Here is a 144179-nt window from a genome sequence, read left to right on the forward strand (position 1 = left end):
GGCGCGGAGAGCGCGTACTGGACAGAGCAGTGCAAGGCTGGGTCTGCCTCCTCCAGGGGCAGCGCTTGCAGGTTCACCACCTGGTCCCGGAAGGGAGTGGTAGGAACCTTGGGCACGTATCCAGGCCGGGGTCTCAGGATCACGTGAGAGTAAGCCGGCCCGGACTCCAGGCACGCTTCGTCAACGGAGAATGCGTGCAGGTCCCCTACCCTCTTGATGGAGGCCAGTGCAACCAGGAGCGCTGTCTTCATAGACAGGAATTTAAGCTCGACTGATTGCAGGGGCTCAGATGGAGCACTCTACAGGGCAGTTAGAACCACTGAGAGGTCCGAAGAGGGAACGAGAGGAGGGGGGCGGATTTAGTCTCCTCGCTCCTCTCAGGAACCTGATAACCAGGTCGTGCTTCCCCACCGACTTACCTTCGATGAGGTCATGGTGTGCGGCAATAGCGGCAACGTAGACCTTCAGGGTGGAGGGAGACAGCCTTCGCTCCAGCCCCTGTTGAAGGAAGGAAGGCACAACGCTGATCGAGCATCTCCGGGGGTCTTCTCGGTGAGAAGAGCACCAGCTGACGAAGAGGTTCCACTTCAACGCATAGACGTGTCACGTGGACGACGCCCTAGCGGAAGTGATGGTAGCCACCACCGCTGGTGGTAGGGTACTCAAACCTGCCTCGTCCCATCGAGGAGCCACACGTGGAGGTTCCAAAGATCGGGACGAGGGTGCCATAGGTGGCCCCGTCCCTGAGGAAGAAGGTTCTTCCTCAGAGGGATCGGCCAGGGAGGTGCTGTCGCGAGGAGTACTAGTTCGGAGAACCAGGTCTGGGCGGGCCAGTATGGCGCGACCAGAATGACCTGCTCCGCGTCCTCCCTTACCTTGCGCAAGGTCTGCGCAAGAAGGCTCACTGGGGAAAACGCATACTTGCGGCCCTGCGGCCAGCTGTGCGCCAGAGCATCCGTGCCGAGCGTGCCCTCGGTCAGGGAATAAAACTGGGCGCAATGGGTCGAGTCGTGGGAGGCAAACAGATCTATCTGTGCGTCCCCGAACTGGTCCCAAATCAGCTGAACCGACTGGGGATGGAGTCGCCAATCTCCCGGGAGGGGCTGAAGCCGTGAGAGCTCGTCGGCTGCACAGTTCAGGGCTCCGGGGAATAAATGGCATGAAGCGACCTCAGATGCTTCTGACTCCATATGAGGAGGTGGCGGGCGAGTTGCGACATACGGCGGGAGCGTAGACCACCTTGATGGTTGATGTACGCTACAGAGGCGGTATAGTCTGAACGGACTAGTACGTGTTGGTTCTTGAGCACGGCCCGGAAGCGGCGCAAAGCAAGACGTACGGCCAGCAACTCGAGGCAATTGACGTGCCAGAGGCGTCGGGGTCCTGTCCAGGAGCCCGCGGCAGCACGTCCATTGCACATGGCACCCCAGCCCGTGGAGGAGGCATCTGTCGTTACAACAACATGCCGCGAAGCTTGTTCCAGGGGCACTCGGCCCGTAGAAAGCTGAGGTTCGACCACGGGGTGAAGGTCTGACGGCAGGTCGGAGTAACTGGTACTCGGAGGGTGCCGTGTTGCCATGCCCACCTCGGGACTCGGTCGCGGAGCCAAACTGAAGCGGTCTCATATGAAGCAATCTGAGCGGCGAACCACGGCTGCAGATGCCATATGCCCCAGGAGCCTCTGAAGAAACTTCAGTGGAACCGCACTCTTGCGCTTGATAGTCTCAGGCAAGTCAGCAATGGCTGAGTGGAGAAGGCGACCAAGTCCATACCGAGAAAGGAGCTCCTCTGCACGGGGCAAAGTGTACTCCTTCCCCGGTTGACCCGAAGGCCCAGACGAGCTAGGTGCCGGAGCACTGGGTCCCTGTATTCGCAAACCTGGTCTCAGGAGTGAGCTTAAGACAGCCAGTCACCGAGATAGTTCAGGATGCGAACCCCGTGTTCCCATGGAGGAACGAAGGCAGCCTCAACAACCTTGTGAAGGCGCGAAGAGACAGGGCTAGCCCGAATGGGAAAACAGCGTACTGATATGCGCGCGCCCTGACAGCAAACTGTAGGTATGGTCTGAGTCGAGGGAGAACGGAGACATAAAAGTAGGCGTCCTTCAGGTCGATCGCTGCAAACCAATCCTGTGGCCGCACACATCCAGAAATGCGTTTGGCCAGGAGCATCTTGAACGGCAGCCTGTGAAGGGAGCGGTTCGGACCAGGATTGGCCGTAACCCACCAGACTTCTCCGGGACAATGAGGTAGGGGCTGTACCCCTGGACCTCCTTTCGGCTGGAGGGACAGTCTCAATCGCACCCTTCGCCAGTAGGGTAGCAACCTCCGCTCTCATGATAGGGCATAGCCATCGACCAAAGTGGAGCGGACTCCCCTGAAGTGGGGAGGAGACCGTGCGAACTGAATCGCATAGCCGAGCCGATGGTTCGCCCGGAACAGAAGGGAAGCTCTAGGCAGGCTCCCAACTGTGCCAGCGGCATCGAGAACCACAGACGTCCCTCCGGTGGTGCAGCGAAGCGGAATGACCGGCCCAGACGTGGACGGCATAGCGGCCCGGTGTGGGGGCAAGGTCAAAACCGCACCCTGACAGAGGAGGCCAGGGAAGGACCAGCGTTCCACAGGGGCCTGCTCTGTCAAGGGTCTGGCGACAGAGGGGGACAGGGGCGAAGCAGTCGTGGACGGCACGCCGTGTCAACCACCTCCGGGACAGAGGGGGACGAGGAGAGCACGGCATGTGGGCGGCGCTCTGTGTCGTCCGAACTCTCTGTGCTCAGAGACGGGAGAGTCAGTTCTTTGGAGAATAAGGATTCTTCCCCGGCCCTCACCCGGGGAAAGGAGTGGTCCTGCTACCAGCTCCTGGAAAGAACTGAGTCCCATCTCTGAGGAGCCCATCCCAAGAGCGCCGCTTAACCCAGCGTGTAGCGGAGGGCGGGGCTGGAGAGGACTGTTTTGCCGTCCGACCGCGGCCTCCAGAGCCGGCCCGGCTGAGCGGGCGGGGTGGGAGCCGCGGGGGAGCGCCCACGGCGGTGGGCAGACCGAGGGACCTGAGCGGACGGCGGGGCCGTCGGGACAGAGTCAACCTCAGTCTGCTCCATCCCCGAGGAGCCCGTCTCAGGAGCACCGCTTAACCCGGCGTGTAGCGGGGGGCGGGGCTGGAGAGGGGCTGTGGCGTCCGCCCGCGGCCCCCAGAGCCGGCCCGGGTGAACGGGCGGGGTGGGAGCCGCGGGGGGGCGCCTTCGGCGGTGGGCAGACCGAGGGACCCGGGCGGACGGCGGGGCCGTCGGGACAGAATCAACGTCAGTCTGCTCATGAGCGGCTGAGAGCTGTTGGTCAAGCCCTCAACCGCACCGCCGGAGAGGCCGACCTGGGATATGGGAATGTCGGACAGACGGGTCCGTGCGACATTCAGCACATCAGACAGGTTCAGCCACAGAATGGTGAGCATCACCTGACCCAGGGAGCGTACGGCCACTTTCGTCGCTCGGAGAGCAAGGTCAGTGACGGCGCGCAGCTCAGTGAAGAGCCCTGGGTCAGTCCCGCCCTCGTGCAGGTCCATGAGCATCTGGGTCAGCCATGGCATGCAGAGAGGCGGCTGCCAGTCCCGTGGCACTATAGGATCTCGCCACAAGCGTAGACGAAAAACTACAGGCCACGGGCGGGTGCTTAGGATTGCGCCAAGAAGAAGCACTCTGAGGACACATAGCATCGCAACAGAGCGTTCAGCCGGGGGAACCCCAGTGTACCCAAGGGCAGCGGCCCCATCGAGGGGAGGAAAGGCGGATGAGATCAGCGAGCGGTCCTGAGAAGACAAGGGGGTCTTCTAGGACTTCGAGATCTCATCATGCACGTCCGGGAAGAGAGGTATTGGGGTTTGCCACGGACGAGGGTCGGCGGCCTTACCCAAAACCAATCGTCCCAGGAAAGCATGGCCATCATCTCCGGATCAGACTCAGGCACAGCCGTATGCACACCGGAAGGTGGCAGCTGTGACGAGCCCTCACTTCCAGAAGACTCAAGCCCACCTAGTGATGCTGCAACAGACATGGCATCTTCCTCTGTAGCTTCAACTGAAACACGCGGGCCACCAGAGGGTAGACTCGCGGAAATCAGCAGTTCACTAGCGGGCACCGTCATTGAAGAGGGGGGCTGGGGTCACGGACACGTAGTCGGCGCCTTGTTCCAGACCGTAACCCTCAGGTCACCCTGGCCACCAGCCGAAGATCGGGGGGTGGATGAGGGGACTCTCACTCTTGCGAGTTCACCGAGTCTCTATATAGATATCTATATATAGATATGACGCGATGATCACGTTCCCTTGCGAGAACATGAGTCACCCACGAGCGCTGTTCAAGCATGATCAAACACACTAGACAGCGCTCGTGCCCATCAGAGTCCGATACCAGTCCGCTGCAACCAGAAATGCACGGGCGAGCCGTCTTTAAAAAGACGTGCCGCGTGCGAGCTCTTTTATGAGAGGAGAGAAAAAAACTCTGCGATGTTGAAGCGCACAGGGAGACACACACACACTGGCAGATTACTGCACAGATCAGCAGGCACTGTGAGCTCGCTGCAGATCGCCGTCACACCAACACCGGAGAGAGAAGCTCGTCTCGTAGAGCGAAGTCAGAGATGACTGTGGAGTGAAGAAATACTCTTGGCTCCGAAGCGAAAACATATCTGCCTGTTGCCGGCGTCCTCCTTTTATACCCACGAGGTAAGGCGGAGATACGCTATGCAAATTCCGCAGACCCATGGCATTTCTTTGCCATTGGCTCGTTTTGTAATACTCGAAGTCGATAGGTGTTCTAAGCGAAACCCCATTCGTCGTCATCCGACGTAACTCGGAGTGACAACGAAAGGGAACTAAGCGCGCTCTTTGGCCACGGTGAGTAGCCAATAGCAGCGTTGCTGATCAATGTTTCTACTATCGATACATATCCCCTTTTAAACCAACGCATGAACGCGCAATTATCTCAGATAACTCAATCCAGCGATACTAATCATAAACAACAAGTGTGTTCAAAGAACCCAATTAGCCGGATCATGATTAGCACGATGATATCATCTTGGATGTCTCATTTGATCTCGGATGTTTTAAGCAACGTACGAAGAATGGGCTCCAGGTCTGATATGCAACAACAGACCCCGAGGCGCATTTCTACGACCTCCGAGGTCATCACCGGACCAAGTCTTGGACTTGGATGACAATTATCTTGATTAATGTCGACTTACCCTCCTATCTATCCATAAGTGTAGAATTGTTTAGACTTTGTTTTCTTAGCCAATCAGAAGTAGCCAACATGTATGTCCTGATGTCATTCATGCCCTTAGAAATGGTTTAACTGGTGAGATTTTGTGTACGGTAGAGTCTCTGGCCGGCAACCTCCTCGATGAAACTGCAAACTATTCTTCAGTAAATTTTGATTTATTTGATTGAACCTCACGACTCTTGGTCTTCTTTCATCATATCTGGTCCTTGGTCTTTAAGCTGTTATCCCCTAACACAAGAAACATGGTAAATCTTGTTAAACCATTGGTAGACCATTCTTGTTAATGAATCATTTGTAAATCCACTAACCAGGAAAAAGGTGGATATATTTAATTATTTAACAAACATGTATACTCCTACATAAGTTGCATTTATACATGTACAAATTCATAATTTCAAGTGTAGCTTTTTGTTTGTTGTTTTATTATGTCTATGATCTTCGTAACTTGATTTTAATCAAATAATATAAAATAATTACTCATAGAAGTATTTTATGTAAATAAGTACTAAAATTATATATAATAATATAATATATAATAAATTAATATTAATAATAATAAAATAATATATAATTGTAATGATATAATAATTTATTTGCCTGGCTAAAAGCGGCATACACCTCCAACTTCCGGTAATTAGCGGCAGCTGACGTCCGGTTTTATTGGCAGGTAGGCTACTGTCAGCCATAGACATCATATAGACTCTTTTACTGTCTATGCATATAGATAGACGACCTATCGACCGCTACTGCCTATTGGCGTGGACGAGCCGTGGGACCGCCATCTTAAACCGGTCACCCGCTCCACTCAGTGTAATCTGTTTGGCAGGTGCAAGAGCTGTCAGCGCATTTAATTAATCATATCTCACTGAATACCGAACTGATTTTCATGCAAGGTTTTTTTGCTGCAAAGGTCATACACGTAGCTACGTTACAGGACACATTGAATATTTTGTTCACAAAATACAACCAATAGTATGGTAATGTTAAATCTTACTTGTGAAAAGTAATCCCCGAGGGATGGTCCGCCGATTTGAGCAGGAATATGCTGCACAGTGCTCTGGCATCTACTGCTGCTATGCAACGCAAATAGGAGTATGACCGGTTTAAGATGGCGGCCGCATTTCTTGCGCCACAGCGGCCAATAGGGCGTCTAGCTCTATATGATGTCTATGCTGTCAGCTGCCAGTGGCAACTATTTCCTGCTGCCAGCTGCCGATTTTTTCGCTGAACACCCCTCTCCCCACAGATACATTTATGAGGGTTTATTTAATTTATTGCAATCAACAAATGATAACAATTAGTAAAAGAAACAGTTTTAGGTGCTTCGCAAGGTGCAATTTATAGGCTACGAGTTGAAGTTTGCTGTACTTTATATAGGCCTACACAAAGTGAATGCCTGCAGTCATTGACGAATGCACAAAACCTGCAAATTAATAAAAACATTATGAACTTTACGAAACGATACACAATTGTAGTTCAAGTTCGCGCTGAAACTATATTTACCTTTTTTGAAATAACCCCATGAAACCTGCTGAGAAACAAGGAGTGAAGTGTACCTCTGAGTGAACTAAAATGAGCAGTTCCACGCGCATGCTCCGGAAACTCATGAATATTCATGTAGGCTCCGCCCACTGCCTCTACAGATGCGCAAGTCACTTTTGCTCCACATTTCAGGAGATATATGGTGCAAAAGGGAGAGCATGCGAAACTTGTCACTTGAAAGCGAAAAACAGTGTTTGAGATTCGTCGCAGCAGATTCAAGCAGCTGTAGTTATGTACTTGTGTTTGTGCTAGAAAAATATAGGCCTACATATTTGTGAGAAAATATTCTACAAGTGTGCAACTGTCATTGGATGAATTCACATACTAATTTGCGGATGAGCAAAATTTCTCCGTGACTTCACATTTTTTGATGCGGGTGTTTAAATGCGTTTTGCACCATATCAAATATTCACTACAGCAACTGTAGCAAAAATGCGAGCGCACAAGTTTATTAATTTGATTTGTAGAATAGGATTTGTGCACCTGCAATGAATAATTTGAGAAGGTGTAACTGTTGTGTTGTGTTTGTGGGAGAGAAACAATAGTGTACAATTTTGCAACTCTTAAAACATTTCTCTCTGTGACTTCAAATTTACTGATACACATGTGTGGCTATTCTTTACAACTACAAATGTCACTGTCACAGGCATTCAGTTGTTTTGCACCAAAAATTCCTTCATACACACCAGTCACTTCCCCCCAAATGATCCTGTACTGTATGTGGAGTCTGCCCATATAGAAATGTAATATATGTCAATAGGCTATATGTAAATTACATATATAATTTCAGTGCTCATGTATGTCTGCTGCCTATATGAGAATATATGCAAAATCCATATATATAAAACACATAGACATATATGAAACATATATTTCAAAATATAGCAAAAATGGCCGTTTTCATGCAAGAGCCATATATTTTCCCGTATATGTACATAAATGTTAAATATATGTAAGACGTATATATGTATATATGCATATATGTAGCCTACTTATTTCAATGCATCAGTATCACATGCATGTATGTTTACATACATTTATTAATAATGTGGGAAACAAATATTTGCCACATATTTATACCTGTGTTGTTGTCCATATGCGAGAAACCAATACTATACTTTAATATATGCAGATATGTGGTATCATATATGGATGAACTCAAATATTTTCTTCACATGTTTGGACACATAAAATGTTCATATATGTTGCAGGCATATATTGTGTTCTCAGATTAGTCAAATATATGTATAGATTATATGTCATGCTATTTAAAATGTAAGTAGGCTACATATGGCCCTATATTACATTTTTGTATGGGTGAAACTGGTCGTCCTCCATGTGGTGGTAGTCAGATACTACTGGCCTGTCCCTCACATGCTCAAATGCGTAACCCATACCATTAAATTACTAATTTTCGTGTGTGTAATATATAGGACCTGCAGCTGTTACCTTTGCGGGTCCTACCATGACAGTAACGTCACCGAAATTGCCATCGAAACGCAATTTTTGTGCTGCTTAAAAAAAGCTATATTGATATTTTTAGTTAAAATATTTAATGTAATTTACTTTTAATTGTCATAAACAACACGTTATCAACGTTGATTTCTTTTCAGTTCAGTTCATCTTTAATGCATTTAATTATGAAACTCTACGGTAAGTTGTATTTTTGTGGAAGGGGTAGGTTTAGGTTTGGGGGCTAGGTTTATTTGTAAAAATGTTTTTACCAGTATTAATTTAATTTGATAGTATCATTATGTTATGTTTTTACTAATAGCTGTTATTTCACACTTAATAAGAATCGAAACCAATAAGCTAGTCTTACAAACATTTAATTTATTAAATATATAAATTGACTTCAAAATATAGTTTTAGTCAATGACATCCACGCTCGTTTCTTCGCGGGAGGCGTAATTTGCAGGGGCGTTGTTTGTAGTGCATATCTGGGAAAACTCATCATGAATATTCATATATGCTCCGTCCAATGAAAACGAAAATCTCCCAGAAATCTCAAAACTCGGACAACTGTCTATGGGACAACCGGTGCAGGCTTCCATTAAATACTAGATTTCCGTGTCACGATGGAGGCGGAGGGCATCGCTGGCATTGAACAGTTCGCCAGCCCGGGTAAGGGCAGAGGACTGCGGGTGAGCAGAGCTTATGGAGTCGGTGAACTGCTGTTCTCCTGTCCTGCTTATTCATACGTGCTGGCAGTCAAAGAGAGAGGACTCATCTGTGAACAGTGCTTTACAAGGTCTGAAACGGAGTTTTAGTTGTCATGTCATGTTGGTGCTTTATTTTATTTTATTTTATTTTATTTACTTATTTATTCACATTGTTGACTAATTTGTTACTTTTATGATAGCCTACGGTTGTGATAATTGTTTTCTAATAAATTCCTTAACTAATGTCTGACAGCCAAAAAACTTTAATTGGCATGTAGCTATCCTTTGTTACAACATGAACATTCTGGTAAAGCTGAATGAATGACAGGATTTAACAGCATGAGTATATAACAATATAACAACATAACTCTGAGAGAGAGAGAGAGAGAGAGAGAGAGAGAGAGAGAGAGAGAGAGAGAGAGAGAGAGAGAGAGAGAGAGAGAGAGAGATCTTTGAATTCAATCTTGTCTGCCTCTTTTTTCTTTAGATTTTGGTGTGAAATAGGCTAGGCATGCCTGGGGCATGGTCTTTACAAGTTTTTGAGATATAAAATACATTACTATAGTCACGATAAATTAGCCATTTTGATTCACGAACAGTATAGATAAGCTCCAAAAGGACACATCTAAAAATACAACCCAACATCTAAAAGCAGCTGGTCAAACCTTAGGACGTTTGCTCTGGCCAGGATCAGTGGGTGTAAGTGACAGTGCCTGTTAAAAGTAGCACACTCATTCTGACAGCTGCTTCAGTCTAATGACTGTTATACTGTGTTCTGTTACAGTTTCTCTCAGTTCTAAATGAATCGTAGTTACAGAGGGGACTTTGAAGACAGAGTGAATTAATGTGTGTAAATAAACAATTTACATGTTCATATAGTAATAATGACAGTGCTTTCACATGAAACACTCATTGCTATATGAAACTATGACTAGTTCTTATTTACACACACACACTCATTTTTTATCATTAAGAGTTTTAGTGATCATTGGTGGTTGTTTGTGTTTTTATTTATCATGTACAGGAAAAAAGCTCTGGCAAAATGTGGAAAGTGCAAAAAAGCATTCTACTGCAATGTGAACTGTCAGGTAAAACACACACAAAATACACACACGAACACAGCCATACACACACTATACAAAGAAACAAATTAGGCAGAGGAACAAATAAAAATAATGGACGAAACGCATGAAGTAAACCGGTATCGGAAAGCAGTATCACATTCAGAAATTGAGAAAAAAATACTTGAAAAAAAGTAATATAAACACACTTAAATTATGTATTATGGTATAATAAATATATTCTTTTGAGATCCGAAGTCCTTACATGGCAAGAATGGAATACAGGTATGATGACTTTATTTCAGTGAAACAGTGGATCATATTTACATCAGTGAGTACACTGAGCTAGTGGGGGCCTTGTCTGTTTCTTTAAATAAATAATCTAAAGAGTTTTACATCAAAGAATTAATGTAGCTAGCACATAAACTCTGTTGTAACGATGAATCTTAAGTAGTGGTCGACCGATATGGGTTTTTTGATGGCCGATGCCGATATCTTATATAGCAGGGTGGCCGATATAAAGCCGATATTTATATTTATATATCAAACATATATATATATATATATATATATATATACACACACACACATATATCAGGGCTCGACATTAAGCCTTTCCATGTGCTTCTGTGTAAATCTGTCATTCACTTGTCCGAGTAAAAAAGTTGCTTGTCCGGATTTTTTTTCCCCCCGTGTGTTAATTTATTCTGAAGCAATATTCTCATCAGTGTTCAATCAGCTTTGATATTTAAATCGGCATATTGTAATATCTGCACCTTTAAAGGGCATCTCCTCCCCCAATCTTATTAAATGTATGCTTCATCTTTCATTTTAAATTCCTAAATTTGATCAATAAATTCAATTATTTAGAATAATAAGACACTATAGGGCTGTTGCCCTAGGTAGGGCTGATCAAATTAAATCATTTACACTGAAAAATTACTATTGCATAAAATAATGTTATGAAATTGATTTAAATATACAAATAAGAAATGTTGGAAAGAATGATCCTACTTTTAAACATAACACTAAACCGCCAGTAGGTGGTGGCAGGCGACCGTCTTAATGAGTGAGTCATTGATTCATTCAATCAAACGATTCGTTCAAACGGCTGATTCATTAAAGAATGAGACAGATGTTTTGGGTCATTGAATCTTTGACTCAACCAATTCGTTCAAAATGCTGAATCATTCAGTAATGAAAACAGGTTGAGTGTTCCTGTGAAATGCGCCGTGGTTCTGCTGTGATTTTTGTTTGGAACTATTTTCGCTACTGAAACAGAACAAAAACAGGCAATATTGCATCTAAAATGTAAGTGACTTAATTTAACTGTTTATTGAACTGTTGTAGGAAATCAATGTCACATTTTCAGTCGTGATGGTATTCAGGAAAAATTGAGGTTGCTTTAATAGCCTGTGTTAAAAATATAAAAACTCCACATTTAGATTTTTTATAGGCAGTATGTTGTTAACTGAGTGTGTGTGTGCTGCGCTCATTTGTGTTGATTTCTCCTGGAGAGGCTGCGCGAGCGTCAACAGCGCAACCTTACCATCAGTAGCCTAATTAATTATCCACAATCGATCGCAACTTACAATAAATGTAATAAAATCAGAATCATTCTCTCGGTTTAGTGATTCCCTAGTTATTTGTTTATTTTGTTATTGATGTTCTAATCAGGCTTCTTGTCCGGTCGGGCAAGTAAAATTCTCTTTTACTTTTCCCTTCGAAAAATCCACTTGTCCCGGACAAGCGTTAATGTCGAGCCCTGTATATATATATACAGGGCTCGATATATATATACAGGATATATATATCCTCCTCTTGTTTGCAGTCTTTGTCGGATCGTTTGTCTAATGTCTCCTGTTCCCCGTGATTCCCCGTTCCCCGCTTCATGTTAAGGTTCAGTTGTTTCATTCTTATTTATTGTGTTTTTCCCCCTGGTGGGTTTTTGCTTTGTGTTTGTTTATTTTTTTAATAAAAAACTATTCTCTGCATTTGAGTCCTCACACCTTTTTTTACCTTGCACGTTCCGTGACATAACGATCCGACCAAATGAGGACTCAGCGGAGAAGAGGGGCCATGCCAGAGACTGTTCACGTCACTTCTGCCCAGCGAGAGACTGTTCACGTCATGTCTGCCCAGCGAGAGACTGTTCACGTCACGTCTGCCCAGCGAGAGACTGTTCACGTCCCGTCTGCCCAGCGAGAGACTGTTCACGTCCCGTCTGCCCAGTGAGAGACTGTTCACGTCCCGTCTGCCCAGCGAGAGACTGTTCACGTCCCGTCTGCCCAGCGAGAGACTTTTCACGTCACGTCTGCCCAGCGAGAGACTGTTCACGTCACGTCTGCCCAGCGAGAGACAGTAAACGCTCTGTCTGCCCAGTCAGAGACAGTACACGCTCTGTCTGCCCAGTCAGAGACTGAGCACGTCCAGTCTGCCCAGTCTGAGACAGATCCGGAAATGCCCATTTGTGTGGCCGCCAAGGCACTTACGGACTATCTGGAGCGTCTGGCTCGGATCCTGGACATGCCCGTGTCTGCTGTTCCAGAGCCAGAGCTAGTGTCTGCTGTTCCAGAGCCGGAGGCAGAGCCAGTGCCCGTTCCAGAGCCGGAGGCAGAGCCAGTGCCCGTTCCAGAGCCGGAGGCAGAGCCAGTGCCCGTTCCGGAGCCGGAGGCAGAGCCAGTGCCCTTTCCGGAGCCGGAGGCAGAGCCAGTGCCCGTTCCGGAGCCGGAGGCAGAGCCAGTGCCCGTTCCGGAGCCGGAGGCAGAGCCAGTGCCCGTTCCGGAGCCGGAGGCAGAGCCAGTGCCCGTTCCGGAGCCGGAGGCAGAGCCAGTGCCCGTTCCAGAGCCGGAGGCAGAGCCAGTGTCCGTTCCAGAGCCGGAGCCAGTGTCGGCTGTTCCAGAGCCGGAGGCAGAGCCAGTGTCGGCTGTTCCAGAGCCGGAGGCAGAGCCAGTGCCTGTTCCAGAGCCGGAGGCAGAGCCAAGGCCTGTTCCAGAGCTGGAGCCAATGTCTGTTCCAGAGCCAGCGCCTGTTCCAGCGCCAGAGCCAGTGTTTGTTTCTGTGTTTGTGTTTGTTCTTGTGACTGTTACAGTTCTTGTATCTGTCCCTGAGCCGGTGTCTGTTGTTCCTGAGCCGGTGTCTGTTGTTCCTGAGCCGGTGTCTGTTGTTCCTGAGCCGGTGTCTGTTGTTCCTGAGCCAGTGTCTGTTGTTGCTGAGGCGGTGTCTGTTGTTCCTGAGCCGGTGTCTGCTGTACCTGAGCCTGAGCCACTGTCGTGGACGCCCGAGAGGTCTTCACCGCCCTGGCCGCCCGAGGGGTCTTCACCGCCCTGGCCGCCCGAGGGGTCTTCACCGCCCTGGCCGCCCGAGGGGTCTTCACCGCCCTGGCCGCCCGAGGGCCTTCACCGCCCTGGCCGCCCGAGGGGTCTTCACCGCCCTGGCCGCCCGAGGGGTCTTCACCGCCCTGGCCGCCCGAGGGGTCTTCACCGGCCTGGCCGCCCGAGGGGTCTTCACCGCCCTGGCCGCCCGAGGGGTCTTCACCGCCCTGGCCTCCCGATGGGTCGTCTGTTTCGCCCTGGCCGCCCGATGGGTCGTCTGCTTCGCCCTGGCCGCCCGATGGGTCTTCTGCTTCGCCCTGGCCGCCCGATGGACTGTCCTGCTTCGCCCTGGCCGCCCGATGGACTGTCTGCTTCGCCCTGGCCGCCCAATGGACTGTCTGCTTCGCCCTCCCGTCCCGCCCTAGTCTGTCCCTCCCGTCCGCCCTGGTCTGGTCTGTCCCTCCCGTCCCGCCCTGGTCTGTCCCTCCCGTCCCGCCCTGGTCTGTCCCTCCCGTCCCGCCCTGGTGTTTCCTTCCCGTCCCGCCCTGGTCTTATGGAGCGTCTGGTAGCCGCTCCGTAGGGAGGAGGTAATGTCACATGCCTGTCCTGTCTTGTGTTGCACATGGGTGTTTTGTTATTTTGGGCCATGTGCTCTGGTCGTTGTCTGATGCCTCCCCCTCGTTACCTGATTATTGTTTGAGTTCTTCCAACTGTCCCCTCTTGATTTGTTCCCTTCTTTAGCCTCCTCTTGTTTGCAGTCTTTGTCGGATCGTTTGTCTAATGTCTCCTGTTCCCCGTGATTCCCCGTTCCCCGCTTCATGTTAAGGTTCAGTTGTTTCATTCTTATTTATTGTGTTTTTCCCCCTCGTGGGTTTTTGCTTTGTGTTTGTTTATTTTTGTAATAAAAAACTATTCTCTGCATTTGAATATGTGAATAAAAAGGAAGTATACACTGTAACAGGGCACTCAGTAATCTGGTAATTTCATGCGCACTGATAATCATATTTTTTCACTTTGACTTTTGACAAGGTAATGCTAATTTTACATACAGTACACAGTGAAAACGACATGAATATGACACAGTGGGCAACTGGATATAGCACAGCATATTTTAAAATGAAGGATTTAAAGTTTTTCTATTCACTTCACACGGACCGACCGTCACTCGCAGGAACACATTATGCAGGCTACAAATGCACACTTTACAATATATCAGCTGGATTCTAATTTAAATCTGCAAGGTTTGTGAAATTAAATGTTAAATAGATATTCAGAGATTTGTTTAAATTATGTAGATGTGCATTTGCTGAATGTTGACGGTAAATGAGAAAGTATTTTAGCCTGATTGTTTGCCTTTTCGGTTACAAATAATATAAAAGCAAACGCATTACTTTTTCACATACCATTTACTTTCTTTGATAACCAGTTCTGTAGCCACCGGTTCTGTCAAACAAACTATTAGATATGACTGACATAGAGACGGAGAATGTGAGTGCGCGCTGTGTGATCAGATTCAGCGCTGTTCTCTTCTCAGTGCTGGTGTTCTCAGCGCCGCCCGTCAAAATAAAAGTCTGCAGCGCCGTCAAAATAAAAGTCCAGCTTCCAAAACATCGGCCAATCAGAAAATCTTATCGGCCGATGCCGATATTTAAAAAAAGCCAAATATCGGCCGATCTGTATGTCATCCATTTTTAGTACAACGTTGTAGGTAAGCGTAAACTTAAATCGTACTCACACACTCATGTTAACTGTATTTTTTGAGGAATCTATATAGAAAAGACAATTCATACGAGTGGGGCTTAAGATTAGTGGTCGACTGATATATATCGCCACGGCCGATATATCGGCCGATGCCGATTAAAAAAAAAGCCAAATATCGGCCGATATATCGGCCGTGGCGATATATATCAGTCGACCACTAATTTTAAGCCCCACTCATATGAATTGTCTTTTCTATATAGATTCCTCAAAAAAATACAGTTAACATGAGTGTGTGAGTACGATTTAAGTTTACGCTTACACAACAACGTTGTACTAAAAATGGATGACATACAGATGACAACGTTGTCAAAACTACCCCGTTCACACCGAACCGCAAATTAATAGGACTAAAAACGCTGTATTATTAATGCCAGGCCAGTAGTTGACGATTTCACTTTGTAAAGAAATAATACATATTGCTTATACACTGAACACGTAATACGCATGCGCATGACATCCCCATTAACACAAATTCACATTATTGTAGTGTACATGGAGACGATATAGTTTTCAAAAGGGCCATTCACACGAAAAACGTGTTTTGTTTTTTGGCCATTCATTTACACAGCAACAGTGTTTTGGGGCGCCTGAAAACACAAACTTTTGAAAACGAGATTCAAAGTGTTTGAAAACTATATCGTCTCCGTGTAAACCACAAAAACACAAATTTGTGAAAACGGTGACGTGCACGTGCATTTTATGTTCAGTCTATAGGCGCATAGGCCCAGTCCCAATGTGCATACTATCCACCCTATCCTCCCTAAATAGTATTGACAATTACTAATGTCACATACTATTTAGGACGGATAGTATTCGAATTGGGACTGGGCCATAGTGTTTCTTTACTAAGTGACATCGCTAACTAATGGCCTGGCATGAATACTACAGAATTTTTTATCATTTTCGCATGTGAATTTGGGATAGTTTTGACAATGTTGTCATCTGTATGCGAAAAAAGCAAAGTAAAAGCTTTTCAGTTTTTAGTACATTGTTGTCGTGTAAATGACCCAAAAACTTGCACTTTGAAACCCGTTTTCAAAAGTTTGCATTTTCAGGTCCCAAAATGACACTGTCGCGTAAAAGAACGGCCAAAACGCGTAAAAAGTTATCCATTTTTAACTAAAAACGGTGTGGTGCTACTTCAAAGTGACTGTCTGTTCATGAAGTGCAGAAACATCAATGACTCCTCATTGCATTCATGCGCAACAGCAAGTGATTGACATGTTTGCCCTGTTTTAGGTTTAGATTTTAAATATAGCATCTCCACTCCCTCTGAATTTTATTTAGACAGTTGTTTGCCACAATCACACCATGAACACCAAACCACACTATGTGATTGTTCACACAAATCACTTTAATTAGTTAATTCATGTTATTTATATTATTTCGTTAATGCATTGATTTAATATTACTTTAATTATAGATTTAAATACAATTAAACAGAATATTAATGAACACATCCTAATATTCAGGACAGTGACCCTCCAGGATCAAGTCTGGACATCCCAGCACTATAGAAATTCATGCAATGTTTTGAGTGTATGTGTGATAGAGTGTTTCATGTATCAGTTTTGTGTATATTTAACAGAAGAAGAACTGGCCCATGCACAAGCTGGAGTGTCATGCCATGTGTACATTTGGAGAGAGCTGGTGCCCCTCAGAGACAGTGCGACTGGTGGCCAGAATCATCGCCAGGCTGGTTAGACACAAGAACGATTTTCTAACTCATTTTTGTAGATACAGAATCAATGAGTATTTGACTTGTATTTTGTTGATGCAGAGAGACCAGAAAGAGAGAAGCCCATCAGAAAAACTACTCTTACTGAAGGATATGGAAGCCCGTAAGTACCAGAAAAACATTAGACACATCTGACAGAGAGGCTAGGTTCGAAATGGATTTCTAACTCACTGAATGCTGTGCATACTAGGCATAATGAATGTTATGCTATATTATATAGCAGTGGTGTAGTCTAGTTTTTTGTAGTGAGTATACTGTGATTTCAAATTGCGTGACATTCCATTTTACAGTAGGCTATACATTTGTTGCTGGATTCTGCGATTCGATCCGTGTCGCTGCGTAAACACAGACGTCACTGCGGGGTGAATTTATGAATGAAAGTTCTTTCACAAAACGATGTTGTTACGAATCCTCACGCTTTTTAAAGTGGCTATGATCTTTGACATTTCCTAGTGGGCATACGGAAATCCTTGACATTTTCTAGTGGGTATACGGCGTATACCTGCGTATCACGTAGACTACACCACTGTTGTATAGTAGTATGCTATATTGTTGTCACACAATGAGTGGCATCCAGTTGTGGTGTTGGAAGTGAAAATTTGTATTTTGTGCTTTTACTTTTTAATTTAATTTATTATTTATTTATATAATTTTAAATGCACATTGTGTAGGAATTTTTCCCATCTAGCGGTGATATTGTATTTTGCATTCAAACGAATTGTGCTCTCCAGCGCCTCGCTTTTTCAAATGCGTGTTGCATCTACGGTAGCTGTTATGTACCAAAAAGCTATGACAGGATGTCTTCTAATAGCAATTCGTCGAGTTTTCCTTCGGGTGAACAGGTTTGTTATTTCAAACAAACTGCAACTTGACAGAACGAACAAATGAATGTTACAGTATGAACAATAACAGTGCAATGCAGCCTTTTAAACTTGCCGGGGCAGTGACAAGCGCCTCTCACTGCTCTGCTCCTCCGTTTGTGCTGCTTTCAGTTACGTGACGCTGGCTCTGAACGAAAACGCGTTATGGAAACGCGTTGGCCTAGTACTTTTTGACCCTCTCTGCTATTATAGTTTTACAAGATGGCGGAACGACATGGAAGCCTCCGTGGACCTACCCATCACATGTATATAAAGATAATAAATTCTTCGTTTACGAGCATAAGTCAGATAATTGGCAGAGGTATTTGTACACCATTGATGACATATTTATGAATAAAAATATTGATTTTAGATAATAAAATACCTAAAAAACTACACATAGTCCCTTTAAGATGACGATTGAAAAAATATATATATTTTATCATTTTATTTTATATTCCATCTTTAAATATAAAGACTTCTGACTTTTGATTGTCTATTATAGTCAATTTTAGTACTCAGATTTGTTTGTAAATTTCATTTCGCTTTAAATTTCGCACTGCATGAAAAGTGGGATTTTCGTCCCCGTAAACGGCCGGAAATCTCCATAATTTTCGTCAGTTATCGACAATTTACAGCATTTGAACGACGTTCGTCTGTGCCACATATTGACGGAAACGAACCATGACGTATGTGGAGAGCTTGCGGGAGGTGCGAATGGCTCTAATTAGCATATGAATAGCAGCGCCACGCGCCTTGCCAGAGAATGGCTTGAATTTCCTCACTCAGTATTGGTTGAACCACTACATTTAAACAAGAAAAATCACTCGTGATTGGTTGGCAGCTCTGTTAGTATTGGTCACCCTGCCTCATTATAAATTTAAACCCCAAAATTATAATAATAATTATATATATATATAAATTATTTATATACAAATATATATATATATATATATATATATATATATATATATATATATATATATATATATATATATATATATATATATATAAATTACTTATATTGAATTATAATTATTTATATATAAATAAATATATTCATATCATATGCTATTATGTTGTATATTCATATTGTTATACTATGGACAACATTATTATTACCATCAAGGACATGAATGAATTTGAGGAAAATAAATTGCCAGGGACATGCTGTTTATTCAAAGAAAGAGCTTTATTTGAACAAACACACAAACTATACAAACATATGAGATCTGCCCATACAACAAATTGGAAGTTCACGAGAAGCCCAAAATCCCACAGCATCATGAAGTGCTGTTCCCTTTGAAGCCTCCGTGGACCTACCCATCACATGTATATAAAGATAATAAATTCTTCGTTTACGAGCATAAGTCAGATAATTGGCAGAGGTATTTGTACATCATTGATGACATATTTATGAATAAAAATATTGATTTTAGATAATAAAATACCTAAAAAACTACACATAGTCCCTTTAAGATGACGATTGAAAAAATATATATATTTTATCATTTTATTTTATATTCCATCTTTAAATATAAAGACTTCTGACTTTTGATTGTCTATTATAGTCAATTTTAGTACTCAGATTTGTTTGTAAATTTCATTTCGCTTTAAATTTCTATTTTTGGTTTCCATTGTATTAAACATTATTTTCTATGAGCACTTAAGAAAGCTGTGGGCTGAAACATTTGCTCTCTGGTCAGTTTTTAATACAATTTTGTTCTGATAACATTTTTTCAGTATGCGGGCAACTGGTTAAACAATATTTATACATATATATAGTCAACAAAAACTGAGTCTGTTTATTGTAGTGTTTCAGAGTAAATAATGTGAATATTTATGCTGTTTTGATCTTTGTGTTTTAGGTTAGACAGTTTTCATTAAGCAGTTTTTACACACTATACTGTATACCATATATGATTTTGTCAATTTTTCGTTTTGCCATTTATTTCTTTTCTTCAAATATATAATTATGTATTTCACAGCTACAGCTCTAGTGTCTCCAAATGTACAATATGAATGTGTGTGGAATGAGAAATGTTGACATGCCTTTTTTGTGTTGATTTTAAGCATGTGTACAGCTGCTAGATAATGTTATGATATCTTGATCTTCTCACAGACATGGAGGATTTGGATAATGAGAAAAGGGAGATGACTGAAGCACATATAGCTGGCCTTCATCACTTCTACTCCAAACACATGGACTTCCCTGATCATCAGGCCCTGCTCACACTTTTCTCACAGGTAAACACGCTGTAAAAGAAGTGTGACAGTTGACTGTTTGCTCTGTCCTTCCCAGTTAATAAATAAAAATACCTAAATAAATAAATTACTGGGCAATATAGACCCAGTAATCTACCAAAGAGATGAAAACCTTTTGGCAGCAATTGACGTTTTGAATCCAAAATTGGTGATTTGTGTAGATTTGATGAGTTTGTGGAATTGGGGGCAGGGGTCTGCGAGGAATCTCAGGCAATGAAAAGAGAACCATGCATTTTGAGTTGTCAAAGAATAAGCACTAATAATAAGCTCCTGGCTTCAGTGCTTGAAGCGCGGTACTGTATTCATTTACAACTCTAAGCTTTTTAACTGAAAAGTGAATTGGAAGTCATGCCTTAATTTTAATACATATGTAATAATGCATAATATCTTACGCTATGGGGAAAACCTCTTTTCCACGATAAATTGAAGCCAAAAATTATCCTTAATTTTGAATGAATGTAAAATGCATTGCAGCAGCATGCAGACATAGGCAAGGCGGCTTGCGTGCCTATTGGCTGACCTGCAGCAACAGCAGCAGCCTATCGAGAGAAGCCCTGCATGACGCCATATCCAATGGGGGCGCTTCCCGCCACTACGTCACGTCCCGCTGAAATAGGCGTGGCCTTGACCTATAAATATAGCTCGACAGGCTGATACAAACTGTTTTTTCATCGCCGAAGCGAACCAGAGCATGTTGTAAGCACGACAAGATACGCAGTACTCGTTTCCTCTCTAGAGAGAACCGAGGTTAAGTTAGTAACCGAGTACGTTCTCTTATGAGAGTTTCTCTCGTACTGTGTAATATCTTACGCTATGGGGAACACAGTGTAAAACGCCGTGCGTACTGGGATCCGACACCAAAGTCCCAAGGGCAGAAACCCGGGGCTCATATAGTGCATAATCAGCATAGACTCACAGAGAGTCGGAGAAGAGAGGCAGCCTGAACTGGGTAGCAGTATTGGTCTTTCAACACCCAGGCTGTTCTATCGATCAGTGAACGATGCACAAGCAAAATTCAGCCTTCTGAGCCGGACAACGGGGCAGACAGAGCTGATTAATAGACCGACAGAAGCTTAGTCTGTAAGGCGGGAACATCTAGGTTATAAAACCTTATAAAAGTAGACGGCGAGTCCCAGCCTGCCGCCGTACAGATATCCTGCAAGGTAATCCCGCTAGACCACGCCCACGATGAGGCCACGAACGGTGTGTTGAGGGATTTGGGCACGTACCCATGCCTCGGTTCGGACTTTCGAGCCCGAATTCCATACATGTCGCGCTCACCGAGAGCGCTTGTAAATCCCCAATGCGCTTCACCGAAGCAAGAGCCACAAGAAACACTGTTTTGAAAGACAAATGTTTCATGTCTGACAAATGGATTGGCTCGAATGGGGCACCTTTCATGGCTTCCAAAACCGTAGAAAGGTCCCACACGGGGACTGAAGGAGGTCTGGGATCACTGCATGAAAAGTGGGATTTTCGTCCCCGTAAACGGCCGGAAATCTCCATAATTTTCGTCAGTTATCGACAATTTACAGCATTTGAACGACGTTCGTCTGTGCCACATATTGACGGAAACGAACCATGACGTATGTGGAGAGCTCGCGGGAGGTGCGAATGGCTCTAATTAGCATATGAATAGCAGCGCCACGCGCCTTGCCAGAGAATGGCTTGAATTTCCTCACTCAGTATTGGTTGAACCACTACATTTAAACAAGAAAAATCACTCGTGATTGGTTGGCAGCTCTGTTAGTATTGGTCACCCTGCCTCATTATAAATTTAAACCCCAAAATTATAATAATAATTATATATATATATAAATTATTTATATACAAATATATATATATATATATATATATATATATATAAATTACTTATATTGAATTATAATTATTTATATATAAATAAATATATTCATATCATATGCTATTATGTTGTATATTCATATTGTTATACTATGGACAACATTATTATTACCATCAAGGACATGAATGAATTTGAGGAAAATAAATTGCCAGGGACATGCTGTTTATTCAAAGAAAGAGCTTTATTTGCACAAACACACAAACTATACAAACATATGAGATCTGCCCATACAACAAATTGGAAGTTCACGAGAAGCCCAAAATCCCACAGCATCATGAAGTGCTGTTCCCTTTCAAGGGAACTCGAGCTGCGTCAAACGCTGTGGGAACGCCCCTGCGTTGTGCGTCCTGAAGCACGTATGGAAACAGCCCAATGGAGAGATGGAACGTCATAGGCGGGTGACGTCATCGACCAGGACACTATAAAGCACCCCATAAACACAAGCGCAACAGCTTTCTGTGCCTTCAGTCGCGCTATATGTGAATCTGTCCCTGTGTGAATATTGTCTGTCTTTACATACTCTGCACCACACAAACAATTTATATATATATATATATATATATATTAAGAGAGATATGGCCAACGAACAGCAGTTTAGGAAGTGTGTCCCTCCCTGCTCGCGTTATTTTACGAGTGGGGATACACGCGTTCTTTGTGTTGTTTGTTTGGGAGTGCAGCATGCCCAGTCAGCTCTCGAGGGAGCTGATTGTGAGCATTGCGAGCGTCTGCCATTAAGGACGCTCCGCTCCCCCTGGGCGCTCTTCGAGGAGAGCGGTTCGGTGCGCGCTCCCCGCGGTTCGGGTCCCGCTCTTGCCGAGGCAGAGCGACGACGCGTATCGTGGGGATCGCAGATGGATCTCTCAGCGGGGTTAGAGACGGGCTCTGCCTTATCTCTCCCTTCACCTGTGAGATCCAGTGCCTCAGTCCCGTGTTCGGAAGCACGCGCTGCGGTTTCTTCCGCTCGGGCTGAGGCACCAGTTATAAATGAGGGAGATGTGGAGGATTCGCCACCTTACACTCCCGAAAGTGATGAGCTAGTGGAGGTATTAACAAGAGCTGTAGAAAAACTCAGCATTGTATGGCCAGTGACTAGACAGGAGTCTGTTTCTAAATCAAAATTAGATGAGAGATTTTTGCCGTCACGAGTGCAACCTCCAAAACGGTGCTTGCCGTTTTTTCCCGATCTCCACACTGAGGTGTCGAAATCGTGGAAAAAACCAGTGTCATATAGAGTGTTTAGTCCCCAGACTTCAACATATTCTAATATTGTGTGGGAAAAATCATATGGTTATTCGGCTATGCCTCGCGTGGAAGAGACGCTTGCGAGTTTTCTCTCCATCGAGGCTGCGTCATCTGTTAAGGCACCGGCATTACCCACCAAGCCTCTTAAAAAAGAAATATTTCGGTTTTTGTGGGTAAAGCGTATTCGGCGGCGGGTCAGGCTGCGTTATGTCTGCATACGATGTCTATTATGCAGGCATACCAGGCTGACCTGCTGAGGGACGTGAGTGAGAGTGAGAAGGTCAGTGCTGACGTGGTTCGCGAACTGCGTCAGGCTGCTGATTTATCCCTGCGCGCAACCAGAGAGTCGGCCAAGCTAGTGGGTCGATCTATGGCAGCTCTGGTGGCCGCAGAAAGACATCTATGGTTAAATCAGACAAATATAAAAGAAAAAGAAAAAGCTTTCCTTTTAGACACTCCTCTCTCCCCCCTGGGTTTATTTGGCGATGCTGTAAATTCTGTCATCGATAAATTCCAGGAGAAGGAAAAGCAAACAACAGCTTTTAAGAAATTTCTCCCTTTAAAAATTCATGTCCCTGGGGCTGCTGAGCGGGAGCAGCCCCGGCCGTCTGCGAGCTCATCATAAAGGGCGCTGAAGCAGAGTGTCGCGTCTCGTGCTCCCCCTGCTGGACAGTGGGCTCAGCCGCGGCACTCTCAGCCGAAATCTCCCAGTAATAGAACTGATCTGAGGACAGTTATATTAGCTAAGAAGGCTTCGGCTAAGAAGAAGTCCTGGCGCCACGGCGCGCAGGACACTGAGGGTGGTCCCCACCGAGGCGGAAAGGTGTTCACCTCTTTCTACGGTGCCCATTCTTCCTCGGTGCCCTCAGGGGGCCGTTCTGCCAACCCCGCCTTCATGCCGGGGCGCAGACGGTCCCAGCGAGTGATTTCCCGAGGGACGCTCGCTCCCTCTGAGGAGGGTTTCAGAGCGGTTAGACCAGTTGTTCCCTGCCGGTGTGCCGTTACAGGGCGCTGCGTTTGCTGCTCAAGTTACACCAGAGGCCAGTCTCGAGAGACTGGTACCTTTAGTAGAATTTCTGGCAGAGTGGAAAAGCCTTCCAAAAATATCTCATTGGGTCCTGCAGACAATAGAAAGGGATTATGCTATCCAATACAGGTGTCGTCCACCAAGATTCAGAGGGGTTCTGCCTACAGTGGTGGGCCCCGAGCAGCCTCTGGTTATGGAACAAGAGATGAAAGCACTCCTTCAAAAGGCGGCTATAGAACGGGTTCCTCCTCCCAGTGTGGAGTCAGGCTATTACAGCCGATATTTCATCGTTCCAAAATAGGATGGGGGGTTGCGTCCAATTTTAGACCTGCGCCTATTGAATCGCTCGGTAGGGAAGCCAAAATTCAAGATGCTCTCTATCAAGCAGATCGTGTCACAAATCAGATCCGAGGACTGGTCTGTCACGATAGATCTAAGGGACGTGTACTTCCACATTTCCATCCTTCCACAACACAGGAAGTTCCTGAGATTCGCCTTCGGGGGCGAGGTGTACCAGCACAGGGTTCTTCCGTTTGGCCTAGCTTTATCTCCCCGCACTTTCACGAAATGCATGGACGCAGCACTAGTGCCCGTGAGGCTTCAGGTTGTTCGTGTCCTCAATTACATCAACGATTGGTTGATTTTAGCTCAGACAGAGCAGATGGCGGTTCGACATTGAGATGTCGTTCTCGTTCATATCAGGAAGTTGGGGTTGAGGCTGAACGCAAAAAAAAAATGTATTATCTCCTCAGAAGACTACTTTTCTGGGTGTCGTTTGGGTTTCGGTTTCGATGCAGGCGCGACTCGCTCCGACCCGCATCGTTTCGATTCTCTCAGCTGTGAAACAAGTAAAGCTAGGCCAGCTACTTACTGTAAAACAGTTTTAGAGACTGTCGGGTCTGATGGCAGCAGCGTCCGACGTTATAGCTTGCGGCCTGTTGTGCATGAGATCGCTACAGTGGTGGCTCAGGACCAAGGGATTCTCCCTGAGGGGAAATCCGCTCCGCACGGTCAAAGTCACGCGGCGCTGCCTTCGTGCTCTGGTCATGTGGAAAGAAACTTGGTTCCTATTCAAAGGGCCTGTGTTGGGGGCTCTTTGTCGTCGCGTAACGCTAACGACGGATGTTTCCCTCACAGGGTGGGGGGCGGTCACGAGTGGTCGTCCAGCCCAAGGGCTGTCGCAGGACCATCATCTATCACGGCTTATAAATTGTCTAGAGATGTTGGCGGTGTTCCAGGCTCTGAAACACTTCCTAGCAGACCTGAGAGGTCATCATGTGTTAGTTCAGTCAGACAACACGTCGGTGGTCTCTTATATAAATCATCAGGGGGGCCTGCGGTTTCGCCGGCTTTACAAGTTGGCCCGTCAGATCCTCCTGTGGTCCCAAGGGAGGTTACTATTTCTGAGAGCAATGTATCTTCCTGGGTATTTGAATGTGGTAGCAGACTCACTGTCGAGACAGGGGCCGAGGCCGGGGGATTGGAGACTCCATCCCGAGGTGGTGGAGCTCCTTTGGTTGAGTTTCGGTCGCGCTGAGGTGGGCCTATTCGCTTCCAAGGAGACCACGCATTGTCATCTGTGGTTTTCCATCAGCCATCCAGCCCCTCTGGGGTTGGACGCTATGGTGCAGCCGTGGCCGAGGTCACGTCTGTTCGCCTTTCCCCCGATTGCTCTGCTACCTGGAGTTCTGGAGAGGGTTCGCCGGGACGGGGTCAGCCTACTATTAGTAGCCCCATTCTGGCCGGCCCGAGTATGGTTTGCGGACCTGATTTCTCTCCTGGACGGCTCTCCCTTGGAGCTCCCGGTCAGGAGGGATCTACTCTCTCAGGCGGGCGGCATGATATTTCACCCCCGCCCAGTATTGTGGGCTTGGCCTCTGAGGGGGCCCAGCTCATGAACTCTGGTCTCTCAACCGAGGTTGTTGAGACCATTCTTCACTCCAGAGCTCCATCCACAAGGAAGCTTTATGCCTTGAAGTGGAAACTCTTCACTTCTTGGTGTGGAGAGCACCTGCAGGACCCAGTTAACTGCCCAGTGGGTGCAGTGCTGGAATTCCTGCAGGAGCGCTTCTCCACAGGGCTATCCCCCTCCACACTAAAGGTGTATGTGGCAGCACTGGCTGCTTACCACGTCCCTTTCAGTGGAGTTTCTCTTGGGAGACACCTGCTTATAACTCGTTTCCTTCGTGGCACACTGAGGCTGAGGCCAGCAGTTCGTACGAGGGTGCTGGCTTGGGATCTGCCCATCGTATTAGAAGGTCTTTCCCTAGCTCCTCTTAAACCTATCGAAGAAGTTCCTGAGAACTTTCTCACGTTTAAGACTATCTTTCTTCTTGCTATCTCCTCACTAAAGAGAATCGGAGATTTGCAGGCTCTGTCGGTTTCACCCTCGTGCCTGGAATTTTCGCCTGGCATGGTTAAGGCTTTTCTGCATCCTAGACCAGGTTACGTTCCCAAGGTCCCTACTGATGTTGTTAGACCTACAGTTCTGCAGGCCTTTTATCCTCCATTTCTGTCGTCTGACCAGGAGAAACTTAATTTACTCTGCCCTGTTAGGGCGTTAGACGCCGATGTCCACAGAACTGCCCTGTGGAGGAAGTCAGAACAACTATTTGTGTGCTTTGGGCCACCCAAGAAGGGGTGTCCCGCGTCTAAACAGAGAATGAGCAAGTGGGTGGTCGAGGCTATCTCACTTGCCTATGAGTCGGCTGGTCAGCCTTCACCTTTGGCTGTACGAGCCCACTCTACCAGGAGTATGGCGGCTTCTAAAGCCTTACTGTCAGGAGTTTCCCTCAGTGACGTTTGTGATGCGGCTGGATGGTCTTCACCGCATACTTTCATTAAGTTCTACGACCTAGACTTAAGTTCTACCCCTGGGGCACAGGTGCTCTCGTCCTCTGTGCGCTAGTTCTCACATGGCGGTCACTTGGTCCTATGGCGACGTGGGTATTAGCGTTCCCACAGCGTTTGACGCAGCTCGAGTTCCCTTGAAAGGGAACGTCTCGGTTACGTATGTAACCCTAGTTCCCTGATAGGGAATGAGACGCTGCGTCATTCCACCATACTCCCGGCATTCCCGCTAGCGCTTCCTTCAGGCCTATCAGAAGCTGTTGTGCTTGTGTTTATGGGGTGCTTTATAGTTTCCTGGTCGATGACGTCACCCGCCTATGACGTTCCATCTCTCCATTGGGCTGATTACATACGTGCTTCAGGACGCACAACGCAGGGGCGTTCCCACAGCGTTTGACGCAGCGTCTCGTTCCCTATCAGGGAACTAGGGTTACATACGTAACCGAGACGTTTTCAGCTTCGGAGCTGTAGGTAATTCTGTCCGAATTTGGTCCATTTTGCAGACGTCTGTGGTGCGTTGCCCTGTATTTTGGCATCGCCTCTAATCTAGACTGCAGTGTGGCACAGAGTTCTGTGAGCTCCTGGCTGCGAAAAGACGGAGGTCGCACAATTCATCCAGACACCCCGCCAACGATGCCATCTTCCTCATCCGACATTAGGTCTATTGTAGCGCACTTCCAAAGGCCCACCTCATCCTCAGCCAGCACACTCTGTCTCGCTTCTAGCAGCTGTGAAAACAACCAATAAAGACAATCAGTACTGCGCGATGCACTGCATATAGACACAACACATCTATTAATGCACTTGCAGAATAGTCACATTGACCAAAAACATATCTAATCAAATAAATCGTACCCTCTTTCTTCTCGCTCGACTCCGAGCTGAACTCTTAACAGCTTCCGCCTGCGATGCAAGATCTGGTTGTTTGTACCTGAAGCTCCTGCGCACGGTCTCGTAATATGTTTTACAGACACCTTGAAAACGATTAAATGAGAGTGAAATGAATAAAAAACAATGCAAGTCACAGTAAATTAAACAATAAAGGAGAAAATATTAAATGTTACTTACACACAATGTCGTCATTATCAGCATCATGTAAATCTGGACTTGCAGACATAGCTCTGAGCAAATATGAGGTCACGGCCTCGTTATGAGGCGAGGTTAGTCTGAGAAAACAAAATGTACGGTTAAGATCGGTATTAACGGATCTATTTCCTTATTTAGGAGAATGAAAGTATATGTTTTAATCTTACCCTTGCTCCGGTTCGTAGCGCCTACAATTTGTCTCGGAGTTGTGAAGACGGCGTACTGCTTCCTGAAAATGACAAGACCAAAATATACCCTTTTATAAAGCAACTTACACTTGTTCTTTTACAAGGATAAGTTACTTTTAGGTTGTGCTGCTTCTAGGGTACTTTAGCTTAGTTAGCATCTTACCGCAATCTTAGGATTGTTCACACGTCTTCTCTTCCTAGAGGTAGTCTCTTCCACACAGTTTTTCGACTCCAAAGCAGCCAACCTATCCTCCATGGACAGCAATCTGGAATTTACTACAGTGAACTGCTCATTTACAACGGCAGCAAGCTGAGAAAGCTGATGAGACAGCCCACTGATAGCATTTAACAGTTTCTTCTCGCCGGTCTGCGGACTGTCTGAAAAGGGATGATCGCGTCCATGAAGAGGAGTTGAAGGGGAGTCGAAGGGAAGACGCCGTCCAGCCATTGTAGAACAGGAAAGCAGCAAAAACGTAGGAAGTGTAGGAAAATGTCAGAGTAAAGGAGTAAAAACATCTGTCTGTTTATACGCTCGTCTTGCAAGTACTGCCGTAAGCGTCATCATGACCTCGCACCTGACTGATCACATGTGAGGCCATTGTTATACGGAAGAACTCGCGAGACAAGCTTGCATGCCTATGATATAAACAAGCTCTTTGATATAAACACTGTCACGGGGTGCCGTCAGTTGAAAGATGGAAGTCCCAAGACTAAAGAAAAGACCTCTGCGCCTCTGTGAACATTGTGACACTGAACTCTGTCATACACAATATTTTGACCCAAGAAAGCGCCATTTCAAAAATGGAGTTTGGGAGAAAAAATCCAAAAGGGCTAGGTCTGATGAAAGTGAAATGCACCCCGAGCACCCAGAAAAAGAAGTGATGGAAGAATCTGAAGAAATGCACCGAGCGACTGACAGTTCAGACAATGGTAAGCACCACAATTTAACTGTTATACCTGTACAGCTATTTGTGGTTGCTTTTCACTGTTTTGGTTATTGTAATAACAATTAAAAATTAAATACGAATATGGCATTATAATGCATAACTGTATCTTCTGCGTGGGTTGTTTTCCAGACGAAACAGCAGATGACCAAAGCATTCATCTTTTCCTGGACTCCAGTGATTCAGAGTCAGTGCAAGATGAAGACATCTCCTGTTATGTGGTAAGCATGAAATTACTGAGAGGGGGTAAAATCTTTGCGTGGCAGTGATTTAATGACCAGTCACAGATGGAAAGTGAAAAGTCATAATTTACTCACCCTCAAGTTGTTCCAAACCTATACATTTTACATTATACATTTTTTTTTTCTGCTGTACACAAAGGAAGTTATTTAATATATGTTTGTAGCTCAGCAGATCTCGCCAGCCATGGACTACCATAGTAGGAAAACATTACCATGATAGTCAATGGCTGGTGAGATTTTCTTGGTTACAAACATTCTTCCAAATATATTTCTTTGTGTACAGTGGAACAAAGAAATGTATATAGGTTTGGAACAACTTTACGGTGAACAAATGATGACAGAATTTAAATTTTTGGGTAAACTATCCCTTTAAACATTTACAAACTCTCAAGACTCAGTAAAGCTCAAGTGCACAAAAACGCTATAAGTAAACCAATATCCTTCAATATTATATACCAATATCCTAATTTTACATTTGCTCAAATACTTTATGGCTCTGAATAAACAATTGAATTGTAAACAATTCTAAAAATCCACTGATTGAAGTTCCCACAGAGCACTTTTAACAGGTTTATTGCACTAAAGCTTGCTGTTTGAGATGCACATGATCTTTTCAAACTACAGTTTTAAAATCTTTTCATACTCAAATGGCCATATTAATGATGGTATTTTCATACTGAAATGGCCATATTAATGATGGTCTTTTCATACTGAAATGGCCATATTAATGATGGTCTTTTCATACTCAAATTACCATATTAATGATGGTCTTTTCATACTCAAATGGCCATATTAATGATTGTCTTTTCACTCTCAAATGGACATATTCATGCGCTAAGTACGGCCTTTTGAGGTGATGCATTTTAAATGTGTACTTTACATTTAGGATGAGTATGTGACTGAAGAGGGGGAGCAGAGTGAAGCCTATCCGCACATACAAGATGGAAAGGGGCATGGAATTGATCAGTCCAGAAGTGAAAAAACAGAAGACTTGTTGATAAAACTTCTGGCCATGATGCTTTGGTCATGGCAATCAACCTTCAAGATTTCTGACAATGCCATCACATCACTTCTTCTGTGCATTAAACAGTTCATGTGGATAATGGGAAATGTTCTCTCTGCTAATTCCCTTACTGCCTTTGAAAGCATTATTCCAAAGACTTTATTCTCCTTGAGGAATTGGACTGGTATCCTCCGTGACAACTTCTTACAGTATGTAAGTAGTAAGTATGTAATGTACAGTATTCAGGGGTGGTGATGGTGCAGTAGGGGTGGTGATGGTGCAGTAGGGGGGGTGATGGTGCAGTGGATAAGACACATGCCTTTGGTGTGAGAGACCCGGGTTCGAATCCACTGTGAGACACCAATGTGTCCCTGAGCAAGACACTTAACCCCTAGTTGCTCCAGAGGTGTGCGACCTCTGAAATATAGCAACTGTAAGTCGCTTTGGATAAAAGCGTCAGCTAAATGAATAAATGTAAATGTATGTGGTTTGTCCAAAATGTATGGCAGTATACATGGTTACTGAAACCTACGAGCTCAGACGGGATGGCACAAAGGTTTGCAAGACTTGTGGTCACATTCCATTCTACAATCACCCACAGCAGAGGTCTGCATTAAGGAAGAAATGTGTCTCTGCCTTGCTAAGAAAGGCAAAATATTCTAGCGGTAAAGAGTATGTAGATCCAATATGTTCTTACTGTTACAAGAGTGTTGTGCAGTCTCTGGAAGAACTTGTTAAAAGACCTGGATTTGAAGAGAAATGTGTAGAATGGAGAAAGCGGAAAATGCCTGAGGGTGTGTTAGGAGACATATATGATGGACAAATATGGCAGGATTACCAGTATGTGAATGGAGAGCCTTTTTTAGCAGAGCCAAATAATTTGGCCTTGATGCTGAATGTGGACTGGTTCCAACCTTTCAAAGATGCACCTTATTCAGTTGGACCCATCTACTTGGTTGTTTTGAATCTACCTCGTGAAGACCGTTTTAAGGTAGAAAATATGATTCTCGTTGGAGTGATACCTGGACCAAAAGAGCCATCACTAAACATAAATGCTTTCTTAGACCCCTTAGTTGATGAACTTCAAGAACTTTGGCATGACATGATTCTGGAAGACAGCTCTCTCTTAGGACATCAGGTTTACAGAGCAGCTCTGCTTTGTCTTTCGTCAGATATCCCTGCAACTCGAAAATGTGGAGGCTTTGTTGGACATGGAGCATACAGAGGTAATTTAAATATTCAAACATCCTTTGCTATAATTAATAAACATTGATATTGATCATTGAATCAGTAAAATCAATATGTAAATGTTTAATTTGTTTATTTTTTAATGGATAACAAGTTGGTATTTTTCATTGAATGCTCAAATATAAATATGTGTGTGTGTAACATATTGTATTTAACTTACATTTGCAGGATGCCGCAAGTTTTTGAAGACGTTCAGCAAGAAAGAATTTGTTGAAAAAATGGACTACTCAGGATTTGAACGGTCTTCGTGGGAGCCACGCACGTCGAAGGATCACATACACTATGCTGGGTTATCCAAACAGGCAAGGACGAAGGCAGAACAGAAAAGAGTTGAACGCAAGTATGGAGCTAGATGGTCAGAACTTTTCCGTTTGAGTTACTATGATGCCATCAGATTTGTCGTCATAGATCCAATGCACAACCTTCTCCTTGGTACGTCAAGACATGTATTCAGATTGTGGACAGAACTAGGAATTTTAACAACAAAAAGCCTTGATGAACCTCAAGCTAGAGTGGAAAACATCAAAGTACCTTATGAGGTTGGAAGAATTCCCTTACGGATTTCATCTGGCTTCACTCTAAGCATGGCAAGTCTGCTTTTAGCTACTATGCCAGCCGCAGCTGGAACCAGCTTCCAGAAGAGATCAGATGTGCTCCTACAGTAGTCACATTCAAATCCAGACTCAAAACACATCTGTTTAACTGTGCATAAACTGAATGAGCACTGTGCAACTGTTCGTCCAACTGTTTGCACTGTATTTTATTTTATGTTTTAATTATTCTGATTTCATTTGGTTATTTCTGTATTTTATCTTTTCTTCTAAACTGTTTTAATTATTCTGATTTCTTTTGATTATTTTAATTTCTTCTATGTAAAGCACTTTGAATTACCATTGTGTATGTGCTATATAAATAAACTTGCCTTGCCTTGCCTTACTGGATTTACAGCAGATCAGTGGAAAAACTGGACAACCATTTACACACTTTTTTGTCTTAAGGGGCTTATCAACAACAGACACTATGACATGTGGTTTGACTTTGTGCAGGCTTGTATCAAACTCTGCTCCAGAGTCATATCCATCAATAGACTCTAAGTAGCAGATGGATACCTGCAGACATTTCTCTCAAAATTTGTCGAACTGTTTGGCCCATTGCACTGCACCCCCAACATGCATTTACATCTTAATTTGAAAGAGTGCATGTTGGATTATGGGCCAGTTTATTCTTTTGGGTGTTTTTCATTTGAGCGTTTTAATGGAATACTGGGAAAGTTTAATAACAACAATAGGAGAATTGAAGTCCAGATTATGAGGCAATTTCAGCAGAGCCAACAGTTTAATATGCCATGGACTTGGTGAATGGTGAATATGGTGCTGGATTTGCCAGTATTTTAGGAAGGCAAATGGTTGGGACTTTGTCATGCAATGACACAGCTGATATGTGAAGCACAGTGTTTTGGTGTCAGCAGAAAGACTTCTCTTAGAAAACTGTGCAGTGGTGCCTCTGTCTCCATTCCACCAGTCAATCTTGGATGAGCCTGATAGACATGCCATGTTAACAATGTATCATCAGATGTACCCTTGTGTCACTGACGTTGACTGTTTTGCCATGACATGCAAACAGGTAACATATCTGAATGTAACTTACTCAATCGATGGATCGAGAGCGGAAAGGTCAGCATATGTACATGCTAAGTGGTGAGGAAACACTAACAGTTTTGAGGAACCCATCCTTGACCCTCTAGCAGAACTACGACCAGCCATTATAAAGCAGTTTATAGTTGTTAATGTTGTGTCAAAAGGTTCTGCATTCAAACATGTTATTGCGCAAGTTTCCTGGCTTCATCCCCACCCGGACAGATATTTTTATGGAAAGCCAATAGAAGTTTGGAGCTTGCAGGGAATAGACATGTCATACCCAGCATAATTTCTGCCTGTTGAGCGCATTGCTGGGAGATGTGTGGTTAACACATCCACTGTGCATTTAAGCAAGACCAAAGAAAAGATCACTGTAGTCATGCCACTATGCACTGTGGTTGAGCTCTAGGAGACTGTGATGTTGTTTGCATGGAATGCACATTTTACCTTTGTGGCAAAGCCTGAATAAAATTAGTTGTTGAAATAAATTGTTTTGTGTATCTTTTTTACACAATATTGGCCATTGCTAATGACATGCAGTAATTAATCTAGCATACTTTCATTAAATATATACATTTAAAATGTAGGCAAGGCAAGACAAGTTAATTTATATAGCACATTTCATACACAATGGTAATTCAAAGTGCTTTACATAGAAGAAATTAAAATAATCAAAATAAATCAGAATAATTAAAACAATTTAGAATAATAAAATAAAATACAGTAAATAATTAAAACAGTTTAGAATAAAATAAAATAAAATACAGTAACAGTCGGACGAACAGTGGCACAGTGCTCATTCAGTAAATGCATAGCTAGAAGTGTTTTGAGTCTGGATTTGAATGTGACTGTAGGAGCACATCTGATCTCTTCTGGAAGCTGGTTCCAGCTACGTCTGGCATAATAGCTAAAAGCGGACTCGCCATGCTTTGAGTGAACCCTTGGTATTTCTAGCTGATGGGATCCTAATGATCTAAGTGATCTGTTTGGTTTATATTCAGTGAGCATATCTGAAATATATTGAGGTCCTAGCCCATTGAATGATTTATATACCAGTAATAATACTTTAAAATCAATCCTAAATGTAAGAGTCTATAATTACGCTATACTGAGCCTGATCTATTTCTACCAGAGATTTTCATAGAATTAAGTTATACCTTTTAGAAAAATGTCACCTGGGGTAAAACTCCCCCTGCTACCCTCATTTGCATTTGTATAGCTCACAACATTTTCATTTACATGTTAAAGCCTCCAGGCGTTCCGTCAGCCTGTAAAGGTTTCGGGACCTGATGCCGCCCTGGTGATTTATATAGGCCACCACTGACATGTTGTCCGATCGGACCAGGAAGTGGTGACCTTTTATTTGGGGACAAAAACGCCTCAGTGCGTTGTCGACTGCCATAATTTCCAGACAGTTTATGTGTAGAAGCTTTTCCTGTTCTGACCACCTTCACACTCAAGGAAGTCCCCAGGCTCACGCCTGACTGATACCAGTCGATCGCCTTCCAAGGTTCCAGAGCTGAGACGCATTTCAGATCGACCTTGAGGCGAAACAGACCGAAGGCCCATGCCCAAGGTGGAACTCGCGCTTTCAGCCATGACTGCAGTGGGCGCATGAACGTTCAGTCCACGCTCCGGCGACAGGTGCGCTGTCATAGACAGCGAGTCCAGTACTGTGCCCAGAAAAGACATTTTCTGACTGGGAGATAGCGATCTTTTCGCCCAATTGACTGTGAGACGTGATCGTGATCGAACTAGAATCAGCCAATCGTCCAAGCAGTTCAAAACTCGCATGCCCCGAAGTCTCAGGGGTGCGAGAGCCGCGTCCATGCACATCGAAAATGTAAGGGGTGCCAGGGACAGGCCGAACGGCAGGACTGTGTATTGATATGCCTGGCCCTCGAAGGCGAATCTCAAGAAACGCCTGTGACGTGGCGCTATTTGTATTTGGAAATAAGCGTCTTTCAGATCTATTGACATAAACCAGTCCTCCTGGCAAACTCGCGCGAGTATTTTCCTGGTTGTAAGCATTTTGAACTGGCGCTTCACAAGCACTCTGTTCAGTTGCCGCAGATCTAGAATGGGTCTGAAACCCCCGTCTTTTTTGGTACCAGAAAATATCTGCTGTATACACCCCCTTCGCTCTGAGCCTGAGATAAAGGTTCTATGGCCCCTTTGCTCAGTAGTTTCACTATTTCGGCTCGAAGTAGATGAGCTACCTCGTTTTTTACCGTAGTTTCGACACGCGCCGTGTAAAGGCGGGGACGTCGAGCGAACTGCAGCGAATAGCCTCTCTCTATAGTGTTCAGCACACATTCTGATACCCCGCTTGGGGTAAAATGAGATCTGGGCTCTGGCCGCAACTTAGTGGCAGCCGGAGAGCTCCGGTGTGCTGTAAACACTGTGCTGAGGGCGCGCTGATCACAGCGGGCGGTCTTGCCGCGCTCGATTTCATTATGGTAGTTTGCGAAGAGAAAATGAGCGGGGTGAACCCCGTGGGTTTTAACATGTCTGTGAGTGAATGTGTGCGCGGGACAGCGGGCACATTTACTGCACTCAAAACACCGTCTGCCTGAGCTGAATGAATGTGTGTTGGTTTAGTTTTTACAGAAACTGCGGGACATGCATAGTGTAGTGTTTGTGGGCACTGGGTTGTGGGCACATACACTACTTGTAACGCACAATCGACATGAGTCGCTGGCCACGCTCGATTTGTCTAAGGCAGTTTGCGGAGAGAGAGCGAGCCAAAACACCATGGGGTTCAACATGTCTGTGAGAGAATGTGGGCGCGGGACAGCGGGCACATTTACTGCACTGAAAACACCGTCAGCCTGAGCTGACTGAATGTGTGTGTTGGTTTCGTTTTCACAGAAAACGTGGGACATGCATTATGTAGTGTTTATGGGCACTGAGATGTGGGCACATACACTACATGTAATGCACAATCGACATGAGTCGCTGGCCGCGCTCGATTTTTCTATGGCAGTTTGCGTAGAGAGAGCGAGCGGGACAAAACCCTGTGGGGTTCAACCTGTCTGTGAGAGAACGTGGGCGCGGGACAGCGGGCACATTTACTGCACAGAAAACACCGTCAGCCTGAGCTGACTGAATGTGTGTTGGTTTCGTTTTTACAGAAAACCATGGGACATGCATTGTGTAGCGTTTGTGGGCACTGAGTTGTGGGCACATTCACTACATGTAATGCACAATCGACATGAGTCGCTGGCCGCGCTCGATGTCTCCATGGCAGTTTGCGTAGAGGGAGCGAGCAGGACAAAACCCTGTGGGGTTCAACTTGTCTGTGAGAGAACGTGGGTGCGGAACAGCGGGCACATTTACTGCACAGAAAACACCGTCAGCCTGAGCTGACTGAATGTGTGTTGGTTTTGTTTTTACAGAAACCGCGGGACATTCATAGTGTCCACTTCCTGGTCAGCTACTGTTCGGATGCTCTTGCTTACTGCTCCGCGCTTTGCTCTATCGCCTTTATATTTTTATATTTTATCTCCTTTTATCACCTAAGTTTAACTTCAGCAAATCAGCACAGTGCTCAAACGCTTGGATTACTACAAAAAAAGAAAATAAAAACAAAAGCAGAATTCTTTTATTCGACCAGCCACCCACTGAAAGCTTATATTCCGGGGAAGAGAAAACACAACTGCCATCAGGACATTCATAATGATAAGAAAATGCCTCCTCTGGAATCTACTTGCTGCTCTAACTGCCACAGACTTTTACAAAAGATTGCAGTTCTTGAAACAAAGTTAATTGCGGGACCACCAAACCAGACGGAACACACAACAGAGCTTCGTCATGGACGCCCTCAGCATAAAGCCAGTGAGTCCCATGAATCTAATGCTCCTCGACAGGCTATACTGAGTATAGAGAAACAAGCCGATCGACTTACAAATCGATGGCACAAACAGGGAGCGAGACCCAAAGGCACTCGAGACATCAGATTGTCTCGTGCACCACATATTGCCGCAATAGCATCCTCTACCCCAGATACGGCTCTGACAAGGATTGCAAACACTGGTCTCCTACCACCGCCTATACATCTTGAGAACAGATTTGAAGTATTAATGAATGAGGAATCCCCAAATTTGATGAATGAACACAGACTGAATCAGCCTGTAGCTAACACTGATGCTAACTGGGGCTCAAGGTCGAGAAGACAGCGGCACTCAGCTCAGACTGCAGCCGAGCCTAGGACTCTGATAGTGGGCGACTCCATAATCAGAAACATTAGTAGCAGGGATACAACTACGTGATGCCTTCCACAAGCAACAACTTTTGATGTAAACAGGGAACTTCAGAACATTCTTATGAAACTTAAGACTGCAAATCGACTCATCATTCAAATGGGGAAGAATGATATTCATAAAGAGCAGTCGGAACTCCTTAAAATGGATTTCAATGAACTTTTTGAAACACTTAAAAGACTGAAAGTTCAAACATTCATCAGTTGACCACTTCCAGCAAGAGGAACAAACAGGTTTTCACGGTTGCTTGGGCTTAATACATGGCTGCAAAAAACCTGCAATATAAAAGGAGTGAACTTCATTGATAACTTCAATCTTTTCTGGAGTCAGAGGCAACTGTTTCCACAGAATGGCCACCACCCAAACAAACACCTTGGTTCAAGAGTGCTAAAGGATAATATCTACTTCTCCCTCCGTCATCCTTCTGCAATGTGTGCCAATCCACTCAACCTGAATGGCACACACACACACCTGGATACAGTATGAATGACCACATGACTTCACTTCAGCACCTGAATAGACATACGGTTGATGCATCACACAAGGACAATGATAACACCACTAAGCCATAACAACCTCTGCTCACGGACACACTATCAGCTGAGCCCTGCCCACAGAGCTCACCACAGACAGACTGTGACATACTAGCACTGCTTCAGCACCCAAGGATGACTTTCTGGAAAACAGCCAAGGAAACCAGGACAGCATATTACAGCCTCCAATAACACCAGAGCAACAGGCCCTCTCAACAGACACGTTATCCCTCTCTCCAGCATCTCCACTTCTGTGCTTCTCAGATAAAATGGAACAACTGGTGTATGCTGGAGCTAGACTATCCCACTCTTTTGCTGCAAGCCCCCAGATACCAACCAAAAAACGGCAGGCCCCACAACCACCAAAGCCTACGGGCCCAGCTCGCCCTCCCCCTCCCCCTGTGAGAACTCTTCGGTCGCTGCCACAACGCCAGGGCCCACACCCTCCTCCAGCGGCTCGAGGTGATCAAAAAACAACTGATACCAGCTCTCAGTGATATGTGTCGGGTCCCCGCTATGATAACAATAACTTTCTCAAATGTTTACAGAACAAGCGGGAACCCAGTGTGCCGGTATCTTTCTCTATTGCTGTTCGATTAGGCCTTCAAAATTGCTAAATGAAACTTGTCTAGAAGACAGCTGCAGTGCAACAGTCCTCAATGAAACAGCCCCTCCGAACTTTACTTTTATGAGTGTCTGAAGAGCTGTTAGAAGAGGTGGGGGTTTAGCTGCTCTTTTTAAAGAGGTCTATCAATGTAAGCAAATATCATTTGGGAATTACCCATCTTTCAAATATCTGGGTATTGTGTTAAAAGGTGCGCCACACATTTTACTTATCATTGTTTACACATAGATAATGCAGAAACCAATATGGCTAAAGAAATCAAAACTGTATTAAAAACTTTTGATCTGACTCAGTATGTACATGGACCCACACATAATCGTGGACAGACTCTAGATTTACTTATCAGTAAGGGTCTAAACATTTCATGGATTGTTATTAAGGATGTAGCACTGTCTGATCATTTCTGTATTTTCTTTGATATATTGATCTCTCCTACCATTGAAGCTAGATCTGTGTCTGTCAAGAAGAGTTGCTTAAATTAGAACACTTGTGTACTATTTATGAAGGCTATATCTTTAACACCAAGCATATCTGCTGACTCTGTTGATATTCTCCTTGATTCTTTTAACTCAAAAGTTAAGAGTGTAATTGATGATAATGCTCCTATGAAAGTCAGGAAGAAGAATGGCAGACAAAAAGCACCTTGGAGAAACTCAACAGCAGTGCAAAATATGAAAAGACAATGCAGAAAAGCACAGCGTATGTGGCGGAAGACAAAACTTGTAGTCAATTATAACATCTACAAAGACAGCATCCATGCTTTCAGTAAGGAACTAGGGAAAGCTAAACAGACTTTCTTCTTGAATATTATAAACAGCAATATAAACAACACACGCACTCTTTTTGCTACTGTAGAGAGTCTGACAAACCCCCCAAGCCAGATTCCCAGTGAAACGCTCTCAGAGAGCAAGTGCAGTGAGTTTGCTTCTTTCTTCTCTGAGAAAATCAATAATATCAGAAAGGTGATCAGCTCATCCTTTAGTTGCGCTGGGGTCAGACAGATCAGACAACAGCCTGAGAAAGTAGTCACCATGTCTGATTTCAAATAAATTGATGGCAAAATTTTGGAAGAAACCGTACAGCACCTTAAAACATCAACACGCGCCCTTGATGCACTTCCAACATCTTTTTTCAAAAATGTGTTACACAGCTTAGAAGCAGATCTCCTAGAAGTGGTAAATGCCTCACTTCTCTCTGGGAGTTTTCCGAACTCCCTGAAAACCGCAGTTGTCAAGCCCCTCCTGAAAAAGAGCAATCTGGATAAGACCATATTAAACAACGACACACAGATCTACTTAGCCCTATCGCCTAACGATTACAGCCCCATTAACTCTCTGTTCCAATGCATTGATGAAGTAAACAATTGTATGTGCCAAAACTTTCTTCAGTTAAACAAAGACAAAACTGAAGTCATTGCGTTTGGAAACAAAGATGAAGGTGAACGCATACCTTCAGTCTAGGGGTCAAACAACTAAAAATCAAGTCAGGAATCTGGGTGCGTCTCTAAAGTCAGACCTTCGTTTCAGTAGTCATGTCAAAGCAATAACTAAATCAGCATACTATCACCTGAAAAATATTGCAAAAATTAGTCAAGACTTAGAGTAACTTGTGCATGCTTTCACCGCCAGCTGGGTGGATTATTGTAATGGACTCCTCACTGGCCTTCCCAAAAAGACCATAAGACAGTTGCAGCTCATACAGAACGCTGCTGCTAGGATTCTGAGCAGAACCAGAAAATATGAACACATCACACCAGTCCTCAGGTCTTTACACTGGCTGCCAGTTACATTTAGGATTGATTTTAAAGTATTATTACTGGTATATAAATCATTCAATGGCCTAGGACCTCAATACATTGCTGATATGCTCACTGAATATAAACCCACCAGATCACTAGGATCACATCAGCTAGAAATACCAAGGGTTCACTCTAAGCATGGTGAGCTATTATGCAGGCCGCAGCTGGAACCAGCTTCCAGAAGAGATCAAATGTGCTCCTACAGTAGTCACATTCAAATCCAAACTCAAAACACATCTATTTAGCTGTGCATTTACTGAATGAGCACTGTACCACTGTTCGTCCGACTGTTTGTACTGTGTTTTATTTTATGTTTTAATTATTCTGATTTATTTTGATTATTTGAATTTCTTCTATGTAAAGCACTTTGAATTACCATTGTGTATGAAATGTGCTATATAAATAAACTTGCCTTGCCTTGCCTTGCCTTGCTTTGAGATGACTGAATGTGTGTTGGTTTCGTTTTTCAAAAAACTGTGGGACATGCATTGTGTAGCGTTTGTGGGCACTGAGTTGTGGGCACATTCACTACATGTAATGAACAATTGACGCCATCGGCCGTGGCCGGAATACAGAAAATACACATCATGTGATTTATCTGGGTCGCCGTGAAAACGACTTTTGTGTGCAGGCAAGCGGGCCGTGGTACCGGCTTGTTTACTGCAGAATACACTGGAACAGTCGCATTTTCTGGAACTGAACGTGCAAACATTTTCGCTGCGAGTCTGGCCGCGGCGAGACCACCGTTGCTTACCTAGGAGGGCTAGGAAGACTTTGAGGCCTCGGGCTTTATCTCAATCTTCGGCCGGGGCCAACGCGGAGGGGGGCGGCGTCCAGCAGAGCTAGAGCGCGCGAGAGCTGGCTGCGTGAGCGCCTTCCACTCAAGGCCGAGGCTCGCCGCGGCCTGTGAGAGCAGATGTATCAGCTCGGATTCGATGCTGGCCCGTTTCCCTGACGACTCGCGGGCAGAGGGGGGAGGTCCACAGAGCTTGCCCAATCCTCACTGTCCGACGCCAGGATAGAGCAGCTGTCCTCCTCCACAGAAGCAGCTATCTCGTCGTCACAAATGGCGGAAGCGGTGGCGGACGGCGGCCACTGTCCATCGGTGAGCGACTAGAGTGAAGCTGTCGAAACTGGCAGGTGAACCGGCAAGCTTTCGCAGGCTGAAGAAGGCTCGGGGACCCGTTGAGTACGGCGCTTTATATGGCACGGCACTATAGCGGGTGGAAGTGCAGACTCGGAGAGAAAAAATGCCAGGCGAGTCCTCAGAGTCACCATGGCAATAGCTCGCAATGATGGCAGCCGCCGTCAGCGAGAGCGAGAGCTGCATGATCCTCACCCAGACAGGAAATGCAGATGACATGGCGGTCCCCATCGCTGAGTGCGGCTCGGCACGAGCCACAGGAATGAGGCATCTTTAAAAAGACGCTTGCTCTTTTAGATAAGAGAAAGAGAGTGTGAGTCACAACGGCAAACACACACTCTCAGCAGAGTTAAAGGATATAGACGCCGGAAAGCGTAGCAGGTACGGTGACTGAAGGCGGCGAGGTGAAGGTACGGCGACTGAAGGCGACGAGGTGAAGGCCAGCGACTTCAGGTTCAAGGCTCGTCCTGCAGAAGACTTGTTCTCAATGCAGCGGCTTCTCACTCTGGATCCAGCATAAATGCCAACAATCTATTCCATTATTGGCACTTTATGATTTTTTTTTTTTTTTTACAAATAATCTGACTAAATTATTTTCTTGGGATATTCTGTAAGATATGTAGCAACAGTAACCAAAGGGTTCTCCGCAAAATGTAAATTAATCTAACCCTAAATTATTCAATTAAAGTAAAATATTGGCATGTTATGTTGTGTCTCCTTCACACAGGTTCACTGTAACGGCTTTACTGTGGAGGACGAGGAGCTCTCAAACTTGGGTTTAGCTATTTTTCCAGAGTAAGCACAAGTAAACACATACACAATCTCTCTGACAATGTGCTTTTCTCACAAGGCTTTATGTTTTTGCAAAGCGCAAAGAGCAAAATAAGAATAGGAATAATAGGTTAATGAATTGTAATTTGAATTGGTCATGCTTCATGCTTCATCAGTTGAATTGGAATTTGATTTGGAGTGAAAGATCAAACAAACAAAAAAGAACAGTAGTGTTCCAAAATGAGTTGATTTATAAAATTAAATTAAATGTTCACTCACGCACAGTATAAATTATATAAAAATGTCTATTTGCCTTTATGACCTATTAACATATCTGAGACACTAGTAGGTTGGAAATCCATTTGCAGAAGTTTATTTAAGGAATAATCTAAATAACCAAAATGACATGAAAAAGGTCATATTTTACAGGATGTTGCAAGCAAAAGCCTATTAAGTCTACAGTACACTATAGTTTTTATGCATAAGCTAAGGAGTGTGTACACTGTGTGTGACGTAGATATTATTAACAGCATAGTTTACACGCAGCCTGCATATTCTGTGTGCTCCTGCAAAGTTTTTTTTTGGGGCACTAATTAGTTGCCTACAAGTTGGCTGCACTGAAACTTCTGGAGATCCAATAACCCATGTTGACAAGCGCTTGTGAGTTTAGAGATATGAGCAAGTTTAAACAAGTACAAAGACATTTTCATAACTTCTGTAGAGAAATAGCGCAGATACTGGACAAGGATGAAACCTTCTAGTGTGCATGTGTCGACTATACTTTGAAAGGTTGCGTGTTTTCTACACATTCCTGTCATGAGTACCCAGAACATGGATAGGCAAAGTTGTAAAGCAGGCGTTCTCAGCTTTGGCCCTCAAGGTCCACTCTCATGCAGAGTTCAGTTCCAACCCTAATCAAACACACCTGAACAAACTAAACTAAGTCTTCAGGATTACTAGAACATTATAGACAGGTCAAGTGCCAGAGTTGAGAACCCGTTGTAGGGAACCGCTGGAACTTGCGTGATGTGCTTGCTCTCTTTCACATCCGCATTCCCAACCCAGCACCGTTGGGTTACTGATTATGAGTGTGTATAAACCTAAATTAGCCTGTAGGTCAAATCAATCCAGCTTCCTTACCCAACAGTCTCAATTCAGCGATTGGGTCGAAAGCATAATCCAGCATTTTTAGAGTCTACTTATAGAGAAACACATCCCATAAGGTCTGAGTAGGGACATTGTCAGACTCTTTTACAACCTCTAATTTTTCCCATTTCTGTCTTCATCCTTTACAATCTAAGCTCTCTGAGGTTTTTGTTACACTATTTGTATCCACTTTTTATCCAGACCAAAAGTCTCTCACATTCCTGTATTGTGTTTCTGTTGCTCTCTTAGCATTGCCCTCATGAACCACAGCTGCTGTCCCAATGTCATAATCACATACAGAGGTGTCAACGCTGAAGTACGGGCTGTGCAGGAGATCAGTCCAGGGCAAGAGGTCAGTATGTCGTTGCCATCTTATCAGTGTTAATCTATTCACAAAATTACTAATAGAATGTCAGTAAATTGTCAACCAAAGACGAGGCAAAAAGTCACATTATTGTGAGAATTAATCTATTTCAATTGAAACATACTGTTGACAAAAATATGATGAAAAAAAAAACACTGCAAAATATTAGCAATGCACTAACAATGTTTTTAAAGATGAACAAATCTAGAAACAATGTTTCAATTAGTCAATATATCAATAATGTTGAGAACTGCTCACTTAACTTGAAACGCTTCCTGTATAAAATAATATTGTAACTACATCTGCAAAAAATGATGCAAAGTAGCTTCAACAAAGACATCAATCGACAATCAACCTGTATTTGAGTCCCTCAATACATTATTTTTTACACCTAGGTGACTGATCAGTGGAGTTAAGTTACAGTTCCCTTTCGAGGGAACTCGGACTGCGTCGATTGACACTTCGGGGGAACGCCCCTCAGCGTAGCGCCTCTGAAGTATGAATGAAACTAAGCCAATCTCTGATTGGTGTTGCGTCATGACGTAATGTGTGACGGCATACAAGCGGAAGCTATAAAGGACACCGGCACACATGAGATGTCAGGTTTTTTTCTTCAGCAAAGCGTTCTCTGTTTGACTTGTCTGTCTTATTTGGTGTTGTCTGTCACAAAGCATTACAACTATATATATATATATATATATATATATATATATATTATGGCGAGCCCAAGTTTCACTCGGTGTGTGGATCCCTGCCCTCGTTATATCACGGGTGGGGACACACATCGTTTGTGTAGGCCTACACATTGTTTGGGAGTGCAGCACGCGCTGGCAGCACTCGAGGGGGTCTGTTGGGACAAATGGGTCTGTTGCAATATAGAATCTATAGTGGCTCGGATCTCGCGTTTGCCGAGGCAGCGCGTTGATTACGGGTCTACTCTGCAATAAGATTCTGTGACTTGGATCTCGCGTTTGTCGAGGCAGCGCGTAGATCAAAGGTCTACATTGCAATACAGAATCTAGTTGCTCGGATTACGTGTCTACTTTGCAATAAAGATACTGTGTGTGTGCGAGGCATGAACAGTCGCTCCCGAGGGTGCTGGCTGTGTTCATTGAGAAATATCTCGACGCGTATATCCGTGCGCTGTCGGATGTTTCAGCCTCGCACCTGTTGACTTTCTTCTTGGGTTGGAAGCCAAATATATTGTGAACGACTCGAATCTCGCGTTGCCGAGGCAGCGTGTGGATTACGAGATAGCCTAACACAAAACAGTATTGTCTGGTAATTATGGCTGCATTTAATTTTAAGAAATTAAAATGATGAAATATTTCTGACTTTTGAATATCGGAAGTTAGATATTTTAATTCAGCCTACCATTCAGACCGTGTTTCACTAATACAGTGTTTATGGCTACATTTATTTCTGAGGAATTAAAATGATAAGCACCGAACGCAGGCTTGCGGCCATGCAGTGTTCCTTCTGCACATCAAAAATCGTTTTTCGATTCTTCCCTGCCGGTCCTCCGCTTCAGGGTATCAAAAACGAGACAAAAATAACAGGGCTATCCCCCTTGGAGGGACGAGCGAGAATTGCTCTTCCGCGGAGCCCTCAGAAAATCGATGTTTGTATCCAGCGTCAAGTGCGCTTCGGGACACATCGGTTTTCAGCAAATGCGCGCTGCAGTGTCCGCCCCAATGGCTTGTGGCCAGGCAGTGCTCATGTTCGCCCATCAGAAACGGTTTTCGATTATTCCCTGCTGGTCCTCCGCTTCAGGGTGTCGAGAACGAAACCGAAAGAGCCTCCCCTCAGGGGAGCCCTCAGGAAGTCGATGTCTGTATCCCGACGTTAAGTGCGCTTCGGGACGCATCGGTTTCCAGCGAACGCACGCTGCTCTGTCTGCCCCACAGGCTTGCGGCCAGGCAGCAATCGCATCCGCCCATCGAGAATCGTTTTCGGTCAAACCTTGCCAGAGATCCGCTTCAGGGGGTCGAGAACGAATCCCGATTGGTACCCGAAGCCAGGCTCGAGAGCCTGGTTCCTTTGGTAAAATATTTCGATGCATGGAAAAATCTCACGAATACTTCGCCTTGGGCCCTACGCACCATTCAAAAGGGGTACAAGCTGCAGTTCGGTTTATGCCCACCAAGGTTCAACGGGGTGGTCTGGACTGCAGTCGACCCAGTGCAGGGTCGGGTATTGGAACAGGAAGTAAACTCCCTGCTGGTAAGGGGAGGCTATAGAACATATTCCTCCACCGGACAGGGAGTCCGGGTTTTACAGCCGCTACTTTATAATTCCCAAAAAGGATGGGGGGTTGCGTCCAAAAATAGATCTCAGACACTTGAATCGTTCTCTGAGGAGATTCAGGTTCAAGATGCTCACTATTCCCATCATCGTGAGTCAAATTCAATCCGAGGATTGGTTTGTCACGATAGATCTAAAGGACGCATACTTCCACATATCCATCCTTCCATCTCACAGGAAGTTCCTGAGGTTCGCTTTCGGGGGCAAAGCCTACCAATATCGGTTCTTCCGTTCGGCCTAGCTCTCTCCCCACGCACATTTACCAAATTTATGGATGCAGCTCTAGCACCGCTGAGGCTCCAGGGCATCAGGGTGCTCAATTATATCGACGACTGGCTGATTCTGGCCCAGTCACAAGAGCTGGCGGTTCGGCATCGAGATGTCGTCCTCGGCCACATTCAAAGCTTGGGGCTGAGACTCAACATGAAAAAGAGCGTGTTGACACCAGCCCAGAGAACCACGTTCCTGGGAGTGGTTTGGGACTCGGTCACAATGCGGGCACGATTGTCTCCTGCACGAATCGAGTCCATTCTGGCCACAGTGTCCAGGATAAAGCTAAGGCCAAGCCATTACTGTGAAACATTTTCAAAGAGTGTTGGGGCTCATGGCAGCAGCTTCCAACATTATTCCATTTGGCCTGCTGCACATGAGGGCCCTCCAGTGGTGGTTGAAAACCAAGGGGTTCTCCCCGAGGGGGGACCCGTTCCGCATGATCAGGGTTACTCGCAGATGCCTTCGTTCCCTATCTATGTGGAAAAAAGCTTGGTTTCTGTCCCAAGGTCCAGTGTTGGGAGAGTCATGTCGCCGGAAAACCGTTTCGACAGACGCCTCCCTCACGGGCTGGGGCGCGGTCATGGACGGCCGCTTTACGACAGGCCTATGGCAGGACCATCATTCCTCCTGGCACATAAACTGCCTGGAGATGTTGGCGGTGCTCCGAGCTCTGAGGAGCTTCCTGCTGGACCTCAAAGGTCATCATGTCCTTGTGAGGTCAGACAATATGTCGGTTGTGGGCTATATAAACCATCAGGGGGGTCTGAGGTCTCGCCCTCTATGCAGACTGGCGCATCAGATCCTCCTGTGGTCCCAGGGGAAGCTCTTATCTCTAAGAGCAAAATACATCCCAGGGAGTCAAAATCAGGGAGCAGACATCCTGTCGAGACAGGGGCTGAGGCCAGGGGAATGGAGACTCCACCCCGAGGTGGTGGAGTCAATATCTCAGAGGCTCGGCCCAGTGTAAGTGGACCTATTTGTGTCTCGAGAGACGACCCACTGTCCACTGTGGTTTTCCCTCACTCATCCAGCCCCACTGGGGTTGGATGCCATGATGCAGACTAGGCCGAGGCTGCGTCTGTATGCATTTCCCCCGAACGCTCTGCTCCCGGGAGTTCTAGAGAGGGTGCGTCGCGACGGGATCAGTCTACTGCTGGTAGCCCCGTTGTGGCCGGCCCGAGTATGTTTCTCAGACATTGTATCGCTCCTAGACGGCCCTCCGTGGGGGATTCCCCTCAGGAGGGACCTGCTGTCACAGGCAGAGGGTTCAATGTTTCACCCTCGGCCCGAGTTATGGAAACTGTGGGTCTGGCCCCTGAGGGGGCACAGTATCTAGAGGTCGGCCTATCAGCTGGAGTAGTGGACACCATACTCAGCTCCAGAGCTCCCTCCACGAGGAAATTGTACGGCTTAAAGTGGAATGTCTTTACCAACTGGTGTAGAGAGCGCGAGGTGGATCCAGTTAACTGCCCAGTGGCTTCAGTTCTGGAATTCCTCCAAGATCGTTTTTCAGCTGGTCTTACCCCGTCCACACTCAAGGTGTACGTGGCTGCCATTGCGGCTTTCCACGCTCCACTGGGTTATGTACCTCTTGGGAGACAGCAGTTGGTCGTACGTTTCCTCCGTGGGGCCTGGAGGATGAGACCTGCCGCTCGTTCCAGGGTTCCCACATGGGACCTGGCAGTGGTTCTCGAAGGGCTGGCCGAGGCCCCCTTCGAACCATTGGAGTCGGCTGAGGCCAAGAACCTTTCCCTGAAGGTGGTTTTTCTGTTGGCAATTACTTCTCTGAGGAGGGTAGGTGACCTCCAGGCGCTCTCTATATCTAACGGGTGCCTGGAGTTTGCTCCAGGCGACGTTAAAGCCATCCTGCATCCCAGGCTGGGCTATTTGCCTAAGGTGCCATCCAATTCGGCACGGCCTACGGTTCTGCAGGCCTTTCATCCTCCACCTCACGTGACGGCGCATGAGGAAAGACTTCATCTGCAATGTCCTTTCAGAGCTCTAAAAGTCTATATTCAGAGGTCCTCTTCATGGCGGAAGTCGGACCAGTTGCTGGTGTGTTTTGGGTTGCCCAAGAAGGGTCTTCCCGCCTCCAAACAGACCCTCAGCAACTGGATTGTCCATGCTATTTCTTTGGCCTACCAGGTGCGTAGTTTGCCTTCAACTTTGGCCGTGAGGGCTCATTCAACCAGAGGCATGGCATCCTCTAGAGCCCTTCTCGCGGGGGCCCCGATCCAGGAAGTCTGCGATGCAGCAGGATGGGCCACCCCTCATACCTTTATTAGGTTCTATAGCCTGGACATTCCATCAACGCCTGGCACTCTCGTGCTCTCGTCCTATGTGTGCCTGTGAGCAGCTTCACACCTGGACAGGCAGGGCCCGTTGTGGCATGGTGGGTACTCGTTCCCCCAAAGTGTCAATCGATGCAGTCCGAGTTCCCTCGAAAGGGAACGTCCTCGGGTTACGACTGTAACCCTTGTTCCCTGAGAAAGGGAACGAGGACTGCGTCCCTTCGCCACGCCTTCCCCTGCCTGGGAGCGCTTGCTTCATCACAGAAGCTGACATCTCATCTGTGCCGGGGTCCTTTATAGCTTCCGCTTGTATGCCGTCATGACGCAACACCAATCAGAGATTGGCTTAGTTTCATTCATACTTAAGAGGCGCTACGCTGAGGGGAGTTCCCCCGAAGTGTCAATCGACGCAGTCCTCGTTCCCTTTCTCAGGGAACAAGGGTTACAGTCGTAACCCGAGGACGTTTTTCATGATTGTTAAAACACACAATTTACGAAACAAGTCATCATTTTCTCACAACTATAATCACAAACTCATAACTACAATGTCAAGCCACCTTTTTTATATAGTGCTTTACACAATAGAGTTTGTTTCAAAGCAGCTTTACAGTGATAAACAGAAAAATAATGATTTAATCCAAACAGAATTCAATTCTGCTGTTAATCAGCTCTAAAAAAGACAATAGTGTCATTATTCAGATGAAGTCAGTTCATGTTACGAGAACTCAAGTGCAGAATGAGTGTTTTCAGGTTTTATTGAAAATGAATGGGCATGCCAGATGAGGCCGTGATTTAGAGGTCTGCGCGGGACACAATTTTCAGACCCGCTCCCGCCCGCTCCCGCAGTGTTCAGTCCCGCTCCCGCCCGCTCCCGCAAAGATTTGTCATTTTTAGTACCGCTCCCGCCCGCATCTGTGATATAATGTCCCGCTCCCGCCCGCACTTTCTGTCTGACGAAAGGTCTTGGGGAAAAAAATGCGTGCACACAAAATTCCTTACCAATACTTGGTAACATATTTATTGGTCCCATATTACGAACAGCATAATATTCACAACTGTACTTTATCTGAAGCACTAGAGGCGCTCTGTTCCCCGTCCATGCTGTCTATTTTGAACTTGAACTAGCTTTCGAATTCGAACTCGGAGCAGCGGGAAAGGAATTGTCTCTAAACAAGTGTGCGTGAGATTAGGCCCCGCCCTACCCGACAACATTCACAAGTTTAGGCTGCTTAAAACGTTTTTATTGCTGCCAATCAGAATCTCCCTCACAACTACAAATTATGTACGCTACTTAAATCATTTATTTATTTTACTTTACACTCATATTTAATTTGCGGGAGTGCAGCGTATCATCCCTCCCGCCCGCACCCGCAAGTGCACCTCATCATCCCGCCCGCTCCCGCAATGACCTTTAAAAATTTGTCCCGCGCCGCACTGTTTTGCGTCGGGACCCGCGGGTCCCGCGGGACTCCCGCGGGAGTGCAGACCTCTACCGTGATTCGAGGCTTGTGTTGTTAACGTGAAAATCATGTGACTAATGACAAACGAGGCCTTGGTTTGTGTGGATATGTCATCGGTTCGGCCTGAGTGTCGCTGCCGGATAAAGGGGGTTCGAAACTTGCGCCACCTTCTGGGTGTTGTCAGGAGTAGTAGAAGCAGGTGTAGTAGTGTCAGAGAGTCAGAGAACTGTCACTGTCATTGTCATTATTGTGTCATATACTGTATGTGTTAGGGCTGTACATTATATCAGGTTAGAATATTTATAGAATATTGTTATTATTAATTACAGTAGCTATATTATAGTTTTGTTATATTAATTAGAAAAGATTATTTGGATTGCTTTGGATTTTTGGATCTGGACTAGACTGCTTTTTGTTTTGGATTGCTCTTTCGGATTTGTTTGCTTTTTGTGACTCTTCCTTTTTCCTGGTAATGGAGCCATCAAGAAAGAGGAGATCCTCCCCTGTCTGGCCTCAACAGAAGCATCAGTATCCTCATTTATACCAACTGGCACTGGCATTTTTATTTTCCCCTGCATCCTCTGTTCCTTGTGAAAGGATATTTTCCAAGGTCCAAGAAGAAGAATCATCTACACCCCAACACACTTGAAAAAATTCTGTATCTCAATAAAAGCAGTAGCGTACCGTGGGGTTTCAGTCAGGGCCTTCAGTAACGCACAAAACATGTGCCCCCCCCAAAAAACATATTTTGTGAAACGATGATGTCATCACCCCACGTGTGGACTAGTCAGACACGCTAAATCAGTAGCCTAACATCAACAACAACTCCGACTACATGTTTGTGTTCCTGCTTCTGAAGCTACTGAGCCTCTTTTATTTCTTTATTTATTATTTAGGCCTACTTTAATGTATTTTTATTTTACTTCTTTATTTACATTTCTTTCTTATGCTATGATGCTTGTATTTTGTGTGATTAAGACATTTGGTATTTTGTAGGGATGGGTATTTCAAGCAAAAATAATATTCGACGATCGCAGGCAATAATTTGATTATTATTCAAAACCCCGCCCCCCCTTTCCATTTCATTTCATTACATTACATTTCTCTGTACTGTAGGCCTACGTGTTGTAGCCATTAAAGTAAAGTTAGTTTCATATTTATGTTTAAATAATATGGTATTTTTTTCCATTTCATCTATGTTGATTATACGAAAAGTGATCAGCCTATCAGCCAGTATGAGTAGCCTAATCATTAGATGCGTAATATCGAGAGACATCATTTTGACCGCTTTATTAAGTTTTGTTTTTTATAAAGCCCTTCTTTAAAGTGAATTTCGTTTTGTATAAATTGTATCTTAATTTTAATCAATGTTTCATCAACCAATTTCCTGGATTTAATAAATAAGTAGCAAATATAGCAGACAATAGCCATCAGGACACGGAGGCGCCGACGCGATATAACTTGCATCGCACGTGAACTGGAGCTTGTCTCATAAATGAACAGAAACTCAGAAATATATCTAAGCTTGAAATGTCTACTTTTAAACAAAACAATTCAAAACGAAAAGAAACAGAAAACTCTCTTATAATCCGTATGAAGTGTGCATTTCTCTCTGTAGACACCTTCACTGCGTAGGCGCACGAGTCAGCATCGTCACAGAAAACACTATTAAGAAACAATTAAAAAGTCTCCTTGTTATATTTGACACATTCATAATGATTAGGCTACATTTGCCAGTTCTTTGTGGCAAGCTTTATGCGTCTGCTGATCGATTCGTGACATCCCTATTTTGTACCGGGCCATTTATGGTTTTTCACATTGTTCAATAAAGTTATTGGTAAAAAAGAAAAGAAAAGAAGCTACTGTGACTAATATTATTGTATACAGCTTGTATTTATAATAAGTCTTCTTCTCTGTTAAAGAAACGGCTCTTAGCCACCAATTACATTAAACTCATAGTTTAGCTAAGGACTTATAGTTTAAAAGTGTATATAACATGGATTTAAAAATATGAAACAGACAACCATGAATGTTGAAAATATTTTTGTGCATTTATTTAAAATGATTAAAATGTATTTAAAACTGATTACAATATTTATATACATAAAAAATAATTCATACAACGTAACTTTTTTTATTAATAAGCTAGTCGATGAAAATGCTTGCATACCGACAAAACTTACTCTTACTCTTTTACAAAACATTTACAAAAACTTGGTCCCAACAGGGCCTTTAACGTCAACATGTTGAACAAGTCTGCTGGCTCCAGCATTAAACAGACAGACGTGAACGTGGTTCCTCACTGCACTTTGGTTCTTCATCCCGTTCCTCACTGCACTTCCTGTGTAAATGATACTGTGTGCGTGCGTGCATGCATGTGAGGGAGAGAGAACAGGGGACAGCTCACAGCTCACAGCACTGCGAGGGTAACAAGCTTACTAACACCCCTCACAGTGTTGTCAGCTGCACCCATAGACAGTAAAAGAAAGGCTGCACCCCTTTCCTCGCTGCACTTCCTGTGTGAATGATAAATAACCTGTTCCGCTCCGTGCTAGCTGTTAGCCAGTCATAGCGGTCATAGTTACCCACAGTGAAGTGCCGCACAAAACCTTTTCCGGCCTTGGTCAGCCCATCCAGCTTAGGTGTAAATCTTCCTTTTTAAACGATCTCTTTCTTCTCTCCAAACATACGCATTGAAAAAGGCACACGAAGGAGATTGTTAACTGGACCGGTAAGAGGTGTGAAAGCAGCGGCCATAGCTCATTCACTGACATTGCTCACAACCCGCCAACATTTCAAACGGTTGATGACATCAGCGGGAGCTAGCGCCGACACATCGCTGGGCCCTGAGAGCGTTCTGTCACTGCGCATCGAAATTTGATTGGCTAATGATACACGTCAGTCAAAGTTATGATCAAATGGGAAATGGCAGCTTCAACGGAAGGGTAGCTATACTTCTAGTGTTGAAGTCCACGGAGCTGTGATGCGTTTAGATGACCTTATGGAAAATCCAGCTCAGCCTCACAAAAAATAAACATATTCTTTATGTAAATATAATCGTAAAAATGAAAAAAATATATTTTACATATTATATATTATATTATATTTTAGATTCTGACAGGGCCAGCAGAGAAGGCCCTGATGGCCCTGACAGCCCACCTCAGAATAAAAGTCTATTTTAGCCTAATCCTTCCTTCACCCACCCCAAACTGCAGTTTGCTCCTCTATATCAGTCCCATAAGCACAACACTGCACTAAAACTAGTAACAGTTCACTGCACAAAACCCACCAGAAACAATTCTTAACTTCTTTCCACCCCAGACTATTCTGTTTGAGTTTACTTTAATACACCCCTCCACCATAAGCACTGCACTCAACACAGTGTCACTTTTGTTGTTCATACTGTCACTATCCAAACCATTTATGAATAATATAACTGTGTGTGTGTGTGACAGTTGTCTCTGCACAATAAATTCAGACAGGGAAATATACATATTTTATTTTATACCCAGGCAATGGACAAATGTCTGCTCAAGTCTTTTTTATTATTGCAAATGAAAGGTTTCAGACATTAACAGTGATAATAAAATAAATAAATAAATAAAACAGAACAGGGGGGTGGGGGTATACAGACATCATAAGTCACAGCTCCTAAGGCCATTGGTTCAGAATTCGCCCTAATTAATTTGTCTGCTATTTTTTTGTACAGTAGCTAGGTGTCACTAGTGAGCAATGCTGAGTAATGAACCTTTGGGTGAAGCAATGGGCTGCGAGGTCTCAGTGGTTCAGGAAGCCTCATTTTGCCATCACTAGCTGGAACAAACAGGGAACACCACAAACACAAGACAAGATATCCAGGCACTATCCACAACTGGAACCATAAGCAATAAGCCACAGGCACAACACACTCAATGACAACGAACTGGCAAAACATGAGGGCAAGAGAACACATATAAATGGAGCTGAGAACAAGAGGAACAGGTGAACACACTCAGGTAAACGAGGACTCAACAAGGGAGCAGAGAACATGAACAGGTGAGCACATTCAGACAGGAAACAGGGGAACACACTCAGGTAAACGAGGACTCAACAAGGGAGCAGAGAACACAAACAGGTGACAACACTCAGACAAATAAGGACTTAATTAGACAAAAAGGCGTGGTTCAGGGAAACAAGGAGGCAGGAACAGGGTAGCACATGGCAAACACAAAGAAAGACAGAGCCATATGTTCAAGCACAACACAAACATAGAGACATGATACAAAGACAACACAGACAAAGCTGCCAGGGCAGAACCCTGACAGTTCAGTGTTGTTTCAGTTCTGTTTAAAGTTCATCAATTATGAAAAGAGTTCAATTCATCTTTAAAGCAGCTCGACAAAAGACAATAGTTTTGTTATTTACTTTGCGTCAATGGTGTTTTAATTCATTTCATGAACAGTGTCGATGTTGCAAATGCATCAGCCAAATCAGCTATAAAACAGCTCTGCAGAAAACAGTGGTGTCATCATCCAACTCACCTCAACTCAGCAGTTTTGTTCTCATCTAACAGTGTCAGTGCAGTCAAATTAATAATGTTACTGAATATTAAAGTGAATCACGTTTTCTATCAAAATCAAACTTTGGCCTCAGATGACACAAAACCTGACAAATACACAGACTACACCTCTAACTTGAATACACCATTGATATCAGTTCAGAACACTATTACAACAATCATCTTATTTGTAATTGGGAATCATTTTGCATTTCAGTGCTCTGTTACAGTTTACAACATGCATGGAAAACATAGTAAAATACAATCAAATGAACCTTAAAGGCCCACTGAAGCGCCTTGAAAACCGCATTTAGTTATTCAATGTGTTAACGTAATTTCCACTGAAAGAGGATGGATTTTCCAGTAGGGATGCCCAAAGTTGATAGCAGTTAAAATTGAATCTGTCATGATCCTGACGTCTTACACTCTGCAGGTATCCTTATCGTTGAGTTTCAGTGACTGACAGCTTTCTGTATGTTTCCTCTGTGTTTGTAGATATACACCAGCTACATAGACCTGCTGTACCCTACAGAGGACAGGATCGAGAAACTCCGAGATGTCTACTACTTCAGCTGTGACTGCAAAGAGTGCACAACCAAATCCATGGTGTGTGGGATGGATGGAATACACTTTATTTACCGATTTAGGGAAATTTGATTCCGTTCAATTACACATATACAAAATTAAAACATATAAACCTCATAGCACAACATAATTAATCAATACAATGTAAAATATTAACTGCCATTTAAAAATATTTTTTTTGATTAAGCAAGGCCTCAAATGAGTGTTTGAAACAGTTTAACTCTAACACATGATATGTACAATCTGTCCATCACATGTACAAGAGAGAGATTTTACTAAATGACATTTATTACAATGTATTATTATAATATAATATGTTGATCATATCATGTTTCTCTTTTGGGTCTGTAGGATATGGTGAAGATGAAGGTGCGGAAGCTGAGGGATAAGATCAGTCAAAAGGATACCAGGGATATGGTGCGTTATGCCCGGAATACAATGGAAGACTTTCGCAGGGCCAAACATGAGAAAAATATCCTTTTTTGACCCTTTTGCTAATATTGTGCAACATTGTTTGCATAACTACAGTATTACTTGATTGTTTGATTCATAATACTGTCTGTTATTCAAAATATTATTGTTCAGTGTATGTTTTAAATAAGTTGTGATTAATAATGTTTGCTAACTAAGTCAAGCATCACTATTACTAATGCTTACAGAATTAGTGATTTAAACATTTGTTTAAACTTATGTCTCAAATTATGTTGCTTTTTCAAATGAACAAACTTAAGATTTTTATCGGACAGAACATGAAACAGGCAAAAATATCATGACATTTTTATTATTTTAATGTTACATAAGGTTCACATATAATGTTAAAGTTTTTTGATTAAAAAAAATGATGCAGGAAAGTTTTTTTTCTGAAATTACCAGTTTTTAAGGGATTTTTTAAGACTGTTAAGATTGGCTAATGTCATTGCATAGGAAAAAGTATCAACATTCACTCACTAACAGACAAAGCATTATGAAACCTTACTTACGATTTACGATGTAGCTGCTGTCAGATACAGTTGGCTTCTTCATCTTCATCGTACTCTTCATTACACTGGGCCTCGTTTATAAAACAATCTGAATTAAAATGCTCCAAGCAGAGATATAATCCTCCGACATGACCTGGACCACCAATCAAAATAAACCATCAAATTGTTCCTGACTCTGGGTCATTCTAAAGGCTGTACAGAGATACAAAAACTGTTATTTATTTTTTATTTTTTGCTTTTAACGTGACACACTTAGACAGGATTCAGCTGTTAAATGACTGAACACCAGTGGCCGGGGCCTATGATGTAAAACTATTTGGCAATGTCTTGCTTTGGAGGCAGTCATATATACATATGTATTTGCCCGTGTGATGACACAGATTCCACAACATGCAAACGGGCCATTTTTGAAGCTTTATTAAATGCATACTTTTTTATAATGAGTAGAACATTTTAAGCTATGAAACTTACAGAATGTTTATTGGTACTAAGACCTCTTATATGTCAAAAGATTGAGGGAAATTTGGTTTGTCGTGTCATGAGCCCTGAACAAAAAAATATCATATCCACCTATATATCAGCCTTGCAATGTCCCAGAAACCACCCAGAACAACTTAGCTTACAACTGTTGTTGTTTTTGAATAGTTTTTTATGTTTAGTCAAAGGTCATTAAATAACTTAAAAGGTTAAGTCAAATATTTATTGAATCTTGACTGCCGTTCACGCCCGGCTGAGCTGTTAGAGATGTGTGAGCTCAGCATTGATAAGATGAGTACCGTGTTTGATGACTCCAATGTCTACATTCTTCATATGATGTACCAGGCCATGGGCATCTGTCTCTACATGGAGAATTACGATGGAGCAGTTCGCTATGGTGAAAAAGTCATGAAGTCATACACGTAAGAACATACACAAATATAATATATGTGAAGGTAAATATGTATATGTTTATAATGCATAAATTGTGTTTAAATAAATTGATATTTGTGTGTATACTAACATTTATATTGTCTGCATTTTATCTGTAGTGTCCTTTACCCAGCACACTCTCTAAATATTGCATCTATGTATCTGAAGATGGGCCGACTCTACATCGTTCTGGACAGGAAGTCCACAGGCATCAGTGCCCTTCAAAAGGTACAAGCTCCTCCAAAACTGATCATTCCAAATCTGTATGACTTTCTCTTGTGGAAAAAAAACAGGTATTTAGCAGAATGTTATCTTGTGTATACAATGAAAGCATACAGTGACTGGAGCTCCGAAAGTGCTAATGGACAAGCTCAAATAGCTTTACTGAAAATGTTCCACTCCAATTTAGCTAAAATGTTACTCTGGGTTTGACATCAGTTTTGTAAAATAGCATCAGTTCTCATCAATTGGCATTGAAGTTAAACCTAGTGCTGTGCATCCTGATGAATTGAATACTATTTGAGAGAAACCGTGACAACATCTCATCGTCTGAAGGGACTGTTGCAGGCAGGTCCCGAGGTATGGCAGGGAGAGGTATTGTCTCGTTCCCTGTTCTCAGGGAACATAGGTTACAGTCGTAACCTGAGACGTTCCCTTTCGAAGGGAACTCAACAATACGTCATCCACGTTATGTGGAACGAAATACCCACGCCGCCATACTGAGGGGAGTGCATGCCCAATGGCAGTGACAACTGTCAGAACCAGTAATACAAAGGACACTAAAACCACTCACCCTAGGTCACGTTGGGCTGTCAGTGGCCCTACCGATCATAGCCCAAGCTAAGGAACCGAGAAAACTGCCAGAACGCCCATTTAACAGAAAGGCTTAGGACCACAACTTCCTAATAGAAGGGGTCCCTTCTAGGGAGTGTGGCTAGGGGACTCAAGGGACACCCAGCCAGTCACTATTCAGGAGAGCATGCCTCCTGACATGCCGCCAGGCTGGCCTGGTGATCTATCCTAAGACGCACAGTCTGGCCATTGCCTGTCTGTCCGAGACAGAGCCTCTGGAAACCTCTTTTGGAAAAGGCATCCAAAACTGAAGGCCTGCAAAGCTGGCAGAAACCATTCAGTTCCGGATCACAGAGACGGGACCACCTGGAGAGTGTAACTCAACCTCAAGAAATGACGGAAGTCGTCCACTCAATCGGTGGGTCTACCTAGTGCTCGTCCTGAACACTGAGGAAGTAAGAGAGGGATCAAAACCAGGGAGGTCTGCTGAGGCCAAATACCTGATTACCCCCTATGTGGGGAGCTCTAGTACCTGAGAGCTCACATCCGGAAGGCCGGTGAGGCCTGTAACCTGACGACCACAGTATGTGGGAGCTCATAACCAGGAAGGCCGGGTGAGGCCTGTAACCAGGCGACCACAGCATGTGGGAGCTCATAACCAGGAAGGCCGGGTGAGGCCTGTAACCTGGTGAATACAGTATGTGGGAGCTCATATCAGGAAGACAGGTGAGGCCTGTAACCTGATACCCAGTATATGGGAGCTCATATCAGGTAGGCCGGTGAGGCCTGACACCTGACGACCACAGTATGTGGGAGCTCACATCAGGAAGGCTGGTGAGGCCTGTAACCTGACGACCACAGTATGTGGGAGCTCATATCAGGAAGGCCGGATAAGCCTGTAACCTGATACCCAGAATATGGGACCCCATAACCAGGAAGGCCTGATAAGGCCTGTAACCTGACAACCACACCACATGGGGGCTACATTAGAAAGTACATGAAACCAAAGTGCAAGTACTTAGCCATTCCGAGTCCATAAAAGGCCTGGATCAGAATGAGGAAGTTAGCCAGAAAGGCGTCTGTCGTAGCATACCTTGACGACAGGACGCATCTAAAGTGGGACCCGAGGTGAAAGACTTGGGTCTGGGCCACATAGAAAGGGACCGAAGCGTACAGCGTATGACCCTTACCATAAAAATAGATTTTAGAAAGTACACAAGATGTTCCATCATGTGACATACCATAAGTATGGTTTTGACATGACTAGGAAATCCAGATGAGGCATATAACCTGATAGTCAAAATGTGTGGGATCTCACATTCAGGAAGGCCTGATCAGGCCTGCAACCTGACATGTGAAAACTCACAACCACACCCTAGCGACCACAGTGAGTGGGAGTTCACCTTCAGGAAGGCCTGGTGAGGCCTGAAACCTGACATGTGACAACTCATAACCAGGAAGGCCGAGGGGCCTGAAGCCTGGTGACCACTGAATGTGGGAGCTCAAAACCAGGAAGGCCGGCGAGGCCTGTAACCTGACAACCACAGTAGGAAGGAGCTCATACCAGGAAGGCCTGACAAGGCCTGTAACCCCGACAACCACACCATGTGGGGGCTACTTTCAGAAAGGACATAAATATGGATTTTAGAAAGTACATGAAACAAAAGTGCGTGTACTTAGTAATTCCGAATCCAGGAAGGCCTGGATCAGAAAAAGGCGTCTGTCGTAGCAAACTTTGACAACAGGATGCATCTAGAGTGGGACCCGTGGTGAAAGACCTGGGTCTGGGCCACATAGCAAGGGACCGAAGTCTACAGCGCATGACCCTTAGCATAAAATGTATTTTAGAAAGTACACGAGACGTTCCGTTGTGTGACTTACCATAAGTATGGTTTTAACATAACCAGGAAGGCCAGATGAGGCCTGTAACCTGATAGTCAAAATGTGTGGGAGCTCACATTCAGGAAGGCCTAATGAGGCCTACAACCTGACATGTGAAGGCTCACAACCACACCCTAGCGACCACAGTGAGTGGGAGTTCACATTCAGTAAGGCCTGGTGAGGCCTGAAACCTGACATGTGACAACTCGTAACCAGGAAGGCCGAGGAGGCCTAAAACCTGGTGACCACTGAATGTGGGAGCTCATAACCAGGAAGGCCGGTGAGGCCTGTAACCTGATGACCACAGTAGGTGGGAGCTCATATCAGGAAGGCTGGTAAGGCCTGTAACCTGATACCCAGTATATGGGAGCTCATATCAGGAAGGCCGATGAGGCCTGTAACCTGGCGACCATAGCATGTGGGAGCTCATAACCAGGGAGGCCTGGCGAGGCCTGTAACTTGGCGACCACCGTGTGTGGGAGCTCATATTCAGGAAGGCCTAGTAAAGCCTGTAACCTGATACCCAGTATTTGGGAGCTCATAACCAGGAAGGCCGGTGAGGCCTGTAACCTGGCTACCACAGTATGTGGGAGCTCATATCAGGAAGGCTGGTAAGGCCTGCAACCTGATACCCAGTATATGGGAGCTCATATCAGGAAGGTCGGTAAGGCCTGTAACCTGGCGACCACAGCATGTGGGAGCTCATAACCAGGAAGGCCTGGCGAGGCCTGTAACCTGGCGACCACAGCATGTGGGAGCTCATAACCAGGAAGGCCGGGTGAGACCTGTAACCTGGTGAGCACACAAGGTGAGAGCTCATATCAGGAAGGCCGGTGAGGCCTGTAACCTGGCGAGCACAGTAGGTGGGAGCTCATATCAGGAATGCCGGTGAGGCCTGAAACCTGACAACCACAGCATATGGAAGCTCATACTCAGGAAGGCCGGGTGAGGCCTGTAACCTGGCGACCACAGTATGTGGGAGCTCATATCAGGAAGGCCGGTGAGGCCTGTAACCTGGCGACCACAGCATGTGGGAGCTCATAACCAGGAAGGCCTGTAACCTGGCGACCACCGCGTGTGGGAGCTCATATTCAGAAAGGCCTAGTAGGGCCTGTAACCTGAAACCCAGTATGTGGGAGCTCATAACCAGGAAGGCCGGTGAGGCCTGTGACCTGGTGACCACAGTATGTGGGAGCTCATATCAGGAAGGCTGGTAAGGCCTGTAACCTGATACCCAGTATATGGGAGCTCATATCAGGAAGGCCGATGAGGCCTGTAACCTGGCGACCATAGCATGTGGGAGCTCATAACCAGGGAGGCCTGGCGAGGCCTGTAACTTGGCGACCACCGTGTGTGGGAGCTCATATTCAGGAAGGCCTAGTAAAGCCTGTAACCTGATACCCAGTATTTGGGAGCTCATAACCAGGAAGGCCGGTGAGGCCTGTAACCTGGCTACCACAGTATGTGGGAGCTCATATCAGGAAGGCTGGTAAGGCCTGCAACCTGATACCCAGTATATGGGAGCTCATATCAGGAAGGTCGGTAAGGCCTGTAACCTGGCGACCACAGCATGTGGGAGCTCATAACCAGGAAGGCCTGGCGAGGCCTGTAACCTGGCGACCACAGCATGTGGGAGCTCATAACCAGGAAGGCCGGGTGAGACCTGTAACCTGGTGAGCACACAAGGTGAGAGCTCATATCAGGAAGGCCGGTGAGGCCTGTAACCTGGCGAGCACAGTAGGTGGGAGCTCATATCAGGAATGCCGGTGAGGCCTGAAACCTGACAACCACAGCATATGGAAGCTCATACTCAGGAAGGCCGGGTGAGGCCTGTAACCTGGCGACCACAGTATGTGGGAGCTCATATCAGGAAGGCCGGTGAGGCCTGTAACCTGGCGACCACAGCATGTGGGAGCTCATAACCAGGAAGGCCTGTAACCTGGCGACCACCGCGTGTGGGAGCTCATATTCAGAAAGGCCTAGTAGGGCCTGTAACCTGAAACCCAGTATGTGGGAGCTCATAACCAGGAAGGCCGGTGAGGCCTGTGACCTGGTGACCACAGTATGTGGGAGCTCATATCAGGAAGGCCGGGTGGGGCCTGTAACCTGATAACCATAGTATGTGGGAGCTCACATTCAGGAAGGCTATATAAGGCCTGTGACCTGACATATGGAAGCTAATAGCCTGGATGGCCTGGTGAGGCCTGTAACCTGGCGACCACAACGTGGGAGCTCAGCTCACCTTACAATACATTACCTTTGCTTACCATTTAACATGTCCCGGCTCTGTACAGGAGACGAGTTCTGAAAAAGAAGAGAAAAATGTTATATGCGCAAAAAAAACATTTTCACTCAACATAAAACCTGCAATGTGCGGAATGAAGCACACCAGGACTCAGGAACTCAGAAACCTGAGTTCTACTGTTTCACAAGCCAACGGAAAGCGCTCCTATCAACCACGCTGAAGTGGGCCATCAGAGAATTCTTTAACTCATCATGGGCCCCGCCCCAGGCCTGATGTAGGAGGAGCCTGGGAGCGATGGTGGTTAGGAGACAAGATCCAGGGAGGTGATGTTTAACGATCAGTCCAAGAACGTTTACTCTGGATCACCTCCCTGAGATCCTGCCTCCCGCGGGAGTTATGCCTCCTGCGCGCCCTGCTCCCCCTGCTAGGAGGAGAGGGTGCACGGGAAGCGACACTGGCCTTCTGGGTCCGTCTGTGATCCTCAGACCACGGCGGACCAGGCCCTCCCGCCTGCCTGGGCTGGGCCGAGGCCGAGGAACTTATCGACCACCGTCTCGACAGACGGTCCGAAAAGCTCGGAAGGCGAAACCGGCGAATCGAGGAGAAAAGTTTTTTTTCTTTCTCCCTGATGTCAGCCTGGTTGAGCCACAGATGCCTCTCCGTGGCCACCATAGCAACCATCGCATGACCGATGGAAACCGCAGACTGCTTGGTGGCCCAGAGAGTCAAATCCATGGTGCGGCGCAGCTCCGCGACCGCGTCAGGGGACAGACCGCCCCCTGATCGAGGTCCCGCAGCAGGTCGGCTGGGTAGGGCTGAAGGACCGCGAGGGTGTGCAGAACCGCACCCGCCTGACCTCCTGCCGTGTACGCTCTGCCATTCAAGCGCGAAGATGTCTTGAGCGGCTTGGATGGCAGGGTCGGAGATTCTAGTGAAGACGACCGACCAGAGGCGAGATAGTTAGCCAACGTCTCGTCCACTGGCGGCATCGACACATACCCGTGCTCCGAGGCTCCCTCCACAGCAGCGAAACTAGCCCGCTGATGTAGATAGAGACACGGGGAGAACGGGTTCTTCCATGCCTTCTCGATCTCAGAGTGGAGATCGGGAAGAAATGGAAGGCTCAACCGAGCAGGTGGCTTACGGGTGGGGAGGAACCGGTTATCCAACATACCACGAGCGGTTTCCTCCCGGACGCGCCTCCACTGCAGCTGCAATTTATCCTTGGGGCGCCCCATAACATACACTGGGCAGGAGGGCTGAGATGGTTCGGTCTCAACCAAACTGACATCATCAACACCCACCTCCTGCCCGGCCCGAAGAGAACCAGTTACAGATCCATCAGAGAGAGAAAGAACCTCCTCAACATCGACCTGTAACTCACCCTCATCAGCTGGTAGATCATCCGAGATGTTAACACCCCTCTCCAGATGATCTGCCAGCTCCATCTGAGAACCCCACGAGCTCAACCGCCGCTGAGCCTCAGCCCGAGCGGGACCGGAACCGGAACCGCGGGGTTCAGATGCCGTGCCCACTTCCCTCGAGAAGTGGGACAGACGAGAGCGGAGAGTTTTGATCGTAAACCTCTCACAGTTCGCGCAAAAAGCTCCCTCGAGAGCTTCCCGCGCATGCTCTTCCCCCAGGCAGAACATGCAAAGATCATGTAAATCTTCCAGTGTCAAGTATCTAGGACACGGGTCAGCACACTTGCGTAAGGTATTACGCCGCTTCTCTGTATGCTTCATCTTGAACGTTGATTTATCAAACAGACAAACAGTCCCTGAAGACGAAAGGATGTTGTCACGGCTTCAAGGCGCCCTTTTTATGCATCCAGATTGACGCGCTCATCATTCGAGCTGATGATGCGCGGGCTGTCGCCGGTCAACATGATTGCTATGAGTTGATATTTGTTTTCAGACACCTGTCACGCCTGAGGCGTTCCCCATAACATCGATGACGTATTGTTGAGTTCCCTTCGAAAGGGAACCCATTGTTTTCAGTGGTATTGTCTTCACAGCGAGAAGCGACAAGAAATTGAATGATGAGAATAGTAATCTGATGCCAAGTTCTATTTCTGCTGTACTCCATCTGCTTGCGTTACTTACGGCAACAGTGAAAATGTATTTTTCTTTTACACATTAAGTATACAATAGACAGCCTCACACTTTTAGGTGATGCGACAATGTTCATGTAGACAGAGTGTTATAGGTTTAGAATGACATGTGGATGAGTAAATGATCTCTACTATGCCATTTGCATTATTACAAAAACTATAAATCTGTTTTGACACTGAAAATATACACCAAAATGCACTCCATGTTTGGCTGTAACCCGCAGGCCATCCAAGATGTAGGTGAATTTTTCTCTTCAGTTGAACAGTAAAGAAGATTTTTAGTTGAAATCGTTGTCCTTGGTGATTCATATAATGCAAGTCAATGGCTACCGTTGTCAGTCATCATCTGCACCAGTCTGTCTTCGTCTGCACTACACTTCCCAGAATCCTCCTTGTCTCCACACCCGTACTCACTCCCTCAATTCCCCACCTGTTCCTCGTCTTCATCATCCGTGTCACCTGTGATCACCTTGTTATGTTTGATTTGTGCTTGTATTTAGTTTGCTTCTGTTTAGTCAGTCCTTGTCGGTTCTTGTTTATGTTACAGTCTGTGAGTTAACCTTCTGCCCGTCAACACGTCTGCCTGTTTGTACCTGTTTGGAAGTATCTATTAGTAAATGTTTGAATTGGAGCCTTTTGACTCTGCCTCTTCTTCAACCCGCACCACAACCGTGACAACCGTCACTTTGAGATGTAAAACAAGAAAACATATACAGGAAAAACAAAATGAATACCTGTGGCTCCTGACGATACATTGAGGTCTCATGAAACGAAATTATCAGTTTGTGCAAGAAACATCTAGGTTACTTATGTAACCCCCGTTCCCCGAAGGAGGGAATGGAGATGTTACGTCAATATTTGCTCTGAGCGTGTGTGAGTGTGACAGTGATTCATGCGCATACATGTCAGTCAGCGTGGCATCGCACGTCAAGTTCGTAGAGAGCTTTGTTCAGTCCATTTTCAATTCTGATAGATATTACCTAAGAAGTTCAAGTAATGCACTAGAAATCCGCGCTCATTTAAGGGACGAAGAGAAAGCACTGACACCTGCAGGATTTCATCTGATGGTACTTTTTATTGAACACTAAAAAGTTAAATAAGCATACTATAGTCTATCTGCTCTGTAAGATCAACGGCACCGCAGAACGAGTGTGGCCTCTGGATCTTAGACGTTTTTAAATCTGAAATCCAAAAAACAACGATATTGTGAGACATCCATGAGTGCATGTTCACAGAGGAAAACAACTGAAGAACAGCGCTGGTTGTTCTCTTGATACTCGACAACGATGGAATCCAACGGCGTGGGCGAAGGTATAAGGGCCGGCGTGTAATAAACTGTATGAAATAATCCCAAAAAAAGTACAAACACGGCAGAGATGACAAGTTCAGCAGCTGGAATCAGCTGAGGTGACATGATGGCTAACAGAGAGCAGACAAACGGCTAGTAACAGCAGCGGCAATCCACCTGTCACTCAAGTGGCCATGCCCTTGATTATGCAGCATTTTAAGGCTTAATATAATTTAAACGGATGAGTTCTAAGAAAAATTCACCCCCCTCACAGTTGTCATGAACTAGCTGAAATTAGCTGTATAGACCAAAAAAACGTAGGACACCAGGCTGTAAAAAAATTTTTCTGTGGTAAAGTTGGGCATTTTAACATGGGGGAGATACAGATTTGACCCACTTTTGCTGCCAGCCTCAAGCGGCCAGGCGATGAATTGCAGTTTAATTCACTTCCGTGTTGTTTTCAAGAGAGAGACAGGGAGGTTGCCGCTTGGGTGTCACCTGGGAGCCCAATCACCTCCAAGTCAAGTCACCTTTATTTATATAGCGCTTTTTACCATACAGATTGTTTCAAAGCAGCTTTACAGAGATAACAGGAAAATAATGCAACAAAGTTTGTTTCGGCTGTACAGCCGAAAAGATCTAGAAAAAAATATCATCATAGTCCAGCTTAAGTAAGTTCAGTGATGGTTCATTTTTGTTGTAAAACAGTTAATTATTTAGTATATATATATATATATATGTAGCCGATCTGGATAAAACAGTGAAGTTATCTTCCAGCTCAGTTCAGGCAGGGGGTTGCATTAGTAACCTAGACGTTTCCATTCAGTCAGTCACGTTCAATTTTACATCGATACTGACGTAATGAGGTCCCTGTGGAAAGCACCACAGCCACTGAACTGTGTTATACAAGTGTCGGAGGTGCAGATGCTGGCAAGCTTTTGCGTGCCCTTTTGGAAACTGCCCTCACAGGCGTAACCAAAAACACCAAAAAAGTCATACCAAAAAAGGGATGAAAGGGTTACTCCCATGTTACTCTGGGGACGGTCATAGCTGCTGTTCCTGTATCGTTACATTTCATGGGGAAGAGTGCTCCGGATCTCAATTCCCATTGCTTTTCAGCCATGATCAATGTTGAAAAATTATATGTTGGTATGTAAACAGCTTCAACATAACTGGGTTACGTTAACATAATGGAATTGTAGCGACAATGAGTCTTATATTAAATTAGCTCAAATTATATATAGGGAATTTAATAATTAATCATGAATGATCAATATATTGCATATTACAGTTAAATTATCGAAGCTGAAAATAGATCGATTGTATATATGAATGATCACCATAATGGGTTATGGTTCGTCATTAATATATCAATAGTCTTATTACAGATCGATTATATGAGATAACCTTAAATGGAATTAATTTAGTTATCGAACAATCTGTTTGTCCAGCAAACGGCCGTAAGATTAACTTATCAATTTTCAACAAAAATTATCTCTTTCTTATAATTCCAAAAAAGCTATTTTCTGGCCATGAAAAATCACCTTCTTGTTATTATAAAATTTAGGTTACTGAAATAGTAACGAATTGTAAAGCTTTGTAGCAAAAGGGTCGAACACTTCATTGACTTTGTAAAAATGAGAACTTTAGACAATTAGCAATCAAGAATATAATGGTTTTAATAAAATGAAACTACGGATACAGAATTCTACATTTAAACCCGGAATACATGTATGTACAATAAACAGTAAAACTAACGAGACAAACGAATAACAACGGGAGTGAGAGAGAGAGAGATTGAGTGAGAGAGAGAGAGAGAGTATATATATATATATATATATATATATAGAGAGAGAGAGAGAGAGAGAGAGAGAGATAGAGGATGAGAAAGTGAAACTAACGGTCAGGATGAGAGAGATCACCGGGGTGATCGCAGCATGGCAAAAATCACAGACAATAACCCTTAGAGAGGCAACAAGAAATCACATCAATCAAATCAAATCAAATCAATAACCTATACTTGCGTATATGGTTCTCTTTGTGTGAGCTGAAGAACGCAGAGTCGTGTGCGTGTTTGTCCTTCGGCGCTATAGGCTTGTTCTCTCGTGTCTTCCGGGGCGAGCAGACTCGCGGGAAGTTTTAAAGGTTCACCGAACGTGAAGTTACCAAGGAAATAGTTCAGAGTTCATCTCCCTCGGGAGGGAGAGGCGAAGAATGAAAATAAAACTTAGTAAAGAAAGGAAAAGAAAAGAAACGCGGTGTAAAGCTCCCTAAGGAGCCATGGGACCGGTACCCTCTCACAGGGAAAGTGCTCTTTTTTTTTGAGAAACTCCTGTGTCAGTTTCTTATAGAGAGGAGGGGTTCACGCCTGCTTCGCGTATGTGAACCAATCATCTTAGAGCATCTCGAGCGGGAAAAGTTCTTCTTTGTCTTGTGAGGATAATTGATGATGCTATAAAATTTTGTCATTTCTAGCCAGAAAGATTGTACACACAGAACAATACATTTTACTGTAATATCCTATGTATGACTGGTTTAGTCAAAACAAGACGGTCAAACAGGTACCAAGAATGGCCGGAAAGAGTAGAAGAAACATAAAGTTACATTCATATGCAGAATTACACACATTTAATGTTCACTCACACGACTATAAAGCCATAATACCGGCTACCATGACCTAGGAAAGATCAAATTCATGTTTATACATTTCTTAAGTGGTTATACTTATAGAAAATATATAATTGCAGAGTCTATTCCTCTTTCTTTATCAGAATTCAAGTGGGAGCTGTGATTCCCTTGGAATTCCTTTTGGGGGTCATAAAGTTTTATGACCTAGCAAGAGGGAGAGTTTACAGAAGATGATACTGTTAGGTAATATTTCTTTAGAAATACACTTAAGATTTGAAGTTACAGACCAGTCTCCAATTACATCTATAGAATAAGACAAACTAATTAGATATGCATGCATACAGGAAGGTTAGATACAATTCTGTGTTATATACATTAAGGACATTCCTATCCTAAGTTGCACACAAAGGACGTTTGTGTGCGGGTATGTGTGGTGTGTGTGTGTGTATCCTTAGGGCATATTGTCCATCCGTGGTGTGCACCACGTGAGGGTTTCGAGAACAACGGGGACCTGTTTCTTGATTGCGCAATGCGTCATAAATGGAGTTAATCAATGACCTGCTGGCAGACATTGGGGCACCATTTCACATGATTCAAGGTTTTGTGAATGAAACATATATGTGTTCATATTTGTTCAGTAGTGAAAGGAAAACAGGATTCGGTCAGTCGCTACAGAATTAAGTAATTTTAAGCGACCCAATTAAACTCTGAGCTGAGTATTAAATGAACACTGAAGCAGTGTTAAAGTTAATGAGATAATTAAGTGAATAATTGAGTGATGATTGAGCATTATTGAAGACACCTGATGTTAACAAGCAGAATCACAGAAGGAGAAAAACGTAATTTTAGGTCACCATTATGGAGATCAGTGTTTGTTTTAGTTGTGCTCTTGACCCTCATATCATTAACTTTAGATGTTGTTTGGCTGCTGTATCTGAGTTATAACAGCCAGATGAACAAATAAAAAAGGTGATCTGGTGGTGTTGCTTGTGTTTTAACATAATCATTATTCCACAATCATTTGACCTGAACTCATATAGAACCCAATTTCTGAGTTAAGTTTACCTTATGGATTATAGCAGCACTGTCATTGTAGAGCATACCATTTTTAACCTTTTCAATGAAATCTAAATGATCAATTCAATAAAAAAAAATAAACTTCTAAAAAAGCATTTGTATGCAGGCACACACAGACATCAAGAATTAGCATATGAATCAAGCAATGGTGACAAACAGATCACCTCAGAACATAAGCTCATTATTTATTCATGCAGCAATGTATGATGGGAGCCATGAATGCATTTTTATTGGTGGCACCCAGAATTCACTGCAACATGCTTTATAATTGTCACCATTGTTGAGATTCACAGTCTGATTCTTGATGTCTGTGTGTGCCTACCTCAAATGTTTTTTTTAGAAGTTTATTTTTGTTTATTTTTTATTGATTTGATCATTTGGATTTCATTGAAAAGGCTAAAAATGGTATGCTCTACAATGACAGTGCTGCTATAATCCATAAGGTAAACTTAACTCAGAAATTGGGTTCTATATGAGTTCAGTGATTGTGATATAATGATTATGTTAAAACACAACCAACACCATCAGATCACCTTTTCTATTTGTTCATCTGGCTGTTATAACTCATGTACAGCAACCAAACAAAATCTAAAGTTAATGATGTGAGGGTCAAGAGCCCAACTAAAACAAACACTGATCACCATAATGGTGACGTTAGATTCCGGTTTTCTCCTTCAGTGGTTCTGCTTGTTAACATCAGGTGTCTTCAATAATGCTCAATCATCACTCAATTATTCACTTAATTATCTCATTAACTTTAACACTGCTTCAACGTAACCCAGTTATGTGCAGCCTGTTGGCATAAAAAGTTAATTAAAGCCAACATATCATTTATTTGAGTGTGTTGAAGTTACATGAACAAATTATGTTTGTTTAACGTAACCCAGTTATGTGCATCCTGTTGACATACAAAAGTTAATTTATGGAACCTGTTGACATAAAAAAGTTAATTAAAGCCAACATTTCATTTTTTTGAGTATGGAGAGGGATGCTATGGAGGCCACACCCTGTCGAAAGGGAAGTAACGTGTGATGGATATACATATGGACTGACCTGAGGACCTACATATGAAATATCTCTCCGGTAGGTTCTGCCTCGCCAGGGAGGAGCTACTACTGATGCAGAGACAGAGCAGAGCTGAACTGCCCAGGGAAAGACACGGGTTTAACGTCAGGGAAACCATATCGTGGCCAGTACAAATATGGGATTATTGCAGAGATGGGGGACTCGAGTCACATGACTTGACTCGAGTCAGACTCGAGTCGCAAATTTAAGGACTTGAGACTTGCTTGACTAAATTAAGAAAATGACTCGACTTGACTTTGACTTGAGATCCAATGACTTGAGACTTGACTTGAACTGTATGACTCGAGAATGACTTGATATACATTTATCATCGCAACATCAATTGATGAACAAAATGAAAGCGAACCATTGACGCCAGTCATCAGATTCTGCGCGATTGCGTGACACTGCGCAAGCCCAGAAAATACATACATCGCGGTGAGCGCGCTAAATACAAAAACATCTCCTAGCATCGTTTCTTTTTGGATATAAACACTAGAAATTGACTATATTCATACAAAGAGATTTGCTGTACGCATAATAACTGGCAAGGGATATCGGACACGACCATCACAACCTCGAACAGTCGAATTTCATTCACCACGTCTAAAAGTAAAGCTATGGCTTGTTTAACCTGTTTGTTATAGTTAATTTGACTATCTTTAAATCGAGAATATTGGTCAAAACAGCATGCCTCTTTATACACAATTATGTTTTCAAATGTAGCTCAATGTTGTCAATATTTAAATGATAATTAATGATGTCATATGTTTTGTATAACATTTGCCACATTTCTTTTTAAATCATGCTTTAAAGCCAAATATGTCGTTCTTTCCAATGACAAAAAACAACATAGAAAACTGTTAATGTTTTGTCATGTTTTATGTTTCTCTTAAAGCAGTGTTAGATGTTATCAGGGGTTACATCTATTAGATGTTATCAAAATGCCAGCAGAATTAATATTGCAGCCAAAATTCAAAATGTGGTGGAAAAAAATTCCCTAGTATGAGTTATTTTCATAATTATAACATATGATATTAAAAAAATATTTCCAGAATATTGACGCGATTGCAAATGTGATAATGATTTTATAAAACATTTCAGTAAACAAAGAGTGAATATTGTGATGTGACATTTAGACATAGCCTAATATTCCAAATATTTTCTGTTTTTGCTCGATTTCTCCAATGACAATAGTTCCAAACAAGCCACAGAAAGAGTTATGCGTATTTGTGATTCAGTGACCTAGTTGCTTAGTTCCAGAACGAATCTGCCGTTTTGAACATAAGTTAAATGAATGCTTCTATGACTCTTACATTAATACGTTAATTTCGCCACCTATTGGCGGTTTTAACTTCATAATTAAAAATATATAACTTGTATTAAGCGGATGCCAGTTTAAAGAATGCCTTTGGTCGCATAGGAATTATAGTTGAATTGTGAATTGTTTAATACCTTTTAATGGTCTTTGCAATGTTTGAGGCATATTTATTTTTTCATGCTTTAATGTTGGCCTAATTTCAGTTACATTTAGATTTTTATTGTAGTAACCACTCAGCTATATGTGGAAATGCATATATTAAAAAAAAATAAAGTTGCAAATAAAACCATAGTCCACAACTTCTGTAGTTTTAACTTATTTTAATATATAAATTCAGTGAAATCATCAAACGTTTGTATGACTTGCCAGTGACTTGTGACCCAAGCTACGACTTGACTTGACTTGCTTGACATAAGGCAGTGACTTGACTTGACTTGACTTGCCTTTATAAAAAAATTACTTGGACTTGCTTGAGACTCGAAGGTTAAGACTTGAGACTTGCTTGTGACTTGCACATGTGTGACTTACTCCCACCTCTGGATTATTGAGGGGGAATCACAGCATATGGGCATCTAGTCCAGTACAAGGGCTGACCGGCAGAATGTACACAAATGCACATGAGTTCTGGGCCTGGCATGAGATGCCTCCGCCGTGTCTGACTGCTGAAGAATGCTGAAGGGACTCTTTTCAGGGTTCGCCAAGTGGGGAACTCACCTGAAGAGCAAGTAGGCACTTGTATCCCCAACTTAGAGGGGAATGGTGCTATAAGCGAGACACCGATGCAGCCTTCCCCCACATCACTGTTTTAACCCAACACACGGGAAGAAACCGGCTGCACTCAGAGATTTTACAATCTTGCGAATCTATTAGGTGTTGCTCAACCCGCAGCTCTGCAGATGTCTCCCAGAGAGGCATTGCATCCTGAGTGGAGTGAGCTCTCACCCCAAGGGGATATGGCTTGCCTTGGAATTGGTACGCCAAGGCGATGGCATCCACCAGCCAGTGGGCCAACCTCTGTTTGGCGACAGCCTTTCCCGTCTGCTGACAAAGCAAACAAAGAGCTACTCTGAGCTTCTGAAGCTCTGTGTGTGGTCCACGTAAACATGCAATGCACGAACAGGACACAGAAACTCAAGGGCTGTATCTGCTTCCTCTGGAGGCAGTGTTGCAAGTTCACAACCTGGTCTGTGAAAGGAGTGGTGGGAGCTTTGGGCACGTATCCGGGCCCGAACTCAAGGCTCGATTCACTGATCTAAAATGCCTGTAGGTCCCCCACCCACTTGAAGGAAGCAGGCATGGTCAGGAGCACTGTCTTTAGAGACAAATCTTAAGCTCAACTGACTCAAGCGGCTCGAAGGGAGCTCTCTACAGGCCAGAAAGGAGAAACCACAGAGAGCTCCCAGGAAGGAATGAGGTGTGTTCTGGAAAGATTTAATCTCCTGTCACCTGGAACCTGATGACCAGGTCGTGTTTTCCAAGTGACCTACCATCAACAGCATTGTGATGTGCTGCCATGGCGGCAACAAAGGACAGCCTCCACTCCAACCTCTCTTGCAAGAAGGAAAGAACAGAGCTGATTGGGCATTTCCGGGGGTCTTCCCACCGGTAAGAACACCACTCCGCGAACAGACTCCACTTTAAAGCATTTAAGAAAAGCATAAGCCTAGTAGAGGGGGCTCTAGCTTGATTGATAGTGTCTACCACCGCCGTAGCCCCATCCCTGAGAATGAAGTTCCTTCCTCGGGGGAATTAGCCAGGGAGGGGCTGTTGTGAGGAGCATCAAGTTCTACAGGAGCTGACAGGCTCTATTGCTTCCTTGACCAGAAGAACCACAATTTCTGCACGCAGGACATGGGTGTCTTTGCTTGCCACTTAGGTAAACAGGACTGAACCTGGTGGACCACGTCTCCACCGAGCCCTCCTCTGGGGGAAGGAGTGGTGTGGTCGCCATTCCTGTTTCAGAACAGCTCCCTCCATCTCTGCGTCACCCGTCCCAGGGCCCCTTCGATGTACTCTTCGAGAGCTTAGCGGCATGGACAGGCTGTGTCGCCTTCCTGCGGGTAGCTTGGCGGGGCTGACGACATGACTCCAGTCTCCTCGGAACTGGTGTAGACGTCACAGAGGGATGCCCTCAGCGGTAAGCAGGCTGAGGGCCAGCCCACGGCAGCTTGATGTTTTTTTATAGCCTCAGTCTGCTTCTGGACTGACGAAAACCTCTTAAAGAGGTAGAGGTAAAAAGAAAATACTAAAGAGGAAAAATCACTAAATACTCAAAGTAAAGTCACCTTTTATGGTTCTGCTTACCTTCTGTCTCTGCCTGTTTCTCAGCATCACCACCACCTCCTTTTACGTATTGTGCAGTCTTCTGATTTTCTTTTTCTGGCCCATTAGCAAGTGAGTTAATACCCGCTACAGTGTTCCTGGACCACCAAGGTGGACATTGTTTGGCCGAGGGCCCGCGCCGTAACTTTCGTTGCCCCGAGGGCGAGGTCAGTCGCCGTGCGCAGTTCCTGCAAGAACCCTGGCTAAGAACTTCCCTTGTGCAGCTCTTTAAGTCCTTTTGCCTGATGGACCTGCAGAATGGCCATGGCATGCAAGGCGGAGGCGGCCTGTCCAGCGGCACTGTGAGCCTTAGCAGCCAGGGCTGCTGTCTTACATGCTTTGGACGGGAAGCATGGACGATTCTGCCAGATGGCAGCACTTTGTGGGCTTAAATACACCGCGACTGTACACTCCACCTCTGGAATGTCCACGTAACCCTTGGCAGTCCCGCAATCAAGGGTAGTGAGAGTGGAGGAGGCAACAGAGCAACTTCAGGCAGTAAAAGGTGCCTTCCACGACTTCTGAACCTCCTCATGCCCCTCTGGGAAGAAAGGCACTGGGGCAGAACGTGGCTGTGACCCACACCGCACCCAAAAAGCAATCATCCAACCCTGAACCCTTGGGGGGTAACAGCAGAGGGGACTCTTACCTCTGTATTAAAAAAGGAGAGTCACAACCTCAATGCCAACATGGACATGTTCTCGCAGTGAGAGCAAATTGCTTTCAAAGCAATTAAAATAGCTGTTTTTGGAGATTAACTCCTTTTTAGCAATTAAAATAGCTGTTTTCTCTTTCTTTGAAGAAATGCTCTTTTGATGATTGGAATGAGCGATTGTTGTCATAACCACTCGGCTACAAAGCAAAATATGAATGAAGTGACTAATGCTGGGCATATTTATACCTGTATGTCCGGGTGGGTGTGACTAGGCATGCATATCGCACTGGCCAATGTTTATTGGCTTGTTTAGTTATCACTTGGAGGTGATCGGGCTCCGTGGCGAGACACCATTACATCAGTATCGACGTAACGTCGAACGTAACTGACTAAATGGGAACTGAACATTATTTACAATTCTGTCAGGACCACTGTAGTCAATACGATTGACAGTTAGCATACAGTTTGGATTGGCAGTATGGCTCTGTTCTTGGCAAAAACTCCATGTGCATCCATGCAGCATAGCATGGATAAGAGCAGGGAGAGCAACAATGACCCCCTTAGGGTAAACAGAACAGAATCAACATGAATGTATTGCAGATATCATTGATTAATTTTAATGTACAACATAATTAGAGAATTTTTGTCTGATTCAGGGAGAATCAGAATGCCAAATCCTGACTAACGAGAGGAGGAGCTGGGAATGGAGGAGGGAATTGGCTCCTGAGCCAATGGGTGGCTGCTGCTGATAGTTCTGAAGGAGCTTATATATGAATACAGTGATAGACGTTGTATTCTATTTAGACGTGGATCAGCTGAGAGTCAGCTAATGCGATCTTGACTTACGTGACTTGACAGAACTGATGCTACGCTTGATCATTATTACCTGTATTCCACAGCCTGATGGCAAACGGTCCTGAGCATGCACGGCAGTATGGAGTATGAGCTTCTTGTCGCATAATGACACATACGCCAAAGCAAACTCACACACGAGCTGACGCTGAGTTTGTTTACAGCAGAGTGGGACGACGCGTGTGTTGAATTGTTCATCAAAATTGTATTTACTTGTGCTTATCCTGAATTCAGCAATCTATACGAGTTGATTCGGTAACACTTTATTTTGATGGTCCTTTTTGAACATTCTGTTAACTATAAGTATCTTTGCAACTACAGTACATGTCAACTAACTCTCATTAGAGTATTAGTAGACTGTCTGCTTAATATCTGCAAACTCTTTATTGTGATGGTCCTCCAACAGATATTCTACTGACTATAAGTAACTTTGCAACTACGTCAACTTATTCTAACCCGGACTATGTGTAGTTTTTTAGGTATTTTATTATCTAAAATCAATATTTTTATTCATAAATATGTCCCCAATGGTGTACAAATACCTCTGTCAAGTATCTGACTTATCCTCGTAAACGAAGAATTTATTATCTTTATATACATGTGACAGGTATGTCCACGGAGGCTTCCATGTCGTTCCGCCATCTTGTAAAACTATAATAGCAGAGAGGGTCAAATATACTAGGCCAACGCGTTTTCGTTCAGAACCAGCATAACTGAAAGCAGCAGAAACGGAGGAGCAGAGCAGCGAGAGGCGCTTGTCACTGCCCCTGCAAGTTTAAAAGGCTGCATTGCACTGTTATTGTTCATACTGTAACATTTGTTTGTTCGTTGTGTCAAGTTGCAGTTTGTTTGAAATAACAAACCTGTTCACCCGAAGGAAAACTCGGCGAAGTGCTATTAGAAGACATCCTGTCATAGCTTTTTGGTACATAACAGCTACCGTAGATACAACACGCATTTGAAAAAGCAAGGCGCTGGACAGCAATTTTCGTTTGAATGCAAAATACAATTTCACCGCTAGATGGGAGAAATTCCTACACAATGTCCCTTTTAATACATAATGCACATTTTTAACTTGTACTTTGCATCAACTTGTTAAGACCCTTAACTTACATTTTTAAAACTACAGAAAATTCTAATTCTTTCAGGTTTTAGGACTACAGACAAAAGTTAAGGTATATATATATATATATATATATATATATATATATATATATATATATATATATATATATATATATATATATATATATATATATATATATATATATGTAAAATATGTAAAAGCCAGTACTAAGTGATAATTGTTTGTGTTACAGGCGTTGGCCATCATGGAGGTTGCTCATGGAAGGGACCACACATACGTAAAGGAGCTCAAACAGGAAATACGTGGGGAATAATGTAAATGGTGTGTACTGTTTAAGATTGCACTTGAATATCATTTTTGTAATTAAGGAAATGGACAGACTTTCTTCAATAATACGTTTAGTAGGCTGATTAAGTATTTCTGTACAACATGTAATTGAAAATCAAAGTGCAAGTGTGCAAAAAGGGAAAACAAAATAAGTAATTCATAACATAATTTAAGCATCTAGGAAATTAGAACAGTAACAGCTGATTACTATGCACAGTCTGGAATACCATGAACACAGTGAAACATCCTAAGGCTTTTATACTCAACATTAGTGGAAATCCACTTAACTAATCAAATTTGAGGACCGTATAAATTATTTTTATAAATAGTCTATTTGTATAAATAGTTTATAGATCATTGTCACTTTTTAAAAACATTTTCAATTGATTTAGAATATAGAATATAATTAATCAAATCTGTTTTGTATTGGTGGATGTTCGGTTTACTATTTGCCTATTTCTGTTTGTGGATATTATAAGTAATAAACAGTTTAATTATATGTTCTGTTCAGTGTTCTCATGTATATATAAAGAAAATCACTGCTAGGTAGCTGAATATATATTTTTTTGTCTAAGTATGCTTTTATTTTGTTAAGTATATACTGTAAGTTATTTTCATTGTTTTAGAAAATAATTGAGTTTTAATAACACACGTAATTATTTTTTAACTGTAAATTTAACTGGGTATTTAAAAAATATTATTTGCTGTAGCGTTTCAGGGCTCAAATGGTGGAATGTATAATCAATAATTAATAATTCACAATTACTAACTGATTATATGGGTTATGAGTTCTCAGTGAATCAACTACAGTTTATAAAAATCACCCTTAACGGGAATATTTCGCCAACGTGTCTTTATAGACAATTCAATACAACGAATTTATAATCAATTATCCATACAGGTAGGCAAAATTAGATCAATTGTATTATCAATAATCAATCACAATGAATTATAATTAAATATCAATATGTCAATTTTCTAAAATAGATTAATTGTCAGGATAATCTCTAATGGGATTAATTTATCATTGAATCATCTACTTGTCCAGCAAACGGATCATCCGATCTTTATCAAACCCCATGAAAGATTATCCTTTTTATAGACTTTCAGGAAAGACAGTTCTTCTGGCCATGAAAAACAGCTTTCTCGTAAAGTATAAAATAAAATACTATAAGCAATTTGTAAAGCGCGTAGCTTCGATCGGATATTAAAGGGACTTTATTATGAGCACAAACAGAATCAATAAATGAGTATATATGGTTTTAATAAAGGAAGACTACATATACGGTTACTAACGTTACAAGGAATAAAATGTATTTACAACAAAATACAACGACAATGAAAGAGAATGCATCAATAAAGAGAGAGAGAGAGAGAATGAGAGGGAGAGAGAGAGAATCTGGAAGGATCAATGGCAAATTAGAGACCTTGAAACCTTTGAGAGACAACCCGGAGAAACACAATCTTAATGCTCTGAAAGCTCGATAAACGAATATACTTGCATATATGGTTCTCTGATGTTACTGAACACGGCTGCGTGGGTGAGCGGCCTCGTGTCGTGTGTGTGTGCCGTCGGAGTGTCACGTGGTCTGCAGATGGTCCGGAGCACTTTCAAACGAATTGGTTTAAAGGTATTTGACGTAAATTACCAAATAAACAATTCAGGCTAAGTTAATTTACTCTTCTCGGGGAATGAACAAAGTAGAAAGGAAAAACAAAACTTAAAGTAAAAGATCCCCAGAGAAGGGATCACGAAGCAGTTACATGATGATGCGAGGAAGAAGGTAAGAGAGTAAGAGAGAGATGAAACCCCTGGTCAATGACTTTAGACAGCGTCTGAGTTCATCTCCCAGGGGTGAAGCTAACCAATCAACTTGGAGTTCTGTGAGTGCGAAAATTTGGTTCCTTTGTCTTGTCAGACTCATTTGCATAGTTTATGACAGTGACAGAAACGTCTACGGTTACGTATGTAACCCTCGTTCCCTGAGTAGGGAACGGAGACGTTACGTCGGATGACGACGAATGGGGCTTCGCCTAGAAAGCCTATCAACTTCGAGTATTACAAAACGAGCCAATGGCAAGGAAATGCCATGGGTCTGCGGAATCTGCACGGCGCAACTCCGCCCCACCTCGTGGGTATAAAAGGAGGAAGCCGGCAGCAAGCAGAAATGTTTCTTCGCTGAGGAGCCAAGACTGAGCTCAGGCGATCCCCGCGGTACAGCGGAAAGTGGCAGGCAGACGTAACGTCTCCGTTCCCTACTCAGGGAACGAGGGTTACATACGTAACCGTAGACGTTACCTTTCGTTGTCACTCCGAGTTACGTCGGATGACGACGAATGGGGTTACCAGTCTAATCACGCCACCTTCTCAGCTGTCTTCCAGTGCCCTGCGTAAATCGAGATCCCTGTCAGCCTGGACAAAGGACTCCATATAACACAGGAATACCAAGGTACACTGGGAAGCATATCCCAAGCTTAGGGGAAGTATGCAATTAATGCCAGCCCGGAGGGGGGGGACTTAGAGAATACACATATGACCCGAAGGAAACATATGGAAAACACTGGGGTGTCCAGCCGCAGGTGGAATATTTCAACCCCAGGGGTGGCAAGGTGGCTTGCCAAGGGAAAGACACACGCTCAGAGAGGCTTACAGTGGAAATACACATGTGGGGGTCGCTCAGAGGAGGGACCATGCACACGGGAGGCACCTAGCCGACGCACAGGCAATAGACACTGGCGCCGACGTCAGGAGTGCTGGAGGAGCTCAGGGCTTTCGGAGAAGCTCACCTGAGGAAAATATCGCACGTATCCAGTCCGTGGAGTGGAATGGCGAGCAAGCGAAGACACCTGAGCGGGTCCGGTACTAGCTGGTTGAAGCGAGTACACGAGAGGACACAGGCTCCACTCGGAGATTATAGAATCTGGCGAATGTATTAGGTGTCGCCCAACCTGCAGCTCTGCAGATGTCTGTTAGCGAGGCGCCATGCGCTAGAGCCCAAGAGGACGCCACACTCCGGGTGGAGTGGGCAGTCACACCAAGGGGGCACGGTCGACCTTGCTGCTGGTAAGCCAAAGCAATGGTGTCCACTATCCAGTGAGACAACCTTTGCTTGGAGAGAGCCTTTCCCTTCAGCTTCCCACCATAACAGACAAAGAGCTGGTCTGAGGTCCTGAAACACTGCGTTCTGTCTACATAGGCGCGGAGAGCGCGTACTGGACAGAGCAGTGCCAAGGCTGGGTCTGCCTCCTCCGAGGGCAGCGCTTGCAGGTTCACCACCTGGTCCCGAAAGGGAGTGGTAGGAACCTTGGGCACATATCCAGGCCGGGGTCTCAGGATCACGTGAGAGTAAGCCGGCCCAAATTCCAGGCACGCTTCGTCAACGGAAAATGCGTGCAGGTCCCCAACCCTCTTGATGGAGGCCAGTGCAACCAGGAGCGCTGTCTTCATAAACAGGAGCTTAAGCTCGACTGATTGCAGGGGCTCAAAGGGAGCACTCTTCAGGGCAGTTAGAACCACTGAGAGGTCCCAAGAGGGAACGAGAGGAGGACGAGGAGGATTTAGTCTCCTCGCTCCTCTCAGGAACCTGATGATCAGGTCGTGCTTCCCCACCGACTTACCTTCGATGAGGTCATGATGTGCGGCAATGGCGGCAACATAGACCTTCAGGGTGGAGGGAGACAGCCTTCGCTCCAGCCCCTGTTGAAGGAAGGAAAGCAAAACACTGATCGAGCATCTCCGGGAGTCTTCTCGGTGAGAAGAGCACCAGTTGACGAAGAGGTTCCACTTCAACGCATAGACGTGTCTCGTGGACGACGCTCTAGCGGAAGTGATGGTAGCCACCACCGCTGGTGGTAGGGTACTCAAACCTGCCTCGTCCCATCCAGGAGCCACACGTGGAGGTTCCAAAGATCGGGACGAGGGTGCCATAGGGTGCCCCGTCCCTGAGAAAGAAGGTACTTCCTCAGAGGGATCGGCCAGGGAGGTGCTGTCGCGAGGAGTACTAGTTCGGGGAACCAGGTCCGGTTGCCAGTAAGGGGCAACCAGAATGACCTGCTCCTCGTCCTCCCTGACCTTGCGCAAAGTGTGCGCAGGAAGGCTCACTGGGGGAAACGCATACTTGCGGCCCTGCGGCCAGCTGTGCACCAGAGCATCCGTGCCGAGCGTGCCCTCGGTCAGGGAATAGAACTGGGCGCAATGGGTCGAGTCGTGAGAGGCAAACAGATCTATCTGCGCGTCCCCGAACTGGTCCCAAATCAGCTGAACCGACTGGGGATGGAGTCGCCATTCACCAGGGAGGGGCTGAAGCCGTGAGAGCTCGTCGGCTGCACAGTTCAGCGCTCCGGGAATGAAGATGGCTCGAAGCGACCTCAGATGCTTCTGACTCCATAGGAGGAGGTGGCGAGCGAGTTGTGACATACGGCGGGAGCGTAGACCACCTTGATGGTTGATGTACGCCACAGTGGCGGTATTGTCTGAACGGACTAGTACGTGTTGACCCCTGAGCAACGCCCGGAAGCGGTGCAGGGCAAGGCGTACTGCCAACAACTCGAGGCAATTGACATGCCACAGCCGCTGGGGTCCTGTCCAGGAGCCCGCAGCAGCATGTCCATTGCACATGGCGCCCCAGCCCGTGGTGGAGGCATCTGTTGAGACAACAACATGCCGGGAAGCTCGTGCCAGGGGGACACCGGCCCTGAGAAAACCGAGGTTCGCCCACGGGGTGAAGAACTGACGGCAGGTCGGAGTAACTGGTACTCGGAACGTGCCGTGTTGCCATGCCCAACTCGGGACTCGGTTGCGAAGCCAAAGTTGAAGCGGTCTCATATGAAGCAATCCGAGCGGCGTGACCGCGGCTGCAGATGCCATATGCCCCAGGAGCCTCTGAAAAAGTTTCAGTGGAACCGCACTCTTGCCCTCAAATTGTCTTAGGCAAGTCAGCAGTGACTGCGCGCGCTCGCTCGTAAGCTGCGCGGACATGGCGACCGAGTCGATGTCCCTACCGAGAAAAAAGATCCTCTGCACGGGGCAAAGTTTGCTCTTCTCCCAGTTGACCCGAAGGCCCAGACGGGCTAGGTGCCGAAGCACTAGGTCCCTGTGTTCGCAAACCTGATCTCGAGAGTGAGCTAGGATCAGCCAGTCGTCGATATAACTCAGGATGCGAACCCCTTGTTCTCGAAGGGGAACAAGGGCCGCCTCGACGACCTTCCTGAAGATGCGAGGAGACAGGGCTAGCCCGAAAGGGAGAACCGCGTACTGGTATGCCTGCCCCTCGAAAGCAAACCGGAGGAACGGTCTGTGTCGAGGAAGAATGGAGACATGAAAGTAGGCGTCCTTCAGGTCGATCGCTGCAAACCAATCCTGGGGCCGTATGCATTCGAAAACGCGTTTGGCGGTGAGCATCTTGAACGGCATCCGGTGAAGGGAGCGGTACAGCACGCGCAAGTCCAGGATTGGCCGTAACCCACCGGTCTTCTTGGGGACAATGAAGTAGGGGCTGTAGAAGCCGGACCTCATCTCGGCTGGAGGGACAGTCTCGATTGCACCCTTCGCCAGCAGGGTGGCCATCTCTGCTCTCATGATAGGGGCATTGCCACCAACCAAAGTGGAGCGGACTCCCCTGAAGCGGGGAGGAGACCGTGCGAACTGAATCGCATAGCCGAGCCTGACGGTACGCACGATCCAGTGGGACAGACGGGGAAGCTCTAGCCAGGCTCCCAGGAACTGAACCAACGGGATCATGCGAGCCACAGGCGTCCCCCCGGAGGGGCAGCGAAGCGGAGTAACTGGCCCAGATGTGGACGGCATAGCGGCCCGGAGAGGGGGCACAGTTAGCAACCGCGCCCTGGCAGAGGGGGCCAGGGGAGGACCAGGCTGGTCGTCCCGCGGGGGCCTGCTCCGCCAGGGGTCTGGCGACAGAGGGGGACAGCGGCGAAGCGGTCCGTGGACGGCACGCCATGTCAACCACCTCTGGGACAGAGGGGGACGAGGAGAGCACGGCTTGTGGGCGGCGCTCTGTGACGTCCGAGAACTCTGTGCTCAGAGACGGGAGAATCAGCTCTTTGGAGAATAAGGATTCTTCCCCGGCCCTCCCCGGGGAAAGGAGTGGTCCTGCTACCAACTCCTGGAAAGAACTGAGTCCCATCTCTGAGGAGCCCAACTCAAGAGCGCCGCTTAACCCGGCGTGTAGCGGGGTGCGGGGCTGGAGAGGACTGTGGCGTCCGACCGCGGCCTCCAGAGCCGACCCGGGTGAACGGGCGGGGTGGGAGCCGTGGGGGGGGCGCCCTCGGCAGTGGGCAGACCGAGGGATCTGAGCGGACGGCGGGGCCGTCGGGACAGAATCAACCTCAGTCTGCTCCATCGCCGAGGTGCCCGTCTCACGAGCGGCGCTTAACCCGGCGTGTAGCGGGGGGCGGGGCTGGAGAGGGCTGTGGCGTCCGCCCGCGGCCCCCAGAGCCGGCCCGTGAACGGGCGGGGTGGGAGCCGCGGGAGGGCCCCTTCGGCGGTGGGCAGACGAGGGATCTGAGCGGACGGCGGGGCCGTCGGGACAGAATCAACCTCACTCTGCTCATGGGCGGCTGAGAGCTGTTGGGCAAGCCCTCAACCGCACCGCCGAAGAGGCCGACCTGGGATATGGGAATGTCGGACAGACGGGTCCGCGCGACATCCAGCACATCAGACAGGTTCAGCCACAGACTGGTGAGCATCACCTGACCCAGGGAGCGTACGGCCACTTTCGTCGCTCAGAGAGCAAGGTCAGTGGCGGCGCGCAGCTCAGTGAAGAGCCCTGGGTCAGTCCCGCCCTCGTGCAGGTCCATGAGCATCTGGGTCAGGTGGACCAGCAGAATGACCATGGCATGCAGTGAGGCGGCTGCCAGTCCCGTGGCGCTATAGGATCTCGCCACAAGCGTAGACGAAAAACTACAGGCCACGGGCGGGTGCTTAGGATTGCGCCGAGAAGAAGCACTCTGAGGACACATAGCATCGCAACAGAGCGTTCAGCCGGGGGAACCCCAGTGTACCCATGGGCAGCGGCCCCATCGAGGGGAGGAAAGGCGGATGAGATCAGCTAGCGGTCCCGAGAAGACAAGGGGGTCTTCTTGGACTTCGAGATCTCATCATGCACGTCCGGGAAGAGAGGTATTGGGGTTTGCCGTGGACGAGGGTCGGCGGCCTTACCCAAAACCCATCGTCCCAGGAAAGCATGGTCGTCATCTCCGGATCAGACTCAGGCACAGCCGTATGCACACCGGAAGGTGGCAGCTGTGACGAGCCCTCACTTCCAGAAGACTCAAACCCACCTAGTGATGCTGCAACAGACATGGCATCTTCCTCTGTAGCTTCAACTGAAACACGCGGGCCACCAGAGGGTAGACTCGCGGGAATCAGCAGTTCACTAGCGGGCACCGTCATTGAAGAGGGGGGCTGGGGACACGGACACATAGTCGGCGCCTAGATCCAGACCGTAACCCTCAGGTCACCCTGCCCACCAGCCGAAGATCGGGGGGTGGATGAGGGGACTCTCACTCTTGCGAGTTCACCGAGTCTCGACCTATATATGACGCGATGATCACGTTCCCAGCGAGAACATGAGTCACCCACGAGCGCTGTTCAAGCATGATCAAAGCCCAAACACACTAGACAGCGCTCGTGCCCATCAGAGTCCGATACCAGTCCGCTGCAACCAGAAATGCACGGGCGAGCCGTCTTTAAAAAGACGTGCCACGTGTAAGCTCTTTTAGTGAGAGAAAACTCAAGTGTTGAAGCACCCGGGGAGAAACGCACCGACTGGCAGACCACTGCAACAGATCAGCAGGAAGCACGCTCTCGCCGTAGATCGCCGTCACACCAACACTCGAGGTACTCGTTTGTAAAGCTGACAATTCAGAGATGGCTTGTGGAGAGAAGAATACACTTGGCTCCGAAGCGAAAACATATCTGCTTGCTGCCGGCTTCCTCCTTTTATACCCACGAGGTGGGGCGGAGTTGCGCCGTGCAGATTCCGCAGACCCATGGCATTTCCTTGCCATTGGCTCGTTTTGTAATACTCGAAGTTGATAGGCTTTCTAGGCGAAGCCCCATTCGTCGTCATCCGACGTAACTCGGAGTGACAACGAAAGGGAACTGTAATTTCTATTACAGAAAGCCGTGTACAGAGAATCATACATTTTACTGTAGTCTCGTATATGACCGACTCAGTTAGACCGAGTGGATTACAGTGATACCAGGAAACACATACATACATAGTAAGAATACATAAATATATCTAAATGCATAACTACAAGCACTTACACTTCAGTTTTGTCTTTGTTTAACTGAAGAAAGTTTTGGCACATCCAATTGTTTACTTCACCAATGCATTGGCACAGGGAGTCAATGGGGCTGTAATCGTTAGGCGATAGGGCTAAGTAGAGCTGTGTATCGTCTGCATAGCTGTGGTAAGCGATTTGGTTCTTTCTTTTTATTTGGCTGATTGGAAGCATGTACAGGTTGAATAGGAGTGGTGCAAGATTTGAGCCTTGAGGGACTCCGCATGTCATGGATGTCCACTCAGACTTATGGTCTCCTATACTCACATAATAACCTCTCCCTCCTAAGTATGAATTGAACCATTTTAGGACTATCACAGAAAGCCCCTCCCAGTTTTCCAGCCTGTCAAGAAGTATGTTGTGATCGACAGTGTCAAATGCAGCACTGAGGTCGAGAAGTACCAGCACTGATAATTTGCTTGTATCAGTATTTAAGCGAATATCGTCTATTATCTTTATGAGCCCTGTCTCTGTGCTGTGATGCGGTCAGAAACCAGATTGAAAATTGTCAAAGTATCCATTCGAGCTTAAGAATTTGTTCAGCTGATTGAAGAAAACTTTTTCAATGATCTTGCCTATGAAAGGAAGATTTGAGATCGGTCTATAGTTGTTTAATATGGTCTTATGCAGATTGCTCTTTTTCAGGAGGGGCTTGACAACTGCAGTTTTCAGGGAGTTCGGAAAACTCCAAGAGAGAAGTGAGGCATTTACCACTTCTAGGAGATCTGCTTCTAAGCTGTGTAACAATTTTTTGAAGAGAGATGTGGGAAGTGCGTCAAGGGCGCAGGTTGATGTTTTAAGGTGCTGTACGGTTTCTTCCAAAATTTTGCCATCAATTTCTTCAAAATCAGACATATGGCGCTTTTCCACTGCATGGTAAAACAGGTGCTACAGCGGTGGCTGTTACTGGCTATTTAAATCTGGCAGGTTTGATGTTTCGCAAATACAATGACGCTGGTAGTGATGATTTTGTCTGTCTGACCAATCAATGATCTACAGTGCTTCCACGTCACATTTTAGTATCGGTACGGTACGCTTGTAACCTCAACAGAGGTGGTACCATTTAAAGCGAGCCGAATCGAGCTGTACCGTACCGTACCATGCAGTGGAAAAGCGCCACTAGTGGGCCGTAACGAGCCGAGCCGTACCGTTCCATGCAGTGGAAAAGCGCCAAAGTGTGCTGTACCGAACCGAACCGTACCGTACCATGCAGTGGAAAAACGCCATTAGTGACTACTTTTTCAGGTTGTGGTCTGATCTGTCTGACCCCAGCACATCTCAAGGATGAGCTGATCACCTTTCTGATATTATTGATTTTCTCAGAGAAGAAGGAAGCAAACTCACTGCACTTGCTCTCTGAGAGCATTTCACTGGGAATCTGCCTTGGGGGTTTTGTCAGTCTCTCTACAGTAGCTAAAAGAGTGCGCGTGTTGTTTATATTGCTGTTTATAATATTCGAGAAGAAAGTCTGTCTAGCTTTCCCTAGTTCCTTATTGAAAGCTTGGATGCTGTCTTTGTAGATGTTATAATGGACTACAAGTTTTGTGTAGGAACCCATTACCCAGTGTCGAGCCCACTTGGCTCAAGATAGAGTTGACATAGGGGAGACCACACTGAACTTAATATTTAATGAAAATGCTGGTTTATTAATGCATGATTTACAAAGAACAGTAAATGGGAAGCATAACAAAAAGAAAGCTGGCAAGGAGCGCCGACCGACGCCATCCCCTCATTGTCAAGCCGAAATAGCAGGAAGAGACCCAGCCAGCTGCAAGGTAATGATTTTATCCCCTCCCTCATCAGTCCACCAATTAGCATGGCACGACCCACCGCAACAGCTCAACCTAAAAGTGACACAGAACAGTAGGAAATACAGGCTTAATTGCCCACACCTGGCCAAGCCGGGCGTGACATCGCTCCCTCCGAAAAAAAAGAGGCATAAATTAAAGGGACTCCGGATAAACACTCCCAATCTCCAAAGTAACAAATAAACACCAAGTAAATATTAAACTAAACTCAATCACACTGAAATCCCATACCCACATTCAATCGTGCACATTCACTCATTTATTCATGTGAACACAACTGTTACAGCTCATAACCAACACTGACCACTCTCACCCCAAATCTCCATTGTATCTTACCACCTAGCAAGATCCTGGCACCTTGGATAACTAATTAAAAGAGGACAAAGACAAGACAAAGACAGGAAAAAAAAACATCACATCGCCTCATCCGGGCCGCGAGAAAGCGCACCAAATGCTGGAGCGCCCAGATCAACGCCAGAGCCTCCTTTTCGATCGTCGAATAATTAAGCTGGTGGCGATTAAATTTACGTGAAAAATAACCTACTGGTCGTTCAATATCTTGCTCATCTTTTTGTTTGAGCACTGCGCCAGCCCCCACCTGACTTGCATCCACTTGAAGTTGGAAAGGGTCATCCAACTTTGGTGCAGCCAGGACAGGCGCAGAACTCAACAAAAGGTTTGCATTCTCAAATGTACGCTTACAATCCTCAGACCACACAAACCTGACTGATTGTTTTAACAAATCGGTAAGTGGGGCCACAACGGTTGAAAAATTACAACAAAAATTTCGATAAAACCCAATCATTCCTAGGAAACGCATCACTTCTTTTTTGGTAGTCGGCGAAGGAAACCGGTCAATGGCCAATACTTTAGCCCTAATTGGCCGCACTTGCCCCTGCCCCACCACCTTACCCAAAAAAACCACGGTGGCCTGGGCAAACTCGCATTTCGCAAGATTCACCGTGAGCGTTGCTGCCACCAACCTCTCAAACAGCGACCGTATACGCGCCAGGTGTATTTCCCAGGTATCTGCGTAACACACCACATCGTCTATGTAAACTGCACACCCATCCAACCCCGCAATGACACGATTCATAAGACGTTGGAAGGTGCAGGGGTCGTTCCGCAGTCCAAAACTCATACGGGTGTAAGAATACAACCCCGAAGGTGTAATGAATGTAGCAATTTCCTGCGCCCTAGGCGTAACCGGTACCTGATAATACCCCTTTAATAAATCAAATTTACTTACATATCGAGCACTACCAACCTGATCCACACAATCCTCAATACGTGGCAAAGGAAAGGAGTCAGCCTTTGTCACCGCATTCACCTTTCTATAGTCTGTACAAAACCTAAAGGTGCTATCCGATTATTTAACAAGTAAGCATGGTGATGCCCAACTCGAATATGATGGTTTTGCTAGGCCATTATCAAGCAGATATTTCACACTGGCATCCAAGCTTTTTGTTTGTCCGGAGCAACACGGTAACATCTCTGTTGAATGGGTTTTGCATCCCCTACATCAATGTCATGTTCAATAAGACTGGTGCAGGTAGGTGTGTCGGAAAACAAAGACAAAAACTCAAAAAGTAAAGATTTTAACTGATCACGTTGTTCCCCATCCAAATGCCCCAAGAGGCTGTCCAAGCTAACCAACGTGTCTGAATTGTCTAGCCTAGCCTGCAGGACCGCATCATCCGGATCCCGCATCCCATCCCCAACTGCCAGTTCAGAAGCGCCGGATGCGCCCTCCCCAATAGCCAGTCCAACAGGTCTATAAGTAGTCTTATCATCACCCACCACCTGCAATGGTGAGGAATAAAATGGTTTAAGTAAATTAACATGAACCCGTTGTGTTTTCCTCCTCCGTTCATCACCAGTGCTAAATACTCTTACCTCTGCTTTAAGATCGTACCGTCGCTTCATTTTAGTTTGTGCTTCACATAGACTTTCATTAGCCAACTTCCCAGCCAAGAACAACCTTCGGCGAAAGCCATACACATAATCGGCCAAATTCCCAGGTATCTCCACACCACCATCTAAATCCCCACTCAACACCGATAAAACGGTGCGGACTTTATGCCCAAAAACTAAATCATTAGGGCTGAACCCCGTGCTCTCCTGTACCACTGCACGGGCCGCCAACAGTAGCCACGGTAAACCCTCTTCCCAATCTCTCTGAAGTTCTACACAATAAGCACTACTTAAATTATGTTTTACTCGCAATTCTTTTAACACCGCCGCAAATGTCTTGGACGTAAAATTTGACCCACGATCGCTCTGTATTACTTTTGGTAAACCAAAAATAGATATAAATTGAGACAAAGCCTTCACAATTGACCTCGTGGTTATAGTACTTAAAGCATACGCCACAGGATAACGTGTCGCTTGGCACATCACAGTGAAAAGATAAACACTGCCAGACTTTGACTGTGGCAAAGGACCCACACAATCAATAACCAAATGTTCAAACGGAATGCCCACGGACCGAGTAGGTTGTAGCGGCGCAGGTTTAAACGAAACATTTGGTTTACCTGCAATTTGACACGCATGGCAAACTTTTAGGAAACTCCCTATGTCCCTTTTCATCCATGGCCAATAGAAATGTTGCAATATATGATTGCATGTTTTCCTCACCCCAAAATGACCAGACGCTTCTCTGTGCACTGCTTTTAACACCAACTCCAGGTATTCCACAGGCACCACCACCTGCAACTCCTGATCTGCCCCATCATCGTCCGCCCGAGGTGACCACCTGCGCAGCAACAAACCATTTTGGATCAGATGATTATGATCAACATTATCATCACCCGAGGCCAACGCAAAATACTTCTCGAGATTACGATCATTCTTTTGCGCCTCAATTACCTCACTAGGAGATAACGGTGCTGGTAAATCTGGTACAAAAACTTTAACTGCACTAGCCTTAGATACATCAGATGGTTTTACTTTCTGAGCACGAGCCAATGCTCACGTCACAGCGCAAGCAGTGAATACCTCTGGAAAATCGTTAAGACATTTGTCCGGTTCAACTGATAACGTAGCCACTGTTTTAACCCCTGGGGGCGGACATTAACTCTCCGGCCACACACAACCCCCTCCCAAATTATTTCCGATAATCAGGTCAATATTTTCAACTGGTAGAGTCGGACGTACAGCTATAGTCACCTCTCCATTCACAAACCCCGACTGCAACTGAATTCTATGCAATGGCAACGGAAACGGTTGTAGCCCAATTCCTCGAATCAACACAAAACTCCCAATATCAGACCAATAGGAGAAACGCAGGACCGATTGGCAAATGAAACTCTCCGAAGCTCCAGTGTCACGCAATATTTTAACTGGTACCCTATGAGCATCTCCCACTAGTGAAACAAACCCCTCGGTGATAAAAGGAGCGTAATCAGACACTGTGGTTTTAGGTTCCTCCCACAACATTTTAGATTGCTCAAGGTCTTTTTGAGTTCCATTTAACTTAATGTTCCTCAAGTGTGCAGCAGGAATCAACGAGGCACAGGCAACATCTTTGATATTGCTTACTTTACTCCTATTACGGGCATTCAAGACTCGACATTCCCTTTTCCAATTACCTAATTCAAAACAATAATGGCACTTACTGTCGGCCTCACTTTCCCATGTGTTATTACGAGGCGCAGGGTAAAACCTTGCAGGAGAACCCAGATATTCCCTAATGCTAATTGGTGGACTCATTGGTGGACTCATCAGTCCACCAATTTGCATGGCACGACCCGCCGCAACAGCTCCACCTATAAGTGACACAGAACATCAACAGTAGGCAATACAGGCTTAATTGCACACACCTGGCCAAGTGTGGCCGTGTGACACCCAGTTACGCATTATTTACACATCTGCATAGTTGACGATTACTCATTTTACTAGAATTGTAATGAGACGCGTTTGTAAACCATGTTTTCCGCCAAAATAAAATATCATGTGTTTATCTCTTTCAAGCATAGAAATGAGTAAAAAACTAATTATGAAAGTTGCTTTTATTTTTCAGTGCATTTGTTTTACAATGTATGGCTATAACTGTCATGGAATTAATATTATAACTATTTTTATGTAGTAGTGTAATGCAGACAGACACTATATCACAGCTAAAAGAGTTTTTCTTTGTTCAATTTGCACACTGATTATGGGTTGGAGCTCAAAATTTTTAACTCTCAAAGTGCACCAGATTGATGAATTTAACATTAAAAAGCACATTTTTTTCTTACAGGGGGCCTCCCCGAACCCCCCTTAAAGGGACAGAGGTCCACCCACCACAGATTTACCAAAAATCCTGTGTCAAACACTGGTATTGCTATGGCAATGTAGCTTATAGCTTGTTTTAGTATTCATCATTGTGTAGTAGTTCGATTGCATTTTACAATTAGTAGTTATTTCATCTATTAACTCTTACTCATTCCTACTCACTTATTAGGCGTCATGGCATTAGTTGTTTTAATAGGAGTTAGTATACATATTCAGGGGCGTGAAAAGATCGGTTGTGTTTATGATTATATGGAGTGGGCCAGTCTGGGCCAAAATGCCCGGGCCAATTTTTAGTCCTAGTCCAGCCCTGCAGACGTCTAAAAATATCTTATTGAAAATTAACTGAGGTTTAACTCTAATGTGTGTCACCATAACAGTGATTAGTGTTTCCATTAGTTGGGCTCTTAACACTTATTTGATCTTTTGTCTTTCTTGGCTGTTGAGACAGTGTGTATGTCAAGCACATTTGCCACAACAAAGGAAGCTAATGTGAAATGAGATTAGGTCAGGTGATGATTGTCACCTGTTGATGGTTTTTAATCATCATGAAGTAGCCTCTATCAATTGAATCTAACAATTCTGTTATGCAATTATAACATTTAGCCTATAATATTAATTACAACCTGCGGCATTAAATCCACTAGTAGTGCCGCAATCATTTTGAATATTTTACCGAATGTGAACATAAAGATTTATTATTCCATGGCACACACAGATATCATCAACCAGCGTATGTATCTCAACAATGGTGACAATCAACAAAATATTCAGATAATCGGATCAACTCTTATCATCACAAAAAAGCTACTAAATGTAATTTCAAAAACAACAGCAAAAAATAAAAGCAAATATTTTGGGTTAAACATAATAGGACAATTCAGCTGCATAATTTATTCATTCTGCAGTGCATGCTGGGAGTTTTGTACATTGCTGGTACCCAGCATGCATTGCAGCATGGCACTTTTGATTGTCACCATTGTTGAGATTCATACGATGATTGTTGATGTCTGTGTTTTTCACTGTACACCAATTTAATGTGCTCATGGTTGTTAGAATTTGATTGCTGGAATACAGGGTTTTTATCATAAATGGTTCAATAAAATTTGTTAGTTTGATTCAAATGACATCACAAAATCAGGTTATTTCATGATGATTATAACTCCTTACACAAGTAACCATAATCACCTGATCTCATTTCACTTTATCTTTCTTTGTTGCTGCAAATGTGTTTTACAAACACACTGTCACAGGAGCCAATTAAGTCAAAAGATTAAATAAGAGTTAAGACCCCAACTAATGGAAACACTAATCACTGTTATCGTGACTCAAATGAAACAGAGTTAAACCTCTGTTAAGAATGTTTTAGACCTCTGAAATAAATAAAGTCAATCTGGTTAGTAATAAGTGAAGCTGGCAATGCTGTTTGTGGAGTTGTTTAATCCTCCTCTGCTGAGATCTTCTGAGATTTAATGTCTTCTTTTATATTCAATTGATTTCATCTAAGACTGTGTCTGAAGTCAGTTGTAGTTCTTGTGTTTCTGCTCATCTTTTTTCTCTTCTCTTCTTTCCTTCTGTGATTCTGCCTGTTAACAGGCTTATTAAGGCTGAGATGACTCCATATTTAATATACACAGACTTTGTGGCTCAGATAAGGTCCAGTTCTGGTTTATTTCTTTGCTCTTGGCTGACATGTGGCATTGCTATGGCCTGCTTGTGGCCCAGATCTGGCAAACAGGAGCAATCCACCCAAGGGCCGTAATTCCACGCTGCATGTGGGCCAGATCAGTATTCCACAAGTGCCAAATGTGGGCCGGATCTGGGCCGAAACAATGTAGCTATCTGGTAAGTAATCCTGAGATACAATGTTGATCTGTCCCTGCGCAGTTTCAAGAATGGGGATTGCTTGGTGGAGTGGTAGGGTCATGTCCTTCTCATGGCCTGTCTCTCTACATAGTTTTCATGGTCCAAGAGTGGAATCCTCTTTCAGTCTGATGAATGACATAATTGACCACAGAAGTGGGAACATGAATGTTTCAACATTTAATAACATTCAGACCGTCAAGTACACCCTCCAATCCAGGGAGAAGACAGCAGTCGAGTTCTTTAGACGAGATGATAACAAATATGGGGAGGTGGATCGCACACTCTGCAAGAACATCCGTTCAGCAGGAACCACCAACAAACCAGCAACAGCAGAGTCTGCTTGAAAAGAGACTCGACTGGTGCTGCAAAGGATCTCAAAAAACAGGCAGCTGAAGAGGAGAAGAGGGCAAGGCTGAGACATACTGCTAAACAGAGAAAACGGGCCCTTGAGATTCTGGTTCAGGCGAAAAAGAAAAAATAATCTCATGCTGTGTGTTTTGTGTAAATACTTGCCTCCACACATTAAAATGGCCCCCATATTTTATGTTTTATGTGTTATTATATTTTCTATTTATTCATTGTGCATTATTTTGGTAACCTTGTTTTTTAAAATATGCTATATATATATATATATATATATATATATATATATATATATATATATAAGTTGATTGGATTGGATTTTTTGCTGCAATATCCTTCTCACCTTGTTTACCCCTGACCAGTTTTCATGCCTGAGGAATGTATGTGAAGTAATGTGAAGTAGTTTTATTATTTATGATATAGTGCATGTAGACAATGTTTGTGTTGTTGATTATGTGTCAATGTACCTGTGCCTGTCAATGTCCCAAATTGCCTCTCTGGGACATTAAAGTTTTCTAAGTCTAAGTCTTTTATAATAACCCTGCGAATGTGTCCACCCCCGCAACCCCCCACCCCTGGTAAAAAATTCAGGAACAGGATTTTGTTTTGCTTTAACCCACGTGGATCCCTTCGTACAGATTCAGTTTGTTATTTAAGGAAACATACGAAACCAACCAAAGGAAAATTATTTTTTTAAGCCGTTTAAAGACGCAACCAATGACTTGGAGTCAGACAATACAGCCTTGAGTGCATCTCTAGTTCTGCCGTGGTCCGTAAGGCTGAAGCCTCGATTTTACTTTCTTTTCGGACGTGTATACAGACAGCTGCGGACAGCATGGACGTGGACTACTTGTATCTATACTAATGAAAGTGTATGCTGGGGTACGCTCGGTGGACGTGTTCCACATATGCACACATATGTAGATCGGCAGGTACCCTTCCACACACGCAGTTTCCCTCAACAAATTATTGCACATCTGGCTGTCTTTATATTGATTTAACAACGGATTGTAGAGTTGCGGTTAGCGACAGACTTCTTCACACAGCCTCTCTTTAAATTCGACGTCCATGTTGTTTATCCAGCGCATACGCAGTTGGTGCTTTTGATGCAAAGTGTCAAAAAATGGGAGGCACACGGATGTCCGCATAGAGACTGTATAATAACTGAAATTGCATCGACTTGTGTGCAATGTCTGGACGAAATAATGTCACTGACAAATTTGTCAGCAAATGGCATTTACAGGCTCTACGAAATAGCAATATTCCTCACCCCCAAACTGCATCAGTTTTTTATTATAATTAAAGGCAAGCTGTGATCCATGCCGTTAAAGTGCCAGTTGATGAGTTGGGGTTTGATCAGGAAAACCTACAACCGCCGCCAGTGATAAAGACTTCTTTTCAAGACTTCGCGGAACGGGAGTAGGCTGATACCATGAACAGCGACGTTCCGTTAACTTTAAAAATAGCAAGATATTTAAAGGTCAAGTTGGACAGATCAGGAGCATACAGGCCCAAGGATGTCCTCCAGTGGTGTTAAAGGTGATGTCAGGAGTTTCCGAGATAAAGCAAATTAATATGTCAAGTTCTCTGCATCCCAGCTTCCAGCGCACCATCTGAGAGAGCTTTTCAGTTTTTGCAGTCTCATACTGGAGCAGAGGCACATTAATCTTGTAGCGAGAGAGACAGCTCAGACACACAATCATTTGTTATATTTAAGAAATAATCCACAATACCCCTCACCCAATAATCAGACCATGATTTAGTTTTTAGGTACTTCCCCTAAAGAGCAACTAACACCCCAAATGCAGCTAACACCAGGGGCCAGTTGCATAAACTGCTACGACTAGTCTTACAAGTTAGTCGTATTTTTTTATAGTTTGTGCCAAGCTGCGGCCTTGTCTTTACATTCACCAAAGATCTTTTGACTCCCACTGGTTCTCACTTATCAAGACAACATCAGCAAAGATCAACTGGAACCTCAACAAATTGCATCAGGGCAGTTTTATTCAACTGGGTGAGACATGCAAGTATCAAACTTAGTCTCATTATTTGATACATTAAGAATCCTTCCTCACCCCTTTTAAAGAAGGGTGTGTTAGAACTAAGAAACTGATGGTTTTGATCAGGGCTGTTGATCTGCTGAATTTCGGATAATGCTATAACTTCTTGCTTTCCTGTATTCTGCTTCATCTCTCTTCCCATTGCTTAATTGTATACATGCATGTGCGTGTATGTTAGATTAATCCTAAGTGTTTAGTTCAACCTAATAAATTCTTGTTCTTGTCACAAGTAAAGTTGTTTGTGTTCATGCTTATAAACTGGAGTCCCTAAGCATGCAGATTTTGACTACATGCTCTGAGCAGTACTATATGGTAAAAAAGTTATTTCCCATACCACGGAAATTAACATTTCTTAGAATGAATCAATACTGAGTGTTCACCGGACGAACAGGTTAGTTGATGATTGTGGTATAATAATGTAATGTGATGTAATTCTGCTACATCAAGTTAATTCTTTAACTAATTCAGTTTAATTTTTATATTATTTTATGCTAAATATTTGATGATTTGTCTATTTTCTATAAATAGTTTTTGTTTAATGTTTGGATAGGCATTGCTAAAGGCAAAACAGTCTCTGAATGCTTTTCTATAAATGCTTTTCTGTTTGGCTTCTGTCTGTCTACGCAAGCAATCGAGGTTTATTATTTTATAAGGCTATTTCTGACTGGGCCTAAACATATATGTTCTTAAAAGTTCCATGTCCATGTTCATCGTTTCAATGAAATAAATAAAATGATTTTTTTTTTGTTTCTTTTCTGTTTCTTTTTTATTTTATTCAATGGAGGAGCATGTGGAAAAAAATACCATATTAACAGAGGAGCGGGCAGAAGCAGTCAGCGTATTAAAAATTCTTGGTACTTTTACCTGTGGGATTTTGTAGGCAGGAGTTGGACAAAATGTGAATGTTGCAGGTGAAAGCTGTCACAGTGTCTGGTTGTTCCCTAGGTTAAACACTAGAGGTCCTCAGTTTTCACGGTGTCTATGCATTCTCACTACAATTCCCATGATCCTGTCTGTCACTGATTGTTCATTGCCTTACAGCTGTTTCTCGTCACCTTGTTAGCACTTGTACTAAAAAGTGTGCTTCTATAATTTCATTGCTCATTTCATTTCTCATCTCCCAACTTCTTAGTACTGGTTTTATTATAGACCAATTCCACATCTTCCATTTCTCTCGAAGCTACTCGAGAAAGTGGTCGCTGCTCAGCTTAACAGCTATTTGTCATCACACAAACTTTATGAATGCTTCCAGTCAGGTTTTCACACTCTCCACAGCACTGAGACAGCACTACTCAGGTTAGTTAATAAGTTCCTTGTCATCAAAGTTTAGGTTCAGATCTCTTTCTCAAATTTTCTTAAGAGCTAAGAAAGCTCCTCAACCAGGAATAATACACTGATGTTTCATCATGACCCTTCTCATATGCCAAAATGACCATACTGTGAACGTCGCTGACTCAGGAAGCCAAATGTAGTACAAAGTAAATGTCATAACTGTAAATAACGGAAAAACTGAGATCTAGATATACCATACTGCTGTCGTATGTGTTCAAATGACTTCAGACTATAATTTTCATAAAGGCTACTTCATATAACAACACCCTTCTTAATCCATTCCTTCCATAGAAAGGGGGTTTTATTAATACACAATTTAGGGTTCAACCATATGCTTGAACAAGCATTGAGGTAAGGGTCAAAGGCAGACGGGAAATCTTTAACCATACTGCATGCAAGTGTTGAATAATAGGATGTTTTTTCACCTCTCAATCCAGTTTACTGGACAGACTCTGCAATAGTGAAATTGAAGGCAAGACAGATTGTTCAATCATCTACCAAGGGGGAGCTCGCTCAGGAGGAAGTGACCAGTGAGCCAGGTGTCTTAGATTGAAAGCATAATAATTAAACAAAACATTAGGCAGGCCTAGACCACTTTATTAGAATGCATCCGAGGTTGCTTAACATTTCAAATAAAAGCCTTACATATTCTGTCAAACTGTTAAAAATAGGAAAGTGGTAGGCTATTTGTATTGTGAGAGACTGTAATAAATAATTCATTTTGGGCGTACAACTCATTTGAATTACATTGACTTTTCCAGCCATCGACATATAGAGTGTAACCCATCAATCCATATCACAGGAAATCGTTTTCATTAAGGGGTCAAAATTAGCTCTCACTAAATCATTCAAATTTGGGTGAAATAAAATGCCTAAATATCTAATGCCTGACTTAGCCCATTGGAACGGGCCAGAGTGAAATGCTGAAGCAGGGCAAAATGCAGTCAAGTCAAGTCACCTTTATTTATATAGCGCTTTTTACAATACAGATTGTATCAAAGCAGCTTCACAGTGATAACATGAAAATAATATAACAGAGTTTGTTTCTAAAAGAAAATTGAGTCTACGTCCACCTTAAGTAAGGCAGATCAATAATATTATTGAATATTAAATGTCCCCAACTAAGCAAGCCAAAAGCCAAGGCAACAGTGGCAAGGAACCAAAACTCCATCAGGTGACAGAATGGAGAAAAAAACCTTGGGAGTAACCAGACTCAGTCGGAGGGCCAGTTCTCCTCTGGCCAACGAAGGAACAGTGCATGATTTATGATTCGGGCAGCATTACAGGTCAGATTGGATCGGAACATTTAGAATATTTATCCATTTCCATCTTTTGGAAGTCCAAGTAATCACGCCGGTGTTGAGACGAGTTGTTGAGGATCAGTGCCGTCCACCACAGAGGGTCCATATCGCCGGTGTTGAGTCGTCTCTTCACAGGCTTTGTGATTGGCGTATCTGAAGTCTCTGTGAAAGGCTGGATACAAACTGGAGCTGACGAACGCCGTTTTTCTCGGGACTTGCGTCCCGAGATAACAGCAGAAAAGCAAAAAGGGAAAATAATTAGCGTAGCTGCTGTTCATAATGATTTCCATAACACGGGCGTAAATGATAAAAAACATGAAGACAGTGATTCTTGCGTCCCAGAGTCACCCCCCTCCGTCCCCCACTCAACTCAGCCCTGCTTACTGACCTCTACATCCCTCCTGCTGCTGAGACCCAACCACAATCTCACAATCTCTCCGCAGCCCAACCATACGCGCCGACCCGTTTGACTAAGGCTGTCGAGCCCCACTGTCGTCGTTAAAGCAGGTCAGTGCAAGAGCAAAATGCAGTCAGTGCAAGAGCTTCTGATTAGCACAATTCACCCTGAAAACTTAGTGAAAACCTAAAAATGTCAATTATTCTAAGGAGACAAGGTATGGACCTACTAGGGTCAGAAACAAATACTAAAATGTCATCTGCATAAAGCATAAGCTTATGTACTTCCCCTCCCGCTACGAAACCAGGAAAATCATCATCTTTTCTTATTAGAATTCAGAATTATTAATAGAATTGGCCTAAGCCATTGAAACCAGGAAAATCATCATTTTTTTTATTAGAATTCAGAATTATTAACAGAATTAGCCTTCTTAATTGAATGCTTAATAGAATAGAATGCCTTCTATTCTTAATAGAAGTATTAATAGAATACAGCACAGGTTATTATTGACCTCCTTCTAGGCTCATTGGAACTTGTGCAATGAAGAATTGTGATCATAAACATTGTCATGAGCCTGGTGGGGTAGAGAGCAGTGTAGGCAGTGCGAGGCTGGTGGATTGACGGTTAATGAGCAACACCAGTGAGTCACACTGGTCTCGAGTCCCACGGATGAGTTCTGGAAGACGAGGAGGTTTTCCAGGCAGCCAGGTTAACTTACTGTCACATACACCCTGAACTCTCAGTTGATTCTTCTATCTTCTTGCTATGTCCCTAGATGTAAAGTTTATTGTTGTTGTTTATTTGCATTCTTGGTGATGTGATTATGTATTGTGTGCTATTCTCTCTCTCTCTCTCTCTCTCTCTCTCTCTCTCTCTCTCTCTCTCTCTCTCTCTCTCTCTCTCTCTCTCTCTCTCGGAGTGGATGTTGGGAGTGAGTGCGTGTGTGAGAGACACGTGTGGGAGAGCGTTTTGCGTTTTTCAAGCAGTTTTATTTTCTTTATTGATTTATCTTTGTTTCTTTCTTTACTTCACATCTCTGATCACTTTTAGGGTTTTAGGGTAGGTTTAAGGTTATAACGTGGGGTGTGTGTGTGTGTGAGGCCTTATGACGTCTACCCCTGCGGTGGGAGCGTCGCCTCTCACCCTCCGTAATGGTTTCAGGTGCGCCCCGGAGGCGAATACCTCTATTGAGGATGTTCTCCTTGCTGTAGGAGCCAAGGTTGGTAATGACAATATTAGTTCTGCCTCAAGAATGAACAAGGCGGTCGTTGTTTTTTTGAAAAATGAAAATCAAGTAAAAAATTTAATCGAAAGCGGAATATGGATCAATGAAACGTATGTGCCTATTACACCGTTGTCGGCAATCTGCCCCAGTGGTGGGAAATAGGGAAAACGCAGATTAAGCTTTTCTGTCAACAATTTATGGCACATACTTCTTGTAAAATTAAATATGAAATGGCAAAATTAGAGAAAGATATTTTAAAAATTCAAAATACGTTAATTGATCAAAATGATGTAAATTTACAAGATGATCTTAGTCAGAAGAGACGAGAGCTAAGTTATATGTTAAATGAAAAGGTAAAAAGAGCTCTTGTAAAATCACATTTTGTTTCTTTACATGACATGGATGCTCCCACAACATTTTTTTTTTAATTTGAATAAGAAGTGTATACATACTAATTATATGCATGCTTTACGCACACCTGATGGGAATGTTACTTCAGACCCTTTGGAAATGAGGAGACTTGCTGTTGATTTCTATGTGGACTTATATGCTAAAGAGTGCACAGGAAATTTTGACGCTGATGAACTTTTTAACAACTTGCCTGTGCTGGATGAAGAAAATGTAAAGAACTTAGACTCTGATCTGACTTTTGAGGAAGTTACAAAAGCAGTGAATCAACTTTCATCTAGTCGTGCACCAGGGATCGATGGATTACCAGCAGAAAACTTTTTGGGGAATAATCGGAAAAGACTTTTTTAAAGTTGTACAAGAAAGCTATAAAGCTGAGGATCTACCTAAAAGTTGTCAACGAGCAGTGCTCTCTCTGATTCCAAAGAAGGGAGAACTTTGTCTGCTAAAGAACTGGAGACCAGTAGCTGTTTTATGTTCCGATTATAAAATATTATCAAAGTGTTTGGCAAACAGACTTAAAGGTGTTCTTGATGTTCAAGTACAAAAAGACCAAACATATTGTGTACCAAAAAGGTCTATTTATGATAATTTGTTTTTAATGAGAGATATTATGGATTATGCTAGAATATATAATGTTGATTTTGGTCTGCTTTCTCTTGATCAGGAGAAAGCTTTTGATCGTGTAGATCATCACTATCTTTTCAAGGTTCTTAAGTGTTATGGGTTTGGAGAACATTTTTTATCGTGGATAAGAATATTATATGCTGATGCTGTAAGTATGGTTTAAGTGTACCAATTCAAATGAATAGAGGGATAAGGCAAGGTGACCTATGTCGGGTCAGTTATATACTTTGGCAATAGAGCCTCTACTTTGTTTATTAAGAAGTAAATTGACGGGTATTCTAGTAAGTAATAAGCCAGAAGCTGAAACTATTAAACTCTCTGCTTATGCAGACGATATAACTGTAATGGTTAGAAATACACATGATGTTCAAGTTATAAAGGAAGCTCTAAATATTTATGAAGGAGCATCATCAGCCAAACTAAATTGGCAAAAAACAGAGGCGTTATGGTGTGGTTCTGAAGGAAGCCCTTTGCCTGAATTACCAGGAAATGTGAAGTGGGGGAAGTATGGTTTTAAATTTTTAGGAGTTTATCTTGGTAAAGATGAATGTAGGATGAAGAATTGGGAGGGGTTAGTAGAGGGAGTGCTTGCAAAGTTGTCTAAATGGCAATGGCTGCTACCCCAGTTATCCTACAGGGGAAGAGTCCTGATAGCCAACAATCTAATAGCTTCCACCCTTTGGCATAAGTTGATGGTTTTGGATCCTCCAAAAAACATAATTGAAGATATTCAAAAGACTCTTGTTAAATTCTTTTGGTCAGGACAACACTGGCTAAAAGCTGCTGTCTTATACCTTCCAGTTCATGAGGGAGGACAAGGATTAATTGACATTTGGTCAAGGATTGCTGTTTTCCGTTTGCAAGTGGCACAGCGTCTTTTATATCATCAGCATCAGCAGTGGATGGACGTAGCATGTGCTTTGCTGCAAAAAAACAGAAGAATGGGGTTGGATAAGCAATGGTTTGTCATGTCCTTTGATGGACTAGCATTGGAAGGATTGGCTGGTTTTTACCAGAGTGTGTTGCAAGCTTGGCAGACTCTATCATGTTCAAGAGAATGGGAAGGATCCAATCAGTGGATATATGAAGAGCCTTTGTTTTTCAATCCTTTTATCCCTGTTGAGTTGCTGAGCTCTGCCACTGTAAGGTCGGCAATGTTGAAAGCAGGAGTCTCCAAAATATGCCACCTACGCAGGGGACTGAGCTGGATATCTGTGGAGGAGCTGGCACAAAAGGTGGGTTTCAGGTCTGAACGGCTTATCAAGAAGATGTTGGAGGATCTTGAGGAGGCCCTCCCTGTTCGTATAAGGGATATCATGAAAGTTTACCCTGTGGAGAACTGTGATGATAGAGGTAATGCCCATTTTCCTGTACTGCATGTTTCCATAAAAAAAGAAGACTGGCAGGAAGATGGCAGAAAGTTGCTTTCTATGGATACACCAGAACTGAATGTTTTTAGTAATTTGAGCAGACAAACACTTTACAGAGCTTGTGTAAAAACTATACATTTCCAACATCTTAAGGATGTAAGAGACACTAAATGGGCAATGGTGTTTGATTCAGGCTCTTCCCCAAAAGGTAGCTGGCGGTCCCTGTACAAAAGACCCATTGAGAAGAGGGTGGGTGATCTTCAGTGGAGAATTGTGCATGGGATTTTAGCTACGAACCGACATAAAGCACTCCTTAATGTCTCAGATGATGAGGGTTGTCCTTTTTGTGGGGTGCCTGAAACTGTTTTTCATCTTTTTATTGAGTGTCCACGTTGGTGTACAAGAAGAAATAAGGTGGAAGGGAGGGAAAGCGTGGACATTGTTTTGATGATGAGAGGTTTTATAAAGAAGAGATTAATGATGGAATATGCGTATTTCAGCCTCATAAATGATGTTAATTCTTTTTTTCATGTGTGGGGAATTGATGGATTTAAATGTGAAGCTGATGATCAGAGTGGTTTTGTATTTAATTTATGAGTGTTCAGGTTTTTTTTATTTTTTTTTATTATTATTTTTTATTACTTTTAATCTGTTTTGTGGATAATATAAATATATGAATGTATTAAGGGTTTTTATCTTTAAAATATGTTTATATTGATTAATTAAAGAAGAACCTAAAAGTCAAAGTCTCTCTCTCTCTCTCTCTCTCTCTCTCTCTCTCTCTCTCTCTCTCTCTCTCTCTCTCTCTCTCTCTCTCTCTCTGTCTGTCTGTCTGTCTGTCTGTCTGTGCAGTGCTTAATTGGGATCACCTAAGGGAGGTTAAGTTGAGGAGCGGGAGCGCTTAAATCCTGGGAAAGACGGCAGTGGTGGAGAGCTTCTTGCTGTGCACGCGTCATAGAGCTCCGCCGTGATTGTCGTTGCCATTCAGTCCACCATCTCCTGCCTCAGACATCCAGTATTTGTTGCAATGTTGCGGTAGATGTTGGATTGCTGCTGCAAGACATTATGTGAAAGTTATACCGTGATTGTCGTTGCCATCCAGTCCACCATCTCCTGCCTCAGACATCCAGTATTTGTTGCAATGTTGCGGTAGATGTTGGTTTGCTGCTGCAAGACATTATGTGAAAGTTATACCCATGTCGTGGTGTTTTCACTGGCCGCTAACGATCAAAAGACTTTACAGTTTTTGTACTTTGTACTTTGTTACTTAAGCTTTCTTTTCTGTGATTGATATATTAACTTTTTTTTGTAATTATTTTGGAAGCCGTAGGGAGGAGGTTGCCATTTTCTTTGTGAATCTTTGTTTTCTCCTGTTTATTGGTTAGTCATGGAGTAAGGGGAGGCTCTTGTATTTTATTAGGATTCTTTTTTTGATAGGTAAATTAAATGTAATCCCTTTAGCCATATTTATTTTTGCTTATTATTTTGGCCTGTACCCCTCCTGAAGATCTTAACTTCCTTTTATTTACATTGCTTTGTGAATAAAGAGGCATTCTTTTGCAGTGACACTCACTCCCTGTAATGATTGTGTGTGAGCTGGGACAGGAGAGTAGCCTGGATGCCAGCCCGAACCCCGCCCACAAAAATTTTTAGGTCGGGAAGTTCGGTCTGGACTCGATCCGTTGAGGAGCTAATATGCCCGAACAAAAATTGTCCGGACCAATCAAATTGTCAGGGCGGGTTTTATACGATTATGGACAGATGAGCAACCATAGACATCATATCTATGTGAGCAACGGTAACGTAACCATTCACGTCATCAGAGCGCTTGGGTTGAATTCATGGCTGACGCTGGAGAATGAAGTTGTGTATATTTCGCTATCGCGTGTGTTATAGAAGACTGATATAATAATATATTAGCGATATTTTTCTGATATAGACAGCGCGTTCATTTTAGAAGAGGAACAGAGAACCGCGATCAAGGCATTTGTCGAGGGGAAAGATGTTTTTGCCGTCCTTCCTACGGGATTCGGAAAAAGTTTAATCTATCAACTTTAATCTATCTCTCAACATACGTCACTTACTCCGTTGCTCTGATTGTTTCTAGGTCTGTCCGATTGAGTGCACAGGCCTTTTATTTCCTAGTTCGGTTGACACACGCCCCATAATCACACCCAAATGGAGCAGTATCACACTCACAGTAGGCTTGTTTGAGATGAGCAAAATCTGCGCAGAACCTATCACCGGTGATCAGCGCGTAATGCATGGCGGTTAGAAATGTGTCCAAATGCGGTCCACCTTGCTCTGATGTCATGCTGACGTGTGTCAAAAACCTCTCGCGAGCGCAAGGCGCACCTGTCGGATTCTGCAGTCGCGCTCAGTTGCTCTCCACTGACTGGGCTGATCAAAAGCATGATGGGAAACGACTTGCTGACGACACAGCTTAATGTTGATGGGTTTAAACAACCGTGATGTATTGTTCTCTTTTAAAATGTTTGATTTTAAAACTCGAATATCACAAGTGTGATATAAATATCAATTTATGTGCTATGTGTGAATATTCCCGAACTCTCAAACAGTGCGATCTCTATGGGTTATGCAATGTCATTTTATTATAAAAAGAAAAACACACACAAAAAATATATATATTAAAGAAGAATGATTGATAAACACTTATTTGGAATGGAATTTAATAACAAGTACTTTGGGTGTCTTGTTCATTAGGTGTTCAAGCACTTTAGTGCTGAAAACCTATTGTAATTGCTATTTGAAAAAAAAAAAAAATCCCCTAAAACGCATCGTGCAGCCCAAACCATAAGGCCCAGAGAAAAATGTTCCGCTATGTCGAATTTTGTCCAAAACCTACTTTTGCGAACTAGTCCCTTGTTACGGCACAAGGAAACAAGCAAGGATTCAATAGCAAGTGTAAACAGGTGTTTATTAAACACACAAAAGAGGTTGTACAAGTCCGAAGGCAAGCAGGCAGGCAGCAGAAGACCAGGCTAGGCAACGCAGGACTCAGTGGGCAGACAACGAGACAGGTCCAGTAATAATCCTCCGACGGGGCAGAATCCACAGCGAGGAAAAAACAGGAACTGGAGCGGGGAGAAAAGACAGTGAGCCAACAGGAAACCTCCACAACCATCTGACAAAGACAAGGCGAAATGACAAACAATATATAGGACATTCTCATTCAAAACAGCTGGCGCTGATCGGCTCATCAGCTGAGATAACGAGCCGTGCTGATAAGCCGCGCCCATTCATTCAACACGCACACACATAGCGGGAGCGAGTCAATGAATCCATGAACCGTGACAGTACCCCCCCTCCTAGGAACGCCGCCTGGCGTTCCCAGACACCCTTACCCGGCGGATTAAAGTGAGAATGAAATACGGGTTTAATTTTAGACACATGAAAGACGGGATGAATCCTCCTGTACGCTGGAGGCAGGTTAAGGCGGACTGCCACCGGACTAATGATCTTGGTGACAGTAAACGGGCCAATGAATTTGGGAGCAAGTTTATTAGAAACGGAGCGGAGAGGAATATTCCTGGTAGAAAGCCACATTTTTTGACCAACGACGTGTACGGGAGGCTTAGACCGTTGGCGATCGGCTTTAGCCTTGGTGCGAGCCCCCACTTGGAGTAGAGTCTCACGGGCTCTAGTCCAAGTGCGGTGACACCTCTGGACGAAGGCGTGAGCGGAAGGGACCGCGACCTCAGATTCCAGACTGGGAAAAATTCGTGGCTGGTAACCTAAACTACACTCAAACGGAGACAGGCCCGTGGACGACACTGGTAACCCGTTGTGGGCGTACTCCACCATTGACAGTTGTTGACTCCATGAGGAAGGATTCTTGGAAACCAAACATCGCAACACTCTCTCCAAATCTTGGTTGGCTCTCTCGGTTTGGCCATTGCTCTGGGGATGAAACCCTGAGGACAGACTGACAGTCGCCCCCAGCAACTTACAAAATTCTCGCCAAAATTTGGAAACAAACTGGGGTCCCCTGTCGGAGACCACGTCTACCGGGAGGCCATGTAAGCGAAAGACGTGGACTACGACTGCCAACGCTGTCTCCTTGGCTGAAGGTAATTTGGGCAAGGGAATGAAATGGGCCGCCTTCGAAAACAGGTCCACCACGGTCAAAACTACCGTGTTACCCTGAGAGGGTGGGAGGGCGGTAATAAAATCTAGCGCAATATGGGACCAGGGTCTCGAAGGGACAGGCAGCGGTTGAAGTAACCCATCTGGGGGTCGATTGGAAGTCTTACCAGTGGCACAAATCGAGCAAGCCAAAACAAAACTGTGAATGTCACGAGCCATACGTGGCCACCAGAATCGTTGCTTGACTAAAAACCTGGTGCGATTAACTCCTGGATGACAAGCTACGTTGGAACAATGCCCCCACTGAATAACGTCGGACCGTAATCCCGCTGGCACAAACAAACGATTCGGTGGGCACTCGGGCGGAGGCGTTACCCCTTCTAAGGCCGACTTGACCTTCGACTCGACCTCCCATGTGAGTGTGGAGACAAATAGGGTCTCGGGTAAAATGCACTCGGGAGTAGACGGGCGTTCGGAACTGTCAAAAATACGAGATAAAGAGTCGGGTTTGATGTTTTTGGAACCCGGGCGGTACGAGAGAGAAAAATCAAAACGTCCGAAAAAAAGTGCCCATCGAGCCTGCCTGGAGTTCAATCTTTTGGCTGTTCTGATATATTCCAGATTCTTGTGATCGGTCCAGACGATAAAGGGTACCCCCGACCCCTCTAACCAATGACGCCATTCCTCCAACGCTAACTTGACTGCCAACAACTCTCTGTTACCAACTTTACGTTCGGCAGGCGATAAACGACGGGAAAAAAACGCGCAAGGATGCATCTTGTCGTCTGTGGGAGAACGTTGAGACAGCACTGCTCCTACACCCACCTCTGATGCATCGACCTCCACCACGAACTGACGTGATGGATCAGGGGCAATAAGAATAGGGGCTGAAACGAAGCGGCCCTTTAGTTTAGCAAACACAGCCTCAGCAGTGTCTGACCACCTGAACGTTGTTCTGGGGGAGGTCAAGGCAGTCAGAGGCGCGGCTAGTTGGCTGAAGTTGCGAATAAAACGCCTGTAGAAGTTGGCGAACCCCAGAAACCTCTGTAGGGCCTTACGGGAATCTGGACTTGGCCACTTTACCACAGCCTTAACCTTCTCAGGGTCCATCCGTACTCCCTCAGGCGAAATGATGTACCCTAGGAAAGGAACAGACTGTGCATGAAAAGCGCATTTCTCCGCCTTGACAAAAAGCCCATTCTCTAGCAACCTCTGAAGCACTCGTCTGACGTGTTGAACGTGCTCCTGGAGAGACGAAGAAAAAATCAATATGTCATCCAGGTAAACATATATGAACTGATCTACCATGTCTCTCAACACATCATTGACGAGTGCGTGGAAAGACCGCTGGGGAGTTGGAAAGCCCGAACTGCATAACCAAATATTCAAAGTGCCCCCTGGGGGTGTTAAACCCAGTCTTCCACTCATCCCCCTTCCTGATGCGAACCAAATGATATGCATTACGTAAATCCAACTTTGTGAAGATTGATGCTCTCTGCAACCTCTCGAAAGCTGAAGACATCAACGGCAAAGGATAAGTATTCTTTACCGTGATGCTGTTCAGCCCTCGGTAATCAATCCAAGGTCGCAGAGAACCATCCTTCTTACCCACAAAAAAGAATCCTCGCCCCCGCTGGAGAAGAGGAAGGGCGGATGAACTCAGTTGCTAGAGAATCAGAAATATATTTCTCCATAGCCTCCCTTTCTGGAGCAGAAAGCGAATATAACTTGCCCTTAGGCGGAGACGTACCTGGCAGTAAATCTATAGCACAGTCATAGGGACGATGTGGAGGAAGAGAAGCAGCCCGGGACTTACTGAACACTTCCTTCAGGTCGAGATACTCCGGTGGCACGTTAGACAGATTCACTGGCTCCTCCTGCAACACAAAACGAGAAACAGACGGGACGGCAGACGAAAGACATGAGGCATAACATTGATTACTCCAGCTGGACACAGAGTTATGACCCCATTCTATCCTGGGTCCGTGTTTAGCCAACCACGGATGACCTAGGACAATAGGGGCGTGAGGTGACTGGGTGAGGTAGAGTAAGATCTTTTCCGTGTGGTTACCCGAAGTGACAAGTGTGATAAGTCCAGTTGTGTGAGTGATGCCTGGGAGTTCCTGTCCATTAAGTGCATGGATAGTGATGGGGTGTTCGAGAGCGGTGATGGGGATGTGAAGCTTCCTCGCTATAGCAAAGTCCAACAGATTTCCCTCCGCTCCTGAATCCACCAGCGCCTGGCCGTTGAAGAATTGGTCTGCCCACTGGAGTCTCACCGGGAGGAGGATGGCGTTCGAGGGTCTGATCATGGAAAGCCCGCCCGACAGTAGTCTCCGTCCTACCGCCGGGCTTGGCCTTTTAAAGGACAGGTGGAGACGAAATGGCCGGGCTCTCCACAGTAGAGACACAGACCCTTCGAACGGCGGTGTTCTCTCTCCTCCCGAGAGAGCCGAGCTTGACCTACCTGCATGGGTTCAGGATCGTTCGCGGGGCTGACCGTGTTCGGACTTCTGATTCCGGGAAACTCAACGAAGTCAACCGCTGGAGTCTGGAACGGTCGTCTCTCTCTTTGTTGTAGTCGTGCATCGACTCGTAGTGCCAGATCAACCAGTCCATCAAACGTCTTGGGTAATTCCAGTGTATATATTTCCCTTTGAACACGGTCAGCCAACCCATGCAGGAACATGTTCCACTGGGCCTCCTCGTTCCATTTGCACTTGGCGGCCAACGTCCGGAACTGGATGGAGTAGTCAGACACGGAGTTGTTGTCTTGTCGGAGATCGGCCAGTTGACGAGCCGCCTCGCGTCCGGCGACCGCGCGGTCGAATACTCGTCCCATCTCCTGCTCGAGTGCTTGGAACGAAGAGCAGCAGTCGTGTTGATTCCGCCACACCGCTGTTCCCCACTGAGCCGCGCGTCCAGACAATAGTGTCATAACTAGTGCCACTTTACTCTCCTCGGAGGAAAACGTCACAGGCCGGAGAGAAAAGAAAATTGAGCACTTAGTTAGAAAAGCTCTGCACATGTTAGGTTCTCCCGAATACCTCTCAGGCGTGGGAATGCGCGGCTCAGGTCTATTGAAGTTGGGAAGTTCCGGGGGAACAGGCGGGGGCGGAGCTGGCCCAGTGGGACCTCTCAGTCGTTGTATTTGAGAGGTGAGCTCGGACACCTGCGTTACCAAAGCCTGTATTGGCTGGCCCGAGGCTCCGATCTGCTCATCTTGACGATCCATATGGGCACGATTCTCAGAAAAGATTTGCCCGAGTTCGGCAGCACTCGCTGAATCCATGGTCTGGTCAGATGGTTCTGTTACGGCACAAGGAAACAAGCAAGGATTCAATAGCAAGTGAAAACAGGTGTTTATTAAACACACAAAAGAGGTGGTACAAGTCCGAAGGCAGGCAGGCAGGCAGCAGAAGACCAGGCTAGGCAACGCAGGACTCAGTGGGCAGACAACGAGACAGGTCCAGTAATAATCCTCCGACAGGGCAGAATCCACAGCGAGGAAAAAACAGGAACTGGAGCGGGGAGAAAAGACAGTGAGCCAACAGGAAACCTCCACAACCATCTGACAAAGACAAGACGAAATGACAAACAATATATAGGACATTCTCATTCAAAACAGCTGGCGCTGATCGGCTCATCAGCTGAGATAACGAGCCGTGCTGATAAGCCGCGCCCATTCATTCAACACACACACACATAGCGGGAGAGAGTCAATGAATCCATGAACTGTGACATCCCTGGTTTTTCGCCCGATCGGAACCAAACCAGTCTAGGCCTATTCTCTGGACTCTCTAGATCAATAATTATCTAAAAAAAGTTGAAATTTTGCATTTGGGTGGCTGTAACGGTCATTTAGAAAAGGGGCGGGGCAAAATACAGTCAAAAGCCTATAAATCCTAAACGAAAAGTCAAAACTTTACAAAAATTGATGAGCATATGTGTCATAACATGGTGAAGAAGCATGCAAAGTTTCATGGAGATCGGACCATAAGTGGCGCTATAACTTTCAAAAAGGTCTCATTATTATTAGGTGTTCAAGCACTTTAGTGCTGAAAACCTATTGTAATTGCGGTAACACTTTACGGTAAGGGTACATGAATTATCATGAATTCATGTATAAATTCATGCATGAATTCTCCATTCATTCATGCATTAATATCTCATGAATCATCAGGAACTAACACGAGTTCAACGTTTTTCATTCATGATTTCATGGATGAACAACACCTTAATTAAAACATTAACTAAGATGAGCACATCATCATGAATTATGATTTACTACGCATGATCATTATGTTTTCTTTGTTCTTTTTCTAGGTCAGTGACCTAGTCACCACTTTAGTTGAGGGGCCACACACATGATGAAGTCATTGGTAGATAATGCTTAGTTAATGATGACTACTGTATTGGACAGACCCCAAAATAGACCAATCGCAACTCATAGCACACAAATTCTGTTGACATTCAAATACAGTAGTCATCATTAACTAAGCATTATCTATCAATGACTTCATCATGTGTGTGGCCCCTCAACTAAAGTGGTGACTAGTCCTTTGAAACACTGATGAAAAATGTGCTATTAATGGTGTCATAACTGTGAACAAAGAAAACATCATGATCATGCGAAATAAATCATAATTCATGATGATGTACTCATCTTAGTTAATGTTTTAATTAAGGTGTTGTTCATCCATGAAATCATGAATGAAAAACGTTGAGCTCGTGTTAGTTCCTGATGATTCATGAGATATTAATGCATGAATGAATGCATAATTCATGCATGAAATTATATATGAATTCATGATAATTCATGTACCCTTACCGTAAAGTGTTACCGTAATGGCTATTTGAAAAAAAAAATCCCCTAAAACGCATCGTGCAGCCCACACGGTAAGGCCCAGAGACTTGAAGCTCGGCCAGATGGTAGGCCTCAATTTGGGGACAACATATCAGAGTATGACCCCGATTGGCCCATAGGTGGCGCTACAGCAACCAAAAGTACTAAATTGCTGATGACTCCTCGACCGTTGGTCCTAGCCTCCAGCTTTTTACACCACTGTGATCATTGGCTCAAGACGGACAAAATTTATATCTCCAATTTTGATTTAGGCAAGAAAACTTTTCCGCTATGTCGAATTTTGTCCAAAACCTACTTTTGCAAACTAGTCCCTGGTTTTTCGCCCGATCGGAACCAAACCAGTCTAGGCCTATTCTCTGGACTCTCTACATCAATCATTATTGAAAAAAAGTTGAAATTTTACATTTGGGTGGCTGTAACAGGGTCATTTAGAAAAGGGGCGGGGCAAAATACAGTCAACAGCCTATAAATCCTAAACGAAAAGTCAAAACTTCACAAAAATTGATGAGCATATGTGTCATAACATGGTGAAGAAGCATGCAAATTTTCATGGAGATCGGACCATAAGTGGCGCTATAACTGTCAAAAAGGTCTTATTATTATTAGGTGTTCATGCACGAAGTGCTGAAAACCTATTGTAATTGCTATTTGAAAAAAAAAATCCCCCTAAAACGCATCGTTCAGCCCAAACCGTAAGGCCCAGAGACTTGAAACTTGGCCAGATGGTAGGCCTCAATTTGGGGACAACCTATCAGAGTATGACCCCGATTGGCCCATAGGTGGCGCTACAGCAACCCAAAGTACTAAATTGCTGATAACTCCTCGACCATTGGTCCTAGCCTCAAGCTTTTTACACCACTGTGATCCTTGGCCCAAGACGGACAAAATGTATATCTCCAATTTCGATTTAGGCAAGAAAACTTTTCCGCTATGTCGAATTTTGTCCAAAACCTACTTTTGCGAACTAGTCCCTGGTTTTTCGCCCGATCGGAACCAAACCAGTCTAAGCCTATTCTCTTGACTCTCTAGATAAATAATTATCTAAAAAAAGTTGAAATTTTGCTTTTGGGTGGCTGTAACAGGGTCATTTAGAAAAGGGGCGGGGCAAAATAGTCAAAAGCCTATAAATCCTAAACGAAAAGTCAAAATTTCACAAGAATTGATGAGCATATGTGTCATAACATGGTGAAGAAGCATGGAAAGTATCATGGAGATCGGACCATAAGTGGCGCTATAACTGTCAAAAAGGTCTCATTATTATTAGGTGGTCAAGCACGAAGTGCTGAAAACCTATTGTAATTGCTATTTGAAAAAATAAATCCCCCTAAAACGCATCGTGCAGCCCAAACCGTAAGGCCCAGAGACTTGAAACTTGGCCAGATGGTAGGCCTCAATTTGGGGACAACCTATCAGAGTATGACCCCGATTGGCCCATAGGTGGCGCTACAGCAACCAAAAGTACTAAAAATAATAAAAATATTAAAATAATAAAAACTCAGAACTTCACAAAAATTGATGAGCATATCGTCGCTGCCCGATGAAACTCACGTATGTCCAAAACGGTTACTTTTCAGGAAGTGAAAAGAACACCGTAATTTCAAAAGCAGTTGAACGTAGCGTTGCATACTTGGTACGGCATCTTTAAATGTAACCATATTCTTGCCAGTGTAATGACATAATCCACATTTGACCAAAATCGAGTTTAAATGGACATACGTGCATATTTTACCGTAACGGTGGTCGATACGCGTTCTTCCGATCATTAATTAGAATGACCAAATCGCATTTCATATTGACAGATGAATAAGCTACACTCAGTTTATTAAATAGCCTACGTCTCAGTTTATTGAATACGCTCAGTTTATTAAATAGCCTACGTCTCAGTTTATTAAATACGCTCAGTTTATTAAATGTCTCTTGCAAACTATGAAGGGACAATGAATCAATACACTGACATGGCAATGCTAGACTGATACTTTGTTTGCACAGTCCTACCGTAATTTTGTGAATATATAATAAACTTCAGAACAGTTGTCAAAAACAAATGTTTGCTGATACTTTTCCTCACAGTGTTATTTGGCTATCCAATGCTGAGCTTCCAGAGACGCTTAAGATGAAACTACACGAGACCGGCAAGATGCTTCCACAGGGTGGGAGATACGCGGCGTGATTGACAGCTTTGACACCAAATGGATATACGTGAAAATAAGATGACATGATTTCACAACTTTTCATTGGTCATTTAGATAATGTGACGCATCCTGTATACGGAAATGAACCTGGACATTCTATCCGTCAAAAAATCTCAAAATTTGCAAAATGGACATACTCGGTTTTCATCGGACAGCGACGATATGTGTCATAACATGGTGAAGAAGCATGCAAAGTTTCATGGAGATCAGACCATAGGTGGCGCTAAAACTGTCAAAAAGCTTCAAAACCATATATTTCCTATGGTAAATTGCCTGTTTAACACCAGTGCAGTACAATTCTCTGGACTCTCTAGATCAATAATTGTCAGAAAAGGTATAACTTCTTCATTTGGATGGCTATAATAGGGTGTAAGTTGGATGGTTATAACAGCTATAACAGCTTTGATGACTATAACAGCCAATAAGTGGTATTTTACTGCCCCATGCTGTCAGTTCATCATACTACTCCCTAATATTGTTATGTATAATTCATATTTAGACTTTATAAAATCCTTATTTTAACATTTACAATCACATTTTGTTAAAATTCATGTATTATTCACAATTGTGTCACAGGAAGGCTGAAAACGAAAGTATAACGTTAGGCCACGCCCTCCCAGTACAAATTCACTTATAACTCGAAAACGGAAACTCCCTGCACACTCAAATTTGGATGGTAAAGTCCTCTATTGGGCCTTGATCGCGGATCGCTAATTCGAGAGACCCCCGAATTTGAACGGCTGTAACTCCCGACCTAGACCACCTAGATTCTTGTGCGATAGCTCATTGGAAAGGGCTCGTCCTCACCTAGCTTCGATTCGCGATTTGGCCTGGGCATTCCCGAGATATAAGCCCCAAAATATATGCCTTTGAACGGGCATAACTCCCGGCCCCGATCGGCCACTAACACCGGGATGTTCTCGTTCAACAGGGCTCCTCGGACACTATCTAAGTTCTGAGTTTCAGATTTTTTCACTTTCTCGTTCCCGAGATATAAGTGAAAAACCAAATTTCCATTCATTCATTTCAACTCTATATAGGCTGTAATACCACTGTTGTCCACTAGAGGGAGCTGCATGATTATACATGTTTAATCTTTTTATCAGCTTTCAGTATTGGCTTACAAACAAATGCTTAAAGCTATTTTTTAAATTAGTTGTATATTATTACATCACAGAGAAATATGTGAAATGCTTATAGACCTTTAAAAGGGATTTCAAAAATAACATATCCCACGTGTGTGTGTGTGTGTGTGTGTGTGTGTGTGTGTGTGTGTGTGTGTGTGTGTGTGTGTGTGTGTGTGTGTGTGTGTGTGTGTGTGTGTGTGTAAGCATGCATTATGGAGTTAACATGAAAAAACTGGTTTGCTTTAGTGCAGGATACTAGTGAAACCAAGTTGTTTAAAATTAAAGTGAGCAAATAAGTGGTCTTCTACTGCCCTCTGCTGGCCATTTTACTTCTTAAAGCTATTTTTTTTATTATTATGATTGACTGGTAATATACTTTAATATTATTAAACTATATTACCTAAATATTCAACTAAACTAAATTAGATTTTATCAACTATATTACACTAAATTAGATTTTCACAATAACATCCCAAAAGTGTGTGTGTGTGTGTGTGTGTGTGTGTGTGTAAGCATGCATTATTGAGTAAACATGAACATTTGAGACATTTTTTTCAATATAATTATATGATTAAAATGAAAACTACAAATTGCGTTTTAAATGGGAAACCTGTAATAAGCATTTTTTTTACCTACCATTGATTTCAAATATCTATAGCTATAACAAAATGTGTTTAAGCATTTTTATTAGAGTTAATTTGAAAAACATGCCATTAAAAAATACATGGAATAAAACCAAGTCATAGAAAACAAAACTGTATTTTATTGCCAGAATAATACAATGTTTTTGTTTAAAAACAATGCATATGAAAATAAGTAACATTAACAATCAATTAATTTATTCAAGTTCAGTCGTTTGCATATTGAAGAATGTCTCTGTGGTATCATTTCATTCATTTAAATTTTTTGCACATATGAAAGAAGAAGTATTTGCATTAATATATGTTTAAAACTATATTGCATATATATATATAGGTCCTTCTCAAAAAATTAGCATATTGTGATAAAGTTCATTATTTTCCATAATGTAATGATAAAAATTAAACTTTCATATATATTAGATTCATTGCACACCAACTGAAATATTTCAGGTCTTTTATTGTTTTAATACTGATGATTTTGGCATACAGCTCATGAAAACCCAAAATTCCTATCTCAAAAAATTAGCATATCATGAAAAGGGTCTCTAAACGAGCTATTAACCTAATCACCTGAATCAACTAATTAACTCTAAACACCTGCAAAAGATTCCTGAGGCTTTTAAAAACTCCCAGCCTGTTTCATTTCTCAAAACCGCAATCATGGGTAAGACTGCCGACCTGACTGCTGTCCAGAAGGCCATCATTGACACCCTCAAGCAAGAGGGTTAGACACAAATAAATTTCTGAACAAATAGGCTGTTCCCAGAGTGCTGTATCAAGGCACCTCAGTGGGAAGTCTGTGGGAAGGAAAAAGTGTGGCAAAAAACGCTGCACAACGAGAAGAAATGGCCGGACCCTGAGGAAGATTGTGGAGAAGGACCGATTCCAGACCTTGGGGGACCTGCGGAAGCAGTGGACTGAGTCTGGAGTAGAAACATCTAGAGCCACCGTGCACAGGCGTGTGCAGGAAATGGGCTACAGGTGCCGCATTCCCCAGGTCAAGCCACTTTTGAACCAGAAACAGCGGCAGAAGCGCCTGACCTGGACTGTTGCTCAGTGGTCCAAAGTACTTTTTTCGGATTAAATCAAATTTTGCATGTCATTCGGAAATCAAGGTGCCAGAGTCTGGAGGAAGACTGGGGAGAAGGAAATGCCAAAATGCCTGAAGTCCAGTGTCAAGTACCTACAGTCAGTGATGGTCTGGGGTGCCATGTCAGCTGCTGGTGTTGGTCCACTGTGTTTTATCAAGGGCAGGGTCAATGCAGCTAGTTATCAGGAGATTTTGGAGCACTTCATGCTTCCATCTGCTGAAAAGCTTTATGGAGATGAAGATTTCATTTTTCAGCACGACCTGGCACCTGCTCACAGTGCCAAAACCACTGGTAAATGGTTTACTGACCATGGTATTAATGTGCATTATGGAAGATAATGAACTTTATCACAATATGCTAATTTTTTGAGAAGGACCTGTATATATATATATATATAATCCGTGAGACCTCTGGCTTGGAACAGCTGTAACTCCCTACCTAGACCACCTAGATTCTTGTGGGATAGCTTGTTTGAAAGGTCCCGTCCTCGTCTGGCTTCACAAAGAAATATGTGAAATGCTTATAGAACATTAAAGTATATTTTCATAATGACACATCACAATAGCATTGAAAAAAAAAAACAACAACAACATTTGTGTGTGTGTGTGTGTGTGTGTGTGTGTGTGTGTGTGTGTGGCCTGGTAAACCCTACATTATGGGTACAAAATGTCCCCATAAGGATGGCAATATCTGAAATCCTTGTTCGTGTGGGGACATTTTTTGGTCCCCATGAGGAAAACAGCTTATAAATCATACTAAGTGATGTTTTTTGAAATTGTAAAAATGCAGAAAGTTTTCTGTGATGGGTAGGTTTAGGGGTAGGGTTAGTGTAAGGGAATAGAATATACAGTTTGTACAGTATAAAAATCATTATGTCTATGGAAAGTCCCCATAAAACATGGAAACACTACATGTGTGTGTGTGTGTGTGTGTGTGTGTGTGTGTGTGTGTGTGTGTGTGTGTGTGTGTGTGTGTGTAAGCATATGAGTGCAAAAGCACCTGTGAAAACTTTTTATTAATAAGTATAATGGCCAGCAGAGGGCAGTAGAAGACCACTTATTGGCTCACTTTCATTTTGACAGACCTGATTTTCACCAGTATTCTGCACTAAAGCAAACCTGTTTTTCCATGTTAACTATTATAAGACAATCATTTTTTTTATCAAAGTGTATCACGTCATTGCTATTGACACTTCACATCAATGCTAGCAATGTGGTAAATCATGGTAAATCACGATAGAAACGTGGTAAATCATAGTAAATCACGATAGAAACGTGGTAAATCATAGTAAATAATACTATTACATGGTGTATCATGGCAAATAATGCTAGCAATGTGATGAATCATAGTAAATCATGCTACAATCCTGGTAAATCATTCTGGAATGTGGTATATCATGATAAATCATCCTAAAACATGGTAAATCATGGTAAACTGGTAAATCATGCTAGAATCATATTAAATCATACTGGAATGTGTTCAATTGTGGTAAACCATGCTAGAACAGGGTAAATCATGCTGAATCATACTGGAACTTGGTATATCATGGTAAACTGTGGTAAATCATGCTAGATTCATAGTATTTCATACTGGAGCATGGTAAAGCATGCTAAAACATGGTCTATTCCATCTATAATGTCAGTGGTTAAATGCTTGCTACATAAAACTTAATGTCTTTTGATCCTTGTCTGGTTAAAAATCTTAAATGCCTTAACTGCTTGAACACCACTAAATGCTGCTTGCAGCTTTAATTATATTTATTTTCATATAAAAGCAACAGAACTTAAATTACATCCAGTTTATTAGCGACACTGTGGACGAGCGTGAATCCCGTGAATCCCGCGATATCCATCATTGATCTCGCAGGTGTCAGGTCCACTGCGAGAAGCGAGAACTGGCTTGCCTGGGCTTTTTTCACCCCTCCTCTCACTGCAGCCGCCTACTCTCGACTACATTTCAGGCGAGGCAAGGTGCATCTCAAACAAGCCTATTCTGACTAGAATCTTAGTATGACAACGTCAGGCTAACAGGAGAGGGGACATAGCCGGTAAAAAAATTATTTTTGTCACTGACATATAGGAGGATGTGACACTTCGTCTTTTGTGTAATGACGATTTACATTCTGAGTGTATATCGCAACCTACTGGGCAGTTTTGCCTTTTTTTATCTTTCTTTAATCCGTTCTTTTTATTACTGTGAACAAGAATTATATTGTTTGTTTGATGCTAAATATATAAATTAAAAAAGAGAGATGGATTGACCTATAAAACAGTCTGTGCTTTCAAAGATAATAAGGCAGTACACTCTCAGACAAAAAGGTACAAGATCTTTCACTGGGGCGGTGCCTTTTCACAAGGTAAACTTCTGTACCTTAAAGGTACATATTAGTCATATTAGTACCTAACAGGAACAAAAGTGTACCTTACCTTATGTTTTGTCATTATAGTTCCACATTTGTGATGTATTTGCATTTTATTATAGAAATAAATTATAAAGAAAATGTCCCATTTTCATTCAAAAACCTTTTGTATGCACATCTAAGATGTGCGAGATGAGAATTAAATAACAAATAAATTAGAGTAAAATAAAATTGCTTTGTTATGTTATTCAACCAATCTGAAAAAACAAAGTTTTACTGAAACATAACTGTCAGTTGATATAACCAACAAGGTAAAATTAATTAAGTTCTCTTACGAGAGTATCTCTCGTACTGCGTAATATCTTACGCTATGGGGAAAACCTCTTTTCCACGAGATATTGAAGCCAAAAATTATCCTTAATTTTTAATCAATGTAAAACGCTTTGCGACAGCATGCAGACATAGGCAAGGCAGCTTGCATGCCTATTGGCTGACCTGTGGCAAAAGCAGCAGTCTATCGACAGAGGCCCTGCGAGACATGACACCCAATGGGGCACTTTGCGCCAGTATACGTCACGTCCCGCCAGAATATGCGTGGCCTTGGCCTATAAATACAGATCGATAGGCTGATACAAACTGATTTTCATCTCTTCAGCGAAGCATCTGCATCGCTGGATCCGGAGTGAGAAGCCGCTCCGTCTGAGGAAATGCATACAGCGGGACGAGCCTTGAGTCTGAAGTTGCTGGCATCGCCGCCTTTAGCCGCCGTACCTGCTACGCTTTCCGGCGTCATGTCCTTTCCATTCAAGTGTGTGTGTGTGTTTGCCGCTGCGACACACTTTTTTCACTGTTTCTCTCCCTCCTGAAAGAGCTGCGTCTTTCTCAAGATGCATAGGTCCTGCGGCTCGTGTCGAGCCACACTCAGTGAAGAGGATCGCCATGTCATCTGCGTTTCCTGCCTGGGTGAGGATCATGCGGCTCTCGCTCTCGTCGACGGCGGATGCCATCACTGTGAGCTACTGCCTATGGTGACTCTGAGGACTCGCCTGGCATCTTTCTCAGAGATGTAAGTAAAAAGCACCGTAAAAAGCGCCGTGCACAGCTTGGCCCCGAGCCTTCTCTTGCCCGCCAAAGCTCGCCGGTTCGCCCGCCAGCTTCGCCGGCATCGCTCGAGTCCCTCACCGACAGACAGCGGCCGCCGTCCGCCGCCATTTCCGCCATCGAGGTTGACGAAACAGCCGAGGTCTGCTCTATCCTGGCATCAGATAGTGAGGATTGGGCGAGCTCTGTGGACCTCCCTCCTGCTATGCGCGAGCCTGCTGGGAAACGGGCCGGCATCGAGTCAAAGCTGATGCGTCTGCTCTCTCAAGCCGTCGGCAACCTCGGCCTCGACTGGGAGGCGCCCGCGCAGCCCGCGCGCAACCGACTGGACGGATGCTTCCTCAAAAAGGACCACACGACGTCACAATCCAGACCCGCCCCTTTTCTTCCTGAACTTCATGAAGAAGCTGCGAGGTCCTGGAACGCCCCCCTCTCGGCCAGGGTGCGTACCTCTTCCTCTGCTGCATTTTCCACTGTGGACGGTGCGAAGGACAGAGGATACCTTTCTCTTCCACCAGTGGAAGCAGCGGTAGCTTCCCATCTCTGCCCGCCCTCTGCTGGACGGCGAGCTCAGATAACGCTACCATCTAAAGCCTGCCGAGTGACGTCATCCATGCACGGTCGCGCATACACCGCCGCCGGGCAAGCCGCGTCAGCACTACACACAATGGCCATTCTGCAGATCTTCCAGGCCGACCTTCTCCGAAAAATGGACGAGGAAGGCGCTGAATCGATCAGCGTTGCGGATTTACGGAGCGCTACAGACCTGTCTCTACGCGCTACGAAATCAGCTGCACAGGCCATTGGGCGGAACATGGCCACTCTCACCGTGGCTGAGAGACATCTGTGGTTTACGCTGTCTGAAATGACTGAAGCGGAGCGCGCTCTATTTCTCGACGCGCCCATTTCGTCAACTGGCCTTTTCGGGTCTGCCGTCAAAGATTTCACGGACAGATTCCAAGAGGTTCAAAAGACATCGCAGGCTATGAAGCACTTCCTCCCGAAGCGCTCTAGTTCCGCAACTGGTCGCTCTAAACAGCCGCCTGCCCGGAGCTCCCAGCCACAGCCTGCACCACCCGCTGCCGCCACTTCTCAACGCCGCCAGGCCCGAGAACAGAGACTGCGCTCTCGCTCTACCGGACGCCGCCCCCCTCAGCGCGGGCCCCGGCAGAGGATCGAAATCAAGCCCAAGGTCTCAAAGCCTTCCTAGCCTCCCTAGGAAAGCGACGGTGTTCAAATCCCGCTGCTGCCGGGTTTTCACCAAAACATTTCGCTCGTCCAGTTCCATGGAATGTGACTGTTCCAGTGTATTTAGCAGTCAACAAGCCGGTTCATTTGCCCGCTTGCCTGCACACAAAAGCTGTTTTTACGGCTACCCAGATAAATCCAGTAAAGATGGTAAATGGACTGCATTTATATAGCGCTTTCACAGACCGAATGGCCACCAAAGCGCTTTACATAGTTGCCTCACATTCACCCATTCATACACACATTCATACACCGACGGCGGTGTCAGCCATGCAAGGCGCCACCCAGCTCGTCGGGAGCAGTTGGGGTTAGGTGTCTTGCTCATGGACACCTCGACACTCGGTCAGGTGGAACCGGGGATTGAACCACCAACCTTTCGGTTTGTAGATAACCTACATGAACCACTGAGCCACTGCCGCCCGAAGAGTGTATTTTCTGGTGTTCCGGCCACGGCCGATGGTGTTATGAGTGTTGTAAGAATGCCCACGTCCCAGTGCCCATTCCCACACGCAGACACAGCCCGCCACAGCGCAGGGCTAGCACAAATAAAATCGACTCAGGTCGATTATGCAAACAATGTAGTGAATGTGCCCACAACACAGTGCCCACAAACACTACACAATGCGTGTCCCTCGGTTTCTGTAAAAACGAAACCGACACACATTCAGTCAGCACAAGCCGACGGTGTTATAAGTGCAGTGAATGTGCCCACTGTCCCGCGGCCACATTCCCTCACAGACACGCTCATCCCCACAGGGTTTTTCCCGCTCGCTTTCTCTCCACAACCGGTCATAGAGAATTCGAGCGCGACCAGGCTGCCCGCCGTGATCGGCGCGCCTCCCGCCTCGCACGTTGTAAACACAGTGTTTATGTCTCAGCACACCGGAGCTCTGCAACCGCTGCAATGCCGCGGCCAGAGCCCGGATTTCATTCTACCCCTAGCTATTCACGCAGATGCGTGGGCAAAGCTGCCCGGGGTATCAGAGTGGGTGTTGAACACTATAAAGAGAGGCTATTCGCTACAGTTCGCTCGACGTCCCCGCCGTTACACGGCGCGAGTCGAAACCTCGGTGAACAACGAAGTATCTCATCTACTTCGAGCCGAAATAGCGAAACTGCTGAGAAAAGAGGCCATAGAACCTTTATCTCAGGCTCAGAGCGAAGGGGGGCTATACAGCAGATATTTTCTGGTACCGAAGAAAGACGGGGGTCTCAGACCCATTCTAGATCTGCGACAGCTGAACAGAGTGCTTATGAAGCGCCAGTTCAGAATGCTGACAACCAGGAAAATCCCCGCGCAACTGCGCCAAGGAGACTGGTTTATGTCAATAGATCTGAAGGACGCCTATTTCCAAATACAAATAGGGTCACGTCACAAGCGATTCTTGAGATTCGCCTTCGAGGGCCAGGCTTATCAATACAAAGTCCTACCGTTCGGCCTGTCTTTGGCACCCCGTACATTTAAAGTGAAAGTGACACGTGATGGCCAAGTATGGTAACCAATACCTGGAATTTGACCTCTGCATTTAACCAATCCAAGTAAGTGCACACACATTAGGAGCAGAGTAGTGAGTAGTGAACACACACTGCAAACGTGGATACACACACCCAGAGCAGCGGGCAGCCTTGAGTGGCGCCCGGGGAGTGATTGGGGGTGAGGTGCCTTGCTCAAGGACACCTCAGTCATATTCCTGCCGGTACCTCGCCCGGATTTATGGTCCCTACATGCATGGGCCATCAATGGGTACCCGCTAACCTCCCAGAGGGAGTGTTAAATACAATTACGCAGGCTAGAGCCCCGTCTACTAGACGGCTCTATTCCTCGAAGTGGTCAGTATTCTCTGCCTGGTGTCAAGCTCAGGGCTTTTCACCCGCAGACTGCGGGGTTACGGAAGTGCTCTCCTTTCTTCAGGAGCTGCTGGATAAGGGCAGGACCCCATCCAGGCTCAAAGTGTACGTGGCGGCCATAGCTGCGTTTGCAAAACCGACGTCTGGCAAGTCACTGGGGAAAATTGACCTGGTCGTGCGATTCCTCAGGGGAGCTCGGAGGCTGAATCCCCCCAGACCCCCCTCAGTCCCTGTTTGGGACCTTTCTACGGTTTTGGAACCCATGAAAGGTGCCCCATTCGAGCCAATCCATTTATCAGACATGAAACATCTGTCTCTCAAAACGGTATTCCTTAAGGCTCTCGCTTCAGTGAAGCGTGTAGGGGACTTGCAAGCACTTTCAGTAAGCGCGTAATGCATGGAGTTTGGGCCTAATGACTCGAAAGTCATAATTCAAACCAAGGCAAGGGTACGTGCCCAAATCTCTCAACACACCGTTCAGGGCCTAGGTTATATCCCTATGCGCCCTCCCGGCTCGTGATGAGGAGGAGGATGCGAGTCTCCTCTTCCCTGTCAGGGCACTGAGAGCTTATGTGTACCGCTCGTCGGTCTTCAGACAGACAGAGCAGCTCTTCGTTTTGTTTGGCGGACGCTCCAAGGGACTGGCCGCATCAAAACAGAGCCTATCCAGATGGATAGTTGATGCCTTAGTGCTGGCTTACACTTCTAAGGGCCTGCAGTGTCCTTTGGGTGTCAGAGCGCACTCCACGAGAGGTATGGCCTCGTCGTGGCCGTGGTCTAGCGGGATCTCCTCGCAAGATATCTGTATGGCGGCAGGCTGGGCCTCGCCGTCTACATTTATAAGGTTTTATAACCTAGAGGTTCCCGCCTTACAGGCTAAGCTGCTGTTGGTCTAGAATTCAGTATTATCTGTCCCGCTGCGCCGGCGCAGAATACTGAGTCAATGGTTATGCACACTGATCGAGAGAACAGCTCCATGGGTACTGAATAACCCGTACTGTTACCCAGTTCAGGCTGAACAAGTTCACCCTGTATGTGTGGAACACTGTTAACATAACTAGCTCCTGTAGGATGCTATTTCATGGGAAACTATATGGGCCCCTGGCTACTGCCCTTGGGACTTTAGTGTCGGATCCCAGTACGCACGGCGTGTTGCATCGTGTTCCCCATAGCGTAAGATATTACGCAGTACGAGAGATACTCTCGTAAGAGAACGTATTTGGTTACTAACGTAACCTCGGTTCTCTCTAGAGAGGGAACGAGTACTGCGTATCTTGTCGTGCATTCTAGAGGTTGGTTCGCTTCAGCGATGAAAACCAGTTTGTATCAGCCTATCGATCTGTATTTATAGGCCAAGGCCACGCCTATTCTGGCGGGACGTGGCCTATATTGGCGCGAAATACCCCATTGGGTGTCATGTCTCGCAGGGCCTCTGTCGATAGGCTGCTGCTTTTGCCACAGGTTAGCCAATAGGCACGCAAGCTGCCTTGCCGATGTCTGCATGCTGTCGCAAAGCGATTTACATTGATTAAATATTAAGGATAATTTTTGGCTTCAATATCTCGTGAAAAAGAGGTTTTCCCCATAACGTAAGATATTATGCAGTACTCGTTCCCTCTCTAGAGAGAACCGAGGTTACGTTAGTAACAGAGTACGTTTGTTTTATATGATGAAAGTCCTTTTCAACCTTGATGTAAAAAATGAATGTATTACCCTTACTTAATTTAATTTAAGATATTTTTACACAAAATTTAATTTAGTTCATTAAAAATATATCAGTTTAGTTGGGTCAACACAATTTAGGCAGTTTTGCAAAAAAAAAATGTATCTTATCTTTTTAATCTTGTTTTCTTTAATCAGTTTGTATTACTGTAAACAATAATTATATTGTTTGTTTGATGATAAATATATAAAATTTAAAAAAGAGAGATGGACTGACACAGTCAGTCTTTGTTTTCAAAGATAATGTGGCAGTAGGCTTATTTTTTGTTTAGCCATTTTACTTCCACATTTGTGTGATGTATCACATACATTTTATTATAGACACACATTATATAGAAAATGTCCCATTTTCATTCGAAAACCTTTTAAATGCACATCTGTGATGTGTGAGAAGAGAAAAAAAGTAATAACTAAAATAACATTGCTTTATGTTAAATTATAATAAATAACTATATAATATAATATTATGTGAAATCTATTATGCTCACTGGAGCCTCATTATGCGCCGAACACCTCTAAAACAAACTAACTGTGGAACAGAATCTGCTCTGGAGCAGGTTATGCTCAGAGAATAAGTTGCCATACTTAAATACCATACTTGCCATACTTGCCATACTTACCTTTGTTTTTGGAACTGAAAGTTGAGGTTATCTGCTTACCCTGAGTAAACTTACAGGGGTATGTCATATTACCTTCTTTCTGGAACCCACCCCAGGCCAGGGGCGGCATGAAGAGTTTTAAGGGGGGTATGCAATACAGAATTTGGGCCCCCTTCTTCCCGATGAATGTGTTTTTTTCTTTTGACGTTTAATAAGAAATTGAATTAATTTATTAGTTAACATTTAGGTAACACTTTTTTTTGATGGTCCCTTTTGAACATTCTGTTACCTTTAAGTAACTTTGCAATTACATGTCAACTAACTCTCATTAGAGTATTAGTGGACTGTCTGCTTCATATCAGCAAACTCTTAGTTGTGATGGTCCTCCAACAGACACTCTACTGTCTATAAGTAACTTTGCAACTACACGTCAACTTATTCTAACCCTAACCCTACCAGTCTACTAATACTCTACTAATACTCTAATGAGAGTTAGTAGACATGAAGGTACAATGTTAATTATAGACAACAGAATGTGTTAAAGGGACCATCAAAATAAAGGGAAACCAACATTTATATTAGTTTAAGGATATATACTATTTCTAGTAGACAGACAGGCAAGTATTTCTAAATAGAGAGAGGGGGGTTCATGATCTGGTTCGTGCCCCTTGGTTTCAATTTGTCCCCCCTCCACCCCCAAAGCGGGACGCTCAGTGCTTTTCGTATATATATATATATTTCAACCACATAATGTTTATTTGAGGTTTCAGACATTTAAATAGACATTTAAATTAAGGAGACATTTAAAGGAGACATTTATAGTTTTTCTAACCCAAATTCCATACACTGATGCCTTTGGAAGCTGAAATAATAATACTTTCAAATATAATTTGACAAAAAATGCTTTATTCATGTCAGATATGATATGAAAAAATAAAGTTTACTATATTCTTCCCCCAGTTCACCGGCCACTTACTTTGATGTATTCCGGGATAAATTGATGAATTTAAGTGATGTATACGACAGATCCTTTGAATTGCTGTGCAAACTCGCGTTATAACCCACTGTATCAACTAACATGGTCATTATGGTGTTTAAACGACCAAACACATTCACTTCCACATATGTGACATTTGGAATATCATACAATATGATAAAACGCTGTGGGAACGCCCCTGCGTTGTGCGTCATGAAGCATGTATGGAATCAGCCCAATGCAGAGATGGAACGTCATAGGCGGGTGACGTCATCGACTAGGAAACTATAAAGCACCCCATAAACACAAGCGCAACAGCTTTCTGTGCCTTCAGTCAAGCTATATGTGAATCTGTCCCTGTGTGAATATTGTCTGTCTTTACATACTCTGCACCACACAAACAATTTATATATATATATATATATATATATATATATATGTATATATTAAGAGAGATATGGCGAACGAACAGCAGTTTAGGAAGTGTGTCCCTCCCTGCTCGCGTTATTTTACGAGTGGGGATACACACGTTCTTTGTGTTGTTTGTTTGGGAGTGCAGCATGCCCAGTCAGCTCTCGAGGGAGCTGATTGTGAGCATTGCCAGCGTCTGCCATTAAGGACGCTCCGCTCCCCCCGGGCGCTCTTCGAGGAGAGCGGTTCGGTGCGCGCTCCCCGCGGTTCGGGTCCCGCTCTTGCCGAGGCAGAGCGACGACGTGTATCGTATCGTAGAGACGGGCTCTGCCTTATCTCTCCCTTCACCTGTGAGATCCAGTGCCTCAGTCCCGTGTTCGGAAGCACGCGCTGCGGTTTCTTCCGCTCGGGCTGAGGCACCAGTTATAAATGAGGGAGATGTGGAGGATTCGCCACCTTACACTCCCGAAAGTGATGAGCTAGTGGAGGTATTAACAAGAGCTGTAGAAAAACTCAGCATTGTATGGCCAGTGACTAGACAGGAGTCTGTTTCTAAATCAAAATTAGATGAGAGATTTTTGCCGTCACGAGTGCAACCTCCACGCCGTTGCTTGCCGTTTTTTCCTGATCTCCACACTGAGGTGTCGAAATCGTGGGAAAAAACCGGTGTCATATAGAGTGTTTAGTCCCCAGACTTCAACATATTCTAATATTGTGGGGGAAAAATCATATGGTTATTCGGCTATGCCTCGCGTGGAAGAGACGCTTGCGAGTTTTCTCTCCCTCGAGGCTGCGTCATCTGTTAAGGCACCGGCATTACCCACCAAGCCTCTTAGAAATATTTCGTTTTTTGTGGGTAAAGCGTATTGGGCGGCGGGTCAGGCTGCGTCATGTCTGCATACTATGTCTATTATGCAGGCATACCAGGCTGACCTGCTGAGGGACGTGAGTGAGAGTGAGGAGGTCAGTGCTGACGTGGTTCGCGAACTGCGTCAGGCTGCTGATTTATCCCTGCGCGCAACCAGAGAGTCGGCCAAGCTAGTGGGTCGATCTATGGCAGCTCTGGTGGCCGCAGAAAGACATCTTTGGTTAAATCAGACAAATATAAAAGAAAAAGAAAAAGCTTTCCTTTTAGACACTCCTCTCTCCCCCCTGGGTTTATTTGGCGATGCTGTAAATTCTGTCATCGATAAATTCCAGGAGAAGGAAAAGCAAACAACAGCTTTTAAGAAATTTCTCCCTTTAAAAATTCATGTCCCTGGGGCTGCTGGGCGGGAGCAGCCCCGGCCGTCTGCGAGCTCATCATATAGGGTGCTGAAGCAGAGTGTCGCGTCTCTTCCTCCCCCTGCTGGACAGTGGGCTCAGCCGCGGCACTCTCAGCCGAAATCTCCCAGTAATAGAACTGATCTGAGGACAGTTATATTAGCTAAGAAGGCTTCGGCTAAGAAGAAGTCCTGGCGCCACGGCGCGCAGGACACTGAGGGTGGTCCCCACCGAGGCGGAAAGGTGTTCACCTCTTTCTACGGTGCCCATTCTTCCTCGGTGCCCTCAGGGGCCCGTTCTGCCAACCCCGCCTTCATGCCGGGGCGCAGACGGTCCCAGCGAGCGATTTCCCGAGGGACGCTCGCTCCCTCTGAGGAGGGTTTCAGAGCGGTTAGACCAGTTGTTCCCTGCCGGTGTGCCGTTACAGGGCGCTGCGTTTGCTGCTCAAGTTACACCAGAGGCCAGTCTCGAGAGACTGGTACCCTTAGTAGAATTTCTGGCAGAGTGGAAAAGCCTTCCAAAAATATCTCATTGGGTCCTGCAGACAATAGAAAGGGATTATGCTATCCAATTCAGGTGTCGTCCACCAAGATTCAGAGGGGTTCTGCCTACAGTGGTGGGCCCCGAGCAGGCTCTGGTTATGGAACAAGAGGTGAAAGCACTCCTTAAAAAGGAGGCTATAGAACGGGTTCCTCCTCCCAGTGTGGAGTCAGGCTATTACAGCCGATATTTCATCGTTCCAAAATAGGATGGGGGGTTGCGTCCAATTTTAGACCTGCGCCTATTGAATCGCTCGGTAGGGAAGCCACAATTCAAGATGCTCTCTATCAAGCAGATCGTGTCACAAATCAGATCCGAGGACTGGTCTGTCACGATAGATCTAAGGGACGCGTACTTCCACATTTCCATCCTTCCACAACACAGGAAGTTCCTGAGATTCGCCTTCGGGGGCGAGGTGTACCAGCACAGGGTTCTTCCGTTTGGCCTAGCTTTATCTCCCCGCACTTTCACGAAATGCATGGACGCAGCACTAGTGCCCCTGAGGCTTCAGGGTGTTCGTGTCCTCAATTACATCAACGATTGGTTGTTTTTAGCTCAGACAGAGCAGATGGCGGTTCGACATTGAGATGTCGTTCTCGTTCGTATCAGGAAGTTGGGGTTGAGGCTGAACGCAAGAAAAGTGTATTATCTCCTCAGAAGACCACTTTTCTGGGTGTCGTTTGGGTTTCGGTTTCGATGCAGGCGCGACTCGCTCCGACCCGCATCGTTTCGATTCTCTCAGCTGTGAAACAAGTAAAGCTAGGCCACTTACTTACTGTAAAACAGTTTTAGAGACTGTCGGGTCTGATGGCAGCAGCGTCCGACGTTATACCTTGCGGCCTGTTGTACATGAGATCGCTACAGTGGTGGCTCAGGACCAAGGGATTCTCCCCGAGGGGAAATCCGCTCCGCACGGTCAAAGTCACGCGGCGCTGCCTTCGTGCTCTGGTCATGTGGAAAGAAACTTGGTCCCTATTCAAAGGGCCTGTGTTGGGGGCTCTTTGTCGTCGCGTAACGCTAACGACGGATGCTTCCTCACAGGGTGGGGGGCGGTCACGAGTGGTCGTCCAGCCCAAGGGCTGTCGCAGGACCATCATCTATCACGGCTTATAAATTGTCTAGAGATGTTGGCGGTGTTCCAGGCTCTGAAACACTTCCTAGCAGACCTGAGAGGTCATCATGTGTTAGTTCAGTCAGACAACACGTCGGTGGTCTCTTATATAAATCATCAGGGGGGCCTGCGGTTTCGCCGGCTTTACAAGTTGGCCCGTCAGATCCTCCTGTGGTCCCAAGGGAGGTTACTATTTCTGAGAGCAATGTATCTTCCTGGGTATTTGAATGTGGTAGCAGACTCCCTGTCGAGACAGGGGCCGAGGCCGGGGGATTGGAGACTCCATCCCGAGGTGGTGGAGCTCCTTTGGTTGAGTTTCGGTTGCGCCGAGGTGGACCTATTTGCTTCCAAGGAGACCACGCATTGTCATCTGTGGTTTTCCATCAGCCATCCAGCCCCTCTGGGGTTGGACGCTATGGTGCAGCCGTGGCCGAGGTCACGTCTGTTCGCCTTTCCCCCGATTGCTCTGCTACCTGGAGTTCTGGAGAGGGTTCGCCGGGACGGGGTCAGCCTACTATTAGTAGCCCCGTTCTGGCCGGCCCGAGTATGGTTTGCGGACCTGATTTCTCTCCTGGACGGCTCTCCCTTGGAGCTCCCGGTCAGGAGGGATCTACTCTCTCAGGCGGGCAGCATGATATTTCACCCCGCCCAGTATTGTGGGCTTGGCCTCTGAGGGGAGCCCAGCTCATGAACTCTGGTCTCTCAACCGAGGTTGTTGAGACCATTCTTCACTCCAGAGCTCCATCCACGAGGAAGCTTTATGCCTTGAAGTGGAAACTCTTCAGTTCTTGGTGTGGAGAGCACCTGCAGCACCCAGTTAACTGCCCAGTGGGTGCAGTGCTGGAATTCCTGCAGGAGCGCTTCTCCACAGGGCTATCCCCCTCCACACTAAAGGTGTATATAGCGGCACTGGGTGCTTACCACGTCCCTTTCAGTGGAGTTTCTCTTGGGAGACACCCGCTTATAACTCGTTTCCTTCGTGGCACACTGAGGCTGAGGCCAGCAGTTCGTACGAGGGTGCCGGCCTGGGATCTGGCCATCGTATTAGAAGGTCTTTCCCTAGCTCCTCTTGAACCTATCGAAGAAGTTCCTGAGAAGTTTCTCACGTTTAAGACTATCTTTCTTCTTGCTATCTCCTCACTAAAGAGAATCGGAGATTTGCAGGCTCTGTCGGTTTCACCCTCGTGCCTGGAATTTTCGCCTGGCATGGTTAAGGCTTTTCTGCATCCTAGACCAGGTTACGTTCCCAAGGTCCCTACTAATGTTGTTAGACCTACAGTTCTGCAGGCCTTTTGTCCTCCTCCATTTCTGTCGTCTGACCAGGAGAAACTTAATTTACTCTGCCCTGTTAGGGCGTTAGACGCCTATGTCCACAGAACTGCCCTGTGGAGGAAGTCAGAACAACTATTTGTGTGCTTTGGGCCACCCAAGAAGGGGTGTCCCACGTCTAAACAGAGAATGAGCAAGTGGGTGGATGAGGCTATCTCACTTGCCTATGAGTCGGCTGGTCAGCCTTCACCTTTGGCTGTACGAGCCCACTCTACCAGGAGTATGGCGTATTCTAAAGCCTTACTGTCAGGAGTTTCCCTCAGTGACGTTTGTGATGCGGCTGTATGGTCTTCACTGCATACTTTCATTAAGTTCTACGACCTAGACTTAAGTTCTACCCCTGGGGCACAGGTGCTCTCGTCCTCTGTGCGTTAGTTCTCACATGGCGGTCACTTGGTCCTATGGCGACGTTGGTATTAGTGTTCCCACAGCGTTTGACGCAGCTCGAGTTCCCTTGAAAGGGAACGTCTCGGTTACGTATGTAACCCTAGTTCCCTGATAGGGAACGAGACGCTGTGTCATTCCACCATACTCCCGGCATTCCCGCTAGCGCTTCCTTCAGGCCTATCAGAAGCTGTTGCGCTTGTGTTTATGGGTTGCTTTATAGTTTCCTGGTCGATGACGTCACCCGCCTATGACGTTCCATCTCTCCATTGGGCTGATTCCATACGTGCTTCATGACGCACAACGCAGGGGCGTTCCCACAGCGTTTGACGCAGCATCTCGTTCCCTATCAGGGAACTAGGGTTACATACGTAACCGAGACGTTTTCAATTGTGATGTTGCACCCAGAAAACCGCTTGCACTATACAGACTTCATGAATAAGGGCTTTCAATACATCCGCGCCTTAAGATAATCCACAATATTTTGTTTATTCTGATTTGTAAGGACCCAATTCGTAAGGGAAACCATCCTAACATCTTTATCCCTACTTTTTTTTACATTTTCGCTTATGTTCTCCTGACAGGTATGTGCTTCTTTCCATCCATCATGTGTTTTTTTTGTGTGGTTAACATGTCATGTGCTATATTTTGAAGTGCAGAGGGAGCGTGCTCACATTCACTTATTCCTTAACATAATTCACAGATTTTAATTTAATTTTACTACAATATTATTAGTAAACGTGTTCGTGCATGTAAGAAAAATAAAACCCAAAGTCATGATTTGGGGCCGCTATAGCATCCTGGACCCATATGCCCGGCATGCTCTTCACCCCCCGTAATGGCGCCCCTGCTCTAGGCCTGGGATCCAACATTTATCTAGCTGGCGATGCAATTACCAACTAGTGCTTAGCACAGCTTCTGACTGTCAGGACGAATGAAATGGAACAGAAAACAAAGAGGTGGTGAGAGGTTTACTGAGGGTTATCAGTTATATGCTGAGGGTTTAATTATGCCACCGGAGACAAACATACAGAGAGGTACCAGTTCCCAGACTAGCTGCAAAGTCAATTTTCTAATAAAATGCTCTTGCTTTCACACCATTTCACCATTTTAATCTTGTTCTCATCAGCCCAAGAGACCCTTTTCCAGAATTCTGCTTTCTCTAACTTTGTCTTGGCAAACTGTAAACTAGCCTCCCCCCATCCCCCTCCCCCTTCCCTTTTTTTGGCTCTGTATTGCATTTCATCTTGCAGTGTTGCCTCTGTTTTGAATGAATGAATGAATGGATGGATGAATGTGGCATTTATACAGCGCTTTTCATATGTACTACTGTACACCCAAAGCGCTTTACAATCATGTCGGGGTCTCTCCTCAACCACCACCAGTGTGCAGCATCTACTTGGATGATGATTTATTTTCATTATAGTGATACTTCTTCTGTCATTCCCAGTGGAAGTGTGATGGCTAAGGCCACCCTTGAGTGAACATTTAATTTGAATTGGTTCTAGTTTACTTTTATTTTATTTATTTTTTTGTATGCGAAATTTGATATTTCGTTTGATCTAAGAAATTAATGGGGTTTTTGGTCTATTATGAATGTCTATGTAATTACTTTGTTTCTTTAAATATAATTTACCCAAACCTTGGAACTGGAGAAGCTATGTTGTCTCTTTACGCTCTTTTGTTCTTTAGCGTTTTAAATCTCAAAGAGCAACAAAGTCAATAATCATTGATTTCTAGAGTGCACGCTAGAGTAAATGAAACCACAACCAAAATATGGGTTTAATGTTTTATTTACGTTTGTTTGTCAATCTTACCCGTGGTTCCGCTGGAATCCATGACTGCAGCATGTAACAAAGGTTTGGAATTGAAAAGGGTGCGGCCTTTCCTGGTGTCCTTTATATATCCGATGGGGAACTATGGGAAATGTAGTTTTGGGACAATATATTTACATTTTTTTATAAATGTATATGTAAATGTAAAATGTAAACAATATGGGCTGGGGTCGTGTGTTAATTCCAAATGTGTTTAAAAGAGGTTATTTTTGTGTGTTTAAGTGTATTTTCATTATTGCTTTATTGTAAATGTGATTTTTCTGTTTATTTAAATTTGTGTGTATGTATATATTTTTCCCTTGTAAGTTTAATGTAATGGAATGAGAATTGAGATCCCTGTAATTATAAGAATGGTTTGGTCTGGTTTGTTAAAAGGGCTTAATTTTCTGTGGCTGAGTTAGTTCTGGTAAGGGATCCCTGAGAAACATCTGAGACCCAGAACTCAGTAATGTGCTGATGTCCCATTTATTAGTCAGTGTTATTTTTTCCCTTTCTTTGTTTGCACAATGTGTGTCAGTACTTAAGTGTCACAGTCAATAAACCGACACTTTGTTGACTCCATGAATGTTTCCTGAAAATTTTATGAAAGAACCCTTACAGGAAGTCTATGTGTCCTTTTGGAAGGTCACCAATGCTACCTTTAATCTTAATAATGTTCCAAACAGTAGATTTAGGTTAACCAAAAGTTTGACCAATGATCTCCTTCTTATAATGGGTTCTTTAACTTGGCACATTTATGGTCCTCATGATGACAAATGACAAATATAAAACTCTGAAGAACAGAGGGGGAAAAATACAGAGGTCACTTTGACTGACAGAAATGTCAGTTTCTGTCTTTTCCAGTTGCTTAAGGATGTGTTCCTGGTTGCTATGGCAACACTGCCACCAGTGTTATTTCAGAAATATCACGGGAGGAATCAAGGTAGAGACTGCATTAAATTACCTCATGCACTAAAAAAAATGATTATGGCCCCAATTAAATTAAAGATAATTAAATTGTGTTCGTTTAAATAATAAAAAAAATTGTTTTTGATATTAATAAAAAAATAGTAATTGGTTTTATGGGAATTACATGTGTTTTTAACCAAGCTATGTGAAGTATCAGTTAGAAAAAAAAATGGTTCTCTGCACATGCGCGTAAATACACAGTTTCTTTGGCACTGTTTCCAGTCAGCTTCACAGGTGCGAGTTGAAGAGTTTTCTCATTCCATCGATTTTCACAGTAAGTTCTGTCAGGACATTATCGTCAAAGATGATTGACAATTAGCATACAGTTTAAATCGGCATTATGGTTCTGTTCTGAGCAAGAACTCCCTGCGCATCCATGCAGCCTAGCATGGATAAGAGCAGGGAGAGCAGCAATAACCCCCCTTAGGGTAAACAGATCAGAACCAACAAGAATGTATTGCAAATAATCATTAATGTTAATATTTTAATGTACAAAATAATTTGAGAATTTAGTCTGATTCAAAGGGGAATCAGAATGCCAAACCCTGACTGGACGAGAGGAGGAGCTGGGGATGGAGGAGGGTAATTAGCTCCTGAAAAATGCAATTGCTGCTGATAATACTGAGGGAGCTTATATGGATGTGATAGGCGTCGTATTCCTTTAGGTAGAGCTGAGAGTCAGCTGATGTGAGCTTGACTAACATGACCTGCCAGAACTAACGTTATGCTTGCACAGTAACTGTAATGTTAACTACCCGCAAATTAAAACCTGCAAACGTTAGCCCAGGGCATAACAACAATCGCTGATTGCAGAACAGAAATCGTGTCAGATGGAGTGTCATACAAATAGCCAACTGTAAGTTTGAGGATGGCCTTGTGCAATATTTGCAATGCTCTATTCCGGTAGATAAATGTATGTCTTGGCAATGAAATACATTTTTTTTTCAATTAATATAGGCTATTTATCAGGCAGGTGCCTATGCACTGTCAGAGTCTTTTGGGTTAAAATTGAATTACAGGTTGTTGTTGCACTATCTCAGATTTTGTTCAAACCTTGTCTATATCAAATGTGTCCCAAAGCCAAGGCCTGTAAAATATTTCAGTTCAAAGCCTATGTCTTCTTCAGTTTTACAGCCTGAATATCATATTAAGCAATATTTGGACATTAATATAATGAAAAGTATTATTCATAGGCATTATCTACTTAGACAGTGATACATTTTGAAAAATAAAACTTGTGATTTGCTTAAATATCTGATCCTTCTGCTATTACGAAACACAATTTTGCCTGTTTATAGCATTATCTCTTTTAATGTGATAAAAACACTAAATAATAATTTTGATTATGTATTGGTATGTAATTTACGGTGGTGTAAGGTGCTGGTAAAAGCTTTAAAATGGACATTGAAAGTGCTTGAAAAGTGCTTGAATTTGACCTTGGAAAAGGTGTATGAACCCTGAATCGTGCTCCCTTTCCATGAAATGCGAAAAAACTCTAGTTTTGTTTTCTTCCAGTTGCGCTCCATTTTTCTGGCTGCTCTCTTAAGGGCCTGATTATGCTTGTTGTACCACGGCGTTGGACTATTTTCTTTAATCTTCTTTAAGCACAAAGGAGCAACTGTGTCCAAAGTGCTGGAAAAGAGAGAGTCAAAAGTTTCTGTCGCAATATCAAGTTCTTTTAAGCTATCTGGGATGCTGAGGAGATGAAACTGATCAGGAATATTATTAATAAAGCGATCATTAGTTGCAGAAGTGATAGGTCTAACATATTTGTAACAGGGAGTCGACTTTGCAGCCTTGGCTAAATGAAGTATACACAAGACTAGATAATGATCTGAGATGTCATCGCTCTGCTGTAGAATTTAAATGGCATCAACATTGATTCCATGTGATAATATTAGATCTAGAGTATTAATACGACAGTGAGTAGTTTCTGACACGTACCAACTCTGATAGAAAATCAGCAAATACTTTGATAAAGTCTGTATGGTGCCCTGGTGGCCTGTATACAGTAGCCAGCACAAATCTCAAACGTGATTTACATTTACACTAGATAGTGTTACATTAAGCACCAACACTTCAAAAGAATTATATTTAAAACTAGACTTCTCAGTAATTCTTAAGATATTACTATAAATTACAGCAACACCTCCCCCCTTTGCCTTTCAGACGAGGCTCATGTTTATAACAGTATTCTTGTGAGGTGGACTCATTTAATGTAATGTAATCATCTGGTTTTAGCCAGGTTTCTGTCAAACACAGCACATCTAGGTTATAATCTATAATAATAGGTATTATTATAAATATTCAGCAACCTGAGCTTTATCATTTGTTCATCCGTATTATATGTGCTTTTTCTTTTGTTGAACATCAATTACATTTTTACCCTTAAATGGGTTTAGGAGTTTTTTGTATGTCCTAATTCGGCGAACAGACACCGTCTCTATATGATAATATCCACAAAGACACCACTCGGCCCTCACCCGGGGGGAGGGAGTGGATCAGTGACCAACTCCAAGAGCATCCTCCGCCATCCCTGAGCGGCCCGCTCAGGAATGCTTTCGCTATTGCTTGCAACCTGGCTTGGCAGCGACTGGAGCGGGCTGGGCGTCCCTACTGCGGCTGGCTCCATGCTGAGGCCTGGTTGAAGGCTGCTGCAGAGGCCCAGCTGGAGCGGCGGCAGGGGAACGCCCTCGGTGACGAGCAGGCAAAGGAACTCTCACCGTCGACGAACAGGCGGAGGAACTGCCACAGGCGGCGGGCTGGATGCAGCAGCGGGCCGCCGGGGCAGGATGTCCTGGATGGCCTCCGTCTGCGCTTGGGAAGCAGAGAACTGTTGGGCGGGGTTCTCCGCCGCGTCGCCGACCAGCCCAACCTAGGAAATTGGGGAGAACAGGAACCGAACCTTTTCCGCATTCACCATATCAACCAGGCTGAGCCAACGATGACGCTCCTGAACCACTATGGTGGACATCGCCAGACCTATCGCGCACGCTACGACACTTGTGCCACCGAGGGCGATGGCGTATGCAGTGCGGTGCTCACGGTCTGGGCTACCCTCGTGTATGTCCATGAGTGCCCTGGCCTGATAGACCTATAGCAGCGTCATGGCACGCAAAGAGGAGGCGGCTTGCCCACAGGCTTTGTAAGCTCTTCCTGTCGGAACGGACGAGAACTCACAGGCCTTAGGGGGCAGACGAGGATCCCTCATCCAAAAGGCAGCGGCCGACGGACACAGGTGCACCTGTTTCGCGACAGACCGTTCCACTGGAGGGATAGCCTGGCAACCCTTCACCGCTCCTCCGTCAAGGGTAGTGAGGGGGAAAAAGCTATTCAGGCAGTTTCTGCCAGAGAAAGGTGCTGTCCACAACCTGGTAAGCTCTCCATGCACTTCGGGAAAGAAAGGCACTGGGGCGGCGAGCTGAGAACCAGCACGGCCCAATCCTCCAACCGAGACTGATTCCGAGAGGATTCCACTCGAGCCCGGAAGCCTCGGCTGCCCGTTTCAGCATAGCTGACAATTCTGAATCCAGCTCAGGCAACATTACACTCCCAGAGGGGGATAACGCAGCCAAGTCATCATCTCCAGAGGCCAGCTGGCTGATACTGCTATCGACATCCTATCCTCTGGGGGAACCCCAATTGAAACGGCTGACTGGTCCATTACAGAGGGACCAGCACGTTCAACAGGAAATTCCACTGGCTGCGGTGTGATGGAGGAGTGAGGAGCCTACAGGGAATGGTTACCGGGCGAGACATCCATCATTATCCTCCGATCACCCATCCCACTCGGCACCCGGGGGTGGGGCAAGGTAATGGGGACTCCAGCTTTGCGGACGAAGGCGAGTCTCGATCTCAACACCACGACAGTCTTATTCCCGCAATGGGAACATGAGCCGTCCACAAAAGCTGCTTCAGCGTGCTGTAAGCCCAAACACGTGATGCAACAATTGTGACTGTCAAAGAGGAACAGGGAACGACCGCATCCAGAAACGCACACGTGGAATGACATCTTGAAAAAGACGCAAACTTACCCGTGTTGCTCTTTTTTTATAGGAAATAGGGCCCATAACCAGTGCTGGAGCACACAAGGGAATGACCACGGCAACACTGAACAGAGAACTGAAACAGTGAAGCACTCAACTTTCCGCCCTCTAACCAGCCATCAACAAACACAAACATTAAGAAATTTGTTGCTGGTAATACAGCAGTTGAGAGCTCAAAGCACAAGATCACCGCTGCACTCGCGCTGTAGAAACCACCAGCACTGGGAGAGTCTTCCAGAAGAACACCGACATACTTGCCCCTTGTAAACAACAGCACTCTTCAGAGACATCAAACGATCGGCTCCGAAGTGAAAGGCAACAGGTGCGTGCATCCACTTCTGTATTTATACTCGCGCCGCGGGGCGGAGTGTGAGATGCAGATCTTGGCTTGTTTTAACAGTACTCGAAGATGACAGGCTCCCTGTCGTGATCCCAATCAGTCGACACGTCGATTACGTTGAACATGAGCGACTGAAAGGGAATGCAGGATTTCCAAACAAAGAAAATGATTGATTAAATGCCAAACAAAGTTACCAATTAAATTACTTTAATTTAAACTGAATGAAATGAAGTCAGGTCTGGGCCATAAAAAGGGTCAACTTAACAGAACCAAACTTAACAATCAAGCGAACTAAGCAAACCAAACTAAACAAAATAAATGATCTCCTCAATGACACACATGGGGAAATTATATTCACAAATGACTAGTCCATTATACATACACAGGGAATAACAAATATCACTTAAACCAATTAAAATAAATAAAGTAATTCATTTCAGAAATATGAAGAAATGGGTCATAAACAAAGTAATATACACAAAGAAGTATAGTCAACAAAATATAGACAAAGAATTATAATAGACAAACAAAACAACAATCAATCCTACACCCCCCAGCTAATTGGCAGCATGGATTAGCCCAACGGAACAAAATGGCGGCAACTGACACCAGCCAGTCGTTTATTGGAACAGATCTCCACCGAAGCACAGCGCTGTGTCCCAGACAGCGCCAAATTTCCACTCTTTTCACGTAAGCAACTTAAACTAGTGATGGGAAGTTCGGATCATTTTACTGACACTCTTGTTCGATTTTGTTCATCAAAATTAACTAATCTTTTTTCGAGATGCAATGAACGGCATGAACGACTCATCACTAACTTAAACTCAAAAGAAATAAACGTTAACACAATATACCAATAATAACTAGAAGGTGTGCACCCAAACTAGTCACTTTGTTATGGCAGAAAACAAATTGAAAATTAAACCGTGAAAATGAACCAAATCTGTGTCAGTCATTATTATGAAATATGTGTATATAGCGTGATCTGTAACCAAGGTTTCCCTTTCAGTCGATAACGTCGGACGTAGTCGACGCGACTGAAATGGGATCACGCTAGGGAGCCTATCATCTTCGAGTACTATTGAACGAGCCAATGTAATTGGCGTGCGTGATTCGCATCACACACTCCGCCCCCGCGGCGCGGGTATAAATACGGAAGTGGATGCACGCACTAGTTGCCTTTCGCTTCGGAGCCGATCGTTTGATGTCTCTGAGAGTGCTGTTGTCTACAACGAGCGAGTGTGTCGGTGTTCTTCAGGAAGACTCTCCCAGTGCTGGTGTTCTACAGCGCGAGTGCAGCGGTGATCGCGAGCTTTGAGCTCTCAACTGCTGTTTTAACAGCAACAAATTTCTAAATGTTTGTGTGTGTTGATGGCTGGTTAGAGGGCGGAAAAGTGAGTGCTTCACTGTTTCAGTTCTCTGTTCAGTGTTGCCGCGGTCATTTCCCTGTGTGCTCCGGCACTGGTGACGGTCCTATTTTCTGAAAGAGCAACACGGGTGCGTTTGCGTCTTTTTCAAGATGTCATTCCGCCCGTGCGTTTCTGGGTGCGGTCGTTCCCTGTCTCTCTCTGATGGTCACAACTGTTGTGTCACGTGTTTGGCTTACAGCACGCTGAGACAGCTTTTGTGGACAGCTCATGTTTTCACTGTGGGAACATGACTGTCGCAGTGTTGAGGGCGAGACTCGCCTTCGTTCGCGGAGAGCGAGTCCCCATTACCATGCCCCACCCTCGGGTGCTGTGTGGGATGGGTGACCGGAGGATAGTGTTGGATGTCCCGCCCGGTAACCATTCCCTGTGGGCTCCTCACTCCTCCCTTCCACTGCAACCACTGGAGCCTCCTGTGTTGTCTGCTGGTCCATCTGTAATGGGTGGGCCAGCGGTTTCACTCGGGGCTCCCCTGGAGGACAGGACGCCGATTGCAGCATCAGAGGGTGAGCTGACTTCTGGAGATGATGACTCGGCTGCATTGTCTCCCTCCGGGAGTTCAATGTTGCCCGAGCCGGATCCAGAATTATCAGCTATGCTGAAACGGGCCGCCGAGGCTGCCGGGCTCGAGTGGAACCTCCACCGTGTCCCGTTCAGTCTCGGTTGGAATCTGGAGTTTGGTATCTTGGGGCGGGCCGCGCTGGTTCTCAGCTCGCCGCCCCAGTGCCTTTCTTTCCCGAAATGCATGGAGAGCTTATCAGGTGGTGAACAGCATCTTTCTCTGCCAGAAACTGCCTGAATAGCTTTTCCCCCTCATTACCCTTGATGGAGGAACGGTGAAGGGTTGCGAGGTGTCCCTCCATTGGAGCGGTCTGTCGACACAGGTGCACCTGTGTCCGGCGGCCGCTGCCTTTTGGGGGGATCCTCGTCTCCCCCCTAAGGCCTGTGAGTTTCGTCCGTTCCGACGGGCAGAGCTTACAAAGCCTGTGGGCAAGCCCCTTCCTCTTGCGTGCCATGGCGTTGCTGCAGGCTAGGGCACCCATGGCATGCACGAGGGTAATCCAGACCGTGCGCTCATAGGTGAGCACCGCACTGCATCCGACCTCACCCTCCGGGGTACGGGTGTCGTAGCGTGCGTGATCGGTCTGGCGATGTCCACCTTGGTGGTCCAGTAGCGCCTTCGTTGGCTCAGCCTGGTTGGTATGGCGGATGCGGACAAGGTTCGGTTCCTGGTCTCCCCAATTTCCCAGGTTGGGCTGGTCGGCGACGCGGTGGAGAACTGCATCAAACAGTTCTCTGCCGCTCAAGCGCAGACGGAGGTCATCCGGCACATCCTGCCCCGGTGGCCAGCTGCTGCCTCCACCCGCCGCCGGTGGCAGCTCCTCCGTCTGCTCGTCGCCGTGGGCGTTCTCCGGCCGCCGCTCCTGCTGGCCCTCCGCAGCAGCCTCCACCCAGGCCTCAGCAGGGAGCCGGCCGCAGTAGAGACGCCCAGCCCGCTCCAGGCGCTGCCAAGCCAGGTGGCAAGCGACAGCGAAAGCATTCCGGAGCGGGCCGCCCAGGAATGGATGAGATGCTCTTGGAGTGGCACGATCACTCCCTCCCCCCGGGTGAGGGCCGGGTGGAGCCTTTGTTTGTGTGTGTGTCTGTTCCGCCGCTGGCTCCCCAAAAAAAAAAAAAAAAAAAAGCGGAGCAAGCGGTACCCACACTTCAAAGAGAGAGCAAATTCATCTGTTCCTGGGTCCCAAGAGGGCCAGTCTGGCGGGTGTGACCCTGTATAGCCTTACACCCCTCAGCTCCCCCTTGGTCGCCAGCAGGCAGCTTGGTGCGTTCGAGGACCCGGTCATCCGCCTTCTCACGCGCCCCCTGCCGCTTGTGGAGACAGGTAAGTGTTGCACAGCACACTAACACCACTCTCTCTACTTTGCTGCCCCACCTCAGGCTCGGCTACCCCGCTCAAGTCAGTGATAGTCATCACATTAGGTGTTGAGCAGACGTGCTCCTGAAAATTCAGTGATATTCATCACACCGAGTGTTGAGCAGTGCTCCTGACTTGTGCGTGCTTATCTTATCCTGCTGGCGAAGGATTTGATATAGCCGCTCCTCCAGCCGGTACGAAGGCCAGTTGTAAACTCGTTCTTCGTGCTACTAGGTGGTGGGTCGTGACCATCTTGGCCCAAGATTGGTCTGCAGCTTTGACCTGAAAGACATGTGCTTCAGATCTCTACCTCCCGCACCGCAGGCCATCCTGTGTGTTGCGTCTAAGGGTGGAGTATCAGTACAGTGTCCTTCCCCTCGAGTGCTCCAGAGCCCGTTGGGTCTTCAGGTCAACTGGAAGAGAGTAATCTCGCCCACGGGCTGAGTATCTCTTTTCTAGTTTGGGAGAGGTACTCGGTCCAACATGTCTCTCCAATGAGAATGTGTTCAGCTGGTGTTGAAGTGAGAAAGGGTCCCACTGAAAGAACTTTCAGAGGCTCCTGGGGTATATGGTAGTCGCAGCCTTTGGCTCCCTCCATATGTGACCGCTTCAGCGCTAGCTTCACGATCGAGTCCCGAGGTGACCGTGGCAGAGCAGCTCACCCTGTGTGACTATAGTTCATCCCGGTCTGCTGCCAAACCCTCTTCAACAGAGCGGCCATGTACAAAGGGCGTGTTTTAACGGGGGCCTGGGCGACCCCCGACTACACGGGCATTCGTGCCTCGAGTTGTTAGACATTGCGACCGTTGCGCAAGCTTCCCCTGCATGTCACAAACTCACCCGTCACCTCCTCCTTGGAGTCAGACGCTTCTGAGGGCGCCTTATTCCACTCCTCCCGCTTACTCAATCGTGCCACCATCGAGCCTCACGACAGTTATAGCCAGGGCAAGTGGAGACTCCATCCCCTGGGTCCGGCTGGGTCATGACCATTCCGGGGCCGCTCAGTTGCCCCCCCGGTTTTATTTTTCCGCCAGTGTTTGGGTAAACCGAGCGGACTACCCTTGGACAAACACTGGGACTCAGCGGCCCCAGGGGCCCGCAGAAATGCGTTTAACCCCAGTGAGCCTTCTAAAAGTGACTGCGACTCATGGTCGCCTTGCGCCTGCAAGTCAGTGAAATCATCACTCTTCATGTTGAGCAGATTTGCTCCTGAAACTCAGTGAAGTTCATCGCACTCTGGTGTTGAGCAGCAATGCTCCTGTAGCTCAGTGAGTCCATCACAGGTTGCTCAGTGAATTCATCACACGCAGTGCTGAGCAGAAATGCTCCTGGTGCTCAGTGAAGTTCCTCGCACTCAAGTGTTGAGCAGAAATGCTCCTGAAGCTCAGTGAGTTTATCACACTCAGGTGTTGAGCAGTAATGCTCCTGAAGCTCAGTGAACTTGTCACACTCAAGTGCTGAGCAGAAATGCTCCTGTCGCTCAGTGAGGTTCTTCGTACTCAAGTGTTGAGCAGAAATGCTCCTGAAGCTCGGTGAGTTTATCACACTCAGGTGTTGAGCAGGAATGCTCCTGAAGCTCAGTGAACTTGTCACACCCAAGTGCTGAGCAGAAAATGCTCCTGAAGCCCAGTGATCTTCACATGTTGTGTTGAGCAATGCTCCTGTCTTTTGCGCCCGTCACTTGCACCTACGTGCCATGTCAGGAGAGGAACAGGTCTTCATAGTTGCCCCTCATTGGCCCAACTAGACCTGGTTCCCTTCAACAGCCTTCCTGACTTCCCCTGGATTCGGGGACGGGGCACGATGGCACACGCGTTCTTCCCCCGGGGATTCCGGGCGGTCTTACATCCGAACGCGGAGGTTCAGGTGGCTATCACAAGAACATGTGTTAGTTACCATCACTTCTGCGAGCACCCCCTAGAATTGGGTAGCGTGCTTACGCCTTTAGAAGTGGAACCTAGTCGTTGAGTGCGTCTTCTCCCCTGAGGAGATCCTGAAAGCTTTCGATCACTTCAGTGCTCTCTTTCCTGCAAAATGGGTTGCAGTAGGCTGTTTTCCTAAATCACCCTCAAAATGATGTTGCCTCGGTGTTTAAACGACGCTCATCGTGTTGCAGAAGTATGCAGAAGCACGTTCTGATCGTCAGGTTCCTGAGGAGCAAGGTCTTGTAAATCCTTGTGTCCCTCTTTATCCTCTTGGGCCTTGTCCCTGGTGCGACTGCACTGCAGAGACCGCCCCTGAGCCACTGCGGGTAGTGAGTTAAAAATTCTGTTATATCAGTTCTCCTGCTCGCGTGGTCTCTACTAGAGGGTAGGGACTTGCTCGCTTTCGGTCAACGTATTGTGCCTGGAGTCTGGGCCGGCTAACTCTCACAAGCTGAGACCCCGGCTCGGATTGTGCCCAAGGTTCCTACCTCTCCCGTAATAGGAGCAGGTGGTGAGCCTGCAAGCGCTGCCCTGGAGGAGGCAGATCCAG

The 144179-nt window shown here is 44.9% G+C and overlaps 2 protein-coding genes across 2 annotated transcripts; both read left to right on the forward strand.

Moving 5' to 3' along the window:
• Positions 1 to 8723: 8723 nt before the first annotated feature.
• On the forward strand, positions 8724 to 77440 carry smyd2b (SET and MYND domain containing 2b). The gene is made up of 12 exons (XM_077219621.1): positions 8724 to 9065; positions 10001 to 10064; positions 16701 to 16811; positions 16893 to 16953; positions 19833 to 19957; positions 42396 to 42463; positions 43835 to 43937; positions 55310 to 55420; positions 55751 to 55871; positions 57104 to 57278; positions 57408 to 57516; positions 76847 to 77440. The coding sequence occupies exons 1-12, from the start codon at positions 8893 to 8895 to the stop codon at positions 76925 to 76927; spliced, it is 1302 nt and encodes a 433-aa protein (XP_077075736.1). The 5' UTR covers positions 8724 to 8892; the 3' UTR covers positions 76928 to 77440.
• On the forward strand, positions 28434 to 32767 carry LOC143728979 (uncharacterized). Its single transcript, XM_077219960.1, has 4 exons — positions 28434 to 29162; positions 29309 to 29397; positions 30305 to 30630; positions 32716 to 32767. Exons 1-4 carry the CDS (start codon positions 28928 to 28930, stop codon positions 32765 to 32767), a joined length of 702 nt encoding a protein of 233 aa, XP_077076075.1. The 5' UTR covers positions 28434 to 28927.
• Positions 77441 to 144179: the final 66739 nt, after the last annotated feature.

The sequence above is a fragment of the Siphateles boraxobius genome, unplaced genomic scaffold (assembly GCF_051911475.1).
Source record: "Siphateles boraxobius isolate OS27281-9 unplaced genomic scaffold, OSU_SipBor_1 8, whole genome shotgun sequence".
NCBI lineage: Eukaryota > Metazoa > Chordata > Actinopteri > Cypriniformes > Leuciscidae > Siphateles > Siphateles boraxobius.

Bases quoted from the DNA above. Each gene is read 5' to 3' on its own strand.
- smyd2b (XM_077219621.1), top strand. From the start codon at position 8,893: ATGGAGGCGGAGGGCATCGCTGGCATTGAACAGTTCGCCAGCCCGGGT. The intron at 10,065-16,700 runs GTAAAACACACA...TATATTTAACAG, and splicing joins ACTGCAATGTGAACTGTCAG to AAGAAGAACTGGCCCATGCA. The intron at 57,517-76,846 runs GTACAAGCTCCT...TTTGTGTTACAG, and splicing joins GCATCAGTGCCCTTCAAAAG to GCGTTGGCCATCATGGAGGT.
- LOC143728979 (XM_077219960.1), top strand. From the start codon at position 28,928: ATGGAAGTCCCAAGACTAAAGAAAAGACCTCTGCGCCTCTGTGAACAT. The intron at 29,398-30,304 runs GTAAGCATGAAA...CTTTACATTTAG, and splicing joins AAGACATCTCCTGTTATGTG to GATGAGTATGTGACTGAAGA. The intron at 30,631-32,715 runs GTATGTAAGTAG...GACTTTGTGCAG, and splicing joins CTCCGTGACAACTTCTTACA to GCTTGTATCAAACTCTGCTC.